General features: G+C 46.2%; 1 protein-coding gene across 1 annotated transcript; it reads right to left on the bottom strand.

Moving 5' to 3' along the window:
* Window positions 1–5,775: 5,775 nt before the first annotated feature.
* Window positions 5,776–87,011, bottom strand: ADAMTS9 (ADAM metallopeptidase with thrombospondin type 1 motif 9). Its single transcript, XM_086618925.1, is given in 40 exon segments — window positions 5,776–5,865; window positions 7,994–8,098; window positions 10,053–10,144; window positions 11,605–11,738; window positions 11,833–11,927; window positions 12,087–12,181; window positions 12,427–12,559; window positions 14,518–14,712; window positions 16,522–16,692; window positions 22,589–22,762; window positions 26,765–26,932; window positions 40,658–40,834; window positions 41,429–41,590; window positions 42,246–42,530; window positions 42,726–42,893; window positions 43,039–43,143; window positions 44,961–45,080; window positions 45,952–46,116; window positions 47,270–47,434; window positions 48,127–48,337; window positions 50,074–50,200; window positions 50,806–50,935; window positions 51,045–51,211; window positions 54,061–54,156; window positions 54,421–54,538; window positions 55,166–55,302; window positions 55,409–55,590; window positions 62,119–62,264; window positions 66,763–66,867; window positions 67,087–67,136; window positions 67,139–67,227; window positions 68,097–68,243; window positions 70,163–70,268; window positions 70,387–70,427; window positions 70,837–70,958; window positions 71,068–71,151; window positions 72,111–72,397; window positions 85,068–85,231; window positions 86,480–86,868; window positions 86,990–87,011. Coding segments are annotated over 37 exon segments (5,067 nt in total). The 5' UTR covers window positions 72,321–72,397; window positions 85,068–85,231; window positions 86,480–86,868; window positions 86,990–87,011.
* Window positions 87,012–127,189: the final 40,178 nt, after the last annotated feature.

The following is a 127,189-nucleotide window of genomic DNA, read 5'->3' as shown; positions in this document are numbered from 1 at the left end:
CAGACTTCTGGCTCTTCTCCTCACGCTGTCTTCTCAAAGATGGAGACACTGACTACCAACAAATGTGTAAGTAGCTGCAGCTTGAGATCGCTGCTGGCAGCTCGGATTGAGTAGGAGCATTAAAGCTCGACACGTGCCCAAGCCTGCGAGGCGATGCAACAGGGAAACCATTTGGGCTCTTATGCTCCCAGCAGAACTGAGATTTTCCTGGTGGAAATGGATTGATGAGCATGGCCTCAGCCTCTGCACTTCATATCCAGCCACTGCCTTGAAAGACTTGAATCAGTTTCACAAAGGAGAAATATATTTCTACTTTCCCTTGGCTTAAAACAGTACCTACACCAGATCTCCCAGTACTTATAGTCAACAAATCATGTCTCCAAACACTTCAGCAGTAATATTTATAACTAGAGAGAGACAGAAGTCATTTCATGGGAAATTTCACAGGTTGTTTGTTTGTTTGGTTTTTTGATTGGAACAAATACACACACCTTCCCCAAGAAATAAAGTATAAAAAGCATATGGGTTAGGTCAAAACATTATTCTCTTCTCATTTTGATTTTTCAAAACCTATGCCTTATGTTTGGTAATATAAAATAGCTGAAAAATTAAGCCAACTTTGAAGTGGAAACTCAGACTTTTCTGCGAAGGCCAAAAATAACTTCTTTGCGTTCTTCATCTCACTGTTGCAAAGAGAGGTCAGAAACTTGTCAACCAAATTTGCTTCTGGAAGGCTACAGTTCCGATTGCTTGGATTACTCTACTCCAACGCAGGCAAAAATACCTGGAAATGCTAGAGTGAGACCACCAGGCACCGCTTTTGGTCATCAGCTCCTTCCTCCTGCACAACATGAGCTGGAGAGTTGCCTCCAGGAATTTGTACCGTGAAGGAACTCGTCCCCTCCCGCTAAATGACCAACAGCTACTAAGGTTAGCGACTTCTGGATGAACCCAGACATATTTCTTAAAAAGACTTTATTTGAAGAGTTCCTGATTTGAAGAGTTCAAGCCATGAGAGAATTTACCATGTGGGCCGAGATACTTCAGCTGTTAATGACTCCTGCATTGGGTTGAATTTCTGCGCCTTTGCCTGGTAGATGGAAGAATTGTCTCACCTCAACGATGCTCCCTGGCAGAAACGCTTTCTCTAAGTCAGCCCTCAGTCATCTGTTTGGGAAGAGGAATCGTGTCGGAAAGACTCACTAGGCAAGGTCTGGAAGCACCTCCGTGGAAAATTGTCTTTCAAGCCCAGACTGCCCTCCTTGGTCTTTTCTGCCTCTCCTCATTTTTCAATACAATTTTCAAAGCATGGCTATGCAGGAGAGGAAGATTTCTAGCAGATGTCCTGATTTAAGACTAGCTCCTTGAAATATGCATTTCCAACAGCCTTCAACAAAACACATTTTATTTTTCTATAGAAAAAAAAATGCCCATTATTGTGGCAGAAGAGAAGGTTGAAGAGATGAAGCAATCACCTCTGTCTCTGGAGCAATTAATCCTGATAGGCTGTATAACGAGGCTGAAGGAGAGCACTGTAATTTTCACAGAATAACTGGACCATCAAAAGTGTTAAAATGACCCTTTCATTATATAGGGCTGGAAGGTTAAATATGATTCAGGGGCTGTGCACAGACCCCCTGTTGGCTTAATTCTACAGCAGCCCACATTTAAAGTATTTGTAATCATTTATTAAGGATAAAGGATAGAAAAGAAAAACACTTTTAAGACATTGGCCATTTAAACTAAGAATCAAGCTCTTGAAATACTGTGTGTTGTTTTCTCCATCTGACTGTTTTAGCACGAGAAAGGTATTCTCTCTCCTTTTGGATTGAAAGCATAGAAGCTGAAAAAGGCTGGAGCTGCCAGCGCTAAGAGATCTGCTTCGTTTTCTGAGACAAAGCATGAGGAACATGCAAGGGAGGACAGAAAAATGCAACTTCTTCACTCCTACCTGCAGCCTCTGGGCCAGAGGCGATGTAAGACTCTGGCTGCAGTTTGTCACTTGGTTGCCCTCCTGGGAGCTGGTCCTCATGTTTGCTTCCTTTTAACTCAAATTTCTTCTACCTGAATTTTCTTGTATGTTTGATACTATTGTTTCAAACTTAGAAAAGTTGCTGTTTTGTTTGGTTTTTTTTCAGATTTCTTTAAACAGCACTGCTAGCAGTGCGGACCAGGCCCAGTATCCCAGATCATCCTTCAAAAACATTTGCAAAATGAACTGTTTGGCTCCCTTATCATCCCATGGCAAGCGATGTCCCTAGTGCGTGGATGGCAGAACCAGTTGGTCACCAGGCACGTCCAAGTAGTGCACAGGGCAGCTCTGAGATGTGATCATGTATGTTTTGTACCTCAGGGCACTCCTCTCCTGGATAGAAATTGGGGACCATCAGTCTATCTGACCGGCAGGACACGAGTGAATGGCCGTGGCTATTCTCCAAGATGGTCCCTAGTCCACAGACTCCAATGTGGACTTGGGGCAGGGCTCCATATAAACAACATTATTACCCTCCCTCGTTCCCTTTGCATGGGACAATCAAACAAGGAACCCAAAGCTTGGAAATAAACACCAGCACAGAAAGGAATGTTTACCATTCAATGTATTATTCCCTTGTGTACAAAGTATTTTGCCTCTATAATAGCACACAGGTAAATACAATGGCAAATGCAGAAAGACCAAACAGACATGCCTTACGGGTCTTTTCATTTCCTTTTGAGTATAAGCAGAAAGAAAAGAAACACTGTACAGGAAAGTGCTTGCAAAAAAATACCCCAGTTTGAAGAAAAATAATGGCATTGATATACAAAACCCAGAGTTGTTTCCTGAACAAGAAATGTCTACTGTCTCTGGTCCTCAAGGTCTGTTCTTAGTTAATGAAGCCTGTTAATGAACCACAGGATCAGTGCTCTATAATTTTTTTCCCTTATAGTTTAATATTTTTTTTTTAGTTTTCTCTTGCTCTGTTAATAGCTGCTATGAAACTATACGGTAGAAATGAATGTGTACAGGTCAAAATAATATTTCTTTTTATAAATAGCCATTCACTTCATTAGAGAAAATATAAGAAGCCTGTACTTTCTAAGCACCATTTCTTTCTAAAGTTCATAGTGCAATTTTCCCTTTGCCCCTACAGAAGTTATACATAAGCAATTGTCATTAAAAAAAAAAAAATCACTATTCCCTTACTACTCCTTTCTCCTTTCCCTTTTTCCTCTTTCTCTTTCCCTTTTCCCCTTTCCCTTTCCCTTTTTCCCTTTTCTTTTCTTTCACCTTTGAATTGGTATTTTTGGCATTTTTCTCAGAAAGGTAGAATTTACTATTGTTATGCACAGACATACAACGTAGGTGAAAAATTAGTCTTTCTAAGACACGATCACATCTACTTATGTACTATTAAGCCAAAAGCCCCAAATTATGCATAACAGCCTCATCCTTTCCTCTAAGTCTGAATATTAATGAGAGCGGCAGAGGCACACACAAAATAAGTGTAGAGCACCAGTTGTTCAGCTGCTGGACCGTGACACAGCCTCGCTCGCCTGCGAGATGTCTCCCAGCTGATGTGACCTGTCAGGCTGACAGGTTTCACTCCGAAGGCTGAGCACAGCCCGGCGCACGTGTGGGTTATGAATCCAGGGATCGGATCATTTATCGCTATCGATCCAACTGTTTTGTAACAGGCTGATTGGACATCCTTTGGGGAGCTCCGCAAAAGACTCACACAAGATCCCGAGGTGGTGTTTGTTAACTCTTGGCATGCAAAATCGAAAGAGTTATCTACAGGAGCAGATAAGCCTCTTTGGTTTTCCAAACTGCTGGCAATTTTGTGCTGAAAAGCTTCCTTTCCTTGTACTTTGTGCTCCTGGCTGCCCCGACGTATAAGGTGAAGGGGCAGCATCTTCCTATCACTAAGTAAAATTGTAGAGAAAGAGATAAGGGACATAGTCATAGACTACAAAAATAATCTGGTCACATCACCCCCGTTCAATGTGCTACGAAGCTCTGCAAAAACGCGGTGTGCCACAAGCGATGGGCTACCTACGGGCGGGAGCCATTGCACCGCCACGTTCGGTGCCTATGGGAGCTGTCTCCTCAGTTCAAAATAATAATAAAAAAAAAAGCCAACGCTAAAGGTCTTGTTGTACATGGGATGGCGGAAAGGCACGGAGCACAGATGCCTTACCAGGAAGATCCGAAGCAACACAGAAGTAGGCGTAAAGCAGCCTGTTTTTGAAGGGGGAGGGGGATAGAGTTATCTGTAAGTACAGAGTGATCTTGTTGGAAGGAGGCAGAGCCGGCGCTGAAGCCTCCCTTTGCAGATGGTCTGGGAGTGAGTAGGAAGCCAGGGAAACGCTGCAGGTGCCTGCAACAGAGTCCCTTGGCCAAGAGGAAGGGGTGGCTTGGCGGGGAGCCCCGGCCCCCAGCCCCTGCCACAGACCCCACGGGACCTCACCGGCCCCGCGGGTCGGTAACACAGCAGGGATGCGTTCGGCTTCACGTTAGAATTTCGTGACAATGTCGGTAAGGAACCGCATCGCTTCTCAGCACACAGCTCAGGGAAACATATGGCCTGATCAGCCTGTCTGGGATGAGTTAATACCCCGCTTCCAGATGGAGCCAGGAAGCACAGTGGCACATGCAATTAGGAGATAAATAGGTGTTTTTTTAAAAAGCGAGTTCACTTCGGAGCCCTGTGAAAAAGGGGCTCGAGTTGAAGATCCATGTGCAGGAATTTTCCTAAGCCTGGGGTAGATGTTAATTTATTTGAATCACCTGAAAATTTTTTCTGCTTTCTTCCCTTTTTCACTGATAAAGGCATTGGATTAACTAAAATTACAGAGCATTAATAAATATCGTGTTAGCACCAAACCAGTGCTTTTAGCACTGGCCACAGAGGTCATGTGAAATTCAAAACATACCTTAAAAGATAAAGATTGCTAATGCAACTAGCACTGTATTCATTGTCATGTTTTCCTTGAGTGCTGTCGGCCTAATCCCTAAAATAAAATTTAAGCACATCTTGTCTATTTTCCTTACATAAAGACAGATTGAAATGCCAAAAATACCCCTATGCAGATTGTGTAGCACCGTAGAGGGCCAAAGCAGCCCATAACTGAAGGAAAATTACTGATTGAAAGTAAACAACTGAATACAGTGACAATAAAGTATCACTTGTCATAATGCTACATATAATGTAGAGTACGCAAAATGCAGTGGTTTGACTGCAGGATTTAACAATAAAAAATAAAAATAGTAAAAGCAGCCTTAATATAATGATTTTACGTACAAAAATATTAAATCAAAATAAATAATTCCAAACATAAATATTATACTGTACATTAAGAATATGCGATCTATATACACACATAAACAGATAAAAAATTGGAAGGCAGAGGTATTGCATCGCTATCCTTCATCCGTCTCTTCTCCGCTGGCTGCTCTCAGAGAACCTGGAAAACACAGGCAAGGTGCACATTAGGTCAAATCCTCATTTTCGCCTCTGAAACCTGTGACTTGAGAGATTGGGCACAAGAGCAGAGCCAAAGCGGGTGCCAGCGAGGTGGGAAGCACATTTTCAGTCGATGGTGTTATACCCGTAAGGGTTCCTGGGGGAAGCGAGGACTGGGAGCACAGGATCCCATTGCTCCCCGGGTGCTGCATGGGATAGGTGGCTGTCACCGATGACCAAGCGCTTTTGCAAGTGTGGCCTGATCTGCTCCTTCAGGATGTTTTTTGGGAAGGTTTCCCTTCATGCAGAAGCAGCTGGGAACTCACCATTGCTATAACACCTGAACGTCGAGGCCTGTTCCAGATGATGGAGTACACTTCCCACAGTAACCGCCACATTTTCCTACTACTTTGGTACCATCCTGCAGGCAAAAATCAGAAATAATGTCTCATGTAAGGGCTCAGGAACTCCATGCTGTGAAAGGGCCAGATCCGGGTTATTCTAGCCAGGATTTTTAATAGAAAATGTCTTGGAATAAAAACAAATTATGTCTAATCAATCTACAAAATCACCGTTATATTTAAATGTATGCAAATGTAATTCCCTTTAGCGCTACCAGGTCAGACGGCGAACACAAATAAGAAAGGGTAGTTTTGATTTATTACTTTGAAAGATGCCCAAGGAGAAGGCCATTTGAAGGGATACCTCCAGGGTATCTGCTTTCTCCAATTTGCCCCGCTGTGAATAACTGTAATGAGTGGAGGACTTGGCTCACGCAAGAGCAAAACCACGTCTAGACAACAACAGCTCCGCAGTTGTGCCTGAGCACGCAAAGGGCACAGGAAAGATATTTGCAGGCAGTGCCGTGAAGCAGCTGTTTGGAAGGGAAAGGCCTGGAGTGGTACCAGAGCCAAGAGAAGAGGGAAGGCGATGGGGTGAGGCTATGCCACTTGCCCAAGTGCCATCCTCTCTCGGCTCTGCATTTCCACAGCCAGAAGAGACAAAGGAAAATGCAGAGTGGTCCTGGGGCTGGTCCGGAGTCCAGGAGAGCCCATCGAGCGTGGTGCAACTCTGGTCTTGAGTTATGAGATCAATACCTCCATCTGGTCTTCCTTATCCCACCTCTGCAGAGTCTTTCTCCTCTTGGTCATTACAATGGACAGACAGTCCTTGAGGGGAATTCAACCCTCAATTACCAGAAAATTGAACTTAAGTGCAGGACAAGCTTGCACAAAGCATTTATTTTTAAACGAGCTCCATCCTGCCCTTGACACTATTGATCTGTGATAGCAGCAGGCTGCTATCATCTCTTCTCACTATGCCTGCCTTTCTTCTGCTCCTGTGGGCAATTACACCCTTGAAACAGCACTTGACAGATACCACTGGGTGACAGAGGTAAGAGTTGTCTCTTAGACCTCTTGTCCCTTAAAGTTTGTTGTAATTCTGCCAGCCATGATGGTGTCTGCTCTCCGCAACCCCAAAGTCAGCTGCCTGGGCTTCTCCTTTCTGAAGGGGAGAATAGCAAAGCACCTGCCAGAACTAACATAGGGGATCTGCGTTGGTCCTCTTCTACCTGTTCTGGAGGATGCTTTGCTGCAGCATGGTCAAAGCACTAGAATTTAATTCTCCTGTAGGAGCCCCAGCGCTGATGAGGCTCATGAGCTCAAGGGTCTCACCAGAGCCAGGGAGACTGAAAGCAGTACAGGAGAGGATACTTTGCAAATTGCTTTTTGTTAAATGATTACGGTGACCTCCTTAGGAGAGTTTTAACAGGGGCAATTGAGATGACTCACATGAAGTGACAGCCAAAAAAGCAATCCCATGTTTCCCCAATTTCAGAACATGACATAGGAGCGACAGTACGAAGGCACACAGCAGTGCAGGGGTTAATGGGCAGGCAAATTAAGCCATACAGTTCAAGTCTGGCTGTGGAGTGATTTTGAAGGCCTGTCTGGCTTACCTGGAGGCCTCAGGGTCAGCAGAGCCACGGGCAGCTGCAGGCACCAGTTCCCTGGGGTGCAGCATGCTGTGGGGCAGCCCCAGCCCACCCGACCTCGGGTGACCAGGATCTATCCCAAGGGAAAAAACCCAGACCAGCCCATTGGGAAGGTCCATGTCCTCCACACTTGATCAGCCATGTTTTGGGAAGAACTCCTACTCAGGGCACTCGCCTGGCACCTGGATCCTCTCTGGCATGTCAATCCCCGCTCCACAGCCCTGACCCAGCATACCCCAGTCCTGCCCACTGTGTGATGCATGCTCCGTGCTGGACACCTCAGACAACTAATTAAGGATATGTCTGCCCCACAGCACGCAGTGTTTTCAGCTTCATGGTTAAGCAGGCTCACTAATTAATTGCAATAACTCAAATCTAGTTAAACCCACCAGGACCCCCCCACCTCACATACAATTAGGGGCAACACTTCATTGCTGATGTCAGATGTTACATTTTTGTTGGTCTCTACTTGTAAGATGTTGCCACGAAAGACAACGCAGCAATTAAAAACCTCTCACGAGCAACTATAACTATAATTAAAATTGCAACTTACTGGGGATTTCTGAATTTCCGACACTGCGTAATTCCCTTGCGAGAGCCACTTTGCTGTTCCCATTAAGGACAGGCCTGTCCCATAAAGGTCTATGCTGAAGCGACCCTAAAAAACAAGCAGACGAGCCTGGTTATCCCAAAACACCGTGGTTTGGTGTCACTTTTCTAACAGGATCTTGCCGGCAATGCTTTCAATATTTTCCATTGCCCCTGTAGCGATGAGCACATATTGTACAAATCACAGCATGCCTCAGGTTAGGAATTTCCTTCTCGTTGGTGGCTGAAGGGAAGGAGGGGCTTCCTCTCGTTTTTTTCCTGCTTTTTCTCGGTTTTGCACTGCTTTCTCACTGTTTGCCGGCTGAGGGCATTCTTGGCTTTTCCATGGCAAACTGCGGATGGAGCCTGACATGCTCCAGCAGCTGATGGGAAAGGTACCCCAGGGACGTGCTGCAGCAGCTCTCGCTGCTCCCTCCTCAACTGGAGAGGGCACACTTGTCCTTGTTTTCCTTATTTTCCACTGGGCTTTTTTTTTTTTTTTTTTTGTAGACTTCAGTAAAATCAAAACTCTTTCATTTGCTTTTTTCTTAAAAACGTCCTTCACTTCATTCCACTGTCTCAAAACGCACAAAAGGGCTATGTCTGCATCCAACACAGATCCCCCCAGCCTTCCCCTTACGCCCATGGCAGAGCCCAGCCCTGCCTGTTCCTGGACCCAGGGAGGGATCCTCCAGCCGCGTGGCCTGGCTGACCCGCAGCCCAGCACAGCCGTGCAGTACCCGACAACCGTTAGCTTAGCTCCCTGTATTTGCCACCTTGGGAATGTTGATTTTCTGCAAGGAGCAAACTGTCTGGGTCAGGTGGATGGATATTAATATTCACGAGCCTTCCCAAGGTAAGAAGTCAATCCCTGAGCTGCTGAGCTGTGCAGAAAAGTGTCAGCTCTGAAAGCAGAGAGGGAAGGAGATGGAGAGGTTTGCCCTCTGCCGTCTGTTGCTGCGACTCCCTTCTTCATGTTCTTTGCAAATATGGTTCACAAATACCTTGGACTATCCAAATATACCACTTATCATCCCCCAGCTCCAAGAAAACTAGGTGTGCTGGGGACACGGAGCAAGCCATCTGTAGCACCAGTGTTAACTAGTCTCCTAAAGACTTTCAAGGAAGCATATTTCTTCCAAGCAACTGGGCTACATGTCCTGCATCACCTCCTGTAGCCCCTGAAGATGTGACTTAGCCTGTGCCCAACTCTGTGCTTTCATGGCCGAGCACCTTGCGGTGCTGGGACAGGCTGGATTTGCCCTGGTGTGCAGGCACCACCTTTGTTTCACCAGCATTTTCCCAGCCCCAAAACGGAGTGAGTGGTGGTCCCACGGGGCTGCTGTGAAAATAAGCAGCAGGGCGTGGGGACAGTGGGGTAGCAGCTGGCAGGTATCGTCATGGTCTCTGATGGATGGGCTCCACCGGTCCAGTGGCAGAAACCCAACCTGTTCCTGCCCTGTAAAGGCTCTCCCCTCGCCTTCTTGGGCATCTCCTCCCTGAGCTGGCTTGGCAGGAGCCCTGCCATCTGTCTGCTGCCTTCTCCATCCAGGGGGGTTATCTCACCCATCTTCTTGCACCCCTGCAAACCACGGTTTCAGCGGATACGTGATCGGGGAGCACAGAGGCAGGGTCCCCGGACACCCTGATGGTCTGATTCACTACTGCTCTCCCTGCCCAGCGTTTCTGCCAAGCCCTGTCACGGACACATCCCTCTACCTTCAACTACACATGCAAAGTCCAGCTCTTCTCCCACAGCTTATTTCCTTTTCCTTTTCTCCTTTACTGTTGACTGTCTGAGGCCCTGGGGAATGTCCCTTAGCCAGTCCCGACACTGGTCTGAAAATAACCTGACATATGGAAAACGGTGAGTGCTTTCTGCACGGACAAGGGGAAAAGTTTCCAACCGCTGAGATGACAACGCGACACTCACTGGAGTTGGGCAGATGCGATCAGCAGTAATTAATAGAGGGCCTGAACAGAACAAATGGCATCAATTCCAATGAAATGCTGTTGTCAAATACCTGCGGGCATTTGGCTGCGCTGTAGCAGTCCCCAGCAGTGGCATAAGGAACAGGTCGTCCATCATGTGTCCGTGCGAACTGTAAATCGGTCGCTGTGGGGAATAGTGAATAACACGGAAAGAAAGATGCAAGGAGAGACAAAAATAAATGCAAAGATGCTCTTCGCTAATATTTAAATTCACTAAAGCTGGTTTCGTGCATTAATCTTGAGAGTCAAGACCTCATCTGCTGGATTTTTAATATTAAATCTCCAATTCATCCCACATGTGACTCCCAGTATGCGAGTGCTGAATTTAACAGGACACTCACGCGCTCAACATTTACAACTCAGTTTAAGTACATTGGTGATTTAGGGTCTAGGTATAAATAACAACAAAATTTGAACCCAAGACTTGGGTTTCATTTTCTATCAGAAAATTCCCACTTCCAAGAGGGTCCATGGGACCTCCTAAATCTCCCTTATAAACAAAGGCAAACAACCATCTCTGTGCTCTCCCGGCTGCCCCAGCCCAGGGGTCGGGGTTTCAAAGGGAACTGGGGTATTTTGTTCTGGAGGGGTCTGAAGTAACCGAGACTCATTTAGATGGGGATGTGAGATAGCTCCTGCCTGGCGGAGATAGGTGCCCAGCTCCTTTTGAAATTCAAAGGGCGCTGGAATCAAATTCCCCGAGGGTGGTTCCTTTGAGATCTTTACTTAGGAGCTTTTACAGACTATTAGTAGCTTTTTACAGATTGATAGACTGGGAAGTCTCATGGCTTGAAAATGAAGTGATAAAAACCCCTTATCAGATAAAGAGTCATTTTACAAGGAAGGATTTGGATTTGCTAAAAAATCTCCACTATTTCCTGAATGAACCTCCAACAATATGTTGTATTTTTAAAACATTTGCTGGAAACTGATAGCATCCCTGGAGTCAAGGGGACTGAAACCGTAACTGTATGAGATGCTGTGGGAGATGCTGCAGGCTCTCGGGTGGTGGGATGGCTCCCATGAATGACAAGAGAGACTTATACTGCACAGCCACAGCCCCCTCCTCCCCTGAAAATCCACAGGCCCAGTTCCATCACTCTCAACACAAGATATTTCCCCATGGTCTGGCTCTGCCAAGAGCCTCCTCCACCCCGGGCCCAGAGGGAGCTGCATCCCTGACCCCAGCAGGGTCCCCTGCACTGAGATCTCCTGACACGTCTGTGTGTAAAATGGGGTCCAGCTCCTCCCTGGTTAAACTTTCTGAGTCCAGTCTGAAAATAGGAAACCAAATGAAATAAAATCTTTCAAGGAATATGCTGGCCTGCCGGGATCACGCAAATATTCATTCTGCAAACCAGATGCACCAGCGACCGTCTTAATATTTTCCCACATTATAGAGAAATAGCATGAGCATCTCTGATGTAATCAAGTTGCAGTCTCTAAGTGTAAAGCAGCCTTTAACAGGAGAGCTCAGGAATATTGCTCACTAGAGTACTACTGCTTGCTTGTAGTTACAGCTATATTTGTGTAAAATAAACATTTTTTTTTTTTTTTTAATGGCAAGGCCCTGTTTTTACTCACTTATTATTTGCATAGTGTTCAGGTCCAGCCTTACTTTGCTGAAGGTGGAAAACCCAGCTGCTGTGTAATCTTTCCTACACTGGCAGTCTTCTCGTCTGCTCCCGTTATACGGACATTCAGTCGGGTTATGCAATCTAAATCAAAAGAAAACCCTTTCTACTCATGACCGGAAAATATTGCCATGGAAAACAAAAATATTGTGTGGCTCAGGATTAAAGGATTTCTTACCTGTATCCATACACTTCTGAAAAATTCTCTGCATCCCCGTTTACAAGGGTCACGTACTCCTTTGGGTTGTCAGTCTGCATCCCAGAGCAATACACCTGAGAGAGAGAAGCCAGAATTTTGTCAGGCATCATGTGCAAAGGGATTGCTGAGAAGACCGAAGGTAGAAAAATCCAAGAATGGAAGGAAGAGCACACGCAGGGTCCTCTTGCACCTTCGGGAAAGGCATTAACTATCAATCCATTGCTGAAATGCACCTTCAGTGTCTTTCCTTTGACTTGAAGGAAATATTCGCCGTCTTCAGTGACACCTTTGAGATTTTTAAAGTCTTTGCAACTCCTTGGTAATTCACCTGAAACAAAACAGAAATACTTGTAGTCACTGAGCAACTGTACATCAAAATTTCTTTTGTAACACTGTGAGGCATCCAAAACACCAAAACATCTTGTTTATTTTTAAAACGTTTCCCTGAAATGCCTCAGTGCTTAGCTGGATAGCTCCCAACGCTTGGAAATACTGTGTGTCCCTAGGAGTTTGATGGGAATAGATGCTGAAGCCACGAGAAAGACAAAGGAAGGTGCAAATCCACAGACTTACAGTCATGGTCGTTGTGACACGTTCTCCTCTCTTCGGGTTTCAGATCCGCGTGGCACAAGCCGCTGACCTGGTCGTCGTTCGTCAAACACTGCACAGACCGGTGCATGACTCCAACGCCACAGGTGACGGAGCACTGCGAGACACAAGATAGAGATTTGGGCTGTATCTCAAGGGTTTCTGGGCTCCAGAAGAACAGGGACAGCCCGATTCCCTCGTATCAGCAGCAAAGACCTCAATCCTGCAAAGTGTTCAAACACGGGCTTAATTTTAACCAAACAAGTAATCCCTTTTATTATTAATCCCTTCATTATTAGCATCATCACTAATTATTTCAAGACGATGACTGAACATCGCTTAGCACTTAAACACTTTACAGGATGAGGCAGTGCTGGTTAAATTGAACCACGCGCTCACGTGAAATTGTTTATTTTTTCACACTAGGAAGGTCATACAAGAGAAATGTTCACCAGAAGGCCTGAATGGTAGAAATCCTCTCATGGCAGCTGAGAGACATTGCTTGGGACTGACAGGGGCCTCTGAACAAACATGACATGGTTTGTTATTTTCTATTCAAATTGCACAAAAAAAACCCACAGCCTCCAAACCCTCTCTCCCCTCACCCTGTGGAAAATGGCTAAATCTGTGCAAACACCGGGTCATCCTCAAACGGCCCAAATCAAGGGCAATCTTAAGGCTGAAATTGCACAAGTTACCAGAGCTACTGAGCAGCAGCTCATCCAGGCTGGCTGCTCCTGAGCATGGGCTATGGGAGGTGGGAGCATCTTGTTTCCCCTCCATAACTTATTCTTTCAAGTAGTTGAGAACTGAAAATCAGCTCTTTCTACAGGTAGCAGGTTAGGCCACCAAAAAAACATTGCTGCTCATCTATTTAGAAATGATTAGTCTAAATAAGCGCACCATGAAGGAGACAGTCTTCAATGGCTCATGGTATTCGCAGCTTGGTGTTCACTCTTTTATCAGGTCCAAATCCATAAAACTTAACTAAGGACTCTCTTTATCCATCAAAGGTGATGGTATTTTACATTAAAACGCTTTGAAAATCAGAGATGAGAAAGGTCATGACACTTGGTAGTCACTAGGACATTCAGAGAAAGGTCTTGCTCTCTGAAATGGCTACACTTCGCAATGAAGTAGTATTAACGCATGGGATATTTTGCAATGAAATTCTGGGGGAAAACACCAATTGATGAAGACTGAACTCTTTGCTGTAACTCCTCTGCCCTGACTTGTAGGGGGTATCTGAGGCTTCCTATGGGGCAGGAGGAACACAGGTTTCCAACAGCTCTTCCATTTACTGTGACAACTTCCACTACATTTTGCTTGACTTGACCCCTGTTGCCTCGTAAATGTTTGACAAATTCCTACAAATGCCTGAGCTGGGTTAATAAATCAAATTTATGGGAGAAACACCACATTTCAAAGAACGTCAGAAGCCCATAGAAGTGAAATGTTATCACCTTAACTAAAATTTGACCTTGCAGTTCAGGCCTCAGAAGAGACTTGACACAAATAACCAGCAGAAAGGTGAAGTTCTTTCCCCTTCCCTGTCCCAGCATTTGTAAGAAGGAGGGGAGGGGGAAAAAAAAGAAAAAAAAAAAAGAAAGCAAATCCTTTCAAGGCTCAAATTATCAGTGTTTTGGCCTACTGGTAGTTCCCAAGTCTTGCTCACACACACGAGCAAGTGGGATCAACTCCAGCTACCAGGTAATCCATCACTCCTCTATTCTAGCACAAGGCTTTCAAATTCTTGTTTTCTGGCAATGACCTCGCTTTCTGACTAAGCATTCAGCATCACCCTCAACACGGCAACAAATTTAGGCTACCACCAAATTTTCATGGAGATCGTGACTCCACTAGTGGCTGCTGGGACTCCTCCATATGATGGGATCCAGTCTGGAGCACGAAGCCCTACACACAGCGAGGCTGCTGCTGCACGAGGGTACTCACCGTGTTAATTTATGTAGCTCTTAAAGCATTTCCCTGCCAAACCTTGGGACTGTGTTCCCCATGTAAAGAAAAATAAGTTTGTTCCAATTTTTTCCGCTAAAAAAAGAAGTTTGCCAGACTTACGCTTCCCCAATTGCCGACGCGCCAGGATGCCGAGACGGGGCACTCCCCGAGGTAGCAGGGCTGGATGTTGGGCGGCTGCGTGCCAGGACAGTTGACCGTGTTCTGGTACCCGTACTCGTAGTGGTCCTTCCCGGTGTAAATCTCGCTGCAGGACACCAGGCGCTGCCTGTATCCCTTCCCACACGTGACGGAGCACTGCGGGGAGAGGAAGCGCCTGTCAGCACCACTCGCTTCAGGAAGGCTGTCCGAAAGGGGGAGGAAAAGCAGGCTTGCCAGCTTTGGACATGTCTAGTAACAGGTACTATTGAAGCCAGCCATGAGTATCGTGAACAGCTACACATGAGCTAGTGCCCAACACTGCCTTTGTTCCTCCTTGTGCTGCTCCTACAGCTGCTCCAGGACCCCCTGACTCCAGGCTGGCTCCTGGACACAAGTTATTTCTCCCCAAGGGCAAAGGAAGGAGCAGGTAATCCCTTGGGAACTCAGAAGTATCTATTATTTGGGGTTTCTTTGTTTCTTCCCCCACTTTCTTTTTATTTTATCTTTTTTTTTTTTTTTTTGCTATGGGATACACAGAGAAAGAAAACGGTCAAGATTGACCCTGAATTGCAGGTACTTCACAGCAACTGGAAGAAAGGGAAGGTTTTCCTTAGAATCATAGAATCGTCTGGTTGGAAGAGACCTTCAAGATCGTCGAGTCCAACCATTCACCCTGCACTGTCAGGGTCCCTAAACCATGTTGCTCAACACCAAATCTACATGGTTTTTAAACACCTCCAGGGATGGGGACTCCACCACCTCCCCGGGCAGCCTGTTCCAATACTTCACAACCCTCTCTGCAAAGAAATTTTTCCTGATATCTCACCCAAATTTCCCCTGGCGTAACTTGAGGCCATTCCCTCTCATCCTGTCATTCATAACATGGGAGAAGAGACTGACCTCTCATTAGAGGAAAAAGTGCTTCTGCCCTCTTCACCAAAAGGCCAAGCGGGAGGTGGGGTGAGCTGAGCCCCAGCTCTGTGAGTCCTCACCCACCTCCTCATCGTCATGGGCCCGAGTGCTCCCGGGGGCTCACAGGCAGTGGGAGCGGGTAGAAGGGTCTGGGCAAGGGGCAGCCAGGGCTCCAGCCTCACAGCCATCCTAATATTTCTCTTAGGAAACTACGCAGGAGAGCAGGCTGCTCCAAGAAATTCTCATCTCTGCGTTTCTCCCTCCTGCACGATCTCGGCTGCCTTGTCTCTCCTCCCCCTCAGTCCCTGCATGTTTTCTTTTCTCCCTTTTCTTGTTCTTTCTTTTTAATCAGTGCTGTGTCAGCAGCTGCCTTGTCATTTCCCTCTACTGTTCCTCCAAGTGGAAAGTAATCCTTCACTCGCCGAAGAAGGAAACAGGCTGAGATTAGCCGGGGTCCTCCCGCATGCAGTGCCTGCCGCAAAGAAAACTCATCTATTTTCCTCGCTGAGCCCTCTCCCAGCCCCGAAGGCGAACCTGCTGCCTTCGCTCACGCCGGGTCCTCACCCCTGCCAAAGACAGCACCGAGGAAGGATGTGTCCCCACGGTCACATCCAGGATCCCCTTTCACCCAGGATGTTCACCCAGATCCCTGCACAGCTTACGGGGCCCTGGAGCTCCCTGGGAAGGGATGGGAATAAAACCAAATAAATAAATAAACAAAATAAAATGACACAAAAGCAAAGAGGGTGTTTGGTGGATACAATGTGCTTTGGAAGAAAATTTCATCTAGATATTAGCTAGGACTGTGAGCGTAGTGGCGTTTACTCTTTAATATCTTGGTCTTCTCCCACAGCTCTGCTCCATTCTCTCCAGTGGGAAAATTGCACACAGAAACAACCCAAAAAATAATAATTAAAGCACGCAGCACTGCTCTGCCACTGTTGGTTTGGGTTGCAATATCTCAGCGAGGCCGGAGGCGAGAGGAGGAGAACGTGGTGTGGTGCTGAGCGGCGTAGTCCCTGGATGGGGATGGGGACAGGGATGGGGACTCACCTCCGACCACTCCCCGGTGATCCAGACGTACTCGCAGGGTGGCAGCCCGCAGCTCTCAATTTCGGGGGGGCGTTTGCTGGTGTCGCAGTAGCCGCTGCTCTGCACCTGCTTGTTGTCATCCACGCAGACCACCTTGCGGTACCGGGACCCCTCCCCGCACGTCTTTGTGCACTGTTTGAAAGAAACAATGGCTCATGCAACCCACAGGGGACTTCAGCAAATTAATCCACATCCGGAGCGAGTGAGCCCACCTCCTCTCAGCAGCCCGAGAGATGTCAGCATCTCTCATTGGTATCACTCGGGGGCAAATTTGAGACCCAGGCCCCGCCGTGCCAGGCGCTGCGGGAGCATCCAGTGACAAACTGGTCCCATCCTCTGGAGATACCAAGCCAAATGGCAGATATACGGAGAGTGGAGAAACTAAGGCAGCAGGTATTGGGATGGAGTGGATGTGGGGTCCAGCTGTGATGGGACCAAGAGATGCAGAGGTGGGTGTACCAGGTCAGGAGATGGGGCAAGGGGGAAAAGCAAGGGGCCAACCCTCATCATTTCGGCCCCTAGTAAATACAGTTGCTTGGAGAACAACAACCCAGCCATTCCCCTTCCAAAATACACACCGTCACACCCTTGGCTGTGGCTGGTGGTGGTGGGAGCCCCTTGCCCGGTCCCTGCCAGTGGGTCAGCAGCAGTGTCCGCCCCGGCACGGCGTGGGGGCACATCTCTGCAACTGCTGCAGAGGAGGCAGCCCGAAGGGCTTATTCTCTTTTAAATGCTGCCCTGCCCGATATTAAGAGCAACCCGTGCTAGCCAAGTGCAACTGCTCCCCAGGGGCTTCTGGAGACTTTAAGGACTTGGTTCTTTCTCTGCCCGTCTTGGAAAAACCAGCCCGGCTGTGAGCTGTGCTCCTGGGAGCGAGTCTGTGCTTGGAGCGCGTCTTACAAAACACACACGTAAAACAAAATAAATCAGCGTAAGAGCAGCTGTCTAGATAAAACCCTATTTTCCTAAAGTTATCACCTGTAATGGACTTCTAACACTTTCAACTAATTGGATTAACAAGGAGAAAAATGCATGAAAATAATCATTTTACATAACGTGCAGGAAATGTCTTCCCCTAAGGAAAAGGATAGAACATTCAATCGGATCATCCCTATCTGTACAGAAACACTATTTGAAGTCACCTAGGTTTGGAGGACCGTGACAGTTTAATCTAGTTACAGTCTCACCCTCCGCACATCATTTTCAGCCTCCCTGAAACAGCTCCCACTCTCCTGGCTGGCCCACAATTAGCACAATTAGTGGGTTCACCTTGCGAAAGGCAGGTACTGTCAGGCCCCCATTTCTGTAATTAGCTGTCAGAGCCAAGATCACAAATAATGTGAGAACTTTGAAAAATCAGATCAATCTATGGCAGGAGCATCGAACTAGGAGAGCGGCAGTGAGCACAACGTCATGTTGGTCATAAATATTTAGTAACCGTGCAAAGTGGAAGGGGCTGGGGAAGGAGAGGCAGCCCCACAAAGCAGCGTTTATTCCAAAGGAATAACTTAGGAACTCTTAGGCAACAGTCAACATTGCAAAATCCACAGTCTGCCAAAAGACCCCAAGGGCTTCGTGTGCTTTCAACCTTATTTACCCTCTTGCTTTGAGTCCTTGGAGTGGAAGCTCCTTCTAGGTCTGTGCTGAGACACAGCAATCCTATGGAGGTTGGAGGAATTTGCTGGAGTGTGATTTCCCCAGAGAGCAAACCAGCTGTGCTATATTTGCCCCTCTCTGATACCTCTCTATCATACAAGTAAAATCTGAAATTTGTAAAATTGAATTTAATTGAATTGTAAAATTGATATCTGAAATAAGTAAAATTCTGCATGTGAATAAGGCCTCATGAGTGCTCCATCATCACATAGCTTCCCCGAGCGGCACCTTTCAGAGGCAGTGTGAACCCCAACCTCCCTGCTCCCTCCAGCACAGCGGGAGCAGGGCCACGGGATGCTCAAAGCTCCCCTTGTCTCTGGTTTGGCGTATGCCGGCCCAGCACGTGGTCATCAGCGCAGGGTGAATCCTTCCAGCCCTCCACGGTGAACATGGCATCTTGCAGGGTGCAGGATGAAACAAGCCTGATTTTGTCTCCTCCCCTTAACTTATACTTAAGTCTAAATTTGCAAAATACATTGGCTTAATTTTAGGAAGATGAATAATCTCCACTCCATCGATGGGTCTCCTGTCATTGAAGAGCTATCACATCAAAAGCCCATCCTCATTTAAAATCATTAGTTGCTGATGAGGGATTGACAGTCTCAACCACCCACCAGCCTGCTTTGGGTTTCTCTGCAAACAAGAGTCCTATGGTCAAATAAACCTGAGCCAGTTCTGTCCATTTTGTCATCATTGTTAAATTAAAGTTTGATTTTTTTTGTATTTTTAGGGATAACTGGCAAGTAAAATAATCCCACTGAGATATTAAATACAGCTCAAAGACAGTGAGACCATCATAAAACAAATCAAAGAGAAACACTGCAGAGGTTCCAATCAGCCACCCCAAGGTTATAAAACGTTTTTCACATCGAAAGTGGACAGTTCAGTTAGCATGAAAAAGCTATTTTTCCTTTTAATATGGCGATAGATTCTGGATGAAATCTCATGTTCATGACTGATCTAAATCTCACATAAAACAGCAGGGCCAGGGGATAACAGCCATTAACAGCAAGAGCTGAAAACCAGGTCAGGCATTTGACAATATTTGTCTCTTTTGCCTCATTTCCCAACTTTTGAACTGTTTTCCTGGCAGTTCAAATTAAGGACCATTTCAAGCACTTCTGCAACTGTTTTAGAAGAGTAATAATAATAATAATTAAAATAACCCCAAAGGCATTGCTTTGCAAAAGCATTCATTGTTTTCCTTTTTTTGCTCAAATCAAAATCTGATGTAGAGATGAAACGAAACCCCATGCCACGAACACTTCAAACACGCCTTGGGTAACTCTGCAATCCAAATTAGGCAAGGATGGCACAATTTCCCCCCAAACGGCAAATGTCAAAGAGTCAAGAATTGCACTGCAGCTTCCAGAGCTGTGCGTTGTCCTTCCACAGAGGTTCATATTAAATAAAACCCCCTTCTCTCTCCCAATTTTTCCTTTTTCTTTCTCACCCTGGTCTGGGTTTTGCTTTGACATTAGCAAGGCCCTTTTTATTGACTTTCTTCTCTCTGGTATGGGCACTGAGACCAGCTAATTAATGGTGATACACCAACAGAACAATAAATGGTTTCCAGTAAGTTCCCTATTTCTTTTCATTGGCAAGGCCAACTTTTTTCTAAACAACAACAAAAAGAAACACTAAAAAAAAACCCCTCTAGACAGATTCCCTTTAAAGATAAGAAATCAAGAACAAGACAGCACTGGTATGCTATTTTACTCCTGCCTTTCATGTCAATTAGGGTCCATTGCTGTTCCCTGCTCAGAGAATACTAATGCAGTCTGTGCCTGTAACTAGCACATGGCTAGTACTTATGGCTGGGGAGAAGGTGCTATCACTTCCTTTCACTGGGTACATCAGAACAAAATAAGAAGTGCTCAGAAGAACTGCTTGGCATCAGCCATGGTGTGAGCTCACGTTGAACATCTCCTGCATGTTTCTATCAATGGTTATTTATGGGTGAGGAAACTTCCAGCCCATCCTGTAGCAAAGCTTCCCTGGGGAAAAAAAAAAAGTCTCCGTAACATGTTAAAAATTTTGCCAGCGCAACGGGGAGCCCTGGAAAACTTAGGAAAACAACAGCATTCATCTCCCACCAAGGGCTTGGCAGGCTGGGGGCAGGCAGAGGCCTCTCACTGCTTGTTTGAAAAAGTCGCAAAAATAAGGGAAAGAGGGTGAAAGGACGGGATAGGAGCCATGGCTTTTCAGGGCTAATTACACCGCTGGGTAAGGACTGCAACTGCACGCTGCTTGGTGACCTACTTTGCCACCTGTAAATTTATTAGCTGCAGAAATTGAACGGACTCTCTAAAAGCAAAAGTTCATTGCAAGGAATTTGCTGGAGCTCCCTCAGCCATTCCTACATTTCTTTTCCAGGCTGGGACATTTCCGTTAGGTACCACCGAGTGGTCAGCTTGGCTTTGTCTCCTTCTGCATCCTCCCACCATGCCTTGGCTCCCTGGCAGCTGGGAACGGGGCACGGTCTCCTCCGGCCTCTCGTAGCCACGGACACGTTACATGGGATTATAAACTCATTACAACTTCCCAGCACTGCGGAGACCAGGGAAATGAAGCTAAACTTGTTTGCACCGTCCCCGTCAGGCCGAGGTGCCATGGGCAGAGGGATATTAGGTAAGTCATGCGCAGCTGCCTGCAGCCTGGGGTGCTCCATGCCATCGTGAGCCAAGGACAAGCTCGTGGGGAAGGCAAGATGAGAGGAGAGCAACGCTGCCTTAACCTTGAATTCTTTTCTTGCAGCGCAAAAGTCGTGCAGCCTCTGCATGCATGAAACGCTTTTTCTCTCATCAGTAAATTTGCCTTTCTTATCCTTCCCCTCTTTTTTTTTCTTATTTTTTTCCTTTTTTTTTAGTGACACAATAAAGGAAGGCCCCCTGTCTGTGAACACCAAGACTTTGAGCATCAAGCCGGCGGTGCCTCCCCATCTTTTGTTAGCAGAGCAGGAGGCCCTGTTTTTGCATTTAAACAGCAGCCTCTTTACGCTGTCTCGGCAGAGGAAGGGACCTTGACCAATTTCATCCCCCTTCCAGCCCCCCCAGCCCATGCAGGAACACCACAAAACCAGCCTGACTAGTAGAGAAAGCCAGGGCCCTGCCTGATTACTATTTCTCCTGCTCCCCGGGGCTGCGCACTGTGGGCATCAGGTCGAGCAGGATCAGGCTCTGACCCCGCACCTCCAAAATCAGTGGGATCTTTGCTGCTCAAAGAGTGCAGGATTGAGCCCCTGCTGCCTGGCAGCAGTTTTGCAGGGAGAATGAGGCATGTGGTGCTGGGGAGTCTTCTGCCCCTCTCCATCCTCTGTATCCCCATGGAGGGCCCATGATGGGCAATCCCCTTCTCCCTGTGCAATCAGGACACCCCCTCCGTAGGAGCGGTGGCCTCTTCTGTGGGTGTGTGACACACGAGTCAGACAGCTAGCAGCTCCATCACCTGTCCCACTTCCAAGGCTGGCAGTCCCTACATCGCAGGGAAGAGCCTGGGACAGTGGGACAGGGATGGAGGAGAACTGGGGCAGGACTCTTTCACCCAGCGATGGCTGAAAACAGAACGAAACCAGAATGAAAATAATCATTTTGGTGCCTGGGTTGAACTCTCTCTGCCAGATCTGTTGTGCAATGGAAGCTTGCCACAGTGCCCTGCGGGCAGCTGATGGAAGGCTCCTACTGGAGCCCCTCCTCCTGCTCAGAGCCCCCTTGTCCTCCTGGCACCCACCAGACTCAGGCCCACCCACCACCCTCAATGCAGGAGAGTCAGAGTCACTCCCTGAACCCCTGCAGCAGCAGCTTTATCCCCTGCTCCAGTCTAACCTGGGAACTGATCCTGGTCACCCAGAAAACCACCATCTCCCGTGGGAGAGCTCATCTCTTCTCAGTGCTGCTCATGGCTTGGCAAAAAGCATGGACCAGAGCTCAGCGAAGGGAGAGAGCTGTCAGAAGGAGTGGGGTAACAGGGCAGGAAAGCAGGAGTTACTGATGATCCCCAGTTCCTTCAAATCCTCCCGCACAGGGCTCGCTGCCGCAGCAGCGCGCCAGGGCTCGGTCCGCGGGGGCTCAGCCTCTGGGAACAGACCCAAATCCGCCCTATCCCAAACCTGCTCAATATTTGCATAGGTCCCAGCCAAACACAGGGCAGCATGAAACAATAAATTAACCCTACAAAGGTATTTCTCAGCTCCCCCTCCAGCCAGCACACACGAGCATTCCCTCCGCTTCTTTTTTGGTTGCAAACCCCAAAATCCCGGCCCTCCGGCAGCCGCCACTGGCGGCCCCTCGTCTCCAGCATCCTCCCACTCTGCACGCTTGAGAGCACAAGTGCCGTGCCCCCGGAGAGAGGTGGAGGGGATAACCCCGCTTACCGCTTGCCACTCGCCGGCCGCCCAGCGGTGCGCGGGGCACTGGGGGAGGTGGCAGTCCCGCTGCGCAGGGGGCCGGCCGCCCGGGTCACACTCTGCCGCCTCGGCTGCCTTCGGGATGCCACCGTGGCAGTGCACGGTGCGCTGCTGGACGCCCCGGCCGCAGGACACCGAGCACTGCAGAAAGGGACAAGAAGGTGAGTGGTGGACCCCGTCGCAGGCGTTCCCGGGGTTCGCCCTCTGCTCTGCGCTCGACGGCAGCGATAGCGATCTCTAACAGCGGAGTTTTAAACTTCCAGGTAAGGCTCGTCATCACGGGAGGGAAAAATTTCACAAGGGCAGAGCAGACAGGCTGAAATCCCTGCTCTGCTGAATCCAGTGGGAATTTTTGCTGTCGGCTTCAGTGAGGTCAGGATTTCCTGGACAGGATTTTTATTGCAAAAACCTCTGGAGATAGCAGCACTGCTACAGCATAGCAACACGCCAGAGGCAGTGAGGCTCTGCATATTACTTTTCAGGTGCGCAGCTCAAAAAAGTAATAGTTCAAAATACATCAAATGCTGCCAATTTCACTGGAGCAGACTTTACTGAAAAGCAAACTTGAATTCTACAGAAGAAAGTCTGGAGCGAGAGAGAGGTAAAAGCCTGATGCAGCCGGGACTTCTCTCAGCATGCATCGAATCATGCACATGCACGCAAGCCAGGACATACCGTTAGTTTGTGAAAACGAATGCCTTTTTTAAATTAACTGCATTTCACATTCCCTTCATTACTCTGTGGGCACGTTTCTCCCCACTTCTAGGCACAGCAAGAAAAGCCTGAATTTCTCTGTTTCGCAGAGAATTTTATGTAGGTGAGGCTTTTCTTAGCTGGAAAGGTTTCCTAAGAGCACTTGGTGGGCCAGACACCCACGGCAGCCGCAGTGCGATCCAGTCGCCGCATGGGAGAAAAGGATATTGATGTGGCCCCGGCTGGAGAAGCTGAAGCTGCAGGTGAGCCCAGCCTGGGGGCACAGGAGGGCTGCGGGGGGGCTGACAGCCCTGCTGAGGAGGGGGCAACGGCTGCACCCAAAAGTGGGTGAGTCGGGCTCACGGGAGTTTTCCTAGTGGATGGAGGCATCTCCTTTTGCGGGGTGCTTCTTCCCACTGCAGCATCAGTATTGCTGTGGCTGGATTTATGGCTGGCTTCAAAATAACACCGTTATGCTCTCTCATCAAGGCAAAAAAAGGTGGGTTTTAACACCATTTTCATCCTGGCCGTTTTAATCCAGAATACTGATCGGCCAACCTGTGTCTACCTTGGGGAAATACAGCCGGGTGACACTGCCAGAAGATATTCAGTTTGAGAGCAGCCAACTTATGTTGTACTTATATATACTCCCCTATGGGATGCCACGAGCCAGACAGCCTGTTTGTCCTTTCTACGGAGTCTATATGTTTTCCCAGGAGTGCTCTTTTCTCCACTGAGAAAGACCATCAACAAACTCCCGAGTGCCAGCTTGGCTATGGAGAAGCTCTACCCATGCTCTACCTGTGTTTTTATACAGGGCTGGATTTCAGCCTGCAGCTGAAATATGTAAATACCAGACAGCAGAATAAATATTGGTATTTTTGCTAAGTGAAAGGTAAATGGCCATAATTGATACTACTTAGGAGATGCAAACACATTAAATCTGACATTTCAGTGCAGACATAAGCATATTTAAAACTTGGAGAAAAAGCCTTTTTTCTTCCCTTCTGTTTATTACAGATATATTAAAAATGCTTTGCTGCAGGAAAGTGGCTTCTTAGTCTAGAGAAGAATTACTCAGCCTCTGAATACAAAACACCCAGAGAGAAAAAAAACTTGGGAGCGGAGCGCTTGGCTCAGTTGGTGGGGATTAATTTTTAACCATTCCTATATTTTTTAATCTTGATTTTTTTCAATCATTCCTTTTCCCAAAAGAAAAAAAAACTCTAAAGGTACATGCAACAGGTCCTGTGCAGATATGATGACAAGGAGGATGCACTTTTATAGGAAAACCCTGCCTTATTTCTCACGCAAAACTTTTGCTGGTTTACCCAGGACAAAAGGCAGCAGCCAGCTCATATCAGCTCAGCTTTGGGAGTATCTTTTGGAGGCAATTAGACCTTCAGAAAGCTTTTTCGATAGTACCTAAGTGCAAACTGATCACGGCTCCTAGTTTCAACAAGTGGCACCGATGGCAGAGAAGGTGACATGGAGTTTCCGTGCCCATTTAGATCCTGATCTACCGGGTACTCAGAGCGCCAAAGCCCTGCCTGTTTCATAGCCTTAATGAGAAGTTCAGCACATAAATCCACCTCGGCTCTGAGGTATTTATTATATCTTTTGCAAAGCCGTGCAAGCCCTGCACGCCTCTGGCAGGGACAGCCACGGCCAGTGCTCCCAACAGCCCCAACTCTTCACCTCTCGCAGGCAAACAAGCGCTGCCAGCACGAGTGAGGATCAGGATGCAAGGACATCATGTCAGAGCACTTCATGTGACTGTAAAAAGCCCAGTTTGATATTGCAGAATGAGAGTTTCTACCCCTTTGTGTCTTCCCCAAGCAAGATGCCGTCTGGCTGAGCACAGACAGCATCGGGGACCTGGGCTGCGGAGCTACCCCCATGCTGCAAATACTGCTGGAAATGCACTGCCTATTCTTTTGTCTTATTAGCATACAAATATTCCTTAATTGCCTAGTCACAAGAGATTACCTCAGGTCATAAATCACCACATCCTCCTATTAACTTGGGTTTCTTTCTCTACTTACATAAAATTAACTCTGTTCATGCAGTGGAATGTTGGGAATTTTAAAACACTTACTTTTATCAATTAATATTAACGTATTTTAATGCAACCGATAGACCATTACATTATTATGTTTTCGATTATTAGCTGTAAAAAACTGCTTTCAGGAGCCGTCTCTTTAAATAAAGTGCAAATCAGATATGACAAGACCATCTCACGGCCTTGTATTTCTTTTCAGTCTAGCTTCCTGCATAAAATTGAGGTATAAGTCCTGCAGGTAATAAAGGTAATAATATTTATTTAATTTTCAGCATGGGAGCAGTACTGTGCATTTCACAGGGCAACCTGGGTGCTCCCAGCCATACCTTGTGTAACAGACCCAGACCTCAGTAACTGAACCTCTATGGTGAATACAATCTCATCCCTTTACACACGTAAGGGCAAATACTCCTGTCCTATGAATACAAAGGTAAGCATTCAAAAAAAACTAAAAAAAACCAAACCAAAACCAACCAAGACTGAAAGCAATCATAGAACATCAGTGGGTTTATTTGCTTTTTTACTAGTCCATGTTAAACAAGAGCATGCTGTCCTAGTCCTAACATTTGCATGGGAGCCTGTAGCGGTGTTAATGGTTTATCTCTCAGGGAACTGGCATACAGTGAGAATTGGTGTTTTGTACCTTAATTTGGAAGACAGACCGCAAGAGAATATGATGTTTTACAAGTTAACAGTTCATTTAGTCTGAGATTTTCAATAATTCTGCTGATTAGCACACTAATGGGCTAGAGAGAAAAGCCAGGTTCAGAGATGTGATGCAGCAGATTCAAGGTGATGACAAAAACATTATTTTCAGAAAACAAGGATTCAAGCTATGCTTTCAGCAAACAAGATACTTAATAACTCCAAGCACTTTCGTATTTCCAGCAGCCTCTGCTCTACGCATCAGTGTCTGACTTTTTAATGAAGCAAAATTAACTGATGAGCTTGTTAAGAAACAAAAAGTAGTGAAAAGCATTTTTAATCAACAGCTCGGATTGTTCTTTAGGCTTTCCCAGGAAGCTGATAATAAATTTAATTTCAGATTTCTCAAAGCCAAAAAAGATTTTACTCTGGATGCAACACATTTAAAAAATAATGATATTAAAAAATTAATAAATAGAAGATTCTCTTTAATATTATATGCTAAGGAATTTGCTTTCAGTTAGATACTAAAAGTAAGTCGCCACGTTTTCAGCTGGTACAAATCAGTGCTGCTCCACTGCTATCCATGAAGCTACACTGTTTTATCCCACCTGAGGATCTGGCCCAAAAACTTTTACCCTTGAAAACTTCAAGAGGACAGAAGTGACAGGAAAAACAGCTTCTATCCAGTTGGATGGAGGAAGAATATCAAAGGGTGCAAAAGGGTATACAACGTGTCTCACCTGTCCCCAATCTCCTGCTTTCCACTTCGGACATCTGCCCCCTCTGCATTTCTTTTGCACATTGGGCTTAGCAAGGTGCTTGCAATAATCTTCTTCTACATGCCTCCCTTCCTTTGACAAACAGTACACATTGCGGTGCTTTTGGCCCCTTCCACAGGAGACAGAACACTGTAAATATAAAGTTAACAACAGATCAGCTTTCACACAGGGCCAGCTACATGGTTACACACGGGCCATGGCTACTCAGGGCATTTCCTTTTAACTGAACCAAAAAGCACATCCCCAGGTCCCCGGCAGCCTACACAAAGCTCGAGGGGGACATGGAAGGGCAGATTTTAACCACTGGAAATGCACCCATTTGCACTTAATATTGCATGATATTCTTGGTCAAAGCCCCCCAAAATGCCAATATCAAAACAGAGAAAGCAGCTGACATTCAGCAGGGATAACAGGCTGGATTCCTGGCATTGCTCCAATGGTTTCAAAGGAGCAGAGTCATCTTACAGGGATCAAGGCAGGAGCCCTCAGTATCTACTTAGAAGAACTTGAAAGGAACCATTTCCATTTACCTTGGTACAAAGGGAGGTCAAATGTTGGTAAATCAGGACAGTAAAGTGCAATATACACTTTCACAGAGGGAAATAATTGCTCAAAGGACAAGGCAGAAGAGAAAACCCGTCTTTCCGTGTCCTCAGTATTTGAACTCATGTTTGTTTTACCAGTGCAGAGTGATTTACTTTTTTTTTTGAACTAAACAGACTGAAACCAGGACATGCTCATCCTTAAGATTTATGCATTTTGAAAACAACTCAGAAGGTGGCAAGAAGGCAGAGCCTGAAGAATCAAAGCAAAAAGCAAATCAGCAGGTATGTTAGCTGTAAGCTTTGTAGTGAAGCAACTAATTTCAACCTCTCTCTGCAGGTTCACTGAACTTTTTCAAATGTGACCACTTCTGGCATGCAAACCCCAAGCAACTTCACTTTGATTTCAGATTAGTCTCCTCCAAAAGATTTAGGAATCAAAGGGGTCTGGAATCACGACAAGAATTTAATATGACAGTTTCGTGTAGAACAAGCCTCTTACTCAGCATGATGCACCCAGAGACTCAGCTTCAATTTCTGCATTGCATGTTATGCAAGTCACTACATGCTATGTCATAAGCATCCTGGTTTAATTCTTGAACACAAACACACTATTTCAACCATCTCTCAATATAAAATATTCTGCTTTCTTTTCAGAACAGAGCAAACATGCAGACAGGAGGCTTCTTCGTTTTGGAGCCACTCCATCAGTATGTTTCCTAAGAAATAAATTACAGCCCAAGCTTTTCCCAGCCTGTGAATATTTTTGAAACCTAAAAAGCTACAATTTATGTATGTAGTAGCTTTGGAAGATCCATTAGAATAGAAATTGGCATATGCATTGACAGCTGTGTTTATTTTAAATTACAGCACTACTTCCAACTCGTTCAGTCCTATTATGTTAAGAGGTACGCAAAGGACCAGTGAGAGCGCAGTAACTTGCTCCAAAACGGAAAAGTTCAGACCAACGTGGAGAGAAATGGACGTAACTTGTAAGATCAGACGTTGCTGCTTAAAAGCTTGAATAAGCAACATCCGGAAAAGGCTGTTTTCCTGCTGCAAGATCATTGCAGATTGACAAAAGGCAGCTGAGGTCCCTTGCGATCAATAGGGTTTAAGGGCCATTAATGATGCTCCTCCATGAGACCTGGGAAGCCAGGTGAGCCTGCGGCAGGGATGTCTGCCCCTGAGTTTTCCGGAGCCCAGCTCCAATTTCAAGACAGGCCAAAAATCCCAAAGAGCAACATTCAACCTTGCACTGAGAACCAGAAGAAACGCTGTCCCTTGTTCTAAGATAAGACTTTCGCGACTTGCCCAGATTCATAAACCTCACTTTTTTTCTTTAGCATCAACAGAAAAAAGATTGAGTTAATGCTATCCTATTTTTATAAGCCTTCAAATTTGATCAGAAGTGCATTTTTTTCATTCTTTCTACATCTCTCCCCAGGCAACGAACGTCAGCAGCAAGAAGGAAATGTCAAATCCTACCAAACCCAATTGTAAACTTCTAACACTTTCATCCATTTACTGTCTTTGGACTAAATGGCAACACTGATACTTTAGCAAAAATTCAAGTGCTCCTGAGTAAGGACTCTCCGTGCAGGTTGATGCCACTTTACTGTGACAGCCAAAGCTAAAGAGTAAACTCACACCTTCATCAGGATCCTGAGACGGTACAGCCAAGTGCATCTTTTCTGTATTAAAAAATACCTTGGATTCACTACTTATTCTGAAAGAAAAATAACCACGTTGCGCAACAACACAAACAGGTTTCTGAAGTTAGTTGATAAATATTTTATTTCACCCATAATAAGGTGCTAGTCATTTCCAAAATTGTTATTGCCCTTCTACAAATTGCTTAATTTTGGCTTGGAGCCTGTTTCTGACATTTATCTCGCCATCACATGATCAAACAAGACTGCATTTGTACCTTGGTGCACTCAGAGGTTGAGGCATAATTTGCCTACTTTTGTTAAGACTTAAATGTAATTCCCAAGACACTGGAATTAATCATTTCTATGTCTGTCTTTAATACAAATCAAAGTTAGGCAGCTGTGCATTTTTAGATCTAAACCATCCATTTGCTTTCATGCACATGTGAGTTATGATCTCATTTGCACTGACAGAAAAGAGAGGCTAAATAATCTAATGTAACCAAGTATCAGAGGCTGAAAATTCCTTTGCAAAGAGTCTAATTCATAGCTGCCTTCTAATTCGTCTCAGGTATTTCCAACTTTCATTCAGCACGTAGATTTTAAGCATATGTGAGCCACATGCAGAAAATTATTTAATAGTGAGCTTCATCTCAATGCCACATGACTTAGGGAAGCAATACACCTACCACTGCCATCAGTCTCATTAGCAGGACTCTTCATCGCTGCAATTCAACCACCTGCTTAAGGTATGTATCAACAACAGTGCTATCATGAGGTAAGCTTTGACCTTGCTGTCTTTAAAACATTTGAAAAGCACAGATAAAAACACTCATTTTGTGTTCCCCTTTCTTTTCTTTATTTCTTTCCTATCCCCCTCCCACTCCCTGTAGAAAATACTTCCAAGTACTAGGGATGGGCGGGTGGAACAGCAGCCTCATCCAAGGCTCTTTGAAGTCAACAGAAAGACTTCTGGTAGTTTTAATCACCTCTGGATCCAGCCCTGAAGGTGTAGCCAAAGTATTGTATTGACTTTTTTCCACTCACCAGCTTCCTAGAGTTGAGAATCACATGCAACTGGGCTTGCCTATGGTCAACCCGCCTCTGCCTCCCCTCAAGTGCTTGAAAACGTCTCTCTGAAATGCTGTTTTCAGCCTGCAATAGAGGCACAGCAATAAACAGCACCCCTGGGTGAACCTGGGAGAATAGCCAGGCATGGAGGGTGGGACAAAAACAACAGTTTCTTAAAAAAAAACAAGACAATTGTGGCACATAAAATAATATAGAAATACTATTTTAAAAAAAATCAGCTATAGCCACTACGCTAAAGACTCCAGTAAACCTTTCTCTTATTATTATCTTTATTATCTCCTAAAATCACCGCAGTCGCACCTGGTGCTTTACGTGGAGAATAAGAACGAAAGGACTTTCTTAAGAGCACTAGGATCAAAGCATCTGAGCACAGATTTAAGGGTATTATGTTTATTGCATGATTAGTTTTGTTAACATGCCAAAGACTGGGGATTGGCATACTGCTGATTTTTTCAAATAAATATACTGCCCAGTTTAAATAAATGCAAGAAAAAAGTTTAAATAAATACGACAAAAATATTTCCGTATCAACTCTTTCCAGAAAGGTCAGAACACGATGCTAAATCTCTCCTACAATGCATCACTCTGCTCCAGCGCAGTGGCAAGCCTGTGTTTTTGTTTCCACAGAAATTTGTTTTCTGTTTCAGAGTGCAGGAATGACAAAGATTATTCTATTTTACCAAGTACGTGCAAACTGCTTTAAACCAACCCTTGGTGCATCTCCTACTCTGACATTCTGGAAGGTGAGGGTACGTCTTGTTCATTAAGAGCTCTCTAAGATAGGACGGCTGCTACCTGATTCACCAGGCTGGTAGCAGGCAAAAAAACAGAATATGTACCCCAAAAGCTCTTAAAAATTTGTACAAAATTTCCAGCTGGTTGGGCCCAAGTTCTGACTCTCCTGCAGGAGACCATGACCTGCTCTTCTGTACTGGGAGCTCGGGCTGTGGCCGTGCTGCTGCCAGGCTGAGGGCTGTGAGCAACGTCAATCTGGCACCGAAAGGACTCAACAACCCTGGGCACAAATAAGTAAATCTTGGTGAAAAGAAAGCAGCAGCATAGAGCAGTCGAGAGCTGTGGAGAGACTCTCCTTCTCCTTGGTTTTCCGCCCTGAATGGGCAAGCTCAGTGTGGGGGCAGAAAAGCAAACCACCAGCAAGAACCTGGGAACGTTCTTCCTCAAAAGTAGAAAGTTTCAGAAAATGCTGTCAGACCACTTCTCCAGGCCCCTGCGCATCAGCCAGCGATTTGGGAGGTATCTGAGATAATGAATGCAAGCTACGGTGATCACCAATTGAATTCCCAAAGATAGGTATGCTCCGATAGCTCACCAAGGGCAGGGCTGGGAAGAATTAGACTAAAACCAGCTTTATCAGATTCTGCCAGGAGCAACTTTTTAGAGGAAATTAAAATCAATCCTTGTAGGTTTAGATTTCCTCACATTACGGATTATATGGAAAGTAAGTGCTCGTAAGTAAGCCCTCGTTCATCTTTCTAACAGTTTGAGCTGAAACATGTGCTAGATGAAATAAAATGGAAAAACAACAGAGCCCAATGATGCTTTGCACACCCTTTCCATGAGGGGCTGTGCTCCTGGATGTCAGCGAACTTCTCCAACTACAAGCAGAGCCCAACCATGCACCCTGATAGTTACATTTCAGCATCCTATTAGTCTACATCAGCTCTTACTATAACTCACGCTGCTGCTATCAGATGCTGGCAGCTTTGAAATCACAGCCCTGTGACATCTGTACCTCTGAAGCCTCCTGAGCACAAAGGACAACAGAAGACACCACCAAGGAAAGCCTGTATCATTCCTCACCAGCTGAGCCTTTACTAGAAGTCTTAAGATGCCCGAGTTTTTGTGCGTTATCCAGCAACAGAGGCTCTGGGCAGCCAAACTAAGTTAATTAGCTTCACAACAGCAAAGTATTTTAGCAGGTAACCCCCTTGGCTCCAGTGAGACAAGCAACAGGCTTGAAACAAAGGTGCAGCTCCATGCTATGGTTTCTCCAGGGGCTGCAGTGCTTTAGGAGATGCTTAGGAAATATTTGATGGTTATTTTGAAACCCTGTTCCTTCCACCAATCTGCTTTAGTGTGGTCTCAAGCCCAGCTCCATTGGCACTGTGAGAAGTCCATGCCCAGGGGAGTGGGAGAGTGGTACGCAGGGAAGGATTCACCCAGCAGAACTGTAAGAGAGCCGTACCTTACCACACACAGCTGCCAAAAGCACATGGTCATGGTGATTTCAGCTGGTAGGAGGCCAGAAAATACATACAATTTTTGTACATTTGAAAGGGAAGGGTGGTCTCTGCTTTCAAGAGAGAGCAACTGGACCAGAGACCTGAGCAAACCAAACCAAAGCACTGCGCTGCAGTTTGGAAGAGGCTTTAGAAATGCTTAATCTATGCTGACTTCTCCAGAGAAATACGAGGATTGAAAAAAAAGGACACAAGCATTAGGGATTTTGGAGCATAGCATCCAAGTATGACTGTGAGCATTGTCCAGAACTCCCACGGAAACGTCCCAAGGAGCCCTCCTAGTGCCGGAGGGATGCCCTTGGCATGCGCAAGAGCAGGCTTTGCCCCAGTGTCCCTGAGGAGTGCTCCTCACCCTGGGCACAGGCGAGAGGCAACAGCCATGCTGGCTCACAGAGCAGCGCCCGCACGGTCTCCGTCCTCCAGCTGCTCCACTCTCAGCTCTGCAGCAGAGACACAAGAGTTTCCCAAGTGATTATTTGCAAAAGAAGGAAACAAAACAATCCACTAAACCTTCACCTTGCTGCTGCCAAACCAAGCTGCAAGACTGGCCAGGGACCTGGGATGATGTCTTGTAACAGGTTAAAAAAAAGAAAACAAAAAAAAAAAAGTAAATTTCTTAAAGAGAAGGGTACAACTTGATGTGTTGCTGCAGTAGAAAGAAGACACAGGTGTGTCTGGAGCCCGTTCCTCCAGCAGCACAAACTGCCTCAGAGGAAAGGATGCTCTTGGGCTCTAACTCCTGTGAGATTTAAGGCCCTGAGCACTAAAGTCAATACAATAATTTCCCTGAGCTGGGAAACCTCACAAGATATACGAGTTAAAAACAGGTAACCACAGCAGGAGGAGGAGAAGCCATGCATCTTCTCTTCTGTGGTGTCCATCTACTAAGCAGCACCTTCTCCTCATCTTTCACCCACCCTATTGTTACATCCCGTACAAAGGCTTCACTGGGTGCAGAAATCAGCAGTGAACACACAAAGCTCCTTAAAAGCCGCATCCCTGCCCCGCTCTGCACTGTTTAACTTGAACAACAAACAAGCAACAGCCCCCAGATAGCCACTGCAGGTCTCTGCAGGGAGGGAAGGCGTTAGATGGCATTTTCTCAAATTAGGAGGAAATGTGCGAGCTACCTGAGGACGCCGGTATAATGGGATGCGGAAGGCACTGATGAAGCCTATTTTCCATGCTGTGGCACTTTTAAGAAAGTAGCAATTGAAGCAGCAAGCAGCCTAGCCTAACTGACACTTCATATTTTTAGTGAACAGTTGAATTATAACGCCATTTAGAAGTCCCATTCAAGAACAGGATTTCTCCATGTCGGATGGAGCGAAACACAAAGTAAAGAGCTCTCCAAGGAACACCAGCCCTATTTCACAGGTGTGCATCACACCAGGGTTTGTAGGAATGCTGGGCTGCTTCTTGCTGCCCGGTTTTATAAAGAAAAATTTTGGCTTAATGCACTAGGGATCAAATACTGTCAGCCTGCATGTGGTCTTGGGCATCAGATAGATTTTCATCCATGCTGCTGGCTCACTAGCCTCCCCTGTGAACTAGTAAAAATTAAAACAGGAATAGAGCATTAAGTGCCTTTGGAACAAGACTGACATCAATGTTCCTTAACGACTGCACAAATCAGTCACCAGGAAAGGTAGAAACACAGTAAATGCCTTTGTGCTTAGTATCCTTCATCATCATACGTCCTTGTTTCTAAACGCTACAATCCCTAAGATCTGAGCAACGGCAATTATTGCACTTTGGGGTTTATAGTGTGAATGTGGAATGTGGGCAAAACCACACAGATCTCCCAACACCCAGCTCAGGGATCTGCTTGGAGATGCTGAACTTCATGGCTCATCTTTGAAAGCACATTACTGCTCTAACATGTCTCCTGCAATCTAATGTGTATCTCAATTACTGCAGTCAAAGCCAGTGCTTTGGGAGACAAACAGTCCCAGCAATCGCTCTTTGATTTATTGCTTTATTTCTCCTGTGTGCGTGGAGCATACGTACATGTATAGGAGGTCTGCAAACTTTATGAAGCCAGCAGTCATAGATGGGCCAACCATGACATGAAGACTGAGGCCAATCATCAATGAACAGCAGTCCCACCGCTTGTTGTTCAAGCTCAGGACGGTTGTGCGCAGCCTGGACAGTGACCAGCCCATGGAGAAAACGTGTAAGAGGGGAGGTGTAAAAAGGCAACTGCAGAGGAACACCAAACGCAGCCACCACACTTGTTTGGGAGGAGAAAGGCAAGTATTTTACAGTAAGTTAGGACAGAATGATGGGTTGGACTGTACATGCTGAGAAACATCAGTCAATACTACCGGAGGTACCTGCTCTGACTGGGAAAGTGCACTGAGGAACTTGGGAGAAGATGCAGCATCTGGGGGTGAGGGAAAGAGAAAAGTTTAAAGATACAAGGAAATAACCCTCCCGAGTCAACCACTGGTCCAGCTCACTTCTGTCCTGGCAGTGGCAATGGGAGAAGCTATGGAAGGAGAGCAGAGGAGACTGGACCTTTTCTGCAGCTCATGACCCTGGCCTACCCCAGCGTTCAGGCATTGGGTTAGGGAAGTTAGAGGGGATGCTCTGGCCTGGTCCTTTAACTTCTCCATCAGACTAAAAGACACTCAATTTAACCACCAGGTCAGATCACTACGGGGTTCCTGCCAGGGAGGAGTGTGGATTGTGACAGTTGAGCACTAGGTTGCAGGAAATGGATCCTGCGAGGAGCTGATCCGGCAAAGGCCGGCAGTGCAGGCTCAGCGTCAAGCACACGTGTCGTGGGGTGGTTCCTCACCTGCAGAGTAGCAGACAGGCTTCCATGGGGTTTTTCTTGCTCATGGCGCATCAACACTAGCAACCAAGAGACAGGAGAACTGACAGCAAAAGTATACCTATATAGTTCTCCTTATTTAAGGAGAAATGGAGGTGGTAATGAAAGATGCCTGGTGATGATAGGCAAATGACAAAAACGGAAAGGAAAATAAATGTTGAGGGGTTTAGAGTAGCGAGAGAGGAATAAGGTGATGTTCCTCTACCAGGTGGCTGGGTACCACTGGCTTCACCCACCTGTAACCAGCTTGGAGCCACCAGCTATGACTCAGCCTCTGCAGGGACGGTGGGCACTGAGTTGCAGAAGCATCCATCACCACTGCTCCAGAGGAGCAACAGGCTGAAACTCTTCAAACAAAATCCCCAACTGCATTTACCTTCTGGGAGGAGCTCTGGGAAGGGCAGGAGGCAGTGAATAGGTGGATGGTAAGACAGCTCTGCCCACCTCAGCTGTCACCCAGGAATGCACAGCTTTGGAGGGTGGCTGAAGCTGGGTGTTGGTGGTGGGATGCTCTGGATGGGCAACATACAGCAGTGAATACAGGGAAGGGCTGAAACGGGTCTGATTTGCTTTTTTAAACAAAAGCAAAGAGGTCTGCACTGTCAAAGGCCTTTCTCTGGCTGGGGAACCAAAGCAGACAACGTCTTGCCTTTCATCGGCACGGCCAACCAGCAGCCCCTAGAGTCAGTCGGACTGACTGATCCTAGATGGGAGACAGCCAGGGACCCAAGAAGGACAGCAGCCATGGCGGGCCAGCCTGAGTGTACAGTAAACAGCTCTGAGATGGAGACAGCTTCAGACAGATGGCTGGGGATATCCATAGGCTATCGAGTTCTCATTTTGGTCTGGATCAGCTTTATTCAGTCTACACTAAGGCATCTATTTCTACCTGTTTTTCTAAAGGCATGCAAGCCACCAGTGCATCCCTCTGCCTGGTTTATGGGTGCTGGGACCGTACGTGCAGCCTTCCTCTGCTGCGATAACATTCGTCCTTCTCCCACAGGCTCTCGGGGTAGGATTGTTTTCATTAGTTTTCTGCTAATACCTGGCACTATAGAGAAATACAGACTTGCTGTCACAGTCTCAGAGCCTGAACCAACACCACATGAGCGAAGGATGGAAAAAAGCAACGTGAATCAGAGTGACTGCAGAGTTCAACATGCCCATCACTTCATTTTCAAGGATAGCTTTGTGATTGCAAAAACATGCGTAAAGAATCATACAGCAGCTCAGTAATGCTGCTGTCACAGCAAATTCATTTTCTGCAGAAGAGAGGAAGAGAACAGCAGAGTTATACACACTTGCAACCAAATCTGCCCCTGGTTATCACTTCTGCCTTAGCAAGAGCTGACATTCTGCCTGCTAAGAATACTATCAGGACAACGACATGGAGAATATTGCTGTTGAACAGCCTATTTTCAGACAGTTTCATGGGGAGGACATGTTATAAACAATGTGTTGGGGCTTTGACAGAATTAAATACAAAGAACCTGAACTTTCCATTAACACCAATCTTAAGAGTAAAATTCCTGAGCACCAGCTCCCTGACATGGATGCTGGCCAGGCAGTCCTCCCGCTTCCCACTGAGTCCACAGCTCCTTCACCACTACCTGCATCCCTGCGCATGGCCAAAGAGCCCTGCAAAGCCATCAATGCCAGCAGCTTCCAGCTCTGGCTAAGGGGATATGGCATCATTGTCCTAACCCAAACCTGAATTCACATCGACGATAATAGAGTTTGGAGCTTCGCTAGATAATACTCAAATTGTTCTTCATTGTCAGATCAAAAGGTCTTCAAAGACTAAGATACCAGCATTTCTGCCCATTTGATGAAGGGCTGGGAAGTACACACTGCTGTTTTGCAGGCACTAAGAGCTACACAACCATTGCATTAGCAGCTAGAACTTTTGATACCCAAGAATGATAAGTATTTGGAAAAGCAGATTACTTTTAAAATTAAAATACTTTTAGGAGAAAAAAAAAAGACCCTAAACAAAAACCCAACATGAAAACCAAATACAACCCCCCACGCGCCCGTTTTCCACAGGTCAAAGTCAAATGATTACTGTCCCAGTGCAGCGAAGCCCAAATGACTCACCCGACTGAACCCGGACAGGGTACTAGGAGATAGAATTGGTTTACCTTATCTGTGCCCATTTCCTAACTCGGAAAGAATGAGAAGCCCACGACAAGTGAATTCAGCATTATTCATAAATTGTATCAGGACACAGCTCTATGTTATGGTAAACTCTACAGCACCAAAATTTCATGGAGATTATTGCAAGGAGTGCATCTACTCTGAGAGAAGTGGGTTCAGCCTCAGGTTTTAAGTGAAGCGATGGATAATACCCTCCCGGGAACATCTCCCTCATTCTAGAGAACATGGTGAGATTTCCTCTCGGTATTCGAGAGTGTGTATGGAGATCTGTGTTCATACCATAAGGCATTCAGAGGAGAAAAAAACCACTCTCTGTATCCTGGTGACAGCCTCTGTATGTTTTCTAAAGCATCATTTTAATAAAAAGGTCAGGTCTATCATATGGCATACAATTCTGCAGTGTTTAAATACATGTTCTTAAACAGGCAAGGAAATAGAAGTGTTGCCTCCTTAGTCCTCTTTGAACACACATTATAATGACAAGGCATCTCACCAGTCTCCTGTTATAAAATTATCATTTACATATAGAATCTGTTTATTCATTTAATTATGTCTTTAAAATCTGGATTTAACCAGCCAGGTAAAAATCACTTGTTTACTGTATAAAATCCCAGTGGAATTTCACCTGAGGACTGAGGGTTGAATTCTTCAGACCCTCTCTGCTTTAATTTGTATTTTATAGTACTAATTTCACCGAAACTTGAGTGAAGCTAAGCAAATCAGATGCTTGCAAGAAATTAGTTATCCAAACTTCGTGATTCACATCTTTTTAACCGTGTTTGTTTAATTACTGAGAATGATAGTTTCTGTTGGAGAACAAAGCAAGTAAAATAAAAGCGAGTCAAAAGATGGAACATTTCAGAAAATTTAGTAAAAGTTACCAAAACTAAGTATATGATCTGATTTTAGCAAAAGACTCAAGAAATCATTATACAAATTCATTTATGATTACATTCTACTTGTCTTTAATTTCCACTGTTCAACATTAACATTAAACATCGTAAATGTAAGCAATATTTATATAAAATTAAATAACAATATTGGAAAAATAAATACACTTTTACATAAATACATAAATCCATACTGCTGAAAAGTTTCAGCTAATACTATACTCTTGTTTCAAAAGTGACCAAAAAAATATGGTAGTGACACTCCATCCCAAACAGATGAAGTATGTACAGCTACAGAATGATGTTTGCAACCGATGACAGAGCTAAAGCAAATCCACGTGATACCACACTAAAGGAAAAAAATTTGGATGTTACTACCTACAGTAGTAGCACGAGGTAGACATATATGGGGAGTATTTTGCAGGAGGGACACAAAGCCCTTTTGACCCCATAGATATGATTCAGTCTTCAAACAGCTCTGGGGTCCCCTACGTCAGAGCCAAAGGACACCTCTGTCATAAGACCTGAAAAATCAAGTCACTTTGTGGCAACAACCGGGGGGTGCGAGCCTCGTGGGCAGCCAGGAGGAGATGCTGCAGGCAGGATAGGATGCCCCTGCCCTGTTTGCCTGACATCCCACCTGCTCACAGGAGACCGAGCAAGGGACAACCCACCAAAGTTAATACGGCTTAGTAGAGTCAAAGGAATTTTTCCTGGGTAAAAAAAAAAACAACAACAACAAAAAAACAAAAACCAGCCCCAAACCAAAATACAGGACTGCACCCTGCATTTCCAACACAGCGGAGCAGATGCAGCCCTGGAGCCTGCTGCTCAACAGCTGTGAAGAGGCTGAACGCTGAGCGACACAAAACCACGACACAACTCTGTCCACACCTTTGGTTTCTGCAAATGGTCCGGCACAGGTAACAAAGGTTGGCAGCAACTCCCAGCCAGCAGTTCTGCGGGGAAGCCACCGCAGGGGTGGCCAGCTCTGCTGAGCTCACCTCGCTCCTCTTTAGCACCAACTATATCAGCGTGCAAGTGATACATTAGCACCTCCGATGAAATATTCCATATCACTGTCCTTTGTACTGGTGAAGCACCGTATAAACACCAGTTCAGCAGTTTTATGGCTATTGCATAACTCACTGAGGTATGATAAAAACATTGAGGAGCGTTACTGAAGGCATCCGCGTTACTGAAAGCACTTGCAGAAACGAGAGCGTGGTATGTTTTAGCAAGACGACTTTTCAAACCATGACAATCAAGGAAGTCCAATACATTACCAACAGGCCTTTTTTTTTTTATCCTTATAAAGTGCTTTTGAGTCAAATTAATATCTTTTTTTAAAATCTTCTTCAAATGCTTTTATAACAAAATACACAATAAAGGTCGACATTTGTTTGAAGGCCACTCCAAAACTGGCAGGTCTGTGGTTTCCAGCGTGCCAGAAACGTGCCAGGCAGCACTCGCCTTGGAAAAGGGCTCAGCAAAACTGTGCTGAGCACTGGTGCTCCACGCCTGGCAGAAGGTGCTGCTCTAGGCAGGGAGAATTTCAAAGCTGTGGGACCCAAAAGAGCATCCCAGCCCCCTGGTTCAGGGCTGCTCTGCCCTCACAAGAGCATCTCTGTAGCGGACTCCTCCAGCAGCAAAGACACCTCTGCTCCAAACACTATTTTGTTATTAGAAAACTCCCAGGGCTTTAAGCCTTCCACCACCTTGCTGATCTCTTGCTGACTTAACACTATCTAGAGCAGCAGCTGGAGATCAGGCCAGGTGATAACTCTCCAGAACCAGAGATGCATGAGAACAGCTCACGGGTGCCTGTGCACAGTACATTGCACTCGTGTTGTATATACACAGGAACAGAAACAGAGCACGGGTGTGAACGCACACGTGCTTCTACATAGCTGTGTGTGGCGGCTGGTAGGGACACGCACACACATCTATACACACTTGTACAGGGTTGGGAGTTGATGCAATTTGGTACACGTTTTCCCCTGTCATCTCGCTTTTGGCAGAGAACACGCGACTGGTAAATCAGTGGGTGCGCAGTGTGGTATTACCATCAAATATCAGAACAATGTAACTTCAGTGGAACCGTACTGCTTAAATGCCAGGCTTAAATCCACATGCAAAGAACTCCGTCAGAACCAAGACTCCTAATGCACAGCGCTCGCATGGTGTAATAAAATGGACAAAGGTGGCTACTTAGCAGAAAGTGCCTTTTAAATTAAAGGACTTGAGCTCCCCTAATGTAAGCCCTTCCTGAACAGGTGTTATTCTGAATACATTGTCAATAATCCTCTTTAAGTGCAGTTTTAAGACATGAAGCATTAGCACCTTGGTTCGAAGCAAATTAAATCTGTTGTTACTGGATATCCACAAAACAGTTCACAAAGAGAAAGTTTACGGTCGTACCGAGCTCCAAGGACCAGCGCTCCAGGCAGCATCTCTAGGACAGTCCTGCACATTGCACTGCTCTCTGTCTGGCGGCTTGTCAAGGATTTCACAGCTCAGATCTGTAAACCTTTCTCCATTCGGGCGCTGGCACACCACCAGCCGTGTTCTTGTCCCTGCCCCACATGGCTTCGTGCACTGGAAGTCAGCAGAGGACAGAGCAATCACTGTCTGGGCAGCAAAAACTACTGCTGACCGGTCGCTGGAAGCACTAGCACCTCTCAAGACCTGACCATTGTTTCTGCTTCCAACCAACCCACTCTGGCCAAATCCCCTTAAACGTTGCACGAGCCTCAGACGAGGCATCAGTTGCTTCAGCTTCTCTCTTCCTAAAGCTGTTCGTTTTGCTCCGCAATGATACTGCCAGACCCAACGTGATATTGGAGGTTAATGTCTCTAATTGCTCATCTCAGATGGATTTTCAGGAGGGAGCAGTGGTTTTATTAAGAAAAAAGGCCTTCAGTTAAATTAGACTTCTCTTAAAACGAAAAAAAAAAAAAAACAACAAAAGTCTTGATTTTCATAGAGAAGAAAAAACTTTCCCATGAGAAATGGAAAGGAAAACACGACCAAGCAGTTGCTAGGGTTCGCTCATTTATCAGAGGCTCCCTTTCATGCTCCAATCTTTCTAATAAATGACACCACAATATCCCTCTCCTCTCCCATTTTTCAGCCACCCACTAATGAAAGCCTTCCCCTGCGCAGAGAGCGCAGGATGGATGGCACACTCACCTCTCCCCAGTTGCCATAAGCCCACTGAGGACAGGGGCCAGATTCGCACGATCTCTGCTCCATGGGTTTGCTTTTCTCATCGCAGTTATTCGCGGTGTATCCGTTTTCATCCTGGCACACCACGACCCGCCGCTGGAATCCCCCCGCACACGTGCTAGAGCACTGGAAGACAAAATTGCCCACGGCTCCGTTGAGTCCAGGAAAAATTTTGCATTCCCAGCTCCTTCCTTGCACCGTGGGAATGCACCGCTAAAAAGTTAATACAGCTAACAGGCAGCATTAACTTCAAAACCCAGCTATTACTAATAGCAGTGCAATGACTTAGGTGCTGACTAAGCAAAGAAAATAAACATGAGCCTAGTTTTAAGCAGGTGAGTAATCCCCACTGCCTTCAATGCAGTGCTTAACATCCCATTTGTGCTTAATTCCCTTTAGGGACTTCCGTGATAAAGCGCTGCAAACTGGTCGGGGTGAGAGGAGCTGGCATTAAGGCTCTGCTGTGCTTTGGCAACAGCTCTGCACAGCTGTAAACGTCCCGGGAGACAGCCAAGAAGCAGACGTTGGCCTTTGCCTCATGGAAAATGATGCCGTCAGCTTTCTGCCTGGGAAGCCTCGGAGATACGAGGCATGAGAGGCTGAGAAGTGATGCCTGCACCCTACTGCAACACTTGTTCGTGTGAGCAGAGAGCAGAAAGCGGGGAGAAGGGTCCCTCTTTATCCTGCATGATGACCTTAAGAAAAGCGTGGACTAGTCCAGAGGGAAAAAACAAAAACAAAACACAAAAAAAAACAGCAATAAAAAAATCAGGGCACTTACAGCACCCCAGGGGCCAATCCTCCACTGATTGCCTCCCGGTATATGTGCACGGTTACGGTTCGGGCTGCCTCCGGGGTGCAGTTTCAGGCGATGATCCGGATAGAGGAAAGGATGGATGGGCCTGCCGTAGTCATGGCTGTTTGAATGACAAGGAGACATGGAGCAGTCTTGCTCAGTGGCAGGGAGGTCGTCTGGATCGCACTCACTCCTATCCACCAGCTGGTCACTGTAATTGATGCAGATCACTTGTCGCGTTGCCTTACCTTGACCACAAGTCACCGAGCACTGTGTTACAGTGGGAAAAGGAGATATGGTCATATTTCCAGCTTTGAACACCAGGCAGACAGCTAATGCTAATAAAAAACAGCAGAAAAGCTTAATCTCCTCAGTTATAAAAAGACAAGTGTGACAGGTTAATGAAACACGTTGCCAGCAACGAGGTCTACAAGTCTCTCCTGCAAGAGCCAGCGTGATGCTTACAGAGCTCCACTCCAAGGCCTTCCACTGCCCGCACGGCGTCACGGTGCACATTTCCGTGGCTGACGGCTTTGGGAGGTGGAAACAAGCTGACTCGTCGGCCACCGAACCCTGGTCATCCCGACAGCTGACGTATCTCATGCGAGTACCCTTCCCGCACGTTGCAGAGCACTAGGGAAGAGCAAGAAACACTCTACTAGAAAGTTTCTTGATATATATTTACAAGGGCTTTGGAACAAAAAGCTGATCAAATGCACTTAAAAATATCATGTTGTCTACTGTAAAATAATCTTGAAAGTATTAGACACACACTTACCGGTGTCCAGGATCCAAATCTCCACTGCGTCCTATGAACGCCCGATATGGATCTCTTGGCTTCGGGACTATTTGGATGGGGAGGACATGCTGCTATTTCACAGTCCTGTACATGAAATACACGAGGGAAAAGAGGGAAATAAAGAATTTGCAGATGTTTCAGTTAAACCATCTCCTCTTCAATGTAATTATGGACAACACGTCTTGAAAATCTGCAACCTGCAAGCTTGTGTGTTGGCAGGCTTTCTCCTTGCGTCCTCCTGGTGAATCAGCAAAACTTGGCATTGATATCCCAAGGGCTTCATACACAGAACCCTCAGCAGATTTTTTGACTTATTAGGAGCTCTACAATAGGGATTCCCATAACCGTGTGCCATCTCCATGCATTAAAACCAGATGCTTTTGAGGCAAAAGATGAAAGATCATTAAGAGAGTTTTGGTATGAACACATCTGTGGTGCAGCAACTTTATCTCTCTTCAAAGCTCCCTTCCTTCAGCACAAGATCTGCATCACACTTAATAAAGGTTATGCTGCTGGGCTGATTGCAGCCCTTCGATTCCCTGCAGCCCACCAGACCACCTATACCCATGTGTTGATCCTCACCACACACTAAGCACACGAGGTTTTGGGGACAGGCATGTCATTCTGCCCAGCCTTGGTACAGCGCCTAACAGGAGGGCTCTGGTCCTGCCTGGACCTCCTGGGAGGCCTGGTGACAGAAATGATGAATAGCCATGACTTTACTCCGTGAGCTTACGAGCAGTCATTGCCAAAAAGGAAATTAATACTGATCGTCCCTGTGAGGGAGAGTGGCTCTTGACAAACGGCATGGATGGTTTCCGCATTGCTATGATTTTACTTACACTGCAGACGTGCATGCCAAGCGATGGCTGATGACAAGTGGGTTTGTTACCCCTTGACTGTAGTGCATTTGGTCTCCATACATGGGAAAAACAGCCCTTTCCTAATTGCTGTGGCCTTAGTTAAACTCTGTGAAGTCATGAAGGACTGAAGCTGGGCAGGACATTGGCACTACGACTCTCCCAGATGACAGATAGATGGTAATGTTCTGTTTTATTCCACTCCTTCAGACGCCCTGGACACATCCTCTGCTTGAAATGGGAATTTACACATTTGCTTCCAAGTACCAGTGAACACAGCATGGAAAGCCTCTTCAGCAAATCTGCAAAGGCTGTGCAACATTTCTCAATTTATGCAGCCACAGGGAATGTGTCTGGAATTGCAGCTGGTACACACACAATGTTGTCATGTGCAACAGGCAAGAAATGATGGCCCCTGGCCATCGTTTGTACCACACAGAAACAGTCCTGCAGCCCAGCGGGCCCAGATCCCAGCCAGGCACCCCAGACCCCATGCAAAGCCAAAGGAAGTGTCTGCTGTGTTGAGATCTCAGCCTCTGAGGCTAGTAAATACTGTCTCATCTTATCTTTCTGGTCCCCGGTTGTCTTCCCGTGTTCATCTACCGCCTCTTCTTCAGCTCACGAGCTCTTAGAGACCAGCCTTATCTCCGAATGTGGACAGTCTCTCCTATATTCCGTCCTGTGACTAGAGCCCCATAGATATAAACCATAAGCAAAGGTGATCTTTACCCCATGAAATCTTGATGGCCTCATAACAAGTTTTCCGTTGCCTTTTTGGCCATCTGGTGCTTCACCACAGATGTTAACCACACGGAGAGGGTCTGGATGGCAGCCTCCTGAGCACAGGTTCTGTTTCACTTCTACCAACACAGGGTGCTGTGCTGCACCTTTCCAACAGCCACAGAGCAGACCAAGACACTGCTCTGCATGGGCTGACATTCAGAGCAAGCCTTCGTGGCAGTAAGACATCCCCTGAAGCTTCAGCCTGGATGCTTCCATAACCATGCTGGCAAAAGATGGAGACAGGACAGCAGGATTTACCTGGGTATCTGTTGGCCTGGTTGCAGCATTACACTCGTTATCATCCACCACCGACACATAGGTGCCCACGACACACTTCACCGCTCTCATCTGGTAGCCTTGGCCACAAGTCATGGTGCACTGGGAGAGGACAGACAGGAGAAAGAAGTGCCAGGTCTGAGTAGCTGCTTTGGTTAAGGAGTATTAATCAGCCCAGCCTATGTTTAGGCACGTAGCATGAACAGCAAAAATAAAACCCAGCTTCCCTTCTGGTTTCTCTCCACTTCATGCATTTCAGCTTTAAATTAGGTCAAAGTTTTAACTCACTGCACCCACCAGAGCCTCGCACGCTTCACTTGCTTCCTCGGGAACGAAGGCGCAAGCACTTAAATGATTTACTTTGCTGCACAGAGTAAATCATGGTCTGGTAGAACCTGCATCGTATCTTTCTTTAAAACTGGTTGTTCAGCCCCACAGTAGCACAAGCGGCTAATGAATAATTTTGCTGATGGGAAATAAGTCTGACTGGGATGACTGGTCTGGGTTTGTTGCTGTTTTTTTAAGTCAAGAGCTAACAGCTTTGTGGAAAAGGAGATGCCACAACACTCTGGGAGAAATGAGCAACTTGTATTTTAACAGAAAATAATTAAAAAAAACCCTCACCAACCCAGAAACTGGAAAACATTAAAAGCAACAACAGCTATTCAATGGCAGCAGCTTTTCTGTGAAAATTAGGCCACATATTTACGTTCCTAAATATGGATTTAGGAGCGTAACCTTGGAAACTCTTTTTTTTTTCTAAAACCACTGCCAACTTAGCATGACACAGATTAAATTTAGCACAAAGGGCAGGTACTGCTGTTGCTGCCCATCCACTGAACCCAAGCGAAGGGAGGGCTGCTTTGGTGTGCAAATCAATTAACACAGTTACGCCACTGAATTTGGATGAATGGGTAGCACCCAGCCTTGGCCACCGGCACCCACGTCCCACCAGCCAGGAGCCCCGCGGTACCTGACCCCACGGCCCCACTTGCCACGAAGCACATTCCTGCTGCTGGCACGTCTGCACTGACTCCGGCTTCGTTTCGGGATCACAAAACCTGTCGTTTAACCGATCTTCTCCAAACTGGCACCAGGTCTGCCGATGTTTATGCCCTTTTCCACAGGTGACCAGGCACTGCCAGGAGTAAAGCCCAAGCTCAGGCGCTGCTGGGGATGTGCTGCCAGCTCAGCACCCACCCCGGTGCTAAAAAATAAACCTGGAGACCCAGTGCAACTACTGCTTAAAAACTGGTGCTGAGAGGTGGGTATTTAGCTAACGACCATGTGTGCTGGGAAAAGCACAAGCATCTTGCAGTGAGACAGGATCGCTCTCAGGAGCTGCTCCAAAGCAGAGGCTGGAGCACGGAGAGCACAGCCGGGCTGGAACCCTTCAGCATGGACAAAGCGAGACCGTGACGGTTTGTTACTTCCAGTACCAGTAAGATGCAGGGCAAAGCCACAGCAGCACCCAACAGGGCTTTATCTGTGCGCAACAGGGGGCCAAAGGCTTGCAAAAAATTTTGTTTGGTTCAAGGGTCTCAGCTCCCCATATGCTGTAAGTGCCTCTTCCACCACCCCACCATGGCCTGGACTGCCAGCAGCTTGACCCAGAAGACAGATATTTTGCAGAGAACAATCCCTGTTCCTGCTTCATTGCTTTCATTATTTCCTAAAAAGAACATGATTCACAGAAATGAGAGCTATTTAGCCGCAAAGGTGATGGGAAGCCTTTGAATACTGTTCTCCCTCATCCCTGGTCCTGCTGCAGGGAAACACCTATCAAGATATGGTTTTGTTGCATTGCACAGGACACCAGCAGCAGTGGAAAAGGGAATGATAATAAAGAGCAGGGAGAGGGCTGAACAAGACATTAGCAGGGTGAAATCCTGCCCTCCAGCGACAGCTGGAGCTGCCAGGGCTCATGAGGACAATCTCGAGGAAAAATCAGGGCAGAAGGTATTTTTCCTTCTCAAAGCTGCAGAAGAACTGTGGAAAAACTGGGGAGAAATTACAGCAGGATGGAGAGGAATTAGCCCCGTAGGGCTTGGCAGAGAGGGGAAGGGCCACTTGGCGAGCGGTGACATGGCCAGTAACTTTGCTGTCTGTCTCAAGCCTCCCTGTGCACAGGCTTGGGGAGACCTGTAGGGGACACGGTGCCACCACACCCTGAGGCACCAACAAAACATGAGGGATGAGCAGGGACAAGGACAGAGCTATCTCTTTGCAAGCACCAGCCCCTCGGGGTGGAGGACCAGGAGGGTGGGCTCACCGCAGGGACCAGCACCTACCTCGGACCAGTCGCCAGTTTTCCACTGGGGACACAAGAAGTCACTGCACCGCTGCACCGTCAGCTTCTCCTGCTGACTGCACTTGCTGTCGTCCAGGACGTCGTTGTAGGTGTTCACGCACATGGCTCGCCGCCGCCGCGTGCCCCCGCCACAGCTCTTGGAGCACTGGGAAGGAGGGACACAGAGTAAATACTTTCTGCCACTCTATTATGGGCCAAGAGCCCGTTTATTTCCTTCTCCCCTCCTTGCAGCCAGGACTGTGAAGAGACTGCAAAAAACCTCCAGAAGAACAATCTGTACTTTAAGTAACAAGCTGTTATTTTATATATTCTTTTAAAAATTCAATCTTGCTAAGCTTAATAAATATCGCAGCAATGAGTTTCACAAATTCACTTTGGGTTATATCCCATTGTTACTTTTACAAGTGTTGCCTTTCAGTTCTCCCAAATGGCTGTTGCTTGCTCGCATTTCAGGAGAGATTAATTCTGTCTAACCAGCCTGCCCAACTTCACTGTGCCCTCCCTGGAGAGCTCCAGGCTCGTCATTCTGTCAGTGCCTGGAATATTCTGCTAAAAAGGTGTAAAAGAAACAAATTTCAAATTTCTTCTCTCTATGATGGGAGAAGACAGCCAGCAAGGCTCAGCCTAAAGAAGACAGACCTTAGGATGCTTAAATGTATAAACTCATTGCAGAGGAAAATAAGGAGCATCAGGCTGATTTGGAACAGCATTCTCCAGTAAAAGTGACAGAAGCGGAATCACTGTGGCCAACTTTGTTACGCTGTGGGCAACCTAAACAGCCCAACAGCCCCACGGGAGCAGGAGACAGTGCCTGCCACACTGCTGAGCATCCCTTACCTCGGTCCAGGCCGAGTACCGCCACCCGCCCACGTTACAGTCTCCAGTGCACTTCTCCCTCGTGCTCGGCTTGGGCTGGCTGCTGCAGAAGCGGTCATCGACCTTCTCTATCTTCCCCTCCAGCCTGCTGTACTTGGAGCAGAAGATCTCCAGGGTGCGGTAGCCCAGCCCGCACTGCGCTGTGCACTCGCTCTTCCTCGCTATGTGCCACCTGAGCCCGGGAAAGCAAATGTCAGCCCTGGCGTGGCAAAGACCCACCACCCCGCATGAAGGCACCTGTCTTGGAGAAGATCAGAGGAGGCAGAAGTTGCTTTGAGACTCTGCAGGTAACATGCTCAGGGGTGTTTGACATAAATAAGGAATATATACTCTTGAACTGGAAGTTTTGGCCCTTTACAATATTTCCCAATGCTTTGTGGCTTCCAAAAACCTGAGGCAATTAACCCTGGCATTGCTCCTTGCCAGGAAGGAACTGTCACCAGGTCACTCTTACAGGCAACAAAGCCATGCTACGACCCTGCAGGACCATGCGAGGCGGCGGGGAGAACCCATGGCCGAGCAAGGAGCAGTGCTTTGGAGGCTTTCTACCCCACGTTTCCCTGCAGGAGAGCCACCTTGGCCTCTAAAAATGAAAAGCTGAAAAACACAGCATCAGAAAACGACCTGCACAGGCTTGAAAGGTGTGACAAGGCATTCCACGAGGCAGGATGCCCGCATAACACTTTCAGCTCTCCAAAGAGTGAACGAATTTCTTTGCTTTAAGACACACCAGTGGGAATCAGGGTTGTCCTCTCTGGATGGACTCCCACCCTGGTGCCTCCTTCCTGGGGAGGGCAGCAAGGGCCAGCGCTGGTGGCCCTCAAGGACCCACCTGGGGATACACCCTTGCTTTACATCAGCCCCGGCCTCAGCTCTGGCTAGAGACACCGGACATGAGATCTGATCCAAGTTGATGCTGGAGACCCTGGAGCCAACAGGAGCTGATAGCCTCACAAGGATGGCTCCTGGGGAAGGAGGCAGTGATGTCCCCTGTGGGTCCTGGAGACCGTCGGGCTGTTGCAAGGGGCTGTGTGGGGAGCGTGGAGCCCCGCTCCAAAGCCCAGAGAGCAAACTTCAGCCCAGCTAGGAGAAGAATAAGATCAAGGGGATTTGGAGTCAATAGCTCCTGACGGGTGGGAGCAATCACGTCCCTGCCTGCTTTTCAAACTCCTGCATTTGCCCTTCTCAAGTTTCCAACCTGTTGCAATGGCAACAGCTGTTACCGCGACAACCTGACCTACAGCCCCTATACAGCCTCTATAGAGCCCCGGGTTGAAGGCAGCCAGAGAAACCCCTTGGGAAACGCGGCCATCTGAATTACTTCACCAGCAGCCATTTAATGCCACCATATTTAAGCTCCAGGAAGGAAAACAGATTGCTATTTAAGGGAAAACGGGTTGCAATGATTTAGGCCATGCTCCATCAATTCCAGCTCGCCAGGAGTTGTCTGGGGACAGCCCCAAACCTGCTCTACGCTTAAGCCCATTCTTTGCTTTAAGCGAATGATAATAAATCCAAGTTTTAGTTACTCTTTTGCTTTGAGCATATGTTTTTCCCTCTTTGCAGGCTGTTTGTAGGACGGTGCTAAGCATTTCTGATCTAGGCAGATGTGAATTTCAGGCACTGTATTGCACAGGGAGATTTTTCAACATTAGGTGAATTTTTTTTATAGTTTGTACAAGTTTAATCCAACAAGAGAAATGCGAAAATGTAGAAAAGTGCCTCTCAAAGCACAGCTGGTGGGTGTCAATCCCTCTTGGTTGACAAAGAGGCAACTGCTAATCCTTTTCTTTTTTTAAAATCTAATACAAGCAAGTGAGAAAAGGAATTGCAGTGAGATGTGAAAGGAAAGAGGAGTAAACAATAAATATAGGGTGTAATGTATACACGTGGCTGAGTAGAGTGCACCTTAATTCACATTCTGTACTACAAGGCTCAGTGATGGGCTCAGGCTGGGGAATGCGATCACATCGCTGGTCCGACACTGTGAGCTGATCCGACTCTCTCGTGCACACTGGTTTCCTTTTTCGGTCTCCTACACAAAAAACAAAAGGACATTTTTTTAAGCCGTACAGGAAAGCAATCAAATCAGTTATTTCTCTTACTCCTTGTACAGTAGCAATTAAGAGATATTTAATCACGCTTTTAAATCTCTTTCAGAAACAGGGAGGGGGTTAAGGCTCTCGAAGAAGAGCAGAAAGGGTCTAACACAGACGAGGGGGACGCAGGCAGAGCTCCATGCCGTTAGCAGGGTCAGCGCTGGCGGGGGGTAACGACTGGGCGTCAGACCCAGAACAGACACTGATGCCTTTATTTTTTGGAGGAATATCCTTAGAAAATGCCACATAACCTTTCTTGCGCATGTGCTTCCTCGTTTGCAAACCAGGTTGCACGGCTTACCTGGCTCGGAGGGGGCTGCAAAGGTGCCCTGCTCCTTGGACTGCTCCTGGTCCAAGAAGCAGCAGAGCAGTGCTACACCTTGTGTGACAGCATCTACCACTGCGGCCCAGCGAAACAATCCTGCCTATAACGTGAGGATCTCAAAGAAAGCAAACGGACAGGGATTTGACAGTACTGCCCAGATCCCAGATGAATCCAGGACAAAACTGTGTCTTCTTTGAAGCCTTCCCAAGCACCCACCTTGGCAGAGCTTACTGCAGGGCTGCCACGGGCCATACGCGTTCCAGTAAAACTGCTGAGGTTTGTCCTCAATGGGGATATTAAACGTGTAACGAACGTCGGGATTGTACAAATTGCCCACTGATAAAACCTGAGGGGAAATAAAGAGGAAGCAGAGTAAACCAACAGACTTCGCTGCCCACTGTTTTCAGTCCAATAATGCTGGGCAGACTTTTCCAGACGCACAACATATACTTCACCTGAAGCGTTATTTCTTGCTCAATCCGATCTGTAGAATTAATCCTTTCAATAGTATTATCCGATCCGCTGTATTCGATCACAGCATTCCCAACTTTGATTTCCCTTTTAAACATACTGACGACAAAGTCTCCATTTAATATAAAGTCTCCTTGACTGTTAGATAAGGCTGCATAGGTGCAAAAAACAAGAACTAAAGACGCAGAATTAACTCATACGTACATAATAACGTGGGTCATGCGCTGTCAGGGCTCCCTCCCTTTCACCGGGGTGGGAGGAAAAGCCCACTGGCACTCTCAAAGAACAAGGATGTAAAGAGAGCAGCAGAGCTCTTAGAGACATTGTGCCGTCTCCTTTTTCCACTGGAGAGCCTCGTTACAAACGAAGGCTGAACGCCTGAAGGTGTTGCTAAGTAGTTCCCCCATCACCCAGGGCAGAGGGATACCCAAAGGCACGCCGGGCCGGCTGCTGCGCGCCGCGCACGCGGTCTGCATCCCCTCGCACACCCCTGCCCAAAGCTTTTTGTTAGCAGCGAGGATCGGGTGGCTCCCCTCTCTTGCTTCCAGGTGTGTTCTTAGGGTAAATGTATGTACCCTAATTGCCCAAACGCTGTTTTCTAGTAGACAATTACAGGGAGTTTGGTCAGTATCTCCCTCTCTCTCTCCTCCCCCTGTACTTTTTATTATTCCAAATCTTAAGGTATGTGAAAGCACCGAAGGCTTAAAGCCTAAATGCTTTATAAAAGGAACAGTTTCCTGAAAACAGCAGTCTGCTGCACAACTTCACACTAATGCGATTATGTAGCTAATTTCCTAAGTTAGTTTCCCCACCATTTCACCCATCACAGCTACATTACTACAAAGCCTCTGTACTGAAAAATCTAAACTTAACACCAAAACACCAAAGGGAAGGTTTTTACATCGAATGAGGAGAGATAATGAAGCAAAACACTGCTCAGTAGCAGACAGACATAGATGGAGGGGAAACTCACAAAGCAGACACTATACTCAACCAAATTCCACACTTTGGAGGCTTTAATGTCATCAGGCAGCAGTAAAACTCATTAAAGGATTCCTTCCCGTTTGCTGTATCTCCTACAACAGTAGGTACACGTCTTGGACTTGATGACAACATCAAATTCCTCCTAAATTGTTAAGCAACTACAAGGTTCACAGTACTGAGGGCCCAGGATTTCACACTCAGTGAGCTGCAAAATAAGTGGACACATGCACGCTTCTCATTTGCTTCTAGTCAGGCCTAATGTGAGGAGATGCTTTCCCAGCAATATTAAAGCAACATTAAAGACGACTTGACTTCATTGCTTCCCAAGAAGATTAAAGGCCCTCCAAGAAGAGCTGAGAAGTTCTTTGGGGCTCCTTCTGGGGTGAACCAGTTTGAACTGGCACAACACGGGGAGGATTATTCTTCTAGAAAAGATGAATAATGAAACGTATCTCCCTCCCCCGGGATGGAGAACTATCACACCTCAGAAAGGGTTTCTTGGTATCAATGCGCATTCATGCTGCACCATCTCATTTGGCTGCTGTCAACGTGCAGAAACTACGCAAGGCGGCTGGAAGTGAACGGCCGCATGCGTGCAGGGACAGACAGCCTGGCATGACCCCTGTTCCGTCTGGGAACGAGGAGAGGGAGGACCCGCTCAGCTTTTAACCTGAATGAAGGGTCCAGCCACACGGAGGGCATTTCAAGGTGACAGCCAAAGCTGTCAGCACCGTTTCCCTTTGGTGCACGACAGTCTCCTCTACTTGTTTCTCAAGTGAGTTCCTTTACCTTCAACAGGCTGGGAAGCACCAGCCTAGTCCCATTTTTAACATACCCAGTTACAGCGAGCACTTAGGCTACGCCCCATATTTTGCAAAAACACTCAACAACTTGGGGATTTTGTGAGGCGAAACGAGATGAAGTGCCTGTATTTACAGGGATGTAAATACAGACCCCGTGCTACTGGAGCGCAGCTGGCAGTGCCAGCCATGGGGCGAGCTGAAGAGAAGGAATCAAGCTGGAAGAGCAATCATCTCCCTGGGACTGCCAGGGGCCACAGCCTGACTCCCTGCTCCGTCAGCAGCCTGGACAGGCTCTGAGGGACACAAACAGGGCTCAATGGCAAAACCAGCCTTCAACTGGCATGTGTAACATCAGTTGCAAGGTGTGGTTGTGTTGTCTCTGCTGTCGAACCAAAACAGAACTGTGGCAGAGGGGTTGGAACTAGATGATCTTTAAGGTCCCTTCCAACCCAAACCATTCTATGATTCTATGGACTACGGATCAGCATGGTGGAAAAGAGACACATGGCCATGCTAAAAGGACATGTGTGCGCAGCAGACTTGTCTCACACAGCACCACAAGCGTTTTCATCTGGCTCTAGAGACATACCCACAGATTAAAGAAAACCTTGACTATGAGTGTCCAACAGCCAAAGGCCAAGTTATTGTTAAATTTAAATCAAACCAACACCTTTGGAACAGGGTATTTCATTACAGTTACGTATTGTTGTCAGGCAGGGACAAGAAGGGCTCAGTCTAAGTGAAATCAGAATCATTATTCTCAGGGGAATAGAAAATAATTTCTCTTTGGGTTTGTTTGCACACACGTCTTTCAGGGTATGGCATATTTACTCTCCAGCCAAGGCATGGTGACAGCAGAGATGTGTTAAGTCGCAATGAGGAGACTCCAGCAGAACTCAGAAGCCTGTTTGGTTCCCAGCTTAGTGCTTTAGCTCCCACCCACAGCCTGGGCTCCATAGTCCTTCCCAGCCCCAGATATTCTAATGAGTTACTTCTTATAACCTAAGAGCCTCCCAAGCTTTGTATCAAGGATGGCATGAACAAAAAGAAGGAGCAAAATGAGGTTCATAGACATGTGAGAGAAATTACTGATAAGAAAACACCTCCCTTAAATGAATTCTTCATCCTCCCTAGCAGAGAGCAGCCAGTAGATGTATCACCACAACCAGACAATAAAGCAGAGTTCTGGACTGAAACAAGGACTGCAACTCACCCAGGTAGTTGTCATCCTCTGGTTTCCCTGAGTAACTGTGCTGACGCACATCAATATTTGTTGCACCAGCTGGGATGCGGACCACAACGTTATAGCCTAGAAGAGATTTAACAGGAAGTCAAGGCTATTACACAGACATTTCATTTGCTTTTTACAGGGGGAAAGGAAATGAGCAAAATCACCTCACATTACACAAGCCGATACTTTTCATTTAGGGATAGCATAAATAGTTATAAAAGGGAATACGCTATAGCTAGAAGGATTTTGCATTCTACATCAGTGTTTTTGGAGATTAAGTGTGGTAATAGCTTTTATAGACTCGCATTTTTCACTATAAAGTTTTTAGCAACAGATTCTTACCATAATGCACCGTGTTAAATGTGCCTGCAACAGTTTTGCATGAAGAATTATCCCCACCACAAACACCACATTTATCTCTTCTTGCTTTTGAATTCAGCACATGATCGCATCCAGCTTGCTTTAAGAGAGGAATTGAAAAAACTAGATTGAGCAAATACAGACTAGAACAGCATTTACAAACCTCCCAATTAAGGCACGCAAAAGCTTTGTATGCAAAAGATTGCCGTGAGACAAATTGTTCTGCTTCCCCACGTTTTTCCGCTGATTTACAGCGTGGCCATCCCACACCATTTTCAAACAAAAGGCTTTTTTTACAAAGTGAGAACCAGAACTGCCGTTTGCACCAGGCGATGCCCTTCACTAGAGAAAACTTCTTGCATTGGTTGCTCCCATAGAGGAAAGTATGAAAAACAATGGTGAATGGAAACGTAAAGTGCTCCGGGGTCTGACCGGGAAGAATTGGGGCAGAGCACAGAAGGAAGCATCGTTTGGATGCGGACTCAGACCTCCCCAGCCCTCAGTGACTTAGGACAGACGCACAGACATCCTCCACGCACGACTCTTCTGCAACCCTGGACATTGCCACAAGCTTCAGACCAGCCGGGGTTTGCGGAGCCTGCGGATGCTGCCGGCAGCCCCAGCACAAAGCGGCCACACCGATAACTGGCTGGAGCAAGGTGCGGGAGCATCAGCCTGCCACGTGGAACTGTGATCGCCCTCGCTAAAGAGAAGGGAAAACACTCACCCGGCAAAGGCCCTGCACGCAGATGTCGTTGGTGTCGGGTCCGCAGGGCGTCCCGTCGATGACACGATCCCGCAGCTGGTAATACGCCGTGTTTCCCGCCACCCGGCAGAACAACTTGCACCGATCCTTCATCAGAACTGGGGATGGGAGGGAGGAAAAACCAGAAGCACGTTATCCCAACACCATCGCTCCGACCCAGCGATGCGGGAGGCAGGATCTGCGTGTTCCCCGCCCGCCACTTACTGCCGCTGTATTTGGGCACCCAGCGCACGTTCGTGGGCAGCCCATTGATGTTAAAGTGCTTCCCGTCGAAGTCGGCACACTGCTCGTCCCGGAAATCCTTCTTCAGCTTCGAGCACGGTTCGGTGTTGCAGGATTTAAACTTCATGCGACGACCCACGCAGTATTTCCCACCGTTTTTAGGCCTGTGGAAACAAGACGTGATTGCAGTTCTGCAGCCTGTTCAGGGTTCACAACACCATTTTGTGGGCTCTGTCATGGTGCATGTCTATGATTAATGTCCCAGGCTGACAGCAGGAGAGGTTATGCAGATATCTAATAAAAAAGATCATATACATGATGCTAAAAAGAGATGAAAAAGGGAATATTTGCTCTCTGATGAATGCAGAGTAGCGAGAGAAGTCAGAGAGGAAAAAGCACCTTCCTCCCTAACTGATGATTTAGTTTCACACTGAGGGTTCCATACGAGACCATCCCTCCCCAACCCCATCAATCCTATGGATTTGGTGGCTGAGAGTTTGCATCTGATCTAGCAGGTTGCAAATAACCAAACATCATGGCAGAAAGGAGAAAGGGCTTCCCTGCAGAGGCTGAAAGGCCAGGCGGCACTTAGTCCTTCGGGATTTCTAGGGCAAAATGGTAGAAGAGTTAATGCTAGACACTTTTAAACAACTTTGTCTCCACATATTCCAGAAAGTACCAAAGACAGCCAATAAATACTTCACTCCCATTTTATAGTAGGATGACTCTGGTAGAAACTGGGGAGAGTGGTATCATCCAAGCCACATAAAAGCCAGCGGATAAGCTTAGGAGGAATTCTCATTTTGAATTTCCCGACTCCCAGATCCAGGGGTCTAGTTGTAAAACTATTTTTGTCCTCGTACGTAGACGGAGCCTTTGCCAGACAATAGTTTGCTTCGGGGACCGAACAAGTCTCTCCCACTCCAGCCACTGTCAGCAGCGGTGCAGGAGCGAGGTGCGCACGGACGGCATCGGAGGGGCCCAAGAGGAGGCACTTCTCTGGTGAGGACTCATTTTCAGCTACGGTAATGAGGAAAGTACCCTTGGGATACAAGCTATCCTATTTACTGTCTGTTCAAAGGAGGTTTCTTCTAGGAATTCAGGCAAGATTTCATATGCCTAACTGTGTATATAATGAATTGTAATAATAAAATAAAAAAGGATGCACCATGTTTGAAATGTTCCAAAAACACCCTACTGCCTCTGTTGGTCTCTCCTGAAACTTCAAATGACATTGGGAGGGCAAGCCGGAGGCTTCTACAAGCTCTCACCATTAATATGCATGACAAAAACTGCAGAACCACCCTAACAGCTTTGCTTTTCCCTGATGTTACAGAAGGAATGATATTGCAATCTAGATGAAACGTTGCCAGGGTCAACTTGGGCAAAGCTGTAATTATCCAAAAGGGAAAAAAATATCACCAACTAGGACCTGCACCGAGAGGAGATGAAGTTAACGTGCACCTCAGCCATCAGCATGGGCAAGCCTCCCCCCTGAGGTTAGCCCTGGCTCTTGCCTTTAACAGACCATTTCAGAGGAGACAGGGGACGGCAAGAGCATCCTGAGCAGTCAAGGCCACCATGTCCTGACCATATTGTGCCAGGGCACATGTACAAAGGAAGAGAGCAGCTCTCAAAGTCCAAGACGATGTCTGTGCTCACCACCAGCCTCTGCTGCAAAATAACCAGTAACCCTATATCTTCTACCCAGCCCCTGAACAAAACAAGTGCCTGCGCTAGCAAGAAGTGCAGGTCAGAAAGGCAACATGCTGGGTGCTGAAGTCCTGGCTCCCACATCTCCTGCCCTTCAGGGGCTTTCCTTCAGGATCGGGTCTGCCTCGCTGTGGGACCAGATGGTCATCGGTGCCCTGGGATGCTGGAAGAGCACATCTTCCCATTGAAGGGAAGGAAGCTGGTCTGCACACTCAGTGACCCTCTGAAACATGAACTGAGTGATAAACAGGAAGCATCCCTGCCCTTAGCATGGAGATGCCACACCACACGCAATCACAGCACCTTCTAACACCAGAGAGATAAAACCCCTTGCATATGTATGAAGGTCTCTACTCATAGCGAGTCAACCAGCTCCTACAGCTAAACACAATTTCTTAGCATCTCTTGAAGTACAGACACATTGACCACCTATGAAGCCCAGCAGTGCTTGTTCTCCCAGAAACAACAATTCTTCACTCTAACGTTTGAAAAACTATTTGTGGCTCGAGTGGCAGAGTTCTCCTCAAGTGGGGAGATAGAGGCACACAGAGGGGTTTGCGCTTCCCTAAAGACTACCTGCAAAGCAGGGAAGGGCAGGCACACTTGCCCGTACTCCATCAGCACCACGCTAGGGACGTTCACGGGTTTGGCAGAAGGAGTTGCCTCCTCCAGCAGCCGCAGGTGAGACGCAGAGCACCACCACCAGCTACGCACATGGGATTTTTTTCCTGCCAGCACCCTCTCCTCACCAAGATACACACTGCTGATCCCCCAAGTCCTATCCTAAACGCTGAGGGGTAACTGGTGGTTACAGTTAAGCAAGTAACAGTGATAAAAAGCCCAAGTAACTGCCCGGCGTAGGTTTCAGTTTATGGACTGGTTTCACACCAGCTCCTGTCAGAGCAAATCTAAACCCGGTTCCTACCGATTTAGTCTATTCTCCACCTTGGTACGATAAACAACTTGAATTAATTTCACTGATTACTCTTGGGACTCCTCCAGAGCTAACCCAGGGTAGCAGCCCCTCCGGACACATCTGGGCTCCTCCAGCCTCACAGGCACAATGGCAGTTTCTGGGGGTTTCTCACCACCGAAGTCCTTTCCGTAGACTATTCCCATGCAGGTGCATACCTACCTCCAGCTACAAAGGGACATCTCAAACATCTCGCTACAGAGCGCCGAGGGAAATTTCTCCGCTGTGGCAGCAGCACACTCCAGACCTCGGTGAGCCCAAATTGTTCATGGGGGAGTTCACAGGATTCATCATTTTGACTTTGGAAGTGTTTATACCGCAGCAGGACTGTTGCCGGTTTGACAAAGGCTCTAAATTATGCAAACCTCGAGCAGGGCATTTGTTTAAAAAAATTGCAATTACACATTTTAAATCACCTTGCTTTCAATATAAATCAACTTAATTAAAATGAGACTTTCAAATATTAAGTTAGTTAAGAAGAACATGCAGAAGCCTATTTTTTTTAAAGGTATATCTAACAAAATCCAAGATCTCAAGCTACTATATAGATTCCTTTTCTCTAGACATAACCCATGAGATTGAGATAACATTGAACACATGGACACACACAAACTGAAGGATGCTAAAACTTGCCATCACGTTGCCAGACCGCCAGCTTTGTAACTGTGGCAGTAAATCTCCCCGCAGCCAGCGTTCGGGGCTGAAGCACGCTCATGCTTCTGACATTTCAAAACAGCCCCTAAACACCTTGACAGTTTTAGGGTGTTTTAACCAGCATTGTTTTTCACAGAGTCTGAGTAAACAGAAAGAGCTGACCCTGAAAAATAAGTCAGCCTCATACAACATCGATTTTCAGCGCCGCGAAGAATACGGGATACTTCACACTACGTAATATCTTTATGGATATCATCAATGACGTACGGCAGAGAGAGAAGGGAATGCAGCGCATGCAGAGAAACCTCCTTCTTCACTCTCGATTTCCCTTCTCTCTGCATCATCTACTTGATCAACTAACGGCCCGTCTAGACACACTTTCGATCGAGCATAATTCCCCTTACAAGCTCCTGTAGACACTCCGGCTTTGTTGTCTTCCTCCTAGCACGTCAGAAACTCTGAGGACACAGCAGACAGGTCTGGGGAACAGTGGGGTCCTATCCCCACTCCCACTCCAACGGGTCTTAAATATACGATGTTTAATGCATCATCTGCAATTACTAACCTTGAACACTTTCACTTGCAGATCTTAAGGCAGTGCCCAGCTCTCAGCAGTCCAGGAGCACCAGGTAGAGGCATCTCACCGAGATGCGCTGTTTTGGGGGTGCTTTGCATGTGCTCAGCCCTGGAGAAAAGACCCTAGAGACCAACTGTGGGGTATGTGTGTCCATCTGCACGTCTGCCTATGTGCCTGTGTTCAGGCAGCGACTGCAGAAAAATCCAGGAAGCTCTAGAGATCAGTTTGAGATCTTCTTTGCAGCATCCCGGGAAGCCCTGGGACCGGGAATGGGTACATGTGCTGCCAGTGGCCAGCAGAGTTATCTATAGATGTGTTTACATATCAAGCTCAGCTTTCAGAACAGGTGGAAACTTTTGTGATGGACTAAAACACAAACGTGATCAGACTCACATCTAGAGATAACACTCCCCCATCCAGAAAGCCATTCCTGAAAACAGGGCTCCTGGTATCGACATCTTATGAAATACCTCTTTTCCCCATAATTCTGCAGCTGTGCCTTGTTTTGAAAATCAGGGCTTGCATCACAGACCCCCTACGTGACGTGCCGCAGCTGTGCGCTTTTGTCTATACCAGCCAGCCTTGAATTCCCGAGTGGGCAATCTTGGTGAGAAGGGTCTGGTCTGGCTAGCTAATACATTCCTTCAGCGTATGTCAAAACACAGCCTGCTGCCGTTTCGGAGGCTTACAGCTCTTCCTACAGCCCTGCAAGATACTCATCCACGTAGGTGTCAGAGCACATTACAAACAGAGGCAGGAGCTGCAGCTATGTTTTCTGTACCATGGCAGGGGGGTAATTTTCAATGTGAGATTTAACACAATATTTTATCGGAATGCAAGATCCTACCCTAGCTCCGTATGCACAGAAAAAGCTTCAAAAAAACAAACCCATCTTTGCATATGAAAGACCTAATGAAAACTATTTCAGACCTTACTCAAGGCATCTGGGTTGGTTTGCTGCCTTCTACTATGCAGGAAAAACAGACGCTACATCTATTCTATATATTTTGAAGGATTTTGAAAAGTGGAGAGGCAGGAGGGTATCCAGTGGCGTCTCATCCACTTGCATCATCTCAGCAGCCCCCACAGTACCGGGGACGCAGACGGTGAGAGCCCACACTACGATGTCAAATTTCAGGGACAGAATAGACTCGGTGTAAGCTCTGTGGACAGTGCTAGCACAGCCGACTCCCCACGGAGACTTTGTGAGGGGCTGGAGAAGAGGCCAGTGCCAGCTACACACTCTCAAAAGTGGGTCTGGAAAATAACCACTATTAAGGACAACGCAGGGGATTTCTCAGGCGGCTTGGTGCCTAGCGTATTTAGGTGCTCTTGCAAATCCCAGTCAAAGCAATACACCTCACAAACCACCAAGATATAAAACACAAAGTATAAGAAAAAACTAAATTTAAAATCCTTCAGCTAGCCTTTAGGATAAAAGAGATTTTCTATCACAAAAAGCTATTGGTCCAAACAGATGCCTCTCCAGAAGATGGGAATGCTGCTCACTGATAGCATCCAAAGGTTCGGCAGCATAGCTATTTTTGTGTGTGGAAAGATATTTTATTTTTGTGTCTCCATGGCTACTGGAAGACCATATGGCGTGTGCTAACTCAGCACTTTGCACTTGTGTGTTTCTCAGCATCATTTTAATTGACATGCTGGTGTCTGACTCCTTAGCCTCAGCCCTTCTCTTCTCTTTCGACACTCGCCCAGCTGCGCTGAGCCAGCCTCTCCTGTCACCTTCGCTACCGGTGCCACAGGAAACAAGCTCTCCGTTCTCCCATTAGCAGTGATGTAACTGTCATTGGTGCATCACTAACGGCAATTTCCTTGGCAATATGCCGTTCAACACCAATGATGAGAAACTGGAAAATTGCCTGCTCAATCTTTTTAAGACCCCTTGATTCAACCAGCTCCACAGACCCTCTCTCCTCTCCATGCCTCAGTCCAAATGAGAGCCTGGAAAGCATCCTGCCCACCCCCTTCTTGCTCTCATGGGCTGAAAGGAGGCAGTTAAACAGAAACCAGCACAGTTCACAATTTATGTAAACAGTCTGTTTTCATACCAGTTGCTCAACCTATTACTAATATTTTGCCGGCCACACATTCGTCTCCTTAAAGCCCACGGCAAAATTCCCTGCCGTGGGAATTCAAAGCGGGCAGGATTTTGCATTCCAGGCTGATGGCAAACGTTTTTGAGTGCCACTTTTTAATAGGGCACAGATTTCTGCTGAGGTTTGGCTAGTCTGCACCAGCTGACATGTAACTGTATAAAGGATCAGCTGCAAAAGCAGCCAAAAGCTGCAAAAACCAGCTAAAGCAGGAATATAAACAGCAGAAAACTATATAAAGGATCTGGCCTGTAGGAACAGCTGCAGAAGCAACCAAAGCAGGGGTAAAAGGGTGAAAAATCAATAAAAGCATGGCTCCTTCCCTTCTTCCTCCTTTCTGATCCACAGCTTTGGAGGAAGCAAAACACCTTTGGAAGCGGGACCCCAGCTGTGCCTCCCCAGGAAAACAGGAGGTGATAAAACCATGCAGATATTAGCTTTTTTCCTTCTCTCTCCGTTGAGCAGATCCCTTTTTAGTGCACTTCACCCACAAACCAAACCTGTGACTGGCTCCTCCCTGGTTCCTGTGCCGCTTCATCTGTGACAGGCAAAGCCACCGGTCCCCAGGGCTGGGGACAGCCGAAGGGGATTTCAGCCCATTTGGGCAACCCAGTTGCTTCTCCCCAGTTCACCCACCGGTGCTTCCCCTCCGTGCACTTACTCGGGCCTGTTGCACTCTCGTATCGCCGTCTTTATGCCACCGCCGCAGGTTCTCGAGCAGGTCCCGAAAGGGCTCCACGTCCCCCACGCTCCATCTATCACCGGCGCCTCTCGCTCTTTGGGCACACACATCCCAAACCGGCAGTGCTGCGTGCGAAGGAGAGAGATGGGAAAGGTGGGTTTGCATTGCTTTCACACCACGAGCCGACCACTGGTGACCAGCCCGGACACCAACACCCACCCCATGCTTTTTTATTTCTCAATCACTCCTTGCAAGATGCAGCAGAGATTTTGCAATCAAATAAAATTGAACTTCTTTACTTTCTGTCTGTCATCCCCATTTTCCTCTCTGCACCCTTAAACAGAGCAGCGAAGGCAAGCTGCTGAGTCCATGGGAGTGATTTACGGGAAGACGACTGAGGACAGCAGCAACCACTGAATATTCCGTTTACTGGTGCCGAACAGCACGGCAACACTCGCAGCACTGGCTTTTCAAAAAGCTGCTTATCTGATTTCCTGGAGAGCAGCAGGAACCACACCATGCCGGGAGGAGACAGGCAGCAGGGAAGACAACAGGGAAAACTCAAATCTCCCCACAGCTGTACAAAGCCCCAGAACAGAAAAGGGAAAGGAAACTTCCAAAATCAAAGGGCAAATAGAACAGAAAAATGAATTCCTCAATCCAAAGTATTTTTTTTTCACTCAGCCATAACATGGGACTTGCCAAGGCCTGGCCTGCACTTCTGTTTTCCAGCTATAACTCTTGTTTTCTTTTGTTTGGAAAACTGGTTTAAATTATCTTGGCAAGTCCCCATCCTCCATTTTTACGGTATAAATTGTATCCCTTTGGGGTATATTTGCTAGTTCGACTACACAGACTTCTGGAGAGGTGAGATCTAGAGGACAGTCACCTCTAGCCCCACCAGAGTGGATGGAAAAGTGTCCCCAAGACCGGTGAGAGCAGGGCTTCCCTCCCACCGAACAGTGCACCCTAAAGCAGATTTAAACCCCAAGACGTGCTTGTTTGCTGACAGATGCCTAAATCTTTGCAATTATAGGAAGTCAAAACATCGCTGATTGCTCACAGATTATAAGAGGGTACAGACTTAAAGAAGAAAACATGTAGTGCATCATTAAGACATTCCTTTGCAATATTTCTCTGCACCAGATGCTGTTCAGGCAGGGAAACACCCCATGATCTTTCTGGCAATGGGGTCAAATTTACTGGTGTGCCATGTTTTTCCAGCCCTTTCGCTAATACTAGAAACAAGGTTGTATCAAGACATACCAGGAGCTCATCCTCCTTTTTAGAGATCCTTACGAATCACCTTAGAGAAATCTGCCTAGCAAAAGAGAGCAAATTCAAGCTATCCTGGGAGTTGTGCACCCAGCCCAGAGGACACTGGCTCCACAGCACGTTTAACACCTTTTTCCCACGATGGCCAGCTTGCCACGTTGCTTTGCTGATGAAGAAAGCTGATCTCAGTTGCATTTGCCTATGGGCATGGTTTGTGGGACAGCAGAGCATGGTCTCCAGGCTGCAATGTGCCCAGGATTTTATTTTATCTGAAGATATGATTCCCTAGATAAACACTGGCTGAAAAATATCTGCTAGAGTAAAGGACAGGAACAAAAGAAGTCGAAATGCCTTCTTCACTGCAGGACAAACCCTTATAATGCACAACTCCTCCTGGCATTTAGAGGGTTGAAAAACAGCAGGATGGGGACCCCCTATGCCAGTCTGCTATAGGGCCAAAGAGGTCCGTCAGCTATCACCAACATACAAAAATACACAACACCAATCCAACAGTGCTCTCCCAGTGGAGAACTTCTCGCAGCAATGTTGGTGCTCACAGCTAAATATATAACCACAGTCATGCTTGGCAGCAGTGACCCAGAGAAGACGAGTGAATAGCTAACTAGTGAGTGTACACAGCTAACAGACCGCGACATGACCTATATGTCTCCCATCCGATGGTGGAGAATTAACCAGGAAATCACCTATGTCCCTCGATTTTATTAAAAATTGGGGGTTTGGAGTTGATGGTAAATCAAAGGAGGGGAAAAAAAAAAAGAGCAGCTGTTTTAAATAAACAGTAAGATTATCTTATGGAAACGCAATGGCGTTTCTTGGAACCATGCTGTGAATACTCTGGCTGCGCAACCTTCGTGCCTTTTGTATTTTAAAAATAATTTCTAAGTTGAGTTACAACAGAAAAACTAAAAAGCCTGCCAGGGTTCTCCTTCCTATGAGCTTAGAGATCAGAGAATGAAGAGAATAAAAGAGTTTTTGTCTGGAGCAAGTTCAAAACAACTTAGACACACAGTTGAGCAGGAGAGCAATGGCAGCGATGGGAGACACTACAACAGACTTTCCTTTCCTTTGTCTTGCCACTGGAGTCCCAGATAATTCACCAAATCCAGCTGCCATCCTTGGGCTGACTTTGGCTGAATAGATTAGCAGGGGGCAGACAAGTGCCGTGAAGCTTCATGCATGCATAACGTATATGCTACCTGCTGCCATACGGCAGGAGACAGAAACGATTACTATTCCTCTCCTCTTCTTTCACCATTCTTTAAACAACCCTGAAAACCACGAGAGATAGAGGCCCGAGTTTACGACCCTCTTTATTTCCTTGCAGTGATTTATTTCCACCCGACAAGGCACTGGTGCTGTGAAACACTGTAAACCATCACGACTGGTGCTCAGCCAGCAAAGGCCAGACTCTGGGCTGGGCTTATTACTTGATTTAGCGATATCAAATTCAGTGTCCTCACATGCAAAATATGCATAAGCTAATACACCCATGTTGTTTTAGTGTCCTTGATTTAAGAATAAATTTAGAGCCCAGTTAAATCTACATCCCAGTAGTTTTAGCTAGATTTTTCTTAGCTATTCAGGCTCCTTCATTTCCAAAGATATCTCCATAAAAAATGGCATGGTATTTTCTCCATCTGCCAACCCATATATCATGGGCTTTAAACATGCAGACTGGAGGCGAGGCATTAGTCAGCAAGCAGCAGTTTGATGGGGCTCCTGGCCACAGCAGAGTAGCAAAATAGTGATTTATTCCAATAAAAAGCACTCCAGACTCGCACCTCAGCACTTCATAAGCCCAAGTAAACACTGAGGAAAAGACAGTTTACGATGATCCAAACCTTAAGCTTGAATTAGACCAACACACAGATAAAAGAATTACTCTGTAAAGCTTTTCTTTGAGAATACACCCAAATGCCTGAACATGAGTGGACTGCATTAGCTTTTCTTAAGAGCCCATCTGCTCTCAGCTGAGAAGTTCAGGTCACACTTGTCCGATTTGTCTAAACCTGTCAAATTGTCTAAATTTGTGCACTGAAGTGTTTTTGCTTACACGGTCGTTATTAAGAGCCCTGCAGCTGGACACTGCCTTTCTGTTGACACAGGGTAACTGGGAGGACATGCTAATCTGCTCACTTGCAGTTGTTGGCACATCGCTCTGGTCATATCTGAGGGTAACGGTGGGTTTGTTGGAACAAAATCACAGCCCAGATTTTTGGAATTTCAAGAAAATAGTTATTTCTGAACTTCCAGAGGTGAGCAGACCCCAAGCTCACAAACTGAAAAGTTGAAGACACAATGACTCAAGTCAAGGGGACTCAACAATAAAAACAAATGTGTTGACTACACTTTTCCCTAAGAAAGGAAGGCAAATTGATACATTACGCCCATTGTCTTGAAGAAAATCAGTCAAGTGTCATTGAACAACTGACTTTTCAGACACGTGTAACAGAAGACTAATTACCAAGGAGATCCACAGCCTGTATGGAAAATTATATCTAAAATAGAATCCACATATTTTTATTAAAACACATTAGAAAGACTATGAATTAAAGTGTTGACTCTTTCTAAAGAAAACTTTAACTGTTGATCATTAATAGCCAGAAAACCAAATTTTTAAGCAGAGTAACATCACACTATTTTTACTAGACCCAGATGGAGAATATTTTTGTTCAGACACAAATGATGAAAACTAGTCAGCGTTTTTCTTTAAAAGCTTCAGTATCTCAATAAAAGAAAAAGAAAAGTCCTCAACTATTTTTCTTCAGATCTGCACAACTAAAACTAAAAACTAAATACTTATTCTAGAAACCACAATGTTAGCTGGAAACTAACATTGCACATGGAAATTTAAAGTTTCTATGAATTACTGCCAAAAACGTTCTGTACAGAAAATGCCAACCAGTTCTATATTTTACTCTGAAGTTGTCAAGATGAGAAGCCAGTTGGCAAGTTTATGTTACACAAAATTACTAATTGCTCCCATCACACAGGAAATTTCTAACAAAAGCCTAGGGAAGCTTTGCAAAAGTTTTGCCCGGGAGTTCGCTCAAGGGCATTAATTTAAAAAGATAAGTGCTGCAGAAGGAATACCTGCTTCAAACAATGTTATGCCAAGCAGTCAATTTTAGTTGGTTTATCTAGGATGGAGTTGACCGGTGCGCACCGGGCTTGAAACACACAGAGCTGCTTTGGGCTTCCACCCTTGCAGGCAGCAGCTGTGCCCCATACAACTGGCCATCGGGATAGGATGCTTTTTGACTGATATGCTTAGCCAGAGCCCTGGGAAACACAGCTACAAGGCATGAACCACCAGGTGTTACAGACCTTTCCAGGCTCACATTCTGTCCCATCAGCCCAAGGCGTGTGCTGGGTACGACATCCCTTGTGCGCACCATCGATGTTAATACACCAAAGTCGCCGACACTGCATCTGCTTAAATTATTGAAAACATAAAAATATTAAATAAATATGTGCCATGTGCCTTACCAGATAGATGATCCTTTATGAAATTATCCCCCTAGGATTTACAGTTAACTCACAAGCTTGACAATAACTTGATGGCTTGCGAGCCTCCCATTCATCCAACCCAGGAGGCCTTATTTTGTGCTGGCAAACACCAGGAAAACCAAGGTGTGGAATTTCACTTACCATATACGGGCACACTTGAGATCCAGGTCCAAAAATTAACTCACATTGTTGTTGACGTCATAAATCAAGCCCGGGAGCTGCTGAGGCAATGTGTAAGTTCTTGATGAAGGTTCATCAAGCAAACACTCCCCGTAACCAGTGCTGCAACACAAAGCAGAAAACCGGTGTTGAGCAGGAGACGATGAGACTAGAAGCCATTGGTGTTTTCCTGTGCCAGCCTTAGGGCAGCCGTGCACCACATTTGCCATATTTAACAAGCACTATGGCAGTTACCGCAGAGCCAAGCACAGGAGTGCAAGAGGGTGGCATTACCCATTCACCACCACCCCTGTGCTGTGTGAATGACTGTCCATCACCATGCAGTCAGCTACCCTGGCAAAAGCATTTCTGAGTGTGCACCACCTGTATTTTGCTGCTGAATAAAGCGCTGGTATATATTTAGAAAGAAAAAATCATTGATTAGCAGAAGAACCAGGGGACTAAGCTTCTGGATTTGCCAGGACACCATGGTGGCTCTGTTCTGCTCCCCATCACAACACACGGGAAAGCATCACAGCAAAACAGGCAATCGCTGTGCATCAAACCCACCCACGGGCTCTTGGAAGAGTGTTCCAATCATGGAGGAGTGCCAGGGCTTTATCTTGACCTGTGGAGCAGAAAGGCAGATTCAATCTGCCTCCTGAAACACAGCTCCATATCTGGGCTACAGGGCTTGGAAAACTCACTCTTCAGGTTCGAGAATGACTCACATTCCTTAAAAGCAATATCCATGGGGGAAGACTTATTCTTCCCCATAGAGAGGCCGGTCCTTGCCAGCTTATCACGAGGCTGAACTGGCAGGGACTGGATGCCAGGGGTGCATTCCTGCTCTATGTAAAGGATATGTGCACACACAAATCCCTGCAATTTCCTCCAAATGCTGCACACTAGGATTTCAGATTAACTGATGAACCCCACGGGATGCACGCGCATGGAAAAACAGCCTAATGCATGCACATGCAAGGCCTTACTCCAGAAATTCAGTGATGTATTTCCTACTGCATTTTGACCACATCCAGGGATTGGTGTAGAAGTTCAGCGTCGGTGCCATGACATGCTGTTGATTTTTACCTCCATCTTCTTTGCACTTATGATTGTCATCATGTGGCATGTTAAATCTAAGAGAAACACAGCAGCAAAAAGTACAGTCAGTTAAGTGGCAAATGTCAAGTATTTAGCATAGCAAGAGCAACAATGTGAACTAAATGCAAGCAAACTCAAGAATTTTTCCTAGATATGGTACTGAGAGATATGACAGAATAAAAGTATTAATATGCACATATTCATAAAGGTCAAGAAGTGTTGCTCAAACAGCGTTCCTAGCACTGTCTGCAAAGAGCTACACAGCACCCTGGTAAGTTCTCCACGCTGTGACTCCATGTATTTAGCTGGACAAGTCCTTGAGGGAGCCTGGAGTAAAGATGCAATTTCAGCTGCAGTTTCCATTTCAGCTGACGGCTGTGATCCTGCAGACAGGCTGGAGCCCAGCCCACCTTTGTAAAAACAGCAAGTTCTCTGGAATTGAGCCAAAGAGCCAAGTTTCTGAAGGAGATGAACGACCTGAGCCCACCGACCACCGGTGCCCGAAGTCCCTCGCATACGCTGGCAGCACCCTGTGGTGCTGCAAAAACGTCTTCTAATGCGGTTGAATACCTTGGGCCACGCTGATCCTTCACGTTGTTGTCTAAACAGGGCTGCACCAGGGCAGACTTGGCTTCTAAACTTTATGCAGTCAAAGCACCGACATGAAGCAGAAACCCACGCAGAGCCTGCGGCATATGACATACCGAAGAACGCGGCAAACGCGCAAATGGAGACCGGACGGCTTAAAGCGCTTTGCCGTTTGAAGCGGAGAAGGGGAAATGACCTGGCATGATCCTGCGTTCGAAGGCTGGGAAGTTTATATCCCATTATACCTCCAATGAACCACCTTTTCACTCGGCTCCCTGTAAAAGGGCAAAGAGGCATTTCCTGCTTGGAGCACCTCTAACCCCTCCGGCAGCTGCAGGGCAGCATCGGTGAAGGAAGTAGCCACAGGTTAGGTTGTGGGGAACACCAACCCTTTGGCGACTTTCTCTCAGGAAATCTTATTTAAACAAATACTACTGTGGTTAAAAAATAGACCGTCTCAGCCAGCTCTCTGTGCAGAGAAAGGAGTTTGAAACAATGAGAGATCTGTTCCCAAGTAGTCACCCGTCTCACACCTACGGACCTCCGCTGCAAACCAGGCGTGAGGCAGTTTGGGACTGAGTTGTAGCTGGCGAGTGAAGGACTATGTGATCTAAGATGATTTTTCTCACTATCCCTCTGAAAAAAAAAGGTCAAAAGCAGTTAAAGAATTTTCCATTGGAGGAGGTGCATCTCGAATGACAGCATCTCTTCTGGGGATGTCCAGCCACATGAGATTTTCCCCTCACGAAACAGTTCAGAAGGTAGTGGGCTCACTTACACATCCCCATCACCCACCAGATGCCGTGGTAAATTCCTCCCTTGGCACACGGCTGCTGCACTGCCTTCGGTAGCACCATGCATGGTCCTGGACCAAGCTGTGCTCTCGGAGGAGACTTCAGTCCCAAAGGCCAGATGAGATGTGCCTGAGTCCATCACCCTGGCCCTCCTGAGGCACCCAGCACCTCTCAGCCCTGGCCAAAAACTTGGCTAGTGCCAGTGGCTTGGCTGAGACACCACAGCTGCTGGGGCAGATCCTGCTGACATCCGCATGTAGATGTGAGAAGATGCAGCAATAAGGGACATTTGTTAGCTCTCCTCCCTTGCTTAGGGGCTGCTCGGAGTACCCTGCCACTCATCCTCCCCCAAACATGGGTCTGCTGGTTTTGCTGCTCACAGGTAGGCTCCAGAGCAACCCACCACCTCTCAGAGTCACACCACAGCTTCACCTTCCTCAGTGGTGCATGTTCTACCCAAGTATATCTCCTCTCAAATAATTAGGCTCAGCAGGTACCAAGCTCTAGCCTGGCGGGTAAGCTAGCATAAATCTTGGGCTATTTAAATGTAAACGTATTTACATAAAACATACACATGGCCAAGTTCATGTGCTATTGTGAAAGCAGTGCTCAGTCCGTTATCTTCACTAATTGAACAGCTCCTGTATGGGTCACAGACTGTGCCCAGCTCTGCCAGACCTAGGAGAGAACAAAGAGGATGATAGAAAAAGAAACGTTGCCCACCATTCAGCACAGGCAACTAACATTGTCACTACAAAAAAAAGTTATTAAAAGACAAAGGAAAGGTTTTCCTTACCCAGAGTATCACATTTGTCGTGCGCTCTACAAATATCCTGTCTGAAAGCAGAACAGACCTGACACATTAATTTTCAATGCAGCAGTGAGTTAAGGTACAAGCACAATAATAATAACATCCAAAAGCAATTCTTGGTCCTCCACCAGACGTGCCCATGCTGGCTGGCCACATCGTCCAGTCAGAGTCTGAACCAACTCCCTACCATAGTCAGAGTTTTCCATCTTACGTTGAACCCATGGGCAGACTTCGGACAGTCCTGAACCTCTCAAAGTCATCTCCCAGTATAGTGGAAACATTACCCAGTTCTGCTCACAGTTATGCTGCTCCCACAACTGCAAACATCATTACACCCACCTCAAGACCCAAACACTTCCCATCGCTGCATATATTACACGCTCACAACCTCTGACACACGACTGGCTACAGTTTTCATGAGAACATTCACCGTACCTGGTAACAAGCACAGCTGTGTCATGTTGAAGGTGACTTCCTTCAGGGTGGTTCTGGGATTGCTGCCATTGGCAAAAGTTTTTTAACGTTGTCTGGGCATTGTAAGATATTGCAGGACCATCCTAATAAGCAATACACATAAACCAGGTGTTTTAATTACTCATCGCAAATTTATTTTCTCACTACAAATGCCAGTGTTAAACAGAAGGAGAAGAAAACCACTTTCATTACCTGCTCATTATGTATCACGACCAATTTCACAATAACAATATTAATTAAATTTCCAATGCTTGGGTCTTTGTAGATAGAAGCTACCTGTTTCAAAAAGAAATATTTCGAATTATTGTTAATATTGAAGGAAAAAAACAATTAAGACACAGATGCACGTTTTCCATTTTGCAACCATTTCTCCTGAGCTGTTCTTCTGCCCCACTCAGTGCTCTGATGCTACTTGGAGAGACGTCCTGCCAGAAGCATCGTTTTAGAGTGAAAAAAACCTGCTGGTATCACAGAAACCCAACATTTCCTTCTGCGTTAACACACATTTCACCAAATTCCAGGATCGTTCTGCTCTGAGATACAATGACCACTGACCAAGACTGTCAAAGCAACTTATTCTCTCAAGAGCCTCATTTTGCCATGGACATTTTAAACCATGTATTCACTGCACTTCTACTGCCTAATAGGACAAAAATCTCTCCAGTGAGACAACTATGTTGGATGCTCACCTCCACTCACTAGGCATCTCCAAAGCTGCTTGTCTGGGAACTGCACTACTGCATCCTAGTACTAGTAGCTACTAAAACACTTGTCCTCAGCCTGGAAAGCCAACCCTAGCACTACACTAAGGATCAAGGTGACCACAGGCTGCTTCTCCTTGCAATAGCAAGGGAAGTCAGGCAACTGCATGATCTACTAGCATCAGTCCCCTGGAAGGCACAGTCGCCAAAGCATCTTTTTAATTCAGCTGCTATTTCACACGAGTCTAAATAAAAAGAGGAGTGCAGCGTGTGGACTAAAGGGCTGCTGACACTTCTCGTGCTGCCTGGGGTTTGGAAAGCTGGAATGGAGAGGTGCAGGAAGAGTCAGGAAACATGATGGGTCTGGGAAGGAAGACGACCCCAATTGGTGTTCCCCAGCCAAGTCTTACCAAGCTTTACTCTAATCCCAGCATTATCCCCACACCTAGTTGAGGCAAACCAATGGTATCGCATAAGACTGCAACAGACTGGAGACTCTGTGGGTGAATCTACTCCCCCTAGTTGAATACTCACTATTGACATTAATGTTAAGACATAGTGCTGTAGATTAGCACCATGGTAGGCGACCATCCTGCTGTCAGCCACCACCATCACTTCCACAAACCGAGGGTAGGACAGAAACCGCTTTGTTCTTCTGTGGCTCTTCTTTTCACCAATGTTCGCAGTCTTGTTGCTATCCGCAGAAAACGAATTCACTTCCAGGCTGTGTTTTAACATCTCCATGTCAGATAATATGCTGCTTTCTGCCCACTGTCTTCTCCAGTGTTTCCGCTTGTTCTTTTTGTGACTGTGTTCATGGTCTATAATTAAAAAGCAGACAAAAATACAAAGTACATTCTGGAGCAAATGGAGTTAATGCCACATGCACGTTACGTCAAAATACCTATTTACTTCAACCAAGAGTTAGCAGGCTCGTTCCAAACAGCTAACCAAAACAGACGAGCCCCGCGGAAGTCCACCACGTCACCCAACATCTAAGGCTTTTCTTAATTTTTAAAGTAATCTTACAGAAGCCAATGACACTTAAAGGCAGACACTCACATACAGGCTTTCCTGCAGAAGGAGGGATGGAGCCTGGGCTGCAGTTCAGTTTAGCTCAACGTGAGCCCGGTGATGGTAATTAGCCACCGTAGCGCCTGCGTGAGGATTCTGGGCACGTCCAAGGTGGCCAGGAAACCACAGGAAACAAAGGTCCAAATCCTGTATTTCTAACTCAGGCATGAAGGACGGCAGGATTTGGCCTTCATAGCGAAGCAATTATATATGATTTATTTCTGTCTCTAACAATAACATGGCTGGGCTTCAATTCCCCCCCTCCCTTTATTATTCTGTGCTACGGGAATGGTAAAGGTCATCTAATAGCACAGCTGCCACTGGCTAAAGAATAGAATTCAGGAAGTTTCACATATACTGCTTTTGATATTCAATTAGGCCAAACATAAAAGCAGCCTGAAAATATACTCCATGCTGATACAAAGACGACAAAGTGAAGAGGGAGAACAGGCAAATAAAACATACGGAACGTGTACAATTAAGATTTACCATCTGATTAGTATGTAATTATAGCATTATTTAAATGTAAGAGCAAAATCAGTCTTATTTGATGCCACTTAATTTTTAATCAGTTCATCGTAGGAAGTAGCTAATTGAATGTGATTCATCCATGAGAGACTGTTCGCTTCTGCATTTAATATAAAGCCAGATCTGGACTACTCATCTAAGACTCCAGGCTACAACCCTCACGCTCTTTGTAGCTTTAGTTTAATTTTGTCATGGTGGAGAAAAATATCACGTTTCCTTATCTGACCGACTGAGTAGGTTAGAGGAAGTATAATATTAGGGAACAAAGGAATATTCCATGCTCAAACAAGATTGAAATGATAGGAAACTTCTTAGCTATTTTTCCTGTGTTGTTTCCTTTTAGGATATTTTGTAATAATTTCCAAAAAAAGAAACATGAAATACATTCTGTAACATCAAGGCAGGCAAAGGAGGTTGGCCAGCTTGTACTCATCTGAAAAATACTGTCTTTTTGCCCTAGGTGTAAACAAGAAATAGAATATTTAAGAATTAAATCTTGCTTACTCTGCACTACCGAAGTCCTATGAATTCCCCTTTCTCGATACAGTTCAGACCACCTTAATTCAGCAGAAAGTCCACAGTTATTTGAGTAAGAATTCGAGAAAGCCAATGGCATTTGTGGTTATAATTGGATTGCCCTAGTTCCTTTGCACTAATCAATGCCCTTGTGTTGGAAAGGTTGTGGTCTCATGCTGGCACGGCTTCGTGGGCAACCGTGACATTATCCCGACTCGCTCAGTGCCAATCAGCGTGGGAAGCCAACTATGCATACAAATAACTTAAAGGTGAGAAGACGACCAGACCGAGGAGAAAGTGCTAACCTCAGCCCTTCAGCCAGTCACTTAAATTTCCCTTTTAAATAACTAACTTCCAAAAGAAGCAGGTGTGCAAGGCAAAACGTGTTTAAGGATGAGGAGATGCTCAACAGGGCTGGAGCAAGGCTGAAGGCAAGGCTGCAGTGCGCGAAGGCAGAGCTCTGCACCATCCGCTGCCACGGCTCCGCAGAGCCCCACACAGGGCCATGGGGCTCAGGAGTCTTCTCCAGCCAGCCTCACAGAGCAAGGTTAGATGGCAACAGAAGAGGGAAATGCAAAGGATCCTTTGAAGAGATATCTGATATACAGGAGGTGTTTAAAGAAATCAATTGACATTCCCTAGGCTTGCACTGATATCCTGCAGCTAGTGGGCCACACGCTCAAAAAACCCAATACATCCAAAAAAAACAGAGAGGTCCACATGAAATGCCAGGTCTGTTTCCAAGAGCCCCAACCTGACCCATCACGCAGGAGAACCAGAGCCCAATGCAGCCTAATACGCCCAACACAGAGGAAAAAACACCTTCTTTCTATTGCAGAGACCTGGCACGGTGTCATGGGATCAGATTCACTAGCTTGGGAAAGACCCTTAAAATCATTGAGTCCAATGACTAACCTAACAGTGCCAAGTGTCGGTACAGTTCAGTGTACTTCCCCCATGCAGCACATAAATCAAGTTGGCCACATCATCCTTTCAAAAATCAACCTATTTTTTTCAAGTTGTTGTCATTCCAACACTTAGAGCACGTTACTCGGACAAGTCACACGTAGTATGTTTGCCAGTCTAGTTACTGTAAAACCGAGCACCAGGGAGGAGGGATGCATTGCATGTAAAGCCACTCCTGGACTTTGATAGTAGTGAATTGTTATCTTTACCCATCTTCCCAGCATATAACTACACTTGGAGCTGGTGCACATTCACCTGTAAAAAATTAAACACTAATGGCAGTGCACTGCTCTCAACCCATCCATAAAACCCCACTGGCATTAATGGGAGTTGCACACAGGGACTGCCAGGACTCCGCGTGCCTGATGCTGCCGATATCTCACTTGCTCCGTTACGACAGCCACAACAGAAATGCTCTTATTGAATGGCACAGAGTACAGCCTTTTCATCAAGCAGAAGTGGAAATCTCTCACGTCACACAAGAAAACTGCAATTTTACAGCGCCAGCTTCCTACTGCCACATACAACACCAAAAAAGGGTGTGATATTTTTCCACCTGGTTTTGCTTGCTTTTTTTTTTTTTCCTATTGTGTTAATATATTAACAGAAATCAGGAAGGAAAATGGTTTGCTTGGCAAACTCTCAATCTTCGCAAGTGACCTGAAAAACATCTACCTACACATGGCAGTAATTGGATGGGTTTAAATAACAAAACATTTTCTTTAATTTGCAGAAAAAACAAAACCCCAATGAGTAGACACACACTTTAAAACCATGCAAACTACAGGTCAATAATTCAAGTACTAGGTGAGCCTATGCACTGATTTAACAGTTAATATTCGCTGAAGAGGTGGCTAAAAGCCTGCTGGAATAATGTCCAATTTTACTGCTTGCTTTCCTAAGACAGTCTATGGTATTTGCACTGTCTTTAGACAGACCTGGAGGTGTATGTTCATTTTTTTTCCACTTGGTTTCTTCTTTGTTATATGGGACTTCAAAAAGAGGCCCAATCCTGTGACAGGGATATTCCTTCCTGATGGCATCTCCCCACCCGTGCCATTTATTTTTGCTTGCACAAGAAGCCTAAGCCCAGAGCCCACTGAGCTGATTAATGGATGACTCCTGCCAATTGATGGACTTTGGATCTATCCCAAGGGAGAAGGCAGGGGAGACTCGGGCCCTACGCGAGTACTTGTCACATGAAAGGGTGACAGAGCAGAGCCAGGGACTGCTTTTGAAATAGTAACTATTGTTATGCTAAAACCAAAATTAAAAGAAAGCGCGATCGCTTATCCCAACAGTTCTAATCCTTTCCATTTCTACATTAACTTGTCCTTGGAATAGAAAGCAATTTGCACAATTAAATAAGACATGTAACAATGCAAGCAATTCCTGTTCATGAGAGCTGCTCATAGCAGGGGGAGGGGAGAAAAAAAAAAAAAAAAAAGAACAGAGAGAGTAAGAGAGGGGAAAAAATAATCTATTTCTTGAGCTAATAACATTAACAACCTCTCCCTGCTAGAAAAGGAGCATGGTCCTTTCAAACCAAGTTACTGTCATACGTTTTCTGAATGTTTGACCTAGTTTTTTTAACCCAAAGTTTGCTCCTCAGTGGTTGGCCCATAACACTCCCAGACCTGCTCTGATCCAGCCGCACGGATGATAAAACTATTGTTTGGAAGCTAATTACTTATTGCACACCTCCATAAAGCTGATCAAAACGCAGCCGAGCTCCCCCCAGGCAGTCACTCGGCGTGTGACCCACCTCCCTCCAGTCGAGCAGGAGCCGCGGCAGCAAACCCTGCCCAAACGGTTCGGTCAGCTCCGGCTACAGTCGGCTGATCCGAATTGGCTGCCTGTAGCTGGTACAACAGCAGCCACTGAATTGATTGTCATACCTTGGGAAAGAGAGGCGAGAGCCAACATGGATTTTCTTTATGCAGAGGTCACACTGGTTGAAATCAAACCACGTTTTTAGGCTCTTCTTGCCCGGATATGGGATGGAAACCATCTCCTCTTCAGGACCCAAACAGGTCTTAAGCTGGACCAAAGGATTTTTCTTAGCCCTGGGTCTGTCTTAATTCTGTATTGGTACGTTTCATATTTCTAGTTACCTTTCAATATGTCTACAGATACCTCTCAGCTGAATTTACATGACATCAAATTCTCATCTGTTACTGTGAGAGTGTTGTTGTGGCCAGCACTACCCAAATGCAAATTAATTCAAATGCAAATTAATCTGAACTCAACCAACAGAGATCAACTAGAGTGTCAACCTTCATTGGCAAGAGCTGCACAAACTCCATAGATCAAACTCACCGTTGGAACTACTGAAAATGTGGTAAATATCTGACCTTTCACAGGCACCACTATTAGAGCAATACAAAGGAGGGAAACTTTAATTTTCCTCGTGTTATTCATATTCCCCTAAGAATTAAGACACAATCTGGACTCAAAGGAGTTCCCTCCCAAACTGCTTCAGGAGAATCAAATATTGGGCTTCTACAAAAAAGTTTTCTTTGCTACTAAGAGAAGTGTTTGCACAAACAGATCATAAGCCCTCATGGCCCAGGCACACATGCTTGTTAATTTTCTTGCCTTCCTCCACTTTGAATTTTGCACTTACACTTTAGTAAGTGGCTTCCTAGATGTCCGACTGGAGCCACACTCAGATCCTCAGAAAGGTCCATGTCCAGGAGCACCTGCTGCTGAAGTCAGCTGAAGCACAGAGCCTGGAATTTGTGTTCATAATATGTGAAAATCCTCTAAGGCCAGCAAGGAATGCTGTAGAGTCATGAGCAGTTTAGACAGGCATGAAGCATCACTGATACAAAAATGCCACCTTCATTCACCTGCTGCAGCCTGTGATGGCTTCAGCTATAGACACACCAGTCTTGGAGGTGCCCAAGCTGAAGCTGGGAACCTGATGCTGAACCCACCGATGTCTTTGGGGTGATCCTGCCTTTCTTCCTGCTGCTTGAACCAGAACGCTTGAGAACCACAGATTTCCCTTAGTAAGAAAATATTCTCCGTTTCTATACCATGTGAACACCAAAGACCACACATACTCTGGATGTTTCCTTTCACAATGGTGTATGTGAGAAGGCATTCCAGCTGTAAAGAATTTTTTTCTGCCTAAGGTAAAAAGTTGTATGTGAAAGCTACCAATTTTGCACAGTCGACAGAAACTAGATTAATGAACAAAACTATATATTGCCTCTTTAAGAGAGCAGATATTAACACGAGTTGAGCATGTGGCGGAAAACAATTCAAGATCACCTTACAGACAAAACAACTAAATCACTGCATCTCACAACCACAAGGCACAAAGCACCATTGAATTGGTACAAAATTGGTTTAACTCATGGTTTACAAAGTTACAGTGCTGAAAATCACTGATACCAGTTCCATAATCCACGAGTTTAGGACGAAAAAATAAACTAGCCCTGTAGAATGACTGAAAAAAACATGGCAAAATACTCTTGAAAACCATCCTGACACTGCAAGGGGCTGGGCAGTTTGCTAAAGTACATCTCAGTGTTTCACCTATGAGCAGACACACATCTGAGCCAGGCTGTGGGTCAAACCAGTACGAATACACCCCAAGCACACTGATACGCACCAGTGGCATTTCAGCATGGCAGGAAACAGCCAGGGCTGCTGCCTTCTGCGCTGCCAGGGCTAACTGAGCCTATTCGCCCACAGAGCTCTGGAGGATGGTCTTGCTGAACCCAACTTCTGCCTTGCAAGCCACTGAGCACCCAAACTCCTGTGCTTGTCCGCTTGCTCTTAATGCAACTTTCAATGTGATGCACAAGTCACAGGTATGCCAACACATTATCCATGCTTGTCTCTAGTGATAGCTGTGAGGTACCACGCCAACAAGAACAACGCTGAGAACACCATATCTTTGTACTGATGCTCAGTAAAAGATGAGAAAAAATACCCCGTTAGAAAGAAACTTTGCCTAGCAATTGGCCACAGGGATAGTGGTAATGACAATATAGGCACGTGGGAAGAGAAGTCACAGAATAATCAGCCCGTTTATTTTCAGTAGTACGTGTCATAGGGTACAGATGGAAAGTACCAAAGTGGTACCCTCCCTGCTTTTCCCACCTGTCCTACTTCAGTGGATGTTCACACAGCTGATGTAAAAGTAGATACAAAATTGCAGGTACATCCATTTTGACCCCAGGAGAATAATTTAACTCTGCTCACTTACCATGTCTAAGTTGCAAAACAATAACAGATCAATAATAAATGGTTTAGTCACAATCTTGGTCTTCCACCATTAGGGTGCCAGATGGATGCTTGATATATTTTCAATACTAAGAGTAACAATAACGAAATACATGCACCTTGCTTGTAACTCACACAGAAATTTTTAAACAAAACCATAGTTATGGGATCGGTATAATTGGCCACGATCATTTTTTTTAACTGAAGTCAGCCTAATACCTTATTTCACTTGCTAATACCACAGTAAGACAGCACAGACACTACAGCCTGACCCCTTTCCCAACTCAGTATGGCAAAAGCTCCTGTTTGACATCTCAAGCTCATTTGACCAAGTGCTAGTTGGCTGTTACTGCACTATTACCTCAATAGGAAGCCAGAAATAGAATTAATTACATTAGCATATGGGACTCATGACGTAACTCTCTCATTTGCTGTTTTTGAGAGGGAAGGAAACTTGAAATAATTACTATCTGACTATAAATTACAATTCACTTCCTTAAGACGAGAAACTTTTCTGAGGGAAAGAACGAAGTCAACGTTTTACCCTGAGGCCAAAAGCAAAGCTGACAGCTTAAACAGACTTTTGAAAGAGCTCATGGATTGCTCAACCTGGAAGCAAAGGCTTAGGAAACCCTCCCTACAGATCTTCTGCATCCTCATAGTTACGTGAGAGCCAGCAGCACAGAATTTGTCTGAAGACCTGCCTGGAAACCAGACACCTAGAATATGAAATTCTGCTAGGTGAAGGACTTTAAAACCAAAGTAAGGCCACAGCTGGAGCAAGACAAACATTCCAAAAGAAATGGCAAAAAAAAACAAACACAAAAGGGCTCTAGACCATCAACTGTCTGCAAAGGATCTGGGATTTCACCATGGACCACTCACAAAAGTACAAACATCAAGTCCTGTGGAAAAGGCATTCAAAGCTTCTGCCTCAAAACTGCTATAAATAAGAACGTAACACATACGAACAGTCTGCAAAACAAGTACGATATTTTCCATCTCTGGCCCGTTTTGCCCCCGTTCCTCATCACTGTCATTTCTAACCCTGAATACACACCTACAACCATAGCTCAGGCAAGAGCAAGAGCTCATCACCCACCTGTACTAAGAAGAGGCTACATTACATGGAAAGGGACAAAGTCAGGCTTTAGCCGTGGTGCCAGACCTTCAACACATCCTCCCCTGGGTCACCTCCCCAGTCACGACGCTGATGATACATTAACAAACCCACAACCCTGGCAACCTCAACCCGGCCACCTGTTCCCAAGCACATGGGAATGCGGTGGTGGGACCATCTCCTGCTTGTGCTGCGGGTACACCAATGACTTCCTGTGCAGCTGGGTGGCACAGGGAAAGAGATGCCAACCATCTGTAAGGGCTGAGCGGGCTGGTACTAATTATCACGTGGGAACAGGATTGTGATCATGGAGCTGGCAGCACCAGCTATTTGCTTGCTCAAGACCCAGGGCAGCGTTCCTCTGCTCTGGTGGCTTCCCAGTGCCACATTCAGCGGGAAGAGTTGTTAAAGTCACTATGAAAGGGTAATCTATTACAAATTACTCATTAATGCAACTGAAAAATCAGTGACATATTACTGGTTATGCCTGTGTCACGCTAGCTCGGCAGCAAGACTCAGTTCACACTGCTGATTTGTTTTGTGCTTATTATAGCAATTTTCTCGACACAACTCACACGTACACAACTTCTTTTCTCCTCTTTGCCCACATGAGCACGTGGGCTTTGGCTTTGCTGTGCTTGAGGGCACGTGTGCTGCCTTCCGAGTAGTCAAACTGTTTTAACACCTTGCAACTAAATACCCAGTTGCAAATTTGAGACCATTTTGCATCCGGTTTTGGCAGGTACTGGGACGTGCTGAGCCTTCCGGCTGTGCCCAGCGGCCATCTGTGCTGGTAACGCTCGGTGGTTTTTGGAAAGTACCCTCAGCAGCCGAATCACCAGGCTTTCCCACCTCCGCCGGCAGCGGGTGGGGGCACAGCCAACTCTACAGGTAAGATCTGCTCTGTCCTGCTCTCATCTGAGCCCACTTCCAAAACCTCCACCACCACAGCATGAATTGCTGGAAGGCCTCTTTGCTGGCTGCAGCCCCTTGGCTCTCCTCCAGAAACAGAAAAAGCTCTAATCATCTTCCTACTAGTTTGGCACCATCAGAGTGTTATTGCTGCTTCTGCATGAGGGGCTTTGTCCGTGGTGGATATTCCCGCTTTAAGCACTCTCATTAAGGAGCCAGGACTTTGTGCAAGATCCTCATGCGCAGCTCCAGAGCCCATGTCCAACACCAGTCTCAGGATGGGCACAGCTGACCAGCGACAAGTCATGGGAACAGTTAGTGTTCCCTATATATTCAGCCCTCCATTTATTCACCTCAGCGATGAGTCTTGGATACAAAAGAATTACGAGAAACGAGGCAAGAACAGGGAGGTAGTTAACTAACGAAGCCGGGAAGGAAACGGAAAGCACAGGTCAGGAGATCAGAAAAGCAACACCGTGGGAGCAAAGAAGCAGCTGCCCAAAGGAGTTCATTCGGGAGTCCTGTACCAGGGTCACAGTAAAAGCTGCAAGAAATTTGCAAAGTTTGGAGCAACAAACAGCTGAACACGCAGCAGAAGTGGGGAGAGAAGAAAGCTCAACTTTTGCATTTATACTCATGGCCACAGGGCAATTGTGGCTCCGTGCCACCAGGCAGGTGGAGGCCACATCTGTCTCAGAACAAGGGGTGGCCAGCAGGCAGAACGATTGGGTAAGATTCAGTAAAAGGCTAAAACTGTCACAAAACCCAAGAAAACTGGAAGACAAGAGCTCCAGAGAAGCCAACCACCAAGATATGTATCAACACATCAATGACAAAAAAACATCGGAAATGTGAGGAAAAAGAGAGGTAACAGAAAGGGACACAGTGCAGACCAAGAGGTGGCCCAAAGTGGTTTATTTAGGTGATGACCTAACTGGCATCTGGAGCTGGACATCCCTCTGCAAGACCAAACCTTCAGGGTTTCACCGCAGGATGCAGCTACACGCCTTTTATCATCGGAGTCAGATTGTTCCTCCGCGGGGAGCAGGAAAGCTCCGCTCTCCAGCTTTGCAATGAGCCACTTCCTTTTTTGTCTTTTTTAGGATCAGAATTTCTTTTCTCTTCCTCCTCCACCTCAAAAAAGCGGATATTTAATAATTTGGATCGGAAGAGTTTGCTATCATGAAGCGATGGGTGGTAGCGGCGCTGCACCTAGTGACATCACTGTCAGTCTGGCCAAGTCTTCATCCCGTCAGGGCTATTCAGTAAAACACAACTAATTATTCTGCCAGATCCTCGACCAGATGACAAATTGATTCACAGTACTAACTAACAGAAGGGAAGGAGGAGAAATTGCACCATTTCCTATGACTGAAACTACATTAACCCGTTACCCCAAGGAAAACTTTGTCACAAGTTTTTACTGCGGCGGTTGAGCTATACGCCAGACGGCTCAAGTGCATCACCAGGAGACCCCGGCGTGGTGCTATGAAAGTTCATACGCAGAACACAGCTTGCATTGATATCCATCAGCATTCAGAGGAGAAAGGTCTTTATCAGAACATCTGCAGAGTATCTCATATATATGTCAGAGGACCTAAAGCTGTTATCAAAAACCGCTAATTACAACTTCACAAATCAAATACCTGTTTTTCTAAGCTGACCTGAGGACGCTGAAAACTAAAAGTAACACAAGGGAAACCGCTGGAAATGAAAGCTTTTACTCAATCTGTCAGTCAGCTCACAAAGCAAACTTTTCCTAGACACTGCAAGAAGTCCATAATTACATCATGGCAAGGGCACAACAGTATGTTGCTTAGTCACTTCAGGAAGACGACTATCAGAAAGCCATTCTTAATAGCATCACTGCCCGGCAATGCGGGCTCCCTTGCTCACTGCAGGGTGGGTACTTTAGATTTCCCTCACTTGAATTTCCTCTTTGAGCAAGTTTCGGTCCCTGCCAGAAGCCTGCAATGCAAACACACCTTTTCACACGTTCCTCTGACAAAAGGTTGGATCCACTCAACACTCTACAGCTATAACAAACTCCCAAACTCTCACAAAACCATTCTTCTCTGGTAGGAGTGACAGATGCGCCCCATTCAAAGCAGTGATTGCTCCTAGATTTTGTGTTTTCCCCCTCTGCTCCAAAGACACGTTAGATACCTTCTCTCCGCCAGACATAACCCTGGGTGGGGAATGTCAAGGTTCAGCATTGCCCAAGCTGTCCTGCACTTGCTCTTTAAATGATGTGACCAAGACTTGTTCACCAAATGCATATGCTCAAAGCATCATTCCCTTTCAAAAACTTGGACACCAGTAAAAGAGCGAGATGGAGGGGAAGAGGACAGGAGAACAAGTAAGAATGTCACACCTATCTGGAACCCTTAAGCCTGTATTTGAGAGGTGAGACCTCCTCCCTCCACTACACGAAGCAACTGAGAAGAGCAAGGAAACAAAGACAAGCAAGAGGTAAAGCAGGTTGGAAAAGAAGAGAAAGAGATATACACCACATACATAACATCATGGATGGAGTATTATTCTTGTGAATCATGGTCCAGAAGAATAATATCCTAAATGGAAGCTACGACACAGTGGGGTAAAACACAGCAGACTGTTATAACTGCACAGAGTAAAGTCCACAAGCGAGCGTCAGAGCCCTCCCAGCTACCTTTGATTCAATGAGTCCTGTGATCTGCTGCTCCGTTCCTCCAAGGGCTACTGATGCAATGTGCCAGATTCCGTGTTTCTTTCCAACTGTTCTGAGTCTCCTGCATCTGATCTCAAAGAAGGGAGCAGAAGACAGCTGGAAGAGAGAAACCAGAATGGCATAGTCCAGCAGCAACCCTTGGAAGAACAAACAACGACAGCCTTGTGAGAGGCACCAATGTCCCCCAGCACGTATGTTTGCATGCGGACACGTATCCACATGTCTTCTAGAAGAAACACACGTCGCTAGTGCATCAGCTCTGGCTGGTCACAGAGCACCAGAGCATCTCCTGACTTAGCGTGATCAGCGCAAGCTGAACAGACCGAGACAGCTCAACAGCACGGCTGTGATCCACAGTCACCAGTGCCAAATGAGTCACGCGTGCTAAACGCAGTCTAAGCTTGGCACCACGCTGCTCCTCCAGTGGTACCTCTACTCCCTGAGCAACTCCACCTACTTTGCAGCACACGAGCAGCTTGCAGCCCGCGCAAGGGAAGCCAGTCAAGGTCTACTCTGTTTAGGCTTGCTTTAAAGCTCCTGTAGATCTAGCTGCAGGTCAAAGAAGGAGGGTAAAACAGCAGGTGAAACAGGAGACTGGAGGAATAAGCTTCTCAGAGAGAACTTAGGTATTTGTGCCAAAAGAGAGGATTAGTTGGGAAAATCAGGAAGTCAACGAAGCAGAGAGCAGCAGGAGGCCACTGCAGATAATAGGGACAGTAGGAGCAATGCTATTGCTCACCAAGGCACGTGAAGGGGAGATAAAAAGGCTTATGCTCTTTCATATGTGCAAAGACTTGAAAGAGGGAGTGAGAAGGTCAGGGAGATGGTGCTGGTGGAGGAAGGGCCATGAGGAAAAAAAAAAGCCTTTGAAAATGAACCATGGAAAAGTGATTAATAAGGGAAGAACTGTCAGGGTTGGTGTTAGGAACTTCTCATTTCCACTAGAAAGAAATAAGACATTGCAACTCACAACCAGATTCGGGGAGGGAAGACCAGGGGCACAGCAAGACGAAGGATGTCATTTAAAGGACAGAAACAGAATTTCAGACAGAGAGCAAATCAGTTAGGATGGTTAGGAATTACACACAGGAGAGGACAGAAAGCAAGTTTAACGGCTCATGGGACGTTTAAGGCAAGACAGCCCAAAGGATCTCTTGCCAGCCTTACTGCAAGGATGAAACGGAAACCATAACATTTTTCCTGACCACAGCTTCCTTTTAACTGATTACTAGAAAGCAGAGGCGCACCACGTCTCTCCAGGACAGCAGTACCACCGCAGGCCCAGTCCCAGCACATGCAGTACCGTTTCTAGAGGGTCCCTCAACTCCGCATCCCTTCTGCCCCACACAAACCTACTGGATTTTTACCACAAATTAGTTCCCTTTTGTAAGTGCCAAGTCATCAAGTGCAGTAACAAAACGAGTACCTGGCGTATCGCAAGTCTGCCTGTTCCCTGAAGAGTTGGTTGGAGGGTGTCCGGTGTCGGTAGACTAGATGTGGTTTATTGTGCTCTTCTTCATATTCCTGTTCTTCGAGCGATAGCAGCGGCTCTACGAAGTAGTCCCCATCGTCAGACTTGAACGTGCCTAGCTGAGAGGGACCAGAGAGGAACAGGTGGTCAGGTTTGGGTAACGACAAACCATGGAGCAGGACTACCCAATAAAATGGGCGGTAACGAAGGAGGTGCACAAATGCCTGGTTCTGCAGCGACCTCTGCGAAGGTATGGGCTGGAGCTACAACTCCCATCACACTCCATTCACCCACACCAGGCTGCACTGCTTCTTGCAGCCATCCCACTGGAACTTGTGGAAAGCAAATTACTCATGTGGGCAGACAGCATGAGAGAAGCGTGTCTGTCAGTCCCTGTCCCTATGCCAGTGACGTTTACCAAGCCACCCTGGCCCAAGGAGAGATGATGCAGCAGCATGCAGGAGGCCTCACCGCAGCCTCATCCTGTTGTGCTGGTTTTCATACAGCAGCTCTCCTTGAGACAGGCTTAAACCCACGTGTAAGGACCAGAGGGAGATGTTCAGCCAGTGAAATCCCTGCTTATGAGAAGACACTAATGCTCCTAGCTGCACGTAACCGTGAACGTAGGGATTTGGCAGGTAGATAAAAGATATCCAAGACAAAGAAAAAAAAAAAAATCCTGCAGCCATCCTAGACTGGGATGCATGACCAGTAACTGGGAGGATGGCCTGCCCAGCCACTCACACATGCATTGGCCTGGGTGAACACTCACCCAGGGGAGCTCCTGCACCAGATGGCGCCCAGCAGAGATCTTCCAGGGGAGCACCTGGGACAGGAACCCCGAGGTGCAGGAAGGCACCTGGGCAGCTGGAAGGGTCAGCCCTGCTGGAAGCTTCTGCTCATCCCTCTGCCAACGTCCCCCCCACACAGAAGGATGCCCACCTTCAGCTCTCCTCGGGCAACGGCCCTGCGCCGGGGTGCAGGGAGCCCCAGTCACCCCTTTGCAGCCCTTGTCGGCACCCCGGGGACACGAGGGTGTCTCTGCCCGGGTTCTGCGCCCGCTGATCTCCCTCGGGGAGGCGCTGGGTGGCAGCTTTGTCCCCCAAAACCCGCGGAGCAGGAGGGGTTCACCCCGCTGCCACAAGCCGACGGAATAATAAAAGCAGGGTAGGAGAAACCTGCGAACAGGGCGAGACAGAGCCGCCAGTCCCATCCCGCAGCCGGGGGGCGGGGGAAAGGGGCCGGCCCATCCCTCTGCCCACCCTCCCTCGCCCTGCTCCTCCTCCTCCTCCTCCGTGCTTCCGCCCCGGCGCGCCGCCGCTGGGCGCCCGGCGGGGCCGGGGCCGGAGCCGGGTCTCGGGTCTCACCATCCCGGAGCAGAGGCTGATGACGGCGGTGTGGCGCGGCCGGGCGTTGACGTGCCCCCGGTAGAAGCAGTGCTTCACGTCGGCGTCGGCCGCCTCGGCGTAGAGGCGCCGCTGGTCGGCGGCGGGCTCTCCCAGGAGGCTGACGGTGAAGAGCGGGGCGATGAAGGCCGAGCTGGCCGTCAGGTTGAAGAGGAACTGCTGCCCGAAGGCCGAGAGCCTGTAGTGCGCCTTGGGGGAGGAGGCGGCGGTGGCCGTCCAGGCGTCGGGGGCAGCGCTGGTGCTCCGCCGCCGCCGCCTGAAGTGGACATCGGTGGGGAAGGGCTCGCCGAACTCATTCACCCGGGTAGGAGTCACGATCTCGTACTCGCTGAGCTTCTCCAGCAGCTTGGCTGCAAGGAAAGAGAAGCACATGCCCCTGAGCGGGGAGGCCGAGTCCCCCCGCGCACCCCCCGGGCGGGCGGCAGCCCAGTAACCCCTCTCCCAGCTCCCCCCCGCCCGAGCACCCCTTACCTTGCCTGGGGTGCAGCTTCTGCCTCCTCGCTCCTGTCCTCAAGCCGTCGATGAAGAGCGTGGTGAGTGCCAGCACCAGCGGCGCCAGCTGCATGGTGCTGCGCGCTGTCCTCGGAGGAGCGCAGCCTTCCCCCGCTCTCCCTGGGCTCTTCTTTTCCTCCTTCTTTTTCCTCCCTTTCCCTTTTCTTTTTTTTTTCCTTCGCCCCCTTTCTCCCCCCCTCCCCGCCCCCCGGTGCGCTGCCGGGGGGAAGGCGCTGGAGCCGGGCGGCGTTAGGGGCGGGCGGGCCGGCGGGGCGCGGGGCGCCGGGGGCCGCGCATGGTGCGCGGGGGCGGACGGGCCGGGACCGACGGGCCGGGACGGGGGAGCCGGCCGGCCGCCCGCCTGCTCTCCCTCGCTTTCCGCCTCTCCCCCCGTCGGGCTGGTGGACGGGGCGCTCCCGGGAGCCAATTTAAGGGGGCGGGCTCCATAGATGAAGCAGGAGAAAAGATCCCGCCCTGTAGGAGCAGGGACAGCCCTTCCTACTTCCCACCCCCCCCGCCTCCTCCTTTCCAACATGTCACTTTCTTTCATTCCCGAGGAACGCCGGAATCATAGGTTTTCGCCAAGAAAAGCCCTCGCTGTGGCTGGACGGGGCGGGCGGGGGGGCCCCAGCCGCGGCCCCGCGCCCCCGGCCCGGGCGGCAGCTCCCCGCGGGCTTCTTGGCAAAGTGGGTTTAAAAGACAAAGTGGTCCGGGCAGAGCGGCCCCGGCCGCTGCCTGACCTGCCAGGTCCCGGGGGGAAGAGCCACTTTGTCACTCACCGGGAGGAGAGCCGAGTTTTCTTACATAACTGATGTTTTTCTTTCTCTTTTTTTCTTTTTAAGACAGCCGAAGCAGCCTGCCGCCGATCAAAGAATCCCCCGTGTCACACTTTTTATAGTGGTTGTTCTCATCTGCTTTGCTCAGATATCGGGCACTTAAAGCAACTTTTGTTTAGGGTTATTTTTATATCGTGCAGTTTTCAGGCACTCTGAGGGAAGAGAAAGATTATTTCCTTATCTGAGTTTGTTATGGTTTGGTTTATGTAAAATTTGGAAGTTTTCTATAAAAGTTTAAGGCATCCTTTCAAGCTAAGTGTAATTAAGCATTGTCTTCAACCCTTCCTAAAACCAAAACCTTTTTGGTTTGGGGTTTTTTGTTTGTTTTTTTTGGTTTGTTTTCAGAATGGCGAAAGATGCAATGACATTTAAAGCCTGTGGGCAGGTAAAATAAAGTGGATGGTTGGAAGTTTGGATTTACACTTCCATAGAAAATTTCAAAGTTCTGTACTTTCTTCACTCAATTTTGGGCAGAACAGAAACACCAGTACTTGCTGCAGAAAGGGAAAGCTTAAAAAACAATCAAGCAGTTCAGAATCCACTTCTGGAAAAATAGCACCTCCTGGCTCTTCTAAACTAACTGCTGAAGCCCTACAAACCTCAATCATTAGCAATAAATTATTAATTTTGTGCAATGAATATAAAAGTCAAAGCAAGCAAAGCATCCCCTGCGAGGCCGTGTGTCTTTAACTCTGGCTGGCTGCGTCAGGGCTGCGAGGCAGGTCCTCAGCAGTGGCTTTGCACAGCGGAGCACGGCGCAGGAATCCCCACGTTGGTGAAAACCAAGTCAGCACACCCGTAGGGCAAGGCGTAACGGAACATAACGTGCCAGCGTGGCACTGCGCCCACACTTATAAACCACATTTAACTGAAGTTTTGGGTGCTTGCAATGAGATAACTCACCCATATTGGCTGCAGGGGCTTGGCAAAGCTGGAATGCTTCCAGACTTGATTTGCCTCACGTCCAGTCAGCTCCGACAACGGTGTTGGGTCTTCGCGCTGCGTCCAGCCTCGGGGCTGGCGTGAGCACAGCTGCGGCTGCCTGATGGTCTCCTGGTTCTGGGGTGCAGCAGTGTCTCCTGCTTCCTTCTGCTGTGGGTGGATGCGTAGGGGCAGTGACGTGCCTGTTCTGGTAAGTGTCATCTACTGCTAGGAGCAGCTCTTCACAACAACCCAGTGTGGTTGTATCTTCATGCACTCACCTGTATATGAGTGATCCTGGACCAGATTTGCTTTTAGTGCTGCAAAGGGCCTGCACAGTAACATCTTGCTATCCTAGCAGCTAATTGCTTGCTCATGCGCACACATTAAGAAAGAAATCCTCAGATGAGGAGAAGGACCAAACTATTCTAAAATGACTTCAATCTGCAAAGCTTGCTGGGGCAGCCTCACAAACCCCTGGCTTGCATGGCCTTTCCTGGCTCGGCATGAAAGAGCGTGGCATTCCCGCCCGTCCCACACTGAATTGTATCCTGATTGAGTCGGAAAAGCCACCGAGGTCCTTGGGCTGCTGGATGAACAAAAAGAGGAATGTCGTAACATCATCCCATAGCAGCCCAGGCTTCCCCCCAGGCATGTTTCCTTGCTCCGATTCTTTTCTTCGGGCTTGACTGTCTCATTGTCAAATAAATGACTTAACTCATAGCAGGAGCAATATCTGCTCCCTGAGCTGCGGTGCTGCTCGTGGGAGCACCCTGTACGTTACTGAACCCCTGACGGTCTTCCAGCACCTTCCCACAACTTCCAACGTGTGCCCCAAAACTTTCAGACTTCACAGGGAGAGGGACACAGGGTGATTGAGGTTGGGATCTGGCTCCAGAAGTCATGGCAGGGGCAGGGAAGGCTGTATTCCATGTTCAGGTGGGTGCGGACACGTATCCCGGGAGTGCCGGGGAGCGCCGGTGCTGCCAGTTGGGTGTGTTGAATGATATCAAGCTGCCGGTCAGCAAAGAGGGAGTGAAGAAAAGTGAACTGAGTTGCCTGAGGAAGGAGAGAGTGAAAAGCTGAGCATAGCATTAGAGCTGAGTCAGAGGGGAGGGGAGGAGGGCTTACGTGGAGCTGGTCCTGCCCGTGTCCTGGGGGTGAGTGGTGCAGCCTTTGCTCATCTCATCCTCGGATCACGATGATGTTGGGAAACAGGTCTGCTGCTGTTTTATCTGGGTTGCAGAGTGCCCCAGGGCAGCTGCCATCCCCATTTCAAAAGCATCCCACTGCTCCCAGCCTCAGCATCCACTCGTGCCAGGTCTGGTGCTGGTGGGAGCTGCCTTGCTCCTCTTCAGCTCACTGACACAGGAAAACCTTCCAAAAAGCTTTGATTTTTTTGCTTAGTTTTTGACAACTAATCTGGCTCTGGGGTGGTGTTCAAAGATGCTCAGGGGCCTGCACAGGGTGAGAAGTGGCAGCACATATGTGTGACTTGGATGGTTGGACCCTTTTCTTTTTGGCACTGAGCTGAATGGAATGAGGCCATCTTGTAGAGGAGCATCCTCACGGGCTCACTCCCTGATCCGAAACCTTGGCACATACAGGCACAAGGGTAGGCAAGAAACAAAACCCCTCCATCTTTCTGAAGAGGGGAGCTGACTCATGGAGGAACTAATTAGGTCTCAAAGACGGGGCATAGTTGGGAGCGGACTGAAGCGCTCCTGGGACCAAATCCTGGCTTTGTGATGGCACTAAATCCGTTCCAGGAGCGTGGCATTACCTACTTATAACGCCATTTCCATCGACGCACAGAAAAGTTGTATGTTGTGCAGCACTTTGAATCTTTACAGCTGGAGGATTAGGAAGTGCAGAAGGAAAACTCTAGCATAAGTAAACAGATTATTGTGGAGTTTAGAGAAACTAAGCTACAATCTTAAATTCGAATAGCTTTCCTATTAGGAAGAATCTGTTAATACTTACGGTGTGGTAATTGTGCAGATTCCGAGTCCTCATCCAGTCACAAGTAACCCCTAAGAGCCCATACCTACCCATAGAAAAATCCCCTTAAAACACTGGGAATGTTGCCTCCGTAAACACTGCAAAAGTTGAGCTGCAAACACCTCTTCTATAAACTGCAAAATGAGACCTTGATCACAACAGCAGAACTTTAGTGGGAGATTTAAGGCAGTGCACGCTGCTGCAAAGATACACTGAAGCGACCCAAATTTCCCGTGGTTTTTGCACTGCTTTTCACCCTTGCTACTGTTTCCTTTTCCCATAGGTGAGGGCAATCCCCCCAGTCACTGATCTTTGTTCTTTGCCGCTCAGCCTCTCGGGTTAAGCGTCATCTTCCTTTATCTGCTGCATCCACTCGCTTGCCCGACGATTATCCCAGAAGGCAGGCTGTTTCCCTTTGATGGTTGCTCTTCAATACCACAAGATAACCGAAGACAGCAAACATTTTCTCCTCGTGTTTAATCTGTGTGGTCAGAAAGTGAAAGATTTTGTTCCTTCAAACAGGCGGCTGCTGGCTGGCTGGATTTCAGCCTCTCTTGCTCATCTGCCTGTGCTGGTAACAAGGATGCTGCTCTGTGCTGCCGTTCTCTTCATTTAGGAAGCTGTTCTGCTCACATAAAGGCTTCTCTTTAAAGGAAAGTTTTCAGCAACTGTGTCATCAAGGCTGGATTTTTAAGGTGTTTTAAGCCTTTCTTATTTGTTTGGAGGGGCTGAGACGTGCAGGTTCTTGGTGTATAGTTAATTTTCAAACTTGTTATCTGTGCCAAGTCAACTCTTTTTGATCCTGGTTAAAAGGATTTAAACATACAGTTTAACTAGTCTACAGTAGACATTTAAGCTCCTGCTTCCTCCATGGGGCTCTCTGTCCTTACCCCGAGCTGTGCCCTGCATAGCGTGCTGCTGCCATCGAGGTCTGAATTGCTTGATTTCTTTGGGGTTTGCTTGTCCAACCCATAGAGAGCTGGGAAGCAATTCAGAGCAATACCAACACAGAACTTCCATCACTGCTGTCACAGCTTGCCCTTTGAAGCCCGCATCCTGGTCCCCATTTTAGGGCTGGTGGCAGGGGAAGACGTGAAATGAAGTGCCTGGATGCTGCAGAGCAGAATTCAAGTCTTGGTCCCATCTCAGTCATCTGAATACCGAGATGTGCATGTTGAAGTGATTAATCCAAGGTCACCCAAGCAAGTAAGACCCAAACGTCCTTCAGCTTGGTCCTGGGTCAAACCGTGCAACTCAAATGTCTTCCCACCCGGTGCGTTGCAGTGGGAGCTGTGTCCCAGAGGTGCAAACTGGGTGCAGTGGAAATGCAAGTGTAACCCTGCAGACATCATCCCTGCTCCTTGCTTGGGTGGGGAACCACCATTTGGGAACAGAAGGTGAAAGAGGAAAAGCAAACAAGTCTCTCGTATCACTCCACTCACATGCAAGGAAACTGGCTCTCAGTTTGCCTTAGAAACAACTTTAACCCTGGAAAACAGATACATGAGTAGGAACTAGGGACTGGGTGGGAGGAACAGCAAAGCCCACGTAGACACTGCAAATGTGTGGGATTTTCGGCTTCAGGTCAGCACGGATGGACATAATGATCCCTTGAGGCTTTCCACTTAAAACTGCTGGTTCCAGCTCACCCCTCCCCTGCTCCCAGCATTGCCGCAGACAGTTTGCACACTGCTCTTTTTGCTTGCACCTCTTATCTGCCTTGCGGAAAATCCATGCTCAGGGCAGCCCAACTTCTGGGTCTCGCCGCAGTCTGGCAGTTCCTTTGGTCTGACAAGCATTTTTAGACCCCATCCCCTACCCTTTTTACTACGGGTAACAACCTGGGACAGGTTCTAAAGTAGCTGAGAAACACTTAATTCTGGATCTTCCCATTTTTGTGCAAATTAAGCCATCAAGCTAAACGTTATATTGGTTTATCTTTTGTGTTCGGCATGCTGTAAATCAAAGAGGACGTGAATGTGCTCCTTTTGACTTGTGATATTATGTACATGTGCATCTATGCTGTGTTCCAGGTGCCTTTGCCAAAACATTAACAGCAATACTACGAGGACTAAACAGAGCAGATGTTCTGTAATCCCACACCAAAAGGCAACCTGGGAATGTTGGAAATTCTGCAGGTACAAAAAGCTTTACCCCTCGAGCAGTGTGCTTTTATTCATATAAACTAATTATCGTAACAGCTCTGTGAGGTATCGCCGTCACCTTATGAAGAGGAGACCGAGATGGTCGATTTGGCAAAGGACACGGAGTCATGGAGCTCTGTCCCTGCGATCAGTTCTACCCCCCGACTCAGGCCTGCATGCGGTGTAAGCGTAAAATGTGATATTTCAGTGCAGGGCTCATTAAACTGTAAAACTCTATTTTAAGAGGGTTGTTTTCATTCTTTCCCCAAGTAATAGATTGTCTCCAGAAATAATAAAATACAAACATCCATTAGAGTAGGGAAAAAGCTAAGCAGCTTTATAGATACTAAGTTCTTTTCCCTAAACTGTTTGATTTCCCTAGGGGTGTCACAAGGTAGCCAGCTAAAAGCAAAGACCTCTCTCTGGGGGAAGTCTTTGTGATGTTGTATTTGTATTGTGGTAAGAAGTCTGCACTGGTTATAAAACCATCAAAAAAATTGTCAATGGCTAAAAAACGGGAATGTTTTAGGCCTAATCCAGCTCCTGTCAAAATTCATCAACAAAACTTCCACTGACTTAGGGAACTGCAGGATTGGGGCCTCTGTGTCATTTCCAGGAGCTATTTTACAGCATCCCATCGTGCTCATTAATATCCACCTGACAAGTGTATATAACACCCGGTATTTCATTACCAAGATGCAACAGCTTGAAAAAACATCTCTCTCTAACTTCAAAAAATGGCTCTGCTCCCTAAGGCACAGAACCGAAAACCAGAGCGTTTTAAAATTCTGCCGAGGAAGCTGAGGGTTGCCAGCACAGACTGGCACAGGGAGGGAGAAGATAATCGAATGGTAGCTCCATCGTTAGCTGGAATCGCATCATTACTACAGCCAGAAGGTGCAGCAGACCAGAGCAGTGATGTGGGATTGCTCCCCTGATGCTAGAGGAATAAGAGATGCTGCTTAAAAGCAATGCTGCAGATGCAACTCCCAGCAAGTCTCCAACTTGCTGGGTGCAGGATGTGCTGAGGAAGGAGCTCTCCTCCTACGCTCTGGCACCCAGTTTCCTCCTTTCCTCTGAAAGCGGCATTGATAAGTGTGATAGTTTGATGTGTGGGGGGGTGTTCTGGTGGCAGGGGAGGGGATTTGCTCCCTGTGCCACCAGATCTGAGTCCCATCCCCCCCCCGGGGGAGGTTGAGCCAAGGCGGCGCCTCTGCGAATTGCCCTATTTAAGTTGGGACAAAGGGGCGGGAAAGGGCTTTTTTGCTCAGGAGCGAGGAGAGAGCAGGAGGGCGCTGCCCTCGCTCCCGGCTCCCGGCCGAGCGGCCGCTCGGGCCCGGGCCGGCGCCATGTGCTCAAGATGGCGCCGGGGGAGCCGCATGGGGGACTCGGTAAGCGCCCCACTCCCGGGGTGCCCGCCGGGCCGAGCTTCCCCAGAGAGGATTAATATCTAAGAGAAAACAACCACAACGACCGGGTCAGCAAAGATGGAGCGGGAGGAGGTGTGCTGGAGCTGAGGCTTCCCTTGCAAATCGGTGTGAGATGGCAGGCGGCCCCCCTGCAGCCAGGGTGTACTCGGCGGAGCAGCGACCCCACTCGTGGCCCGTGGAGAAACCCACGTCGGGAAGGAGATGCCTGAGCCCAGGAGAGGTCGTGGAGCAGGGGATGCGCGACCAGGTACTGTTGATAATGGGGCATGGAATGCACGACGAGGTCGTGGAGGCATCTGGAGACCGTGGGACGACCCACGCCGACGCGAGTGGCAGCAGCTCCCTAAGAGGCCGAGACTGGTAAAGCCCGAACTGGTGCGATCCATGGGGAGGATTGCAATCCTGCGGGCAGGACTTACTTTGGAAAAGTTTGGGGACTTTTTCTTTGTGAGTAGGGGATCCACCGAAGCAAGGGAAAAATGGTGTAAAGACTCCTCCTCCTTTAAGAAAGGAGCGGCAGTGAACAACATGGATGAACTGACCTGTACTCCCCCATTCCCTGTCTCCCTGCGCCGCTGGGGGGAAGACAGAGCCAGGAACGAAAGGAAAATAGGGGGTGGGGAGGTGTTGTTTTAAGATCGGGCCTTGTTTTCTCTTTCTCCTCTCAAGTAACCGGTTTCGTTCCCTTTTGTCTTTTGTTTAGTAACTGTTAATAAATTGTTTTGTTTTTTTTATGAAGAAAGCCTGAGTCATGTTTTGCCCGAGACCATGGTTGGTGGGTGCTCCCTTTTCGGTTCTTGTCTCGACCCTCAGTCCAAAAAAAAAAACCACGACAATTTTGGCGCCCAACGTGGGGCTGAGGAATTCGAGATAGGAATAGTGATTGGGAGAGGTAACGGGCAAAACATGGACTCCAGAGTGGTGAAAACAGAGGGACCTTGGGAAACTTTGATTGTTGTGTTTGGTGAAGGGACTAGGGGTGGATTGTTTGTGAAATGTGTGTTCTTGTTCAATGTTTTAAGTGAAGTTGTGCCTAAATAGGGAATTCGCAGAGGCGAGGGGTGGAATGTGATAGTTTGATGTGTGGGGGGGTGTTCTGGTGGCAGGGGAGGGGATTTGCTCCCTGTGCCACCAGATCTGAGTCCCATCCCCCCCGGGGGAGGTTGAGCCAAGGCGGCGCCTCTGCGAATTGCCCTATTTAAGTTGGGACAAAGGGGCGGGAAAGGGCTTTTTTGCTCAGGAGCGAGGAGAGAGCAGGAGGGCGCTGCCCTCGCTCCCGGCTCCCGGCCGAGCGGCCGCTCGGGCCCGGGCCGGCGCCATGTGCTCAAGATGGCGCCGGGGGAGCCGCATGGGGGACTCGGTAAGCGCCCCACTCCCGGGGTGCCCGCCGGGCCGAGCTTCCCCAGAGAGGATTAATATCTAAGAGAAAACAACCACAACGACCGGGTCAGCAAAGATGGAGCGGGAGGAGGTGTGCTGGAGCTGAGGCTTCCCTTGCAAATCGGTGTGAGATGGCAGGCGGCCCCCCTGCAGCCAGGGTGTACTCGGCGGAGCAGCGACCCCACTCGTGGCCCGTGGAGAAACCCACGTCGGGAAGGAGATGCCTGAGCCCAGGAGAGGTCGTGGAGCAGGGGATGCGCGACCAGGTACTGTTGATAATGGGGCATGGAATGCACGACGAGGTCGTGGAGGCATCTGGAGACCGTGGGACGACCCACGCCGACGCGAGTGGCAGCAGCTCCCTAAGAGGCCGAGACTGGTAAAGCCCGAACTGGTGCGATCCATGGGGAGGATTGCAATCCTGCGGGCAGGACTTACTTTGGAAAAGTTTGGGGACTTTTTCTTTGTGAGTAGGGGATCCACCGAAGCAAGGGAAAAATGGTGTAAAGACTCCTCCTCCTTTAAGAAAGGAGCGGCAGTGAACAACATGGATGAACTGACCTGTACTCCCCCATTCCCTGTCTCCCTGCGCCGCTGGGGGGAAGACAGAGCCAGGAACGAAAGGAAAATAGGGGGTGGGGAGGTGTTGTTTTAAGATCGGGCCTTGTTTTCTCTTTCTCCTCTCAAGTAACCGGTTTCGTTCCCTTTTGTCTTTTGTTTAGTAACTGTTAATAAATTGTTTTGTTTTTTTTATGAAGAAAGCCTGAGTCATGTTTTGCCCGAGACCATGGTTGGTGGGTGCTCCCTTTTTCGGTTCTTGTCTCGACCCTCAGTCCAAAAAAAAAAAAAAACCACGACAATAAGGGACAGACTAGGGATGCTCAGGCGGTAGAGAGTCAGCATATAAACACGTGGCAAAAAAAAAAAAATTTGGTCTCTCCCCAACAATGTTGTGTTTGTCCTGGACAAGTGAGCAGTGAGAAGTCCTATTTTCAGCCACACACTCTGCAACGACCTGCCTGTTTCTCACGATGGCCGCTGTCCCGCCTGAGAGTTTGGGCACAGCTAACGCGGGATCCCCCACTCTGGTTTGTGCCTGGATTGTCACTCCGCTGTCAGGTGCCTGCAGCCTTGGCTTTGTTGCTTAACTTCACTGTCAAGCTCCACCTTTGCAACCAAAATAAGGCACTTATACTGAATTCTTACTGTTTTCTTGAAGGATGGAGTTTTGGTGAGATGTTGAGGATCAGGCTCAGAAGTAGTGGGATGCAACCAAGGGAGAGCAAACTCTAGATGATCTGCAAAGCTGAAACAGAGCTGTCTTCTCCTTCCCAGCTGTTTCCATCAGCCATCTCTGCTCCACACCTGCCTGCCTGCTCACTCACTAAATACCTTTTTTGCTGGCAAAGGCTGTGTAGGAGCAAACCTGAAATCCATGCGTTCCCCTTGCAGGTGTGGGGAGAGCTCCATGAATGATGTGAATTGGCTGCTGCCTTCGTAACCACATTCATGTCATGCCACTCAGGCTGGGCCGCCGTAGAGAGAATTAATGGAGTGTAAATCCCTCTTTGGAAGTACACAGCGTCTCCAGCTTCACCCTGTAACTCCTTCACTCCCTTTGCAAACCGCATGAGGAAGGGATCTCCCTAGAGAACCGCAGCTGGACATTTTGGGTCATGGTACAAAGAAGTGGAGTGTTCACACAGCCAGAGCTGCCTGGCTGAAGGGTCCAGAGCTAGCTGTGATACTTCCACGGGAATCCGTAGTCCTGAGACTAAAGCCTGCTAGGAACAATCCTCTTTTAAAGTTATTGTATGGCTTGGCTACAAAGATAAGGCACCAGATGGCTTGGGAAGAATTTTTAGGAAACAGTTGTGCTGGTATGCCTGGAAGGATCTTGAGAGTTTACGTTTACAATAGATTTTTTCTTTGGAGGCGAATGTTTGTCAGGATCATCAGTTTTAATTACTTAAAATGTAGGCTGATTCTAAATGCAGACAGTGTTAAGAGCAGGGTTTTTTCTGTTGGTTTTTGTTTTTTTTTTTTTTTTTTTTCCTGAAGAGAAGACAGGCAGCAGGAATCCCTTCCTTTAACTTCATAGGTAGCAGATTGACTTGTGGAAACTAACATTACGCAGTTTTCAGCCCAAATACTATCCTGCAGCACTTTCACTGATTAATTATTCATTGCACAAGCAGGTATTTATTTTATCTGTTTTCAGTCAATGAAGTAAGCAACTAATTTTGCCAATTCTAAGCACACAAAACCCACAAATCAGTCCTCAAAATTCCCAAGACTTTTAAACCAAGCCTTACTTTGTCTTTTAGTTGCAAGGAAAAATGAGCTGGGACACGATCCATAAGGATGCCAGTAGGAATAAGCAGTATGGCTGAAAGAGTTAGCTAGCAACCTGCCAGTAATCTAGATGTTGCTTTCACACACCTGACTGACTTCTAAAACAAAGCGTGATCAGTTTACAATAAAGATTATAGCACTATTACCTACAATATCAGGGGCTGAATTTGGTGACACCAGGAATAGAGCTCCCACATATCCAGTTTGAGGGCATGGCATTTCTTTCACAGTCAAAAGTGTTACCCAGACATATTTAGTGGATTTGGACCATTTGGGCCTTCCTGACAACCATGGCCCTGCTGGAGGTCCTCATCACCTACGGATGCGTGGCAGATCCAAGGAGATGTGCACATGGACATGTCTTGTATGCCTGGAGATACGGCAGCTCTGCTAGGGAGATAATTTCCTGTCCTAGGATGCATATATGTTGGGATATACACGTCATATTTTTCAAGCCTCTCTGCTTTCTGTATACACTGGAATATAAATAACGTTACTGAACGCTGGTGATGAGAATCAGGCTCATGTTTGCAAGCCAGCTGTTTCTATGTTTTCTCCCCATTTTTTAATCAGCTTAATTCTTAAATATTCCTAACACTTCCATCCAGAATTTTTAAAGAGAGGAAACATGACTTGGAAATGACTGTAACGTGAATGGATTTGTTGACTTAACTGACATTGTTTTGACATGACAGGGTCTACACCAAGGGACCAAGACCCCTTTGTTCTAACTGCAGAACAAACACAGGACTGAAAATGGAGCTGGTATCGGAGTTCCCCAGCCTTATCACACTCAGTTAATGCGTTACTCCATGCTAGCCAGCCAGCAAAGAGCAGCGTTTGTCACAGGGAGAAGGATAACTCATGCATAGGAGCAGCATTGTTTCTCTATACTGTTTTCATAGCAGGTTCCTGCCCGCGGCTCTTTCTAGCTCAAAGCCCGTACTCAAAACGGAGAATTGTCCAAACCTCAGTCATTTCATCTACCAACAAGGTGGATGTTTGTCTTCGTGCAATACCAGGACAGGGAGATGCTGGCCCATGGCTGAGATCCCTAGAGCCATCATAGCTCGTGGGCCATGCTGGCATCCTCCAGCACCCATGGGTCAACTAAACACCCCAAAAGCCAAAAGGGCACTCCCATCCTCCCCAAAGAACAGATGTGCAGTACTGGGCTCACTAAAACAAACACATCCTTATCCTGTTTGATTCTGTGAATTAATTAACCCCTCTGAACAGTGAGACTGCAACTTTGTAGCCCTGGTTATGTATATATAAAACCATCTGGTTTAGAGCAGCAGTATCTAATTGACTGCTGAAATTTTTTTGAACGCCACTATGAATAGAAAATAGGCCTTTGGGCCAGGAGTCAGCAGTTTTCGAGATCTGACATGCTTCTACTGAGAGCATCAGGAGCTATTCAGAACCACCATCTCTGTGTTGCTTTTACAGCCTCATAACAGCTCTGACCAAGAACTGTCCCCATGGCCTTTCTGTCTCACAGCTATCCCCAAGTCACTGTCCTACAGCCTGCTGCACAGCACAAAGAATGAACGAGGAGCTTCTGCATTGCTTAAACATAGAAGACCTGCTGGCCTGTTAGGGGCTATTTCATGTCATTTCCAGGACATGCCAGTGGTGACCACTGAGTGGTGACCGGGTAAGAACAAGTTACAGCAGTGCCATACCTGAGCACTAGTCCATCTTCCAGGGATCTGCTGTTGGGTGACCCGTGCCAGAGGTGATGTCCTTGTGCCCCTCTGCTGAGCTGCTCCAGGAGGAGAAGGACCCACGTCCTGCCTGGGGAGATACAAACATCATCGTAACTTTCAACACCAACACTACATTTGCAAAAGGGTGAGAAACTTGACCTTGCACTGCCCAACAGTCTGACATTGATACCAAGTGTGACAGCTTCTGCTGAGCACCCAGAAGAGACAAGGCTGTGGAATCCAAATTCTGATTAAAAAAACCCCTACCATAGTCTCCATGGCACACATATGTGCAGTCAGACTAGGATTGTCAACGGCTGTGAGGTTTTAGCAGAAAGGGCTGTGAGATCTTTCAGTGCATGGAGCTGTAATTACAGCTCTCAAGGACAGAAGTCCCTTTCGCTTTTCTGCCCCATTCCCTAAGACTTTTCTCATGCCCCAGCCCTCTCCTTGTGTCCTTGCTTCAGGCCACGTGTCGTCTGTCCAGGTCACCAAGGAGTCGGGTTCCCATGCCTAGAAACCAGCTCATCTTATCGACAGATCTTTCTTTCTGCCTCCATTGAAATCTATAAAAATAAGACAATGCATGAGTGGCTTTTTAATCTAATTATACTCGTATTTTCTTGGCAGAATCTTAGATATTTTGCAACCAACTTATTTGACCCAGCAAAGAGCTTCTAGGAGAAGACATGAGCGTGTGATACAGTGACACAGATGTCTGCTGTCAGTTAGCCTGAGACGCTGTACAAGCACACACTTCTCCATCCAAGCCCTTTGGCAAAAGGGCACGTAGCTCGTTATTGACTCCAGGAAATACGTGCAAACGCAACCAGCCTCCCCCTGCAGCTGGAGGTGTCTGCAGCACCCTGCCAGTGTGGCTACAGCAGCGTCTGGCCCTCATGCCATGGCCATGAGCCCCGTGGCCCCGGGCGCCGTGTGAACAGCACAGCGGTTGGAAAAACTCATACAGAAGATTTTTTTTTTTTTGCAGGCACATTTGCTGGTGGAAACTTTGTCCTAGAGACTGGAGTCTCCTGCAACTGTGAGAAAGGAGGCTCCTTGTCAGTTATAGCTGAGGTCAAGGGAGGGCCAGAGCAAGGAAGTTTGTATTGCAGCAATTTGTACCTTATCTTGTTTATAGATGTAAACAGAAGGTTTACACTTCCGTTACTGAACTTTCCTACACCAAAAACATTCGGTGCACAGAGGAGGAGAGGGGTAGGCAGTGCGTGTGCACGCTTACTTCTTGAGCGTATTGTGAGAAGGATGGTTCAAGAATCCAATGTTGCTGAAGTGTTTGGAAATTAGGACTCCATTGCAGTAATTGAAAAACCCAATCTCTCTGCAGACTGCAGGGGTCATTCCAGGATCTCCATAGGGTCTGAAGGTAACTCCTAAGTCTCTTATGGACTTGGGTCAACACTCATTGAAGCCAAGAGTCCTTTCATGAGCTTTAGGTCACTCCCAATTGCTTCTGAAGTCATTGCCCAGGCTTTTCTCATTTTAGTCACAGTAACAGATTTTTGTATCATTTGAAAAGCTCCAAGGCAAGGGACATATGGAACCTACAAAAGCATGATTATTGTGCTAGCTAGCTCCAGTCTCATGCCAAGCAAATTATTCATGCACACTCTGTGGATAGGAGGCACAAGCTTTCATGTGGTTCTATGGATAAAGGGAGGAGAATTTAGGCCACTGACTAAGCCTGTCAGCAATGTTTCCCCCTAAGTACACCCATGGAGCTGCAAAGCAGACTTCTCACAGCACTGACAGTGGGGCAGTGCTCTCCTTGGAAAATATGACCCCTTATATACACTCCGCTTGGAAACCAGTATCAGGTAAGGGAGCCAAACTCTTCCACAAGTCTGGCCTTTTGATTATAACCTTTCATGAAAGTAAGCAGTTGAACAAAAGCAGCTCAGAGATAGCATTTCAAATGAGAATCAGACAACTTGCTTGGAACAGCAGCAACAGCAAGCTTCCCAGCCTGTTAGAGACATGGCCGTGCTATACGATGCTGTGCTCCTGCATCCAAAAGGAAACCTGACATTCAACAGGTGTTCTGCTTTTGGGTAGTCTCATAGAGGGAGAAAGAGTTTGAGCAGACATGCTACAAAAAGGTCCTTTAAAGGCACCTACTTTTCCATTTCAGCTCCATGACCAAAGGGCTTTGTTGGGTTTTTTTTGCTCTTAGCGGATTTTATTCAATTACAACTAGAGTGGCCACTGCAGAGTGCAGGGTACATTTCTGCTTCAGTCTTTGTGTCCACTTGGCAGCAATCCTGAACACCCAGAAAAACAGACAATTGCTATTTTCCTCCGTTTTTACTTTCCCCTTAGAAATATTTCTTATTTGGCCTTGCCACACTGGAAAAAAAATAATTCTTATTATCCTTTCATAAAGGAATTAAATTTACTCTATTATGTTAGTTAGTGGAAATAGAAAGCCAATCAGCTAACTGTAATTGTACAATAAAGCCAAGAGTAGTTCATTTCATTCCTTGTTCCATAATACTTATATAATTCAAACCTGGAAACAAAAGCACTAAGGTCATGGATTAACAGTGGCTTAAAGTTGAAAATAGCCTGAGGAAGTAAGGATGACAAAGTAATTACTAATGGGCAAATCATATGTTAATGGGTATGGGAATTATTTAGAGTATGACATTTAATCAATGTAAATGGAAGAAATATAAAAGCAAATTCAACTTTTAAGGTCTCCATGACTATATATATACACAGGGCTAGTCTCTGTAATTGAAATAGATCTACAAAAAATTGAATTTGAAATGACAATGTATGAAAATACTTGATTTTTAATAATTAAATACAGAGAGAGTTCTCATGAATAGTGTTTTATAAGTTTGCTTTTCCCAGTGATGTTTAAAATCTGTACCGTTCAACAAGCAATTGAAAAAACAGTGCCAAAACTCGTCCCTAAACACCTGTCATAAACTACACTTTTCTAGATAAAAGATCACAGTTCAGAGGTAAATAATTTTGGCAATTCACTTTGCTATAGCATGCAAGGTAAATGACATCAAAGCTTTCATGTGCATACCCAGACAAATTAGCAAAAGTTCATAATAAAAACTCTGGTGGGGTCTGTCCTCACCAGTGCTGGAATTTCACAAGACGCTTAGCAATGTTTCATTAGGATCACCTATTGCAAGAATTACAGCTGGTACAATAATAATTGCTGTGCCAAAAACAATTGCAGAGATTGCGAGAGCGCAGAACACAGGAAAATTAGAAAAGGAATTCGGTGACAAGAATGCCATGCGATTTTTCCCACAACAAATGAGGGGAGAAAATTAGATTTCTAAACAGAGAACAAATGCTTATTTGCCAGAGTAACAGCTACTGCCTGCACAGAAACCATCCCTCAGAGCCCGTGGGATGTTCGGATCCGGGAGCAGCTGAACACACCCAAGGAGAACAGCAACAATTAATTTTCTCAGTGCTTCTGTGCTAAAAGAAATTACACCTGCACCCGTTGTCGTTGGGTGGAATAACCATATATCAGTAAAAACACCTATGAACTAGCTCTGTTATTGAATGGACAACCTCTAGCCCTGGCCAACTTTTTGAAAGCGAGTGCCTCATCTCTGTGATTGGGACTGATTGTGAGAAGTTCATCTTCGCCTTAATTCTTAGCTCGACCAGAGCAGAGAGTTTACAGAGACCTTTTGGGTCTTTGCAATGCTGTGTTAATAATAGCAAAAATAAAACCACTGTCTTGGGATAACGCACCTTCTTTTATACAAACATTTAATCTCTAAGTCTTAAATAGGCAATAAAACAATATTTAGTCTTACAAGTCTTCTTTGTTTAGGTTCATAACGTACTAACCTACCACGTACATTCCTCACATTCAGTACACCTAGAAACCTCTATTTATTAGTAACCCATCCCAAAGTAAATGTACCATTTGAGGCAAAGATAATCTATTCTGAAGGCAACTGCTAGCCAGGTCCTGTGGATACAGGAGGGTAAGGTGCTCTTGATATTTAACACACACAAAAAAGTATTTTCCTCTTCAGAAGTGAAGTTTTGCACACTGTTATTCAAAGCCATGTTTTCTTCATTCAGATATAGGTTCGGACCTCAAGAAAATACCCACTGAGACCTTCCTTACTCCCAGCCTTTGGATTCCAAGAGCAGGAAGATGATGAGATGTTGCACAACGCAGTATCTCAGGCTATTTCACAGTGTTTTACCTGTCCTTCGATTGCCCCATGCAGAAGCAAAACTATTGTTATGTGTACAACTTAAAGACTGCTTAACGGGCTGCTTCTGATTCTCTGTCGTCTCTTCTGAGCCACAGAATCCTGGTTAGTGCTTTAGCATGAGTTGGTTCCTTGTCCAGTGATGGCAATATTAATGCCTTTGGCATGCAGCACTCAGCTAGGGCAAGCATTGAAAGCGTTAACTCCAAGGCAGGATAACGTCCTATTTGGTGGAAGTAAAAAGTAAATAAATACAGGATTTACTGCAATTTTAGGCTTAAGATGAGATCAGATGCCTGTCTTCCCCAAACACCTCTCAATCAGCAAAAAATAATCCTTCGCAAAATAGATGGCTGGTTTTTGGTGCAAGTTTTTCTGGAGCAAATAGAGCCATATATTATTCCTCTGTAGAGTGGAGGGAGGTGAAGTATAAACTCAGCTGAAGACTCATCTAGGGCTTCTGCCAAGCACAGGCCAGAAGTGTGTGATTTGTGCTGCTTACTAGATTCTTAGCGTTTCATGAATCCCAGATGATGCGCGGGGGATCTCTTTAAAAGGATGTAGGAAGTTAGAACTGTCATCAGCTAATGAAGAGGGCAGGGAAATTAAAACAAAGCAAAAAGGGAGAGTGGGCTCAGAGCTCTGACCCCACCACGCATGAGGGAGGACTCTCTTGTGTTCCTGGGAATTACTGCTTGAGAGCCACCTGCCTACAGGGTTAACTTTCTTCCCTCTTTATTTCAAATGAGGGGAGTCAACCCGACCTTTACTTTCAGATCTGAGAGAAGCCTTGAAAATGAGAACAGTGAAGCCGTCCAAATGCAAACACTGGCTACAGTAGACCTATTTATAAATAGTTTAGAAGAACACCATGAACTGCAGAAGGAGGGGAATTTTCTCCCCCCTCGAGTTTGCTGCCTCAGTGAACACAGTGGCACGCTCGAATTTGCTTTCTTACGTACCAGGAGGCCCATAGCAGAAAATGAAGTTAAATCCACAAATGCAAGACCTGATTCAGTCAAGTTGCACCAGCTCCAGTTTTGCTACAGTACATGAAGGGGCTGCAAAGTGAGTCCCTGGTCCAAAACATGGTCCTTCAGGCTTTTGTTAGTGATCCTGCCTCATGGGAACAGTCCCGGCACAGGGCTGCCCAGGGAAAAAATCCCAAATCAGGTGAAGTGGCAGGGAGGAAATCTACCTCCAAAGATACAGGGGCTGGGACAGCCTCCCAGGATGCCTTCAGTCTTCTCTTCCAGCTCTCTAAAACCTAAAAAGCTTTTATTTTATAGGGTTCATAAAGAATAAATCAACAAAGCATTCAACTGGACGGACTGCAATAGTAAGTAACATCACAAGCCCTAGGTTGGCTGGGAAGGGAACCTGGAGCACAGGTTATCTTTTCCTCTCTCCTTCCAGTTGCAGGCAGCAACATTGGAAGAAACGGATGTGCCCAATCTATTAATACATGGCTCCATGGCTGGTATCACCGTCACAATTTTGCCTATTTTTTTTTTTCTTCTTTCTTCTCAGTAAAGAAATTCTTCCCTCTGAGAGTGGTGAGGCACTGGAACAGGTTGCCCAGAGAAGTTGTGGATGCCTCATCCCTGGCAGTGTTCAAGACCAGGCTGGATAAGGCTTTGAGCAACCTAGCCTAGTGGAAGGCGTCCCTGCCCATGGCAGGGGGGTTGGAACTAGATGATCTCTGAAGTCCCTCCCAACCCTAACCATTCTATGATTCTACTAAAAATTCAGAAAGTAAGAAAATAATCCAAAATAGCCAACACCCAAGCTCTCACAAATTCTCATAACAATTCACATTTATCACAGATGCTGTTTTGCTACACAACTCTCACTCATATCTCCTATTAGCACACTTCTGCTGCACTGTTACTTTCAGTTTTGAACCTTAGCCCTACAAGGAGTTGTCTGACCAGATGGTTAACCTTTGCTTTAAAGGACGTCATAAGTAAAAACAAACTCTGGCCTTGCAAAGCTTCCCTGTTTGTATTTTTTCCCCCAATTACTCGGAAAAGTAATCCAATAGCTTAAATTTCCCTTTCTGAGAAGTGTTATCTAACGGTGAACCACAGCTGATGTCACCATGCAGATGACACAGTCCTAAAGTGCGGCTACTTTCTCAGCAGAGATGGCTCAGATGCTTAAAAACCCCAACATTGCAGAATCAGCGTTTCCATCCCTTTTCTGTCTGTATTGCACACACAAACACTGAGGATCAAGGTAGCTTTCTGGTGCCTAACAAAGTTAGGGCAGATGACAGAGTCAGCTGGTCATATTCTGTATTATTTCAGAATAATACTTAGCTACTTGTAATTATTGACGTGTCTTGGGTTCTCCTGTCTGCAGACATCACAGGCTCTCTCTTACTCCCATTTGAAGCACATCACAGACACTGCTGGAGCATGCAAGGACTGGGAACAGAAGTCAATTGAAGGTGAGACACCAAGAAGAAAAACACACATCTTTGGCACATCTCTATAAACAAAAGTTAACTCACTTTCCCCTCTTTTGCTCATCACTGAAAGGGGGGTGAATTTTACCAACCCAGACATTTCCAGCTATCTTCTGTTTCCCATCTCATTTCTCCTGAAGCCTTCCTAAGAAACTTCATGGGTGATTTCTGGAGTCAGGGTGATGTCTTTGTGTTTGTATTTCAGAACCCTCAGTAGAATTATTTTCCATGAACTCGTTTGGTTACTCCTGAACTCAGGAGGCCCACAGATCACCAGCTGTAGAAAGGACTGAAAATGAGATTTTTTAATTATTTTTTTTTTTCCACTATGGGTAATAGTCACAGACAGGCTCTGCTCTTCGACCAGCTCCCACTCCATTTCATAGGAAATGATCTTGTATATGGGTTAGCTTGAAGGGTCATTGAGCAAGTTTCTGGCTACATCAATGGCAGACTTGGTCTTCTAGGACAGCTGTGGCTCAGTTACTTTAATTGCTCACAGGTCCACTTTTTAGTTCCAGGAGAACAGAAAAAAGTAGAGGAGAGGTGGACTCACTGCATTAGCCAAGTATGGCAGCCTCCACCTTGGATAATCTCCTGGTGAAGAAGAAGAGTCCTCAGAAGTTCAAGCATGTCTCAGGACCTCTGCAAATCAGCTTCATCAGGACTCTAACACCTGGGGTGATGAGGGAAGGAGCCCTGAAAGTGCTTGTGCCTGCACCAAAACCCCTGACATTACTGGCAAAACACCCATTGAATTTATTGGCTTTGGATTACACTGATTAGAGAAACAGCTGGGAAGGTGAGTGTCTTTAATTAATGGACAATAATTTATGAATTACATTGGATGCTTCACTGTAAAAAATAAACTGTTTATTAATAATGGTTTTAAGGCTCAGTTCCTGTTTTAAGCAAAATAAATTTAAGTAAGCAGTCCCAGCTGAGGCTCTGGTGGGAGGGAGTTTACTGGAATAATTGAACAAATTAAAAAAGAAAAAAGCTACTCAGAATTTACTAATGTTCATTTGCTGTCTTTAGGTTTTAGAAGGAATGTAGTGCAATGTAGCACATGCACTTCCAAAGTTTTCATGAGCCACCAACAACAGGCATAATTATCATCGGGAGCTGAGTTGTGAATCTCTGAAGCTCTCTCATTTCCTATTTTCTTGATATTGTAAAATATATTTTTTTTATACACACATATGCATACACACAGACAATATATATTTTTAATATATATACTTATATGTATACTTATTCCTGATGCAAAGCAGTTTGGGAGTTTCTCTCAAAAAAGAATTTGGCAGCTGAAACACACCAAATTCAAGCTGGCAAACTCTCTGGAACACACCACACGAGATGGAAAGGGCAGCAATTAAACACCATTTTTGTTGCTGAAGAAGGATCAGTTCCCTGTGATACTTCAAATTCCTTATTGTAACCATGGGTAGATGATTTAGTGCCAGACATTCAGAGGGATTTAGATTCGCAAAAAGCAGATAGAAAACTTATAGGAATTTCTTTAATGCCTGGTGCCAAGGAGAGCTGGACATGTGGGGAGAATTTTGAGAATTGCTCTGTGTGCCTGTCTCCTAATTTGCTTCAACAGATGTAGATTTCTCTGCTTCTGCTCTTCCTATTTAGAAAGTGTCAAAACCAGTGATTTCCTCCCTCATCAGGAAGGATCAGGAGAGTGAGGTGCTCCAGACAAGTCAGCTGAAAGGAGGAGATAGAGGAAGGAATACGAAAAGTTTAACATATTGCTTCCCATCTTTACCAGACATGAACGACCTATGAAATATGATCATCAGAACCACTGTCCTCATGTTAGGCAATGCTACCTAGAGCCTCTACAGCATCCTTGCTTCCTATACATTTCTTTTCTTCTTTCACACTTAGCAACAAATGCTCGTACAGACTTGGAGGGGAACTTCATACCTGAAAGCCAGGTTCAGCTCCAACACCTTTTCTGAGCAATGATAGCCTGTGCAGTTAGTTGTGAGGGTCTACCACAACCATAGAGCTGAAAACAGCCCCCACCTGTTCCCCACCATATAACACGTCTGACGTCTGGCAGAAACTCACGGTTTTATCAGCATTCATCAGAAGATCATTATCATCCAAATGTCAATGTCCCAGGCAGAGTTCTGGGATCATGGAGACATCTCACCATGTCATATGAATCTGGCATGTTTGTGTTTTCGTATTATACAGGCCTCTGTCCCACACCAGAGATGTTCTCAGGTTGTCATCTAACACAAAAATGCTCTCTGTGCCCTCTGCCCTCAGGTTCCTTTTCCCTCCTGTGCTCAAGAATTATTAGTAAAGAAAGCACTGGAAACATACCTCCCAAGACAGTTGCACAATATTTAGTGGAAAAACCATCTTTGTGTATTTAAACCAAAAAACCGAAAGCTGACACACATCTCTGACAGTGAGGTTAGGAACGTGTTTAACAAGAAGCTGATCTATAAGCAAGAGAAACTGCAAAGCCTTGTTTCCTTTGGCTCCCTGGCTCAGGGTCGGGCCAGTCTCTGGGTAGCAACGTGCAAAATCAAATTCAGAACATCTTTTACAGCAAGAATACTTTTCCTATGAGTAGTTTGTGGGGTCTGGAGGTTGACTTGAGATTACAGGGCAACTTCTGTCCCTGATTAGAGGAGCATGAATTTAATCTCTTCTTCCCTCGGTTGCTTATCTTGATATTGCTGACATATCTATCTGTCTGTCAAATTTGGATGAAACTTAGCAATGTATTCAGGTGTACAGCCTGACTTAGAGTGTGATGGTGGAAATCTTCTCTCTAGGGCTTAAAAAAACCCAACAAAACTACGTAATGGTAGTTTGACTTGTCTACTTCAGCTGTGTCAACTCTACTGATGACTCATGGGAAGTTACTGAAGCAAGTTCATGAACCATCACTGATGCACAGCATGGGAACCCTGCTGATTGTAATTACTAGGAGGATTGGTTGGAGCATTAAATGACATCCTTTCATTGGACTAATAAACACAGAGCTTAGCGTTCCTGTAGGAAACGCCAGCAACTTTTGACAGAAGACAAGCGACCATGGAAGATCTTTCCTTGTGGATGTGGTACATGCAAAGAAGCAGCTGTATTTGTTCCGTCAGAATCACAACATCTTTCTGAGTAACATTTCCAAGTGAAGGACCACCAGGAAATGCAGACATAGTCCATTTTCTCCCCAGGATATATCCTGTTGGGTTCTCTTACGGGCCATCAGTATGTTATCTGCTGAGCCATAAGACAACAAGCAAAGTCAGAGAAATGCAGTCTAGTGAAATTTGACATAAGCAGAGGATGCATCAGTTTGCTACTTAAATAAATAAATGTTTAAATATTTAAACAAAAATTTTGGTTTAAAAGGAAAAGCTCTGTGCAAGGGAGAGGACAGATGAAAGCTGGCGTTTCTGGACTGACAACAGATATAACTACTGATCCAAAAAACTCGAATACAGAAAGAGCTGCCAGGTTCCATTTGAATAGATAATGAATGGCTGGAGCAGTTAAGTGAAAAGAGACATTAAGCGATGATAACAAGTAAAGCTCCAAAAGGATGTAATGTGACTGCTTTGATCAAGTGAAGAAAGAAGAAATTCCCACCTTGGCTCTCCACGGTAGACATGGTTGTTTTGGCAAAGCTGAGGAGAAATGGTTAGGCTTGCTCTAAGTTAGTGTCAGCAGTCTCCTGATGGCTTTCCATCTGACCTCACGGGACAGGAAAGCCATGAGACAGAGGAGAGCGGTAACCTGAGCAGGAATAACTTGGTGAAGTTGTCCAGGCAGCACGATTCCTCTGCACCCTCGGGGACAAGCTTCAGTAGTTTACAGTCAATGGCAAAGGCAAGGGAACCTCTATTCACCATGCACAGTGGGGAGTCTTTGTCCAACAAAGAGCCCCAGGTATCCCCTCTGAAGGTGAGCCTCAAGTGGGACTGTTCTGCTTTCTAGACTTTGGTAAGAAAGCTTCATCTGCTGGCAAAAGACTTACATCTGGGATATCATTCTGCTCTAAGCGTTAGCAACAACCGATCAAAATATGCCTCATTTCACAATCCTCTCACAGGGAGGGTGATGCCCGAAGCTCCAGAAACTCAGTGTCTTTCCTTCCTTCATATATTCACCAAGAGAATGTCTCACCTACCTCAGTTTTACAGTGTTTTTACCCCCTGCACCCCTTTTGCTCCAGTTGTTCACCAAACTCCAGCCACTTTATTAGGCAGAGCTAGAAGAACAGTGTAATCAGTGACTGCAAGTACCAAATAAAAGTTATTCAGCTATTGTTCATTCAGCACCATGCTGAAGAGAAAACGAAATTCTGACCTTCAGCTGTTTCATAACCTAAAAACTACCGCTAATATTGAGATAAACGTTTTGTTGCATGCTTGTGGGAGACATCTACTGAAGTCAAAGGAAAGATTCTCGCTACTTCAGAGTTTAGGGCTTCAGAGCAAGTGAAGTTTTCAGAATGCCTTGCAGGTGTCCAGTGCATCACCATTAAAAAGCACACTCCCATTTCATGGAGTCGCACATTCAGTGCTTTCCAAAAATCAGGTGTCTTTGGTTTGAGCAGAAGATATGTGTGCTCAGTGGAGCAGGCACAATGTGATATGAGCTTTCCCCCTCTATTTGAAGAGGTCCGTACACACAACTTTACTTTCTGGTATCAATTCAGCACCACTATCAGCAAGAGCCCTGGCCCACATCCCTACCTTCGTGTTGAACAGCTTAATGTCCGACCGCAGACCCGAGTTTGCAAAAGCGTTTGCAGCTGTGTCTGGTCTTCATAAATCCAAACATAAAAATCTTCAACTTTCTAAGACATCTTCAGATTGGTCACCTTTTACTATCTGCACTTTCAGAATATCTCACTGCTGGTACATCCATAGATTAGGGTAGAATATTAACTCAGTAACTGACTGAAAGCCATTTAAACCTAGCCGTCTTCCAAAAATCAAGCGCTTCTCAAAGTTCTTATTCCCTTTCAACAACATGCACTTCCTTAAATAGCATAGTGCTCAAAATCCCAACATATTTTAAAATGATATAAAATGTTTCACGTGTCAAATTAGAAGTTACACACGGAACTTCATATAGACCATCTGTTTGACCACTCAGTTAATATTAATTTCTGGAGTTCTGGGTCACAAAATTCTATTCATTTCAAAAGCTGGCTAAAAGATCACTTGGATTTTATCCTGTTGGCTTGAATCTTGTATATCTTGTTCAACTTCCTGGCCGTGTAGATGACATGTTGCAGCAGTAAGCACAGAACACTTAAAGGAATAAAGCTGAGCAGTCTTTGGACACTGGGACAGCTTTCAAAGGCCATTGCAAATACACTCAATCCATCATTTGTTTTGTGTTACTCTAAATCACGTATATTCCCTGGGAAATATAAGTAAATTTTGGCGGGGGGAGGGAATGGATGAGGACAGGGGAGGGATAGCAAGCAAATGTAAATACTTGAAGTGGAAATTAATATTGAAGAAATAGTTATTTGTGCTAAACAACTATTCCCAGGCTGAATATTAACATTTTCTATTTAAATATAAACCAAGCTATCAGCGTAACGTAAGCATAGTTGAGAAACAGGAGTTTATTTCAAGTAAATATATATTTTTTTTCCATTAAAATAATCACTCAAACTAATGAAACACCCCAACCAACTTTACAATGACTTAACCAAAGCTCTGCATGACTGCTGGGATTTTGCATAGAAGCCAAGGCTTCAGTATACATTGGAGCATCAGAGGACAGAGACTGCCCAAGGCTACTCCTAGAAACTCTCGAGCCGGTCTCTGAAGTCCTGCACATATTTTCTCCTCCAGCAACCCCTTCTTGCAAAATAGAGACAAAAATGAGAAACAGAGCGCTGCTGACTTAAGCCTGTCTTCATGCTGTAAACTCCACCGCATGCTGCCCATGACTCCTTGCCCATCAGTGGGACAGAAATGGGAGCATTCAGTTCACCTCCCTGCTCATCTCTTGGCCTGGAAGAGCTCCACACTTCCTTTTCTCTTTCCCTTCCCCAATTGTTTATTTCGTATCATTGCCTTCTTTCTTTAGTCCTTTCTGTCTTAGGAAAGCTTTTAAGGTTTTGTCTGGCCCTAAAATGAAATTGAGTAGAAACAGTAGGCAGTACCCAGTTTAGGGAAATAACCTAGACGAGAGAACAAGCATGGCCTGTTCCTCACACTGTCCTCCCCATTTCTAGAAGTCTTGATCCCAAGGTTGTGTCCAAGCCATCATTCAAAAGCCATTCATGAGCAGTTACCCTTAGATTTGTGTAATTCCTTTTGATCCCATTCATGCCTTGGCTTGGCTTCCTCAGCTTCCAGTGGGGCAAGGAGCTCCATAACAGAATCGTGTTTTTCTGGACAACAGTGCAATAAACCAAACAATGCCAGGGACAGATGGCATTTTGGCTTTCCTCCCTGCTCCCCTCAGTCTATACACAGCTGTGGACATTCATGCAAGAGCTGCAAATCCAACCCATTCAAGTACAGACACCCCGAGCAGAGCATATGTACAGAAGATACATCAGAACCTTTGATCCTACCAGCCACTTTATGTTAGTTCTGTCCACAGCTCTCTTCTGCTCCATTGCAAACATAAATCTCAAAGAACGGAACTGGAAGGTTGTCCAGTTCATGCTTTTGCTCTGCAGTGGAGCACATTACCACTCAGACATTCCCAGCAGATGTTTTACCTGCTCTCAGACACTGCCAGTGATGGAGACTCATGCCCTTCAGAGATAAACCATTTCCATTCTCAAACACCATTGCAGCTGCAAAGCTTAACCCAATGCCAACTCTGAGTCTCCATCATAGCACTTCAACTCTCTTTGCAGTGTTTCCTGTAACAACTTCTGATTCCCTTCCCTGCTCCTGGAACATAAGAGGTTAAGAGGAGAACATGCAAACTGCAAGATGCTTGGGCAGGAAAGAAACTCTCCCTGGTGGGCTTTCCAAGCAGGCTTTTGAACTATGGTTGCATTCAAGCCTCGCTGTGCCTCTCCATACCCACAAATTCCTCCCATCTCTGTTAGTCCTTCCTGGTGGATGGGAAGGAGAGACAAGCTCACTCCATTCCTTTGAGATGGTGCTCAGGGGCAGGAGGATATTTCTTAGAGTAGTTAGTAGCAGAAGTCCGAGGTTTCACTCCTCCGTCCTTACTTAACACGTGACATGCATTCAGCTCACTAGTACAGCAAAACATCCCGTGGGCCTAATGATGCCTAGCATTGAATGTTTGCAAGACAAAACAGCAACAGTGGGTGCAGATCAAGCACTGGCAAAAAAAGCTTCCCTAGAACAAAATAATTTCCAGACTGGACAGCTCAAGGAACGTTATCTTCAGAGAAGCGGGTTTCTGAATTGCTCTGATCAAATGAGTTTCAAAAGGTGATTACAGCCCCATAAGTGTTTCTCTAAGCAGTATCCTGTGGGATGGCGAAGGCCAGAATTCAGGCAGAAGCTTTCTCCTGTACAAAAGCCTTGCCACTGACATTGTCAAGGGATCTGTTGCACTCCATTGTGTCCATAATCTTCAAATTAAAGCTCCCTAAATCCACAATAGTCTAATAAACCACAAGCCTGTAACAGCCCCTTCAATTTTCCACGTTAATAATCCATGGATTAAGAGTCCCTCTGCTGCTACAATAGACAGAACCGATCTTCTCTACTGTGTCAATGACCCATGAATTATAGGGCTGTGTCTCAGATGGTTAGATAATACTTCACTCAAGTCCCCGCGATAGATTTTTCTAACAGGGCAAATTCAGGACTCAGTTTTGGAGTAAAAGCACATTGTGTCACTCTCATTTTTGGGACGGCTCTTCCTATTCCTCTTGGCAGTATCCCTACACAAATGCACAACCCCCTTTTTCATCATTTCAATCCATTTGTTTTGCAATAAATGGCCTAGTCTCCTTTCATTTACAACTGTACATTTACTATGTCATAGGAAAGTTTAATAAGAGGCACATTTTCATAACTGGTTAATCAACTGATACAAAATCCTTCAATTTTCTTGTAATAGGGTCTTATAATAACCTGGAATATTTTGTACTGATTTGTAGATAGCACTTCTTAGCACACTTGTATCACTTCATAACCCTTTATTATATCATTTACTACGCAGTACATACAGCACCTACCGCAGCCAAATCAGCGGGCAAAAGGAAGCAGAGTGGAGTCACTTTAGAAGAAATGCCCAAACCTATCGTGTATAAAATGCTCATCAGCTTTTCTGATTGGAAGCAAGTAAGCTTCTGTAACAGCTGCATGATTTCACCTTTACAAATACCACCGCAGCCGGCAGCCTTGATTTTGCATAGGGATGGAAGTGCCCTGCAAGCCACTGGCACGGAAAGCGATGTGATGGGTAGGAGCAGACAGATTGTCTCTATGGCATTTTCACCGGGGAGCAGGCTCTTGATGGCACGTTGTCTGCTGGAACAGAATGCCAATGCAATTTTTTTCTTTTACTGTTTAAAGCAGAAACCTTCATATTGAACTCAAAGCCACACAAATCATTGCACATTGTAGGAGGGTTGTTAAACCCAAGGAATGTCTGTTCAGTTAGCCAGCCATGTCTCCATCAAAGCCTAGCTGTTCCATACCATATCTTTTACAGCATTTGGTCCAGACTCTTATTACTTGGGACATTTAAAACTACACTGCCAGCTCAGCTAGACATGGGAAGAAGCTCTGCTATGCAAGTAATCAGCTACTTCCATCTCTGCTGCTACATCTTAAAGTGTATTGAACACAAAATTCGGTTTTATTTTGCCCTTCACAGGGTAATAAATCATCTGGTTAAAAGTTAGAGCAGGTAATGCCTTGGGGAAGGTAAAGCTATGGCCATGACTTAGGGGCCAGGGTGATTCCCAAGAAGGAAGGATCCGTTACTTGCTGAAGAAACGTATTTGCTGATTCTCTGGTTCTCCAGACAGTCAGTGAAGGTCAGTTTTGTAAATCACCCCTGGTAGCTATGAGAGTCTATTAAATAAAATAGTCTCAAATAAAGACTTGTTAACATCGATTCTGGAGCTTAACACCACTGTTAAATCTTTCAGTGTCAGAAAGAAGATCAGCGCAGCATCTATCGGCAATTAAAATTATAGGCAAAGTAATAGTGGCAGCAACCACCGTGGTGGCTGATAGAGGGTGAAGATAAATCTCTTCTGATGCAACAAAAGGAGAGTGATAGGAGGGTGGAACAGTAATAGATGATGTCTTTTCAGTGTTCGTATAGCAATTGTGAAAACAAGTGTCAAGCCAAAGTGAAGTAAGTTTCGTGCTGCTGGCTACCACGTGTAACGTGTTCCTGCAACAAAAACCTGCAATGCCACAAATAATTGGATTCACCTTAGCTGGCTGCCTGGTTTACAACTATCAGAATCTCACCTCTTATTTCACCCTGGTGGAGATTTTCATGACTTACTTTATCATCCTTTAGAAGATGATAAAACAAGGCTCTGAATTGCCTATATACATTTATATCTATCTTTCTTGGGTTGCAGCTCAGATTTGTGAGACCAGATGTACTGCACTAAATGGCCAAAAAAAACCCCAAAACCTGAACCATTTGCCTCATGGAGAGGTACTAAAATTCTGTCATCGGTTCACTTCCCTTTGCAAACAGGTGTAAGAACAATAACTATATTGTCATTAGCCAGCATATAGAACAAATAAAAGGAACAAGCCCATGCTAGCTGACCCACGTGCGATAGAAAGTGCTGCTTTATCTCCCGCGACTGCTGCGACCGTGCAATGAGTCTCCCCCAATTTTGACACAAAGTCAGCATTGTCTTCTAAACCCATCTCAGCCTTTAAGTTGACCTTGCAGTATTTTTCTTGGTTGTCATGCTGAGCGCAATGTTTATCTTGTTATACTATTTATACAGAGCAGACTATTTTTCCATAAGGGAAATATCAAGTGTCACACATCTGAAAGTCCAGAGGGCCACATACTTGGGCCAGGCTCCCTGCTCCAGAGATGGGGTGACCCTGCTCTACTCCAGTGGGACCACCATGCCAGCGCTGAGCTGCCGGTGCCCAGCACTATGGCCCTTGGACCTTCCTGAGATGCAAACAGTAGTGATGTCTAATGCATTCACTCAGCCCACATTAGAAGAGTAATTGCTACGGTGAGACCTGTGGTAGCTTTTCAGGTACGATAATACTTTTATTCACTCTTAATGATAAAACACTAAGCCCAGAGGAGTAAGGACAGTGCAACACACATGATTGCAGCACTAATAGTAGACCCTGTCACTCCTCTCGTGTGGAAATTGTCCAGTTCCCAGGGTGGATGGGGCCAGGAGAAGCACCACTGATGTGGTCCCCAGCCAGGCGTGGGTCCGTCGGAGATGAGGGCAGGAGGGACACCTAAAGGACAGCTCAGGATAACCCCAAGGCCATTGCACGGAAAGGCACTGAGCACACTTTGTGTTACGTGAGCTTGCACACCCCTGTCTCCCCCCTGCCTCCAACATATTGCTACGTGCTCTCAATATACACACAGCTTGTTAGCAGCTCCGCAGGGTTCCCAGGAGCAGTGAATGAACAGAAACTGGGATTGTAAGATCAGAACAAGCAGCTCAGTTTCTTCTGTCTCCTAAGCTCCCCTCCCCAAGCACAGGAGGAGTGGCTCCTGAGGAAAGGCCATGAATTTTTTTATGTCCCTGACCAGAGGGTGATTTTGCCCGGTCAAAGCTACATACATTGTTCCTCGTTACTAAGGCAACAGGTACCTTACAAATGCCGATAATACATAAACTAATACAACTCTGCAGTTTGCTCTTTCTTTCTAGTGCGGCTTAATAACCCGGGTGGATGCCGCTAACCGCCTCTCTCCCGCTGGGCTAAACGAGCCCTTCAGGAAGTATTATCTCCCTTCCGACCGGGACGCCGTGGTGCTCGTACAAAGACGAGGCACTGAACTGGGGAGCTGGGCCACTCTCAAAAGGCAGAAGGGTTTCAGAAAGCTCCAGGGAGGAGCGGGAACAGCTGCAGGAGCACCACGCAAATCTGCTGCCGTGCCGCTGCCTTCCGAAAAGCAGTAAAGGATCCTTCACGCTCACGGTCCAGAGGGAACGCGTCGCTTTTACGGTCCCATAAAGGAAATCCTGGAGCACAAACCCTTTATTTCCAAGTCGTGCCCCCATCATCAGCATCAAGAGCTAAGTGGATTAAGGGCTGTTTGTCAAACCCCGCCTCGCTCCCCCTCTCACACACCAGCCTCTTTGATACACATGCTCGTTATTAAGCGAACATGCCGAGTTCCCACTGCTCTTGTGGTGAGAGCAGGGTTAAAATGCTTCACTGGTCTTCTTAATCCCTCTCACATGATTTAGTCAACAGCAGTGGGGAAGAAAGACCCGAAGGTTTTGCCGTTTTGCCTCTGTGACTCCCCCCTCTTCCCAGGTCAGGGAGAAGGGACGAATTCAGCATTGCACTTGGGCTGGATGCGGTGGGAGCTGCCGAAAAGTCACAGGGAACATGAACACCGAGTGCACCCAACAGGTACCGGGGGCTGCATCTGCAGAGCTCACAGGCTTGAGAGCTGCTCCTGCCCGGCCTCCAAAGCTTGCTTTTTTTCCACTACTCAGCACCATTTAAATCTTGAAATGGGAAAAGGCAAATAGGGGTTTAAAACACAGATTTTTGCTAGTTCAGTGATGGGGAGATGATCACTATGCAGTAGAAGAAGGAAAAGCCACCAGAAATGAGGAGCAATTGCACACTGCTGCACTGGATGCACTCTTCCTCAGTGGACTTGATATACCAGTGGTCTATCTGCAGAATTTTCTTTTCAAGAGCAATTGTTCTATTGGAGAAAATGAACAAGTGGCCTTATTTCTGGAGACTGGAGACAGCCTGAGACGTGATAGGCTGATAGGAGCTCTGAAGAAAAAACCACAACTCAGAAACCAAAGCAGCTCAAAACCTAATGACTGATCTTCACTTTTTTGTTTTTTCTCCCGTTTCAGGGTTTTTTTTTGATTTGGGTTTGTTTTTTTTTTTTTTAAAAAGAAACACAGTGGCATGTATTTCAACTTGCTTGCTACCAGTCAGCCCTTTGTCCTGATGATCTAACAATAACACAAATAACTTAAATAATGTATGTTTAACTTCCTTCCAAAAGGAAAACACAGAATGGGTAGTGCACTCTCTCTCTCAGAGCTTTACAAGCACAAAATGAGGACAGTTTTACAGACCCCATTCTTGTGCTGGATGACTTGCTGGTGCTGCTGCTGCAAGACAAGGGTCTTTTATTGAAATCCCTGCAGAAAAGTAAACATTTGAAATAAAACTAAACAAGACTTGAGTTGTTGAGGAAAAGACAGTCATCTGTCAGCATCTGGCAAACAAGTTCTTCTTAAGAGTGGCCTTCCGCAGCGCTGGACCGGAACACCAGTGCTTGGATTTAACGACCATAGTCTGAATCCCTTCTACCTAACGAGAGGGCTCTCTGCTATATCAAATTTGCAGCACTGTTGGCTGCTGAAAGTGTTAGTCATTTGCCAGATAGATCTTTAGAAAACAAACCTGGGCTCCAAGTCCCAGGAACAATGAAATATGCTACTGAAGGAGATTTCCTCAAGAGAAAACACCATGAGCACACCAGCTCCCATTGAAAGCTATTAGCAGATGGTGCCTGTCCTCTGGTTGTGAATTCACTACCTTCCCATTTTATCTCCCCTGACCTTGTCTGCACTATCCTCTACCCAAGCCAGCCTTTCAGGGCACACATGGAGACGTATGGAACGAACGGGTAGGCTGCCATGCTCAGAGAGTAGCGGTCAATGACTTGATGTTCAACTGGTGGCTCATCATCAGTGGAGCTCCTCACAGTTTGACAACAGGCTCACTGTGTTTAGCCACATTAACCTGGCCAATGGGATGGAGTGCACCTTCAGCATGTTCATGTAAGATACTTAATTGGTGGAAATGGCTGATAGGCTGGAGGACAGGGCTCTGTTCAGATACACCTTGACTGGCAGGTGAAGCCAATTGACAGAAACCTCATGGAATCCAACAAAGTCCAATACAGAACTCCTGCACTTCAAGCCATAATCTCTACGTGTGCTGCAGATTAACTAAATGGAAAGCAACTTTGCAGAGAAGGAGGTGGGGACTAGGTGGACAGGAACTGTGAGCCAGCAGTGGACCAAAGAAAGTCAACCACCTACTGCACTGAACTTTATTATCCTGTATTCCCATAGGAGGGCTACCTCTGAAGTATTGCAGTCAAGAAAGACAAACATGCTGTAGCCAAGGCAGACAAGGGCTGGAGCACAGGACAGACTGAGAACAGCATTTGTTCAGCCTGTAAAAGAGAGAGCTGAGGATGGATGCATCTAATTGTTTTCTCCAGCTACCTCATGGATGGCTATGATGAAGACAAAGGCAGCTGGTCCTTCTTTGTACAGGGATTGGTCTAGATGACTTTCCAACCTCAATTATTCCATGATTCTATGAAACCATTCCAGTGAGGATCATTTGCAGAACACAATATTTGAAGTAATTGATTCCTGGAGAATATATAAAGCTCAGTTTCACCATAAACTCAAAGGAAAAAAAGAAAAAGAGAGTCACAGTGCTGCTTCTCATCTACCAAGTGCTTCCCTTGCCTCCGGGTGACTTGCCAACCCAAACACTTGTTTCAAATGGGTAAAATGCAACAAATAGCTGATCCATATCTGTAATTAATCTTGAGGGCATTTTGATATTTCAGAGGATTAATGCACCCAAAGTCCTTAATAAAAACCAAAAAGCCAAAACAATCCAACCCTTCTTGAAGTCAAGCAAAACCTAAAGCAGATGGGTAGACAACAGTTGCAAAACAAATAAATATTCCATGGTTCAGCTCAACTTCAAATAAATTCGGCACTGAAAATCTGAGTAAGCAAAGATAGCGTGTTACCTTTGGCAATCTGCATGGCTTCAGCTTTGCAGTATTGTTTCTGATCTATGCAGTCTGCTAATCAAAAATGACTATTCAGATTCTAATCAAAATAAACCGCCAAATTACTTCAGATGTAAACCGTGGTTGAGAATGAAAAGCCAAGTGCTCAATTATTTGAAAAAGTTTTTTGTCTGGATACCCTAGTTCAGTCAACCTCGTGCCAACAGATTATGCTTCAGTCTTCGGTTACATGAAGCATGCAACAACTACTAGGAGGGAAGTGGCCTACCAGCCTCATTTCCCACTCTGCTTCATCAGAATTACACCATTTGTCCTCAGCAAGAGCAAGGCACAATCCAACACCCTTAGGAAATAGCAAGACCAGGACATTCTTATAATTGTGAAATGTTTTTTCTTCACAAGGCTTAAACAACATTGATCCAGGACTCGAAACAATGTGATCCTTCACAGAAAAGTCTTGGAGCATCTGAAATTTGCAATATATGATGCCTTACTGTCTCTTAGCATGAACCTCCCTCCTCCTCAGGATATACTTTTGACTCACTTGTTCTGAATTTCTCAGTTTAGAAATAATTTACCATTTATCAAGAAATAATTCTTTTCTTCCCCTTCAGATTTTCAGGTGTTACCCAGTTTCTCTGTCAGAGGAGCAATACTGATAGCATGTCTTTATTAATAGGACAGAAGCACTCTGGTAAATCCATTGCTGGAGTGTATGGAAGAAAAATGGGAGGGATGGAGGGAGAAAGAGAGAATGAGCTCTTTATACCCTGGATGAGGCTGGAATCATTGTACAGACCCTTTACACCACGACTACTAGAGGTGTTGACAGGCACAGATGATTTCGCCTGGAATGGAGGATGTGGGAGAGAAGGATTAGTTACGGTCCACGTTAGTGCATCTGACCTGCTTCAGATTGAAAAACCTCTTCTGTAGTTACTGTCAGGGTGGCTCCAGGGGAAACTCCTGTTACCAGATATTCAATTTATCCTTTTTCTCCCACTTTTTGATATCTACCAGCAACATAATGTTTGGCCCACACAGACCTACAAGAAGGCAAGTTTCTCTTCACTGTGCCCCAGACAACGTGAGGCCATCTATAGCATATCTCAAACATGTCTCTTGTTGAGATTTTTTTTTTTGGTATTTTGGTACCAGCCTTTGGCAGACACAGCTTAAGTTTCAGCATATTAATCAAACTCCTCCACACCCTATCAACACTGATCTTAGCACACAGCTACTTTTGTCTCAGGGACTCTTTGAACTCTGTGCCTTGAGTCTACAGAAGTTTTTCTTGTCCTCTGAACCTCAGCAGACAGACAGGGCTATGGTCCTGGTGAGGAGGGCTGAGAGGATGTCCTCTGAGGAGGAGTGGGCACTGAGAGCTCTTAATCGTATATTTGTGTTACTACACTAGAAAGTACATTAGTACTAGGACAAAGCTTAAACTGCACAATGCAAACAACACTGAAAATTTAAGGATGAGAGATGTTTTAGCTGAGTAAGATTTTCCCCCCCCCCCCCCCCCTTCCTGGTTCTTGGACATGTCTGCAATAGAAAATAAGCAGCAGGGGGGAAAAAGTACAGCTTTCCTTTATCTCTAGAAGTCAGGATGAAATTCCATGACAAAACATTTGTGACAGTTTCACTATTTCTCCTAGGTCTCTCCAGTTTACTGAAAACTCAGTTTAGAAGAAGAACTAGAGGTATCCTGGCAACAACGGTGTATATTTTATCCCTAACTTAGGGTCAGAGTGCCCAAAGCCAGAGAAGAGAGTACTAAAGCTCCATCCAACCATCCATCCCAACTGCCTCCGTTTGTTTCCCTGGCTGCATTTGCTGCTGCAAGACACTGCTAGACCATTGCCTGTAATCAGATATGTTGTACACATCCACATGAATAACGGTTCCTTTGATCTTCAAAAGAGTTTTACTTTGATTACGAGTTTATCAGTAGCACAAAACCAGGCTGCAAACACACACACAGTTTATTCTTAATCCATTTTGATTGCAGGTACACAGCCAGCAAGTGTCCTTTATGCTCTATCCAAGTATTTATTGAGATAAACTGCCTTAGCTTTTCCAGGAGACAGTCTTCCTTGGCAGGTGTAACAGGGTGAGTTTCTCAAGATATCAAGAGCCATCACAGCTAATAAGCTACTGTGACTTTTCCCTCAAGATAAACTTTCAAACACTCCATCTCCCATGTTGATCCCAACAGCAGCATATTAAACGTACAGCATCTTTGCACATGGTTCGACTCTCCAGCCATGTCTAGGCAAAGGGCTGTCAGGTAAAAATACCAAACTACAACACACTAGTAAAATCTAGGAATAAGGATAGGAAAGGATGTTTTTCTCTTTTCACTCACAGCAAGTTGAAAACAGAAAGGCAGAGACGCTAATCTGGAAACTGCCCCACAGATGGGTACAGCCCAAAAATGAAAAGAAATGCAATACCTGCAAAGAGAGACTTGAGAAGTACTGCAGAAGTAATTAATTACTTTGCATTAGTGTTTGGTAGCTGATTTGGTTTCTGACCCATATGGAAGCACTGGCAGGGCAGCCGAGAACACCTGCTGCCGTTTAGGCAAAAAGCATCAAAACAAGGAAAAAAAACCCCAACCTGTCAACTATTTTGTGTTTGCAAGTCTACAGCTAATGCCATGAAACCCGATTGATTTTAATAGCAATCTGCTCAGCACTTCGTTCTTTAGAAGGAGATGAAACTCTGTTCAAGGTGCATGTGATGACATTGTGTTACCCAAGCGCGTGGGGGAAGAGGCACTTGCTCAGCAAGCTCCTCTGGCCATACCCCGCAGTTTGCTCCCCTTCCTGCTCCCTCCATTTCATCACTGCTTTCTCCAGCTTTCTGCTGCTCGTCCAAGCTCACGAGATCTTTGCCTTTCTTCCCTGTGGGCAGCATCAGGCCAAATACAAAGATCCTGTCAGAAACTGGACTTTCCAAAAATATTCAGAGTCAGAAAAGGTCAGATTTTTTTTGAAAGAGTATAAATCCCTTCTGTAGCAACCAAGAGAGGATCAGGATTTTGAGAAGGGTTCAACACGATGTTTAACGTAGCTAAATGTCTCCAAAAAAACTGGCCCCCATTGCAGCATTGAACACCTGGAAGTGGCCACACTTGGTTTTGGATGTCTCCGCTTAAAAGCAACAATAGCTTGTGCTGTTGAGGGTAATTCAGTTTTGGAAGCAGAAGCCTTGATTTATACAAACTCCATGCTAATGGAGAATTACTTCCAGTTTGTTACAGATTTCAGTACTGAAACTAAGTGGTTTTCCTGCCAAATATAGGGCCCAACATGATTCCAATCGAACGAGTTTTGAAGAGTTCCAGCACTTTTTGTAATACTGTAGCATAGCTTGCAAACCAGCTTTTACATGTTTGGGGTTACCCAGCACTACAAATTGTTGTTTTATCAGATGCAGCTGACTGAAAAATGAAAAAACACTCCTCCTTTCCTCCCACTCTAAAAGCATTTAAAGCGCAGTGTTTCCGGGAACCTGGCTGGGCGGAGGGAGTTGGCAGAGTGGATTGTACTGTATAAAATACAGAGGGACAGATGTTCCACTGATCTCTTTAACAGATCCAACAGTGACACGAGGATGACAGCTCTATTAGATTTCAGGAGGTGATGTGTCACTCGTGCAGTAGGCTACTCCACATCTTCATAAAAAACACTTTTTATGGGGTGAGACAAGAAAGATCCAGATAAAAAACGACATAAGAATGCTAGTCAGCTGTAGTCATGAACTCGATTAAGGATTTGCTGGAAATCACATTAAATAGGAACTCAGATCTGCAGATCAGCTCTGTGGCATTCCCAGTCGACAGCAGAGCCTCACCCGTTGCAGGCCACTGCATCCCGGTGCATCCTCTCACCCGGTGCTTGCACCCAGATGTCGACGGCACTCTTCTCTGATGCAGAGGACTGCCTGTTGCCCAAAGCATTGCTACACAATGGGCATTTAGAGAAGATCCAGGCCTGAACCAGTAGTATCACAATAGCACGTTATCTCTGGTGACAAAACCCCAGCTGGAAAACCATATAATCCACAAGGCAGGAGCAGACTCATCTCCAATGGTGTCTGCTCCTCCATACCATTAATTTTAGCTACCCCAGTCTTTGCTCTTTGCCTGTGACCTTCTTCCACTTCAGCTTGTATTTCCTTTTTAAAAATGTCTTTTCAGCTCTTGAATCCCAGGTGTTTCTCTTTCTTCAGTTGACACTCAGGCTGTGCATCAGGCAACCATCATGACTTGGCAAAGGTTTACTGGGCCAGTGGAGGAAGACCCTCAGATACAGGTTTTTGCTATTAGAGTTGTCAGTCATACAACTCCTTAGAGACTGCAAGAGCATGAAAATTAAATCTACAGATTGAATTATTCTCCCCCCTTTCCCCTCAAGTGCACATGTGGTCTTGTCTTCTTGTCGTTTTTATCACTGTCAGTGCCGGTGCTCAACAAAATAGTGGACAAAACTGACAAATTTCTTATTCCTGCCACAAGCTGAATAACAAATATAAACTCCCTAAATTGCAAAGACTTATTCTGCTTCTTCTGTCACATTGTTATACAGAATTTTATGTAGCATTTGTAATCAATGTAGTTTTGGTTGTTGGGTTTGGTAGAGCTTTTTTGTAATATACAGAAAAGATGAGTATTTTTCCTCCCAGGACTAAACAAGAAAGGTTTCTGATTTGCTTATTTCAGATTCCAGTGATACTACGCTGAGATTCCTAAAAAAAATTAGACCAGCGACTCAGAGCACACAAGAACAATTATGTCACAGGCAATAACCTACAAAATGATGTCCTGATATCAACAAGTGAGGCTACGTGAGAACATCTGCACTCTGCCTCACAATCAGTCAGGTTGGAGAAGGTGGTAAAACTAATATAGTGACTCTGATCCGTAGATCTCAGTCCTTGGCCAGTCACACTTGGTGATTGGGAACCAAAACACTCACAAGAGCCCCTGGAGATCCAGGGCAAAGAGTAGAGAGTTGACAGCTATGGAAAAAGCAATACTGTTTGTTTTAAAGGCAAATTTCATTTCTACCAAGCTTTCAGTCCAAAACGTCTAGCCAACTAAGATAAAACCCAAACCCATGAAAGCTGTTGCTTCACATTTACGAATATTTGTCAGCAACCTCCTTTTTGCTAATATTAACATAGCACGCTAGTAAAACAGGCAGAGAAAAACTTACACAGTTTTTTTCTGAGGAAAAAGAGAAAGCAGATAATAACCAGCTGGATGTGAGAAGCTGCACAAACACCTCACCGTACGCAGACCCAGAAGGTATACTGAGGATGGCTATGGAAGGGTACAGGCAGAGTTTCAGTACCACTGCTGTAGGCATGCACAGCCTGAACAGAAACAAGAAAATATTTAAATGACTAATCAACAGCCCAGAGTTTCAGGTATGATGAGTAAGTTGCTTACATTATTTTTGACTGTCTAATTTAAGACTTCTTAAAGGACCTAAGCAGCTGGAGTCCTCCACCCTTGCTGGAAAATCTGCTTCAAGCTGGGCAATCTTAAATAATGTAAATAACTCGGAGACACTAATTGAGAAAGAAGTTGGTGCGTTGCAAGGCTAGGTTTTCCGTGAAGCTCTAACAGCAAAGGACAGGATTTTGGAGGATGAAGTCAGAAAAATCAGTGGGCTAAGGACTATTGTGTTCTTCCTGGGTTGCCTGTCTTCTGTTGAAAGTCAAAGCATGTTTGGTTTGTCTGGTTAAAAATCAACATGAAGTGGGTCCTTACAACTCAGAACAACAGATTTGAGCACCCTACACATAGATATCAGTGGGCAAGGGACACCTTATTAAAAACATAACAGGTTTCTTCTTATTTTCACTGGCTGGCACTTTCCCCAGTCTCACAAAGTAAGACAAACATCTTATGTTAATAAATCAACGACATCAAATCAGACCCAACAGCAAATGCTGCTGTGTCTCTAGAGCTAAGCAATCAATCCAGCATCCTGTGTCAGTACTAAATATTCATGAAACATTGAAAAAGAAATATTTGAAGGAGTAGGGTCTCAGAAGCAAGGTAAGTAGTTCCACAATACGTTTGCAGTATAACCTATGACAACACACAACAGGCTCTAGGGCTTCCATCTCCAAGGAATGTTGTATATGTAGCTCCTCCAGATGCATCCCTCTACCACCTTGTGAGCTGAATCAGCTCTCAGCCTCTCCCACCCTTTCCAACGTTTGCTGAAACCTGATACTGAAAAGTGTAAGCTTTCCAGCAAGCATTGCAGATTTAAGTGTGCCTTGTCTATTCTGAAGAAATAAACAACTATAACCCATAACTAAATCTAACGATAGACACATTCTGGCAAGCATGAGACATCCATGGTCACGTCTACTCACAATTGAGGGCCTAGAATAAGTAGGCAGCTGACAGAGGTGCCTCAGTTGAGCTTCCCACTGCTGACCGTCTGTGATTAGAAGTTTGTTTTCAAGTTTGTAAGCTTAGACCAGCGCACAGTATCAACACTAATGAAGTAGTAAAGGTTTCTGCGTACCGACTAAGTTGCTAACCAGTTCCATTTTGTCTCCTGGCACATGTCCAACACTCAAAATTATTTGTTTAAATTTTGACTTTTATGTAAGAGTTGTACAACTGTAAAGTTGCATTTTCCTTCCAGTTTTGTACCTGCCACACTTGTGCTGGTTTGCTGGAGAACCCAAGAGTATAAGTATA

The sequence above is a fragment of the Tauraco erythrolophus genome, chromosome 12 (genome assembly GCF_009769465.1).
Source record: "Tauraco erythrolophus isolate bTauEry1 chromosome 12, bTauEry1.pri, whole genome shotgun sequence".
Classification (NCBI taxonomy): Eukaryota; Metazoa; Chordata; class Aves; order Musophagiformes; family Musophagidae; genus Tauraco; species Tauraco erythrolophus.
This window is presented reverse-complemented; position numbering and strand designations above follow the sequence as displayed.